Raw genomic sequence first — 144,179 nt, 5'->3', positions numbered from 1 at the left:
CCATTTAGCTTGTGGTCACATAGTATTTTATTCCCCACACTGGGATGCTAGCTGAGAAGTGAAAAATGGCAGGCCCTTTTTGGCAGCTTTGAAGCAGAGTATGAAAAGACTGCTGAAGAACCTGAAATGTAAACTGGATATCCTGAAAACATTATGTGAACCAAGTTGGATTTCTGCATTCGTCCAGAGAAAGAAATGGCAAGGGATTAGGCAGATATTGTCTGAGATGAAGTCACTGGCAGAGTTTTTGGTGAGTAGCAAAAAAAAAAAAAAAAAAAAAAAAGAAAGAAAAAAGAAAACAACAACAAACAAACAAACAAACAACCCAGTTTTACTATAGGCCAATAAATATTGAAGAAAGTAGCTTTCAATGACACAAACAGGCCTTGTCCTAGGAGGACACTTGCCAAGACATCAGTACTGCCAGGACCTACTGTAAAGATGGAGTATTTGCCCACGAGAAGCTGGAGAACACAGAATCCAATAGGAAATTTTTCCTAAAAAGAGTCGCTGAGGGGTTTTCACAATCTACAACTACACTTCTGGGTTTGCATAGGAACTGATGGGACTATGCCAGCAGGTCCTTGTGTTCACTGCAGCTTTGGTCACACCAGTCAAAATGTTGAAACAACCTATGTGCCCATCGCTATATGAAAATAAGATTGTACGTTAATTAAATGAAATGCTGGTCAGTCTTGAAAACAAGATTCTATCATTTGTGACAACATGGATAAATCTAGATACTATTAAAAAAATGAAATAAACTCGGCACAGAAAGACAGTGTCATAAGAGTGCACATATGGTTCTATTGAACTCATAGAAATAAATGTAAAATAGTTATTAGAGTGTGGGAGCCTGGAGTGGGAGAATGAAGAGCTACTGATCAAAATGTTTGGATCTGAAGCACATGAGTAATGGGTATTGACACATCTCACACAGTAAAATGGCTGTAGTCTATAAGGATATGCTATATATTTCAGAACATCTCAGTACATTTCAAATGTCTCCAAAGAAATGATAGGCAGTGAGGTACTATTAATCAGCTTGATTTAATTATCCATACATGTATTAATATGTTACATGCATTACATTTTATTTTATGCATGTACTACACTGAATGTTTATATATGTATATAATTGTGACTTACCAACCAATTTTGTTCTTTTTGTTGTTGTTGTTGTTTGGTTGGTTGGTTTTGGTGTTTTTGAGACAGACTTTCTCTGTGTGACCCTGGCTGTCCTGGAACTTGTGCTGTAGCCTAGGTTAGCCTCAAACTCACAGAGATCTGCTTCCCTCTGTCTCCTCGGTGCTAAGATTAAATTTATGTACCACCACCATCGAGCTCAACAGTTCTTTTGTTGTTTATTTGCTTTTTGAGAATGGTTTTCTTTGTGTAGCCCTGGCTGTCCTGGAACTTGTTCTGTAGACCAGGCTGGCCTCGAACCCACAGATACCCACCTGCCACTGCCTCCTGAGTTCTGGGATTAAAGCCATTCCCCAACACCGCCAGGCTTATTTTTGTTTTTCACCGTGAGATAATGTAAAGTTATCCCCAGGGCACCAGGGATGTTACGCCCATGGTGCTTCTATAAGACTATATATTCCAATATCTAACATCCTGACATCCATGATTCAGGACTCCAGCCCTAGTCACCAGTGCATACAGACTGAGAAGGGGAACTCAGAGGCAACAGCAGGAGAGCCTAGTATTCATAGATTCAATCTTTTCCCAAGTTCCTGTACAGACATTTCTAGATTGAGTTCCTAGCCTCTGACATTAGCAAAAGAGTCAGAGACTTTGAGGTTTGGACTCCTAGTGTGAGATGCTCTGTCTAAATCCAAGTCTCCATCCTCATTGCGTGACACCACATTGAGCAATAATTCCTCGGAGAGAGGGCCACCCCTCTCTCTGTGCCCAGGAGAAATGCTTTTGCTTCCACATGACCCCTAGTGACATTTCTTGAGCCTCCTGAAGTATATTTCAAATAGCTACACAGGGGCATTCAGAATAAAAGTAGTTTAACACTCTGAATATTGGGGGTAGAAGATGCGATCCCTTGGTGAACACTCTTGTTCTTGTTTTATATCACAAGGAGAGGAGATGGGCTTGCTTCTTTGTCTTAAAGCCCCTAAATTTAAACCCGAGGGGATCTAACAAGCTCAACATCTAATAAGCTCAAGCTTATTATGAACCTACATTGGTTTCTAGTACTGAATGTAGATGGCTATGGGAAAGGGGGGGGGGGGGCAACTGTTAACGGTCCATGAACGATAAATGAGTTCAGAAGCAAACGCTGAGTGAACTGAAGGTATTTCGGATGATGTCTGTCCGTGTTCTGTCAGCAGCTTCCCTGAAGTCACGGTTCTGAACACACACAACCGCCCACTTTGCACGGTGCATGCTGTCGCAACACAGCTGCAAGCCAGCAACTGCCCCGGAAACACCCCAGCTCAGGCGAGAGACTAACATATGGCATGAACCGTAACCTATTCTTAAGATTTAGAAGAGTGTATGTGCAGGAAGGAGTTCATGTGAACACGTTCCATGTGCGCAGGGGCTTACAAGGCGAGAAGATGGAGCCGAATCCCCGGAGTTGGAGGTGGTTGTGAGCTGCCTGATGTAGGTACCGAGTGGGCATCCCTGGAAGGGCAGGAAGCACTGTTAACTACTGAGCCCTCTCTCCGGGCCCTGAATTACAGCGCTTCTATTGTACATACAGACCTTTCTGTTCCTATAGAAACATATTGGTCTGATTATGGAAAGCGAAGAATTTTAAAAATTTTTTTTCCTAACGTCATTCATCAGCATGTAAGTCTAAAATTAGTACGCTTGTGGATTGCATCGTGTTTAAATATTTGGTTTTGAGAATTGATGCTTGGGTTGTTGACTTGAGTTTTATAAATAATACTTAAATGAAATTTGGCTTGGGAATATGACAGAATTTCCAACAAGTTCTAAAATGGTACTAAACCTACTTCTGTCATTTTATATTATATGTATTTATTCAAAGTGGTGTTCTTGGCATTAATGATTATGAAACCAAAATATTGATCAATCCTAAAATATGTTGTCTGTGTCATGCAGCATCAAATATTCAGACAGAATTGAATTCTTTCAGTAAAAATAAACAAGCTCTTCCATCTTATTAGTATGTAAATGTGCTCTCAACCTTAACCTTAATAAATGGTAAACTTATATGTATACTAGAAATATTTTTAAATAATTTTTTGTGATTCATTATCAGTAAGCATGTGATTTATATACCTATTTTCTATGTTTCCTACTGTAGTTTGAGTGTGCAATGTCTCTGATAAGCTTATACGTGTAAACTTTCCAGCCTATATGGGAGAGGCGTGGGACATTTGGGAAGTAGAACAGTGCATGGGCAAATATGTGGGCTTTGGAGCCTTTTAGCCTAGACCTGTTTCTGTTCGTTCTCTGCTTCCTGAGTACAAGCATAATGTCAACAGCCAGCCTTTTGCCTTGCCCAGCATGACATCGCTATCCTAAGTCAGAATAAACCCTTTCTACCTCAAGTTTCTTTTCTCAAGTGATTGTATCAGAGCACCAGGAAAAGTAACTAATATATGTATACACCATAAGATATGTAAAAAAAAAAAAAAAATTCTTGGTTCCGACAAGTTCAGATGCGCATTGGACACCTAGAGTTTTATTTTCATTTAACTCTCCGCTTTGTCGGTTTCCAGCAACACAGAGCAGAAGACGTAGGGGCAGGGAGTGGGGAATGAGCCATGGAAGGCTGGCCTGGCTTTTCCCTTCACAGTACATTGGGAGATGCCATGTGGTGCAAGGCACTCATTTGCAGGTATAAAATTCTGTAAAATCGTACTCGAAAATTAAAAAATTTTAATTAGAAGGCAGCATCTGTGAACCTTTTGCTGGAAGCCACTGGTTTTTTTTTTTCCACTGATAAATTAGCCCAGCTTTGTAGCCCCCTATGCCCACCCCACCATGTCAGAGATTGTAAAACAGCCCTGTCTCCCCTTGCTAAGTGCCTGTAACAGCCAGACAGAGATTTCTCTAGTTAATATTTAACAAGCTACTGATGCCTCCTGGAAAATTTTGAAAAATGTTTCATTTAGAGGCCTGTCTTCCTGCACACACTCTCCCTACCACTGTGTTTTCCCGCTAATCCCTTATTTCCAGAAGCAGCGTGAATTTAAGTTGGATGTGACTTCTAAGGAGTGCATTGTTCCTTAAGCCCTACCCTCTGTTGTTTGAAGGCACCTTCTACCCCAGCAGCCAATTTGGGGAGCCACAGGCAACACATTTTTTTTTTTAATTTTAAATGGGAGATATTTTATCAGTTGCAAAATAAAAATTTTAAAATCCGCCTAGTAATGAGAGTCTTATGCAACTGTGGCTGACATTTTCTGAGGCACTCTGGGTAGGAGTTGAGTGAAGTGAGTTTCAGTTAGTGGCATCACTGGACTAAAGTTCCATTGCACATTTTGGGCCAATTGGTCTCATGGCCAGAATGTGAACAAAGGTGGAGGCAGAAAGCTAGACAGTTCAGATGGCCGACATATTCTAGGAGTCGGTGATATATAGAAGCAGGTCAAAGCTGAATATAAAAAAAAAAAAAACAGCCAAGGTGAATACAACCCAGTGAATGCAGCAGGAACAGAAGATGGAGACACCAAGCATCTGGTTTTGAGAAGCAGAATTTAGGGATAGGGAGCCAGGAGAGATGTAAGATAAAGGACAGGGCTGGGAGCTGTGTATAGAGTACAGAGCTGACCATGTGGAAGACAGGCTGGGCTTTCACAGTGGGGTTTTAGGAGTATTACAAAGTGGCAATTAATTGATTTACTTATGTCCCAGTCCTGAAGATCATGAAGGTCTGTACTGTGCCTCTGAAAGCAATCTTACTTGAGAAATAGAGCCTGAAAGATGACCAAGTAAAGATGAAGTCATTTGGTTATCCCTAATCTACTAGGTTTGGTGTTGCCAATATATAAACAGGATTTAGGAAGGACTCCTCACCCTTCCTTGAGGAGCTATTCGCCATTAATGGTTTCTGGGGGAAGAGGCTTTCACTTTCTTCAGTAGTGTAACTATTGGCATGTTGCCCATGATCCAGTAAATAACTTTTCACTTATAGTTATGCAAGAAACTCTAATTAAGCTTCCAAAAATGATAAAAACCATAAAAGTGGGAGAACAGATCCTAACAGGATGTGTCAAAAAGACATGAAACATAGGAACACCTTTATCTTTTGTAACTTTTTTTTTAATCTTTTGTAACTTTCAGAACGGCACACACACAGACATACACACAGGTGTATGTGATTCTAAAGGAATCACAAACTTTGCGATCCATTGTAATGGCAGCCCTAACACAGCAAGGCTTGCACACAGGCAGACATGACTTGATTCACAATTTCTAGTCGCTGTTGCTCATTAGTAGAATTTAAACCATTGACAAGTTACTTAGGCCATTGAAAGCCATCGTCCCAGTCTTTACTTCTCTATACCCATATGTTGTGGGTTCCTTCTCTCTTGGAGGCAAAGGGAGGCTCACGAGTCTCAGGTAGTAAGCAAAACATGACATGTCTGGGAGAGCAAAAACTTGGAAGGTTCTCGAAGGGACCTTCGGAGCTTTATAGATGGCTGTAAGAAACTGCTGGAGGAGGAGGCTGACCAGTCCAGCAGTGAGAGGAGGTTCTTGGTCCTGCTAACCTCCCTGCAACTTGTGCAGGGAGATCCAGGACTGTAACTTTCATCAGTCATTACCTATGTCAAGGTTGACTACTTGGTGATACAGCTGCTTTTGGGTCACTTCTGCTTCTATAAGTAATCTCTCACACATATTGCTGCAAATAAAAACCCTAATAAAAACTCTTTGGCTGGATTTTGGTGCAAGAATTACTTTACTTTGTCACGCATTCCCTCTCCAGTGTGGGTAGATGTCTGTGCTGCATCTCCTCAGGAAATTCTCTCACATAACACCACATGTAACTTTGTTACTGGAGATGACAGTTGAGACATAAACTTTTTAAAACAAAGAAGGCTGAGACTAGTATCTCAGGCCCGTGTAATACCTGCTAGTTGGGAAGCTGAAGAAGGAAGACAGCAAGTTCAAGGCCTGCCTAACTTAAGATCACATCTCAAGTTACACAATTGAAAGGCAATAGAAGTACAGTTGGACGGTACAGCTCTTGCTTGTGATAGCTTAAATAAGGGTGTCCCCTACAGGCTCTATCATTTGAATACGTGTTCTCCAGTTGGTGGCACTGTTTGGGGAAGCTTAGGAGGTGTGGCCTTGCTGAAGTAGGTTACTGAGGACAGGCTTTGGGAGTTTAAGGACTTGAAGTGTTTCCACTTTGCTCTGTTTTCTGTTTGCAGTTCTAGGTGCAAGTTCTGATCTGCTCCAGCTGCTGTGCCTGCCTGGTGCTGTGATACCTCACCATGGTGGTAACCCTTATTCCTCTGGAACCCTAAGCCCAAATAAACACTTCCTTCTCTACATTATCTTGCTCATGGTATTTTATCAGCAATATAAAAGTGAGTGATGCACCTAAGCATATGTGAATCCATTGGTTCAATTCCCAGCACTGTAGAAACCACAATAAAGAGAGACGTAAAAATTCATTATTTAAGTTTAGCACACATTTTTAGTCTTCTAAGATTAAATGAAGCGATAATAAATCTCTAGAAGTCACAGAGATTGCACCGTGAAAAGAGATGAGTCCAGGATCCCTGCCACTCTTTCACTTCACTTGCAAAAATACCCATGAAAACCAATTTAGGATGAGGAAGGGATTATTTTGTCTCAATGTTTCAGATGTCCTTGTCTGTGACTACTTAGCACTGTTGTTACTGGGCTGATGTGAGGAAAAGCACCATGGTTAAGAGCTGCTCAGCTCATGATTGCAAGGACGTAGAGCAGCAGCCAGGGACTAGGTAACCTTCAACGACACCCTCACCAGATACCTGCTTACCCAGCTATTCAAACACCTCCTAAGGTCTTTAGAACTTCTCTATGTAATGCCACCAAGACCAAAACTTCAATCATGAGCCTATGAGGGACATTTTAGACTCAAACTATACCGATTCTACTTTCTATTCCAATGCTGAGCTTTGAAAGAGAACTAAAGCTCTAATAACAGTTTCTGGAACTCATGATTACAAGACACATCACCAATGTCTAATCAATGTATAGCACGTGAACAAATGAGGAGTCTTGGATGTGAGGAAATGATGGGACTTATCTAGCATCAAAGATGAGCTTAAATCAATTAAAGCATAAATCAGTCATTCTCTTTAGTCTTTATTGAAGAGTGATCCACTTGAGGTGCTGGTGAATGATACTATTACTTTTCATCCCTCAGCCTTTCTGAATTTTAGCATAAGGGTTTGAAACATGAAAATGGATACTTGAAATACAACTAGGCTGTTTCTTCAGCACACCGAAGATTGAGAAGTTCCTTTTATTCAAGCCCCTGAATACCCAGGTACTAAATCTGAGAAACAGATTAAAGGGACTAGAAGGAATAGTGGTGATGTTCCCCCAACATTTTATACAACACTGGACTCAGGATACACTGAGGTTCTTTATGTTGACAGAACATATTCATCTCTCATATCTGGGTCAGTTGGAGAGAGTGAAGCAGCAGGTTCTTGTAGTTTCTTGAAAATGTAGGATAAAGCAGAGAAAGTAGTGATTAAAAAAAATTAGTAGGCATTCTTTCACAGCCGAGAACCTGAGCTGTTTGAGACACATTTTCTCCCTATTGCTGCTTCGACACCATGGTTTGTCTTCTTGTTCTCTAAAACCTCTGGTCCTTTCGGTTGTGATTAACCATCACCATCGTCCTAACCATGGGGAAATCCATCTACCTGTCCTCCATTTGCTAGTGCCTATACCACATCACCATTCTAGCCAATATCTTAATCACCTCTCTCACCTTATCATCCTTAGCATAAACATTCAAACTTGTTCAACATTTTACAGTCTTGGGACAGAGGGTGGGGAGTGAAGGTAGAATAGTAAGTATGGCATACAGAGACTTTTTCTGGATCCAGCATCGCTTTATCTACCAAGACTCCATGATGCTCATTTTCTGACATAGTCTTGACTTATAGGCACTACTCCATCCCAGTACCACCTCCCATTTTGTACCCCACTGTGTTCTTATTCTCACATGACTGTCTTGCATCCAATCAGTTATAACTAAATCCACCAATATCCTCTTTACATTCTGGATACTAACAGAATGCTCTGGTTTTCATTTTTGCAATGGCTATAGCTCTTCTTACATAGAATACATATGTATTCTTACATACAGTAAGTATCTCTTATCCAGCTTCTATCCTGAAAAAGAAGGCCATTTTCATGGTCTTATCTTCAGATAGTTTTAATTCCTCTCTTTCTTTCAACCGTGGGCTACTGTGGCTCTCTTTTACATGCCTCAGTCTGCAATACAGGCAGATCAGCAATACTCATTTGGAATATGCCCTGAAATGTTCATTTATCATGGAGGAGGGCAAGACTTAAGAGCTAAATGAGGGAATATTCTTTTGTTTTCTATTGGTCATGCATTACACTTGCTCATTTCATCTTAGGACATGGCCAGGCCTGTGTCGGGAAAGAGGGTAACTTGTAACAGGTAAAGAGAGACGGCTCACTATGAAGGACAAAGCAATAGGCATAGAGTAATTCTTAAAGAGAAAACAGAGATAAAGAGGGAGGATTAGTAGTCACACTAGCTACACTAATGGAATCCTCTGATGCTTTCTATTTTTTTTTTCTGTGATGTGCATTGCTCTCACCACTGGGTCTATCTGGCCTTCAAGGTAACGCATTCAAACACAGCATTGCTAATTCTCACCCACTAGATTATTTGTCATTTCTATATGCAAATTCTCCTCCTCCAAATTGTCTTTCTCTCTTTATTCTATGGCCATGCATTGATAAATAAAGGGAAATAGAAAACAAGTTGAGTCCAGTGTGAGGTTATAAATTTGTAAGGACCTCAACTTCAGAGTGTGTATCTTAGGAAAAGCATTTTAATAGGCTCTCCTTTTTGTGGATCTCCCACTGTGAGTACATTAATTTCAGTGAATAAATAGGGCTTGAGTTATAAGACATGTTTCACACTATCATATTTGAGTTCCATTAATTTTCTTCCTTGCTCTCTCTAAATACTCTCTTGTCACACTCATCCTCCTCGTATTCACCTTCATTCTTTATAGCATGAAGCAAGTTTGTTGAGCATTCACATTCTCTCTCTCTCCCAGTCTGTTATTCTCTCTTTGTGCTCACTGACGATATTACAACCTTATTGTACTCCACTTAATGCTACTTACTGAGGATGCCCTAATGACTGGTGTATGGAAAACACAAAATAAATTATGTAACTTTATTTTCCCAAAGACAACTGGGGTTACATATGTGTCAAATAGCACATAACAGATAGGGATTTATTCTTCCATTAGCTTTTTAGGTTTGCTTATCTTTCAGAGTAATTTAAATTGAAATGGAAGACAAATCCTTATTTGATTGTTAGGCAATTCAGTGCTATTTATTTTGTGTAAGTTGGTGTGGGATCTAAGTGCAGTGCTGTTAAAAGGCTATTTAATGTCACATAGAGGGCCTATTAATTTTTTCGATAAATTGCCAGTGTGTCCAGCTAGTTGCATACATTTAATAGGGCAAGTCCTTTCTGCTCAAAGTCAGCCTCCATACTTTGTGGTAATGGTGCCATAGCTTATTTCTGTTAGACACAGTGAAACACTGCCTTTGTTATCAGAAGTCTGTGGATAAATCTCAAAGTAAAATGGTTCTGCTGAAAGAGGAGCAAAGAATGAAGGAAAAGTTTTGCTGTTGTTTTGTGTGATGTGCAGTCAACACACAGAGCACGGTGGGGATTTTACAGGTATTTTTCAAGATAACTCTCTTTGAGGTCATAATGAAAATCTGATTATTGCAGGTGAAGGTGAGTGCTAACATGTATTCGATAAAAATGCAAACAGAAGATCAAAACAGGGCCTTGCCGTGTCCTTGGCACTCTTACTGGGTTTGACATAATGCAAGTCTTAAGTTATTTGCATTTTCTTGTAGAGTTGACAAATAATGCTAACTGGTTAATGGTATCCCTGAGCAACAGGAATTGAGTGTGAAGAGCAGAGAGAGTAGGGAAAGCAGAGGGGTTGTTTGGCATTTTAATGAAGTCTGCTATGATTTGGGACAATGGTCCCTACAGAATCATGAATGGCTTTATGGCCAACCTCTGATACAATTTGTAGGTAGTGGGCTCTTCAGGAAATGGGTCTTAGTAAAAGAATGTCAGGCTGCTAGGTGTGTGTCTTTAAATGGGAAACTCAGTCACTGGCCCCTGCTGGTCTCTCTGCTTCTCCACCACCTTGAAAAGAACAGGTTTCAACAGGTTTCACGGTGTCCAAAGGCAATGTGCAAGGTAGCCACGAAGTAAACAAATATTTCTTTTCGGTATTTTGTTCTGATGTTGGAAAATCCTTTATAGATCATATATCATAAGTGAACAGTTTTATTTTTAGTATAAATTACTGACGAATAACATGAGGCAGGATATATGATTCATGAATTCAGGATTCTTAATCTGGTTTTGTAGATAATCATTTCTTTAATAACTGACTCAACGTCTACCGCAAAATCCATGGCCAGATATTTGTCAAGAGAACTAACATACAAAGACATGAAGAAAAATGTCAACAGTAATTTAAAATGGCAGAGTAAACTATGTTATCTCTTTTCTATTTCCTTTCTTATGTGTGTGACTATGGACGTTTGTATGTATGTTACTGTGCATGTATGCATATGCACGAAGAGAGACAAAGTTGATACTGGATGTTTTCCTTCATCGATATTTCCTTTTATTCTATTGAGGCAGGGTCTCTCAGTGAACCTGGAGCTTGCTGACCTGTCTGGTTTAGTTAGTCATCCTGCCCCAGGGATCTCTGCCTTCCAAGCGCTGGGAAGACAGTCAACTGCCTTGCCTGGCTTTTGACATTTCAAGGAATTTGAGCTCCAGTCCTCCTGCTTGTATGCCAAGTGTTCAGCCCTCTCCTAACCCAATTGCTTTTTCTTTTCTTTTTTTTTTAATTTAATTTTTATTTTTATTAATTACACTTTATTCACTTTGTGTCTCCCCATAAGCCCCTCCCTCCTCCCCTGCCTATCCTACCCTTCCACCCCCTTCTTCACGCATGCCCCTCCCCAAGTCCACTGATAGGGGAGGTCCTCCTCCCCTGAGGGGGAGCAGCCTTACCAGGCCACAGAAGATGACAATGCAGCCACTCCTGATGAGAGCTTTTTATTTTCTAATGGTGAAAATGGAAAGAAAATGTCACAGAACAGATGAATATCTTGACAAAATACATTGCTATAAAGCAATGTGGGAACCTATATCAATTTTCAAAATGTATATGGAAAGATGTTTTGTTAAAAATACAAGAACAGAAAAAGATTGAAATAAGCAAAATTAAAGAGAATCTGAAAATCTTAACATCATCAGAAAGATATAAATGAAGGAGATGTAAATGGCACATGACTAAGGTCCAGCCTTATATTATTGGTATTTCTGAAAGAGAAAGTGTAAATAGTTGAACAAATATATCTTGTTTTGGATGTACTTTACTAAAACTTTAGAAATGAAATAACTTGAATCTATAAATTTAATATGTACTTAGACTCTGGGAAAATTTAAAATGGATCTCTTAAAAACTTCAAAAACACAGAAATATCCTTTGGAAATACAATAAAAATAGCTAATCCTGAATAAGGAGAAAGTGAATGGAGCTGATCTATTTGTGTTTTGCCTTCCTGTGCTGGTTGGTTATCGTTGTTGTTTTCAACATGACACAACCGATATATACCCAGGAAGAAGAGATCTCAACTGAAAAAAATAATGTCTATACCAGATTGGCTCATGGAAACATCTGCAGAACATTCTTCTTGATTGATGGTTGATGATGGACAGTGCCACTCTTAGGCAGGTGTTTGTGGGCTATAGAAGGGAGCAAACTGAGCAAGCATGGAGGGCAAGCCAGTTAGCAACACTTCTCTATAGTCGCCGTTTCAGTTTCTGCCTCCAGGATCCTGACTAAATTCTGATCCTTTCCTTCCTCTTTGATGGATTATGGAACTCTATTATTCCCAAATTGGTTTTGTTCAGTGTTTAATCTGAAAAAAAAAAAAAAAAAAACTGAAGTAAGACAGCTCCCCCCAATCATAGGGTGTGTGTGTGTTTTTGTACTTCATAGTTTCTTTGAAATCAGGTGATATTTATTTGTATTATTTCCATGTGTATTTTCACTCTGACAGAGAATGAGGTATTAGATAATGGTTATAATGTTACCAAGGAATAGCAGTGTTGAATAAATGGCCAAGCAAACACACCCTGCATTGCAGCTGTGCATGTCTTTATGGAAGTGAGCTTAAACTCCAGAAATTGTTTCTGCAATATATGAAATTAGTAAGGGAAGTTCCAAAAAGTTTCCAGGAAACTTTTATTTGATCAGTTATAAACTAAGAGCAACCTTTTTATACACACAAACCTGTGCACTATAAATGTTACAAAAGTATAAAAGACACACACACACTCACACACACACACACACACGCACACATTCACACACACACACTCACACACACACATACACACACATAAACACACATACACACACATACACACATATACACACATGCACACACATACACACACATATACACACACATATACACACATTCACACACACACACTCACACACACACACATACACACACATAAACACACATACACACACATACACACACATATACACACACATATACACACATGCACACACATACACACACATAAACACACATACACACACATGTACACACACATACACTCACACATACACACACATACACAACACATACACATACACTCACAGACACACATACACACACATACACACACATAAACACATACACACACATACACTCACACATACACACACACATACACATACACACACATACACTCACAGACACACATACACACACATACACTCACAGACACACATACACACACATACACACACACATACACACACATACACTCACAGACACACATACACACACATACACTCACACACATACACACACACTCACACACACACACAGATACACTCACACACATACACATACACTCACACACACACAGATACACTCACACACATACACACACATTCACACACACACACATAGATACACTCACACACATACACATACACTCACACACATACACTCACACACACACACACACCTACACTCATACACTCAGACACACACAGACACACTCACACACACATACACTCACACACACACATACACTCACACACACACATACACTCACACACACACATACACTCACACACACACATACACTCACACACACACATACACTCACACACACACATACACTCACACACACATACACTCACACACACTCACACACACACACACACATACACTCACACACACACATACACTCACACACACACATACACTCACACACACACATACACTCACACACACACATACACTCACACACACACATACACTCACACACACACATACACTCACACACACACATACACTCACACACACACATACACTCACACACACACATACACTCACACACACACATACACTCACACACACACATACACTCACACACACATACACTCACACACACTCACACACACACACACACACTCACACACACACACACGCACACAGAGTGAGATTTTAATTGTTCAAGAGTTTTGGATAGGGGTGGTAGCTAAATATGATCAGGGAAAATATGAATATAATATTTTATACCTAGTTAAACAGTTACTAAATTACAAACAGACAAAAGACATCCAGACATTCAATAATGAACGAATATAAGTCACTATGAATCCTTATCCAAACAACATTAAGATTTCATACAGAAAAAGTGAAGAGAATTTCCATGAAAATTGTAATAAATAATCCAGGGACAATAAGATGTTCCTGTAATCATATGATGAGGTAGGCAGATTTGGAGTTTCAGGCTTTCCTGGGCTACATAGTCATTTTAAGACTAGACTGAGCCATGTGGAGATACAATTTAAAACAAAAACAAAACAAGAATAATGAAATAGACTTTATACTTATTGGAAATTAAAAATAGTTACTGAGTAAATGGTAAAAGTATAAAAATCTGACACTAGTACAAATGCATATAGGAAATACATATTGTAAGATCCAACTGTGAGAAGAAATACAAATTTGAGAATTGAGAGTAGGACCTTCAATTTTAATTTCACAAATATTTTTTTCTGAAATTACTCTTGGGGCAATATTTAAAATGAGAGACATTTTTTTATCTCTGTAAAATACATAGGGAATATAACATTTCAATATATTCAAAAAAGGCAAATACTTTAATCAAATAAAAGAGCATTATAAAATTAGATATTTACTGCACTTTAACTTTGATGTATCATGAATCATACTGTAATTGAATCTAAAATTAAAGATTAATGATATTTTTTAAAAGAAAAAAGAAAAAGTCAAACCTATTTTCTTCTTCATATCAAAATAATCCTAAATTCATAAGCATTTCAAACAGGAATATCAAAAACATCAAACATAAACTGTATGCAGGGATTTATTTTCAGTAATGAATAGGAAAAACCTCCTCATGAAGTCAGGAGAATGGAAAAATTCAAGCAGATAACATTCAGCAATTACTATACTACCAAAAGTGAAACATCGGAAAGCGAAAATACAAACGAAAATATTGGAAAATATTTACATCATATACCAAATACCTTTGCTTGCCATATTATATGTTCTGGTCAGTGTCTCTGTCAGCTTAAGGTCAAGATTAAAGGGCAGGCTATTGATAGAGGGTGGTATGCCATGGAATTGAGGTACGAAGGATCTACTTAAGTTTTATCATAAGAGAGATGTAAGTTAAAACTAGGGTATAGTGCTTGTTACATGAAAGGTTGGTAAATGTTTAGAGTTTGAAGAAAATAATATCCTCTCTTACTTCAACAAAAGGAATACAAACTGGCATATGTCTATAAAAAATGGGTAAATTACTATTAAATTTTGAAACTGGACATTCTCTTGACTTGGCAATTTTACTTCTATGGAATTCATACTGCTGACAAAGACACATAGGAAATTATGTGCACACAAAGATATTCTTGAAACAATAATTTGATAGTAAAGGTTTATTAAATTCCAAAATGTCCATGAACAGAGGAAGATAAATGATAATACTGTCTTACAGTTGAATACTATGCAAGAAAAAGGAAAAAGAAAAGAATCATTCTTTATAAACTATATGAAAGACATCTAAGAAATATCATGAAATGTAAGAATAGGGGTAGAAAATGTATAGAGAACGCTATTATTTCTGTCTTAAAGAACATATAGATACAGAGATATATTTGGAGACTAATATGACATTTAAACACTAACCAGCAGAAGTTAGCTTTGGTGAGAAGTAGGGAATGGTGAACAGGATGAGAGATCTTCTATTCAAGTGTTTTATTCCAGAAATAATTGATATACCTGTTACCTAAGAACATTTGCCCAACAACAGATCATGTGTAGAGTGGTTATCACAACATCAAAACACAAATGAAAATTTCCCTTTGTTTAGTCACATGCTAGCCACTGAAAAGTCACAGCATGACCGCGTGAGCAAGCATACATATGTGAAAATGCTACTGTAGACACATCTGTGCAAGCTGGCATGTTAAAGTGCCATATACAGTGCACAAAGTCACATACAGTGGACAAAACTTAGTCCATGACTCTGTTGCTAGCATGCATGTGAACAGACAATACACTTGACTGCTTTTTAAACAATATTCCCAATTATTTAAAAAAATATTATTAAAAAAAATGATACATTGGCTAAGGCCGCTACTATTTGCTTTCTGTGTTTCTTGACTGTCTAGGACTGTGTGGAGTGAGTGAGCTGTGAAGATCAAACCAAAATGACATTGACTGATTAACACAGTTCTCAGACTGTCTCTTGTAAAATTATCTGACACCTGGATTGTTTAAGAAATTTGTTGATGAGCAAGAAATCTCCTTCTTAATCATCTAATAAAGGTCACAAGTGTTTCAAAAGAAAACTCTTTTATCTTCATCTTTTTTCCCTTTTCAGTAGTGGCTCTCCGGGTAGAATTGTGGAATGCATCCATGGCTGAAGGGACTCTACCTAAATATGGCTCTGGTATATATTTCCCTTCTCCCCCATTTTCTCTGCCTTGTTAAAACAAAACAAAACAAACAAGACAAAACATTGGAATGGGCAACAAGTGGCCCAGCTTGGCTCTCACTCCATGGAAGAGAGCCAGCATCTCACACTATTAATGATACTCTGTTATGCTCTCAGACAGGGGTCTAGCATATCTGTCTTCTGCTTCTGAGAGTCTTCATCGAGCAGCATATGGAAACAGATGCTGAGACCCACAGCCAAATAGCGAGAACTCTGGAAATCTCGTGGAAGGGTGGGAGGAAGGATTGGGGGAGCTGGAGGGGTCAAGGACAGCATAAGAAGACCTACGGAGTAAACTAACCTGGGCTGATGGGGCTCACAGACTAGAGCACCACCCGAAGAGCATTCATAGGCTCTATCTAGTTCCCCTACACATATGTAGCAGATGTGCAGTTTGTTCTTCATGTGTACCCCTTAACTAGTGTATCGGGGGTGGGGGTGGTCTCTGACTTTGTTGCCTGCCCTTGGATCCCTTTTCCATAGTTGAGCTGCTCCTGTAGCCTCAGTGGGAGAGGATATGCGGCGTAGTCCTTCTAAGACTTGATGTGCCAGGGTGGGTTGGTATCCATGGGAGTGTCTTCCCTTTTCTTAAGAGAAGGAGAAGAGAAAATGGGGGAAAGGAGTATGAGGGTGGGACTGGGAAGAGAGGAGGGAGAGGACTTTGAGCAACCTGTAAAGCAAATAAATAAATTAATGAATGAAAACAAATAATTCAAACAAACAAACAAACAAACAAACAAACATTAGATTATATTCCTAAAGCTATCCACCACAGTTTATTTCCATATTTGGCTACTTCATTCTCCTGAAGCTAACTACCAAGGCTTAGTTATCAAAGTATTAATGTCTGGCAATAGAAAGCCCCTTTTGGCTCACCTAATTAACATGTGCAATCAAAATTAAATACCTAGTCCTAATGTGGAGTTTTTCCCTTTTACAGGTAGAAAGTGCCATTTGCCTATGAGTCAGGTCTGTCTCCTCTCTATCCAGAGGCAGTCCTTTGTCCCCACACTCCAACACCAACCCTCAGGCAAATACCCTTTTCCCTCTCCCTTATTCTCTTCCCCTTCTCTTTCCTCCTCTATCTCCTCTTGTTTCTTATTTATTGCCCTTTGTCCCTCTGGGGCAAATAAATCTCCGTTGTGCCAAGAACTTGGTCTTGAGGTGTCCTGAGCTGATACAGATCCTTCCAGGGGTGACCAAGGTCACTAGGCTTTCCAGCAGTTTTTGAACTGTGGATGGCTATCTTCCAACCTCCCTTCCTTGTGGATGCTCTCACTGATGGTACTTTTCTCCATACCATAGAAAAGAACTGTCTTCGGTGGGGGTTCCCTGAAGTAGGGTTCTGTGTTTCCGCTCTTGAACTTTCTTCACAGCCTGGTATGCTGAGGGGATCAACTTATTTTTCTTTGACATCCAGCTTTCTGCAAAAATTCTTCCCTCATCCTTAGGACTAAGAACTTAACTAATTTAGACAACTCCTATATTTGTTTTTTACATGTGAGGAGAATCTGGTGACCTTCTCTCTGTTCTACATCTGCAAACTCACTCCAAAAAACTCTGTGTCACAATGGAAAAAAAAATAATGTTAATCAGGCTGAATTTCTTATGCTTAATTGTTAGGCTTAGATTAATTACTGCAATCTTCTTTGGGACACAGTAGCTTATATGTTTGAAATTAAGAAGGAAAGTGCCAGAGAAAATTCCTGGACCATTGTTAGTTTACTGGAAACAAATTAACACAGTCTTCTTACAGACAAAAGTTAAACTTACTCTGGCATTTGAATTTTTACTTCAAGGTCAAAGGAGGAAAATGGAAAGAGGAAGACTATCAAAGAAAGGAGGAGAAGACTATATTTTTTTGTCTAGTTGTGCATGATGTGAGTGAGTGCAGGCACACGCATGCCAAGGGGCATGGAGATGGAGACTAGAAGACAACCTCAGCTATCACTTTTTACCCTTTACCTTGTTCGAGACAGGATCTAATTGTTAGAAGCCACTGGATATGACAGAATAGTTGGGTTGTGAGCTTCTGTAAATTGTCCTAACTCCACCTTCCACCTCAACATACCACTGGGATTACAATAATATGCCACCATGCTGGCCTTTATGCAGGCTCTGTGAGATCCAAACTCGGGTCCTCAGGCTTGGAAAACAAGCATGTTACCTGCTGAACCATCTTCTCAGGCTAGGGAGAGTCCATTTCTTTATCTCAGGTTTCAGAAGTATGACTTCCCTTCAGCCTACCACTTTGGTAGATGTCTACCTTAAGACACTTCTCAAGAGAATTTTCAGAGTCAACTCTGTTCTGAAGAACTAGTTGGAGGAGACTGGATGTGAACTGTCTGGCTTGATTTCTCCAGTTAGTCAAGTGATATGAGTTTGTGGATAAAGTTTTGTTGGCATTCAGCCTCTACCTGGGGAGCTTCCATGCCGATAACAGCAGAAGCAAGTGGTTACCTTAGAGACCATGTATCTTTGTATTTACTTACTGTCTTTTTATATAAATAACTTCTTGGCTCTTGTTTTATTTTGCAAGAGACCTATGATATTTGTTTACATTTAGTGTAGCTAGAGATGTTCATTCTCCTGAGCAGCACCCATATCCCCAGACCCTTCTGAGAGCAAAGCTCTCACTACTTTGTACTCTATCCCTCTTGTCTGCAAAAGCTATCTTAGGACTGAGAGGATCCCCTTCATGATGGAAGGAGATGTTGGATTTATGGGTGTCTCAGGAAGCCAGCTAGGGTTGATGCTACCTTAACAGCCTCTCACCTCCCAGATGAATGAAGTTGCACAGATTATTTAAACTTTCTGATAGAAAAGCTACAAAGTTCAAATGAAGCATCACACTTGAAGTCCTCTGGCACACAACCATGAAACCTTAATTCTACTTAGCATTTTTCCTCAGACAACAGACAAAGAAGCAAATGGGCAGATGGAAAGGTTACAGAAGACTTGAGTAAATACAGAGTATGGGGTGGGGAGTCTTGCAAGAAGGGACATGGCCAGCTAACCAGAAAAGGAACAAAGGCTGGTGACCTCATGTCTTTGTCTATTGAGATGGGCCAGAAAATTCTTTGCCGAGGATGACTAGAAAGAACCTTGTGTCTGAAATTTGTGCTCCACCTTTCTCAGGCCTACTGAAGAATAATTAGCATCATTCTATTGCTAGCAGTTTTAACTTTGTAGTCAGGTCAGGCAGTTCTGTGTTGCCCAGAAGTTAGGACAGGCATTGAGACAAGAGACAGCTAGCCTCATTTATTTCTGTGCTTACTTTATACCTTTAACTACATGTTAGCTGTGGGCCATGAGGGAACAGAAATTATATTTATTGCCATCAGCTTACTGTCTAGCTTTTCAGTCAGCTTAAAGCCCTGTGATGGGTACATCGTTGACTTTTCTTTTGGTTTATTTTTAAGTAATGACAAGCAGTTATTGGGCATCCTCAAGAAAGGTTAGTGTTTTGATGTTTCTAGTGGCATCCTTGAGAAACTATCTCCTCTCTTATTTCCCTAACTCATTACCTACCCCAATGATTTAGCAAAGAAAAGGCTGAATCAATGTTTAATATGGAGGATAGTGAATTATAATTTAATATCCCATCAAGCTACAGATAACCAAAGACCTTGAACATGGCATGAACCACAGTAGACTTTAGTTGAGAGGTGGTATAATGAATGTTTTAGGTTGTTCCTTCTTTGACAATGAGAATTCTTATGCAACATAAAGGCATCTGTTTAGGGCATAACACTCAGGAGTCACTATTCTACAAGGTCCAAGAAAGGAGGTAAGGGCTTATGATATAGATCAGTTGATAAAGTGCTTGCTGTGAAAGCATCTAGGCCCCAAGTTCAATCCCTAAAAGCCACTTAATAAGAGGCAAGGTAGTGTGACTCACAATTTCAATCTGAGCAGAGACAGGAGAATCTTCATCACTTGCTGGCTAGCCAAGTTGCCTAGGCAATGAAAGTCAAAACAAAACAAAGCAAAAAACAAGGTGAGCAAAGGCATAGCACCAGAGGCTGAACTCTTTGACATCCACAGGCAGGAGCACAGGCATGCGTGTACACCTGCCCACACTAAATGTGCCTACACCCACATTAACAAGCATTGACATGTACATGCAAACACACAGAAAATTAAAAAGAGACAAAATGGACAGAAGTTGGAATGTGGCATGAAGGAAGGGGCAGGGAGAAGTGAAGGAGGAATCAGGAGTAGATGGCGAAGAGATAGAAAGAAGGAAGAGGTGGAGCTAAATGTGGCTCATAGTCAGACATTCTTTTCCTATAAGATGTTCTGTAAGTAGAACTTTTTAAACTCCCGGGTGGCACACACCTAGCTAACCAAGAATAAAAGCTTGTTTCCAAGTTCAATCTGCTAAGTAATAAAGCAACAGCAAATCTGTAATGCACTGTTAGAGAACTTGGACTCTAGCTCCCTATCGAACTAAGCATTCTATACATGTTATAATTACATCTGCTGTGCTTAGAAATTAGAAGTGAATTGTGGGTACAAACTGGTCTGTTATTCTTGTACAGAGTTGAGCCAACAACCTTATCATTTTAATACATTGCAAACAAAAGTAACGACCACATCAAGGACATTTTCCAATCACTAGTGCTTCCTTGTTGTCCCCAATAAATATCCAACCCCAAGGACATTTTCTATTCCTTATCCCATGCAGAACTTTCATGTTCATTTGTGGAGAAAGCCTATCTCCTCCACAGCTTGCCTAGGCCATGCTCTTGGGTCTGACTAAACTGTAGGGAAAATGCCCATGTGAATGAGGAAAGAAGTCAGAGAGAGAAATATATGGACAACAGGATAGATCTGCAGGTGGGACACACTTGGCAGAGGCTCATTCTCCACCAAGAAGCCCATTGGGGTGCCCGCTGACTCTCAGGCTGAGTCTGCTGGTATTTAGCCCCAGCCAGGACCCTGGATCCTAGTGTTCCACACAGCACGTTTCTCACAGAGACTACAGGATTCCTGCTTGAGAAATAGGCTCACATAAAGTCCATATGAAGAACCAGGATTTAGACATCTGGATCCAAAATAGTTTCAAGTCTCTGAAAGCTACTTGGTAAGTAAATGAAACACAAGAATTGGTGTTTTAAAAATTTTTTTTTTGGGGGGGGCTAAATTTTAAAACCCCATGGGCTAAAGAAGGTAGTGAACACCACATTTGATGCTGCTACCAGCTTCAAAAAGGCCAGGGGTAGATACCCTCTGAGTTACCTATAACCTACATGCAGTTTGCTGCCCTCTGTGTTTTTCTCCTTAAGGGTCAGGTGACTTATCCATAGCAAGGAAAACAGTGCCACTTCCCTCCTGAAATGTCAAGTCAAAAATGGCTGAATTGCTTTATACTTGGGAAAGATCCATTATTTGAAGCCGCGGGAACTGGGCTCCAGTTTTAAGCGGCACCACTTTTAAAGTGTGACTCTTTATGTCAGTACCAGAGAGATTTCTAACAACAGTGATGTTTAATAAGTACAGGAATGGTCACAAGTGATAGACAACCAACCTTTGGTGCTCAAAATAAACCCTTCCCATCCTACATGAGTTAAAGATCCACCAGGCTTGTGTCATTCGAGTGTTCCCTGGGGGCGGCACCACCGGTACTTAGATGCTATCTTTAACTTGAGTAAACCCCACAGCAGTGAAGGACACCTTCGACTCTAGTCCTTGTTGCAGCTATTGAACAAGATCTCCACTCCAACATGACTCATTCTGAATAAGGTCAACCTTCTGTTCCTTCTCTATGTAGGAGTTGTCTGTGTGCGTCATCCTCTGTCTGAGATGTTACATGGAAGAAATTGATAAACACTGCCACATTCCTGTTTCTTAAAACAAACTTCTTTTGATTCTGTGTTTCCACATACCTAGATGTGAAACATCTCCTTAAAGGGTGGCTGTGGTGTTTTCACCTTTAAAAAATAGTATAAGGCAAGCATGAGGGTCCACATGAATCATTACCACTGAAAATGGAAAGGGTCTTTTGGCTAGGGGATCCTTAATCATCACCTCTTAGGTACACATTACCTCAGACCACTTGCTTCATCCTCCAGCTCAACATTATAATTTAAATTCACCTCATGGAAGTTCCAACAGTCTTCCATCAAAAGAGGACTGTATTTGAGTGCTATTGGTTGTAGGAGAGGAGGCCAGAAACTGGAAGAACTGATTAAACATTTCTGAAGATGTTAATCAAGAGTAATGGGGTTGGGCAGAAATCATGCCACACTGAGAAAAAAAATAGTATCCATTCTGAAAAAAAAAAAATTGGTCTTTATCAGACCTGTGATGTTGGAAAGAGTGAGCTGGGAACTTGGAGAGCATCTGGCCTGCCATGTCTGGATCCCATGGTGAGCAGTAATAACCAGGATGAGGCATCATGCACAGCAGGTGCACACAGGTGGGAGAGGAGTGGGAAGCAGGCCCAGTGTGGTCCGGGAGTTACGGAACACAGACTGGTTAGGGCAAACCCCTGAAATTACTTCAAGGGACTTGGAGGGCTATTAATTTTTAGCAGTAAGGCCTGTGGGTGCCCAAATGCCATAATTAGGCCATTAAAAGTAAATGTGATAGAACTTTATATTGAACCAAATGCTTCCTCAATAGAGGTCATAGAATAAAAAACATTTTCTGATATTAAAATGACATGGAATTTGATTTTATGCACAGATAGGGCCTGAGTAATCTATGTATCTTCACAATTACAAAAGACTATGTACCACAGGCTGAGAAAATGGAAATATAGTCTCTTTCTACTGATTCTTAGAGATAATGGTGAACAAATTATTCTCTATTGCAAAGCAGGTTCTAGACAACCAAGGCAACAGTTCTACAGGAAGCAACCCCATATTTGTTACCTACCTCCAGATTCTGAGAGGTTGGATTGTTCTTGCCAGAGGGAGCTTGAGGTTGACATAGTTAGTCTTGTGAGTGTCAGATGGGGTAAATATGAAGAGAGGTTTATTGGGAGAATTTCTACTCTTGCCTTTGCTCTTGTCTGACTCAGTTTCAGGAAGGCTCTGGAGGATGAATTTGACCTTAGTAATGGGAGCTGTAAAGTGAAGATCTGAGATTGGGAGATTGTAGCCCTTACAGTAACAGCAGCCAGTGAAGATCAACTGGCAGGATACATGGAAATGGAGTGAAGGGCTTGTTTGTAAGGGGTCTATTAGGTATATGTGTATTTGCTGGAATGTACCAATGATATGTGGAGGCCAGCATCAATATAAGATTCTGTCCATACTTGTTGAAGAACCATTGATTTTTCATTCATTTATTCATTTTTGTTTTCTTTCTTTCTTTTTTCCTAGCGTGCTACCTCACTGGTCTGGAGCTAGTTAAATAGTCTAAACTGGCTAGCCATGTGTAATTCTTTCTCCACTGCCACAATGGGATTACATTGGGATTAAAAATGCATGCCCTAGGATTCTGCTTCTTAACATGGGTATGAAAATGGATTCCAGTCCCTTATACTTGTACATCAAATGCTTTCCTGACTGAAGAACCTTCCTTGCCCTTATTTTCTAATGTCCAACTCTTGGGGAATCCAGTAGGAGCTAAAAAGAATTGGGAGGTAGAAAGCAAAACAAATGTCATCCTTAATTTCTGTCACAGTTAGGTAGAAATGAAAGTTCTGTTTTATTACCACCACTGCCACTAACCTTTTCCCTACTTCAAAACAAAAGAAAAAGCATCTGCTACAGTCAGAAACCTCATTAAGCAAAGGAAATGAGGGACAGGAGATGTCTAGAGAGGTAGTTAACCATAGTGTGGAGGAAGGAGGAGTTTTAATTCTGGTAACTTAAAATACATTGTAATTATATTGGAAGTGGAACTCTTTAAAGTGAGACTATTAAAATGACTGGGTAGATTATTTTATTCTGTGGGAGAGAATAGAAAACTCATGGACCTACCCTTGATGTCATCAGACACAGGAAGAAACCTCATCCAACAAATGTTTGAAAAGCAAATTGGTGGAGCAGAGTGTACATACCTGTTGTGACCGCAATGGAAAATAATTCATTTAATATAACTCGTTAGTCACACCTGCTCGGGGCACATCACTAAAACTCATAGCTTGGTTCCTGCTTCACGTATTTTCATCATCTCTAGTGTGGGGCAGGAGAACTGTGCAGTGGGGGAGCTAGAATGAGGAGTGAGGTAGAGTTGTATCCAAACCCCAAAGACTCATCTTGAGACTGGCAGGGAGTAGGTCTGTTGCCCCCTGTTCTGGGCCTTCATGTTCCGGTGTATGCAGCCTCCCTACTCTCACCTCTGCTGCCGTTGAGACAGTCACATAACCTTGTGGCTAGATTTCAGGTTAAACTTCCTCTCTCCTTATAAGGACATGTCCAGCAAACACCTGGAATTTCTCTTCATGCAAATGAAGAACGCCCAGCACCTAGGCCCCAGCCAATGATGTACATTCACCACAAGGATCTCTACCCACTTCCCAAGGTTTATAAAGCTGCTGTTCCCCGCCAATAAAGAGAGATGTTTCGTTGAAAACTGGCTCCGGAGAAGGCTGTTTCTCCCAAACTCATGCTGGCTGAAGGAGATCCTGCTTGCACCCCACTGGCCCCGGCTCGGCTTCACTCTCTCTGGTCCGGCCTGGAGAAAGTGAACATGCCCAGATATCCCGAGGGGAGAAGCGGACCCAGGTGGCACTCTAGTGTACCAGTTTTGAAAAACCACCTGATAGTCTCTTGATAGTCATCCTCTAGGCTTCAGTTTCTCTCTAAAGTATGTTCACTGCCCTCCTGGAACTGGGATTGCCCTAAAGCCCTGCTTGCCTGTCTCAAGCTCTGAGATACACTGAGCACTCACTCCTCAGAAGCCCCTCTGATGATTAGACAAAACTTGATATGAACTAGTTTAGTTCTAGGCTGAGGTCTAACCAAGTGTGGATGGGCCTACTTGACTCTCCCTTCCCTTTCTCCATTCTGAGTTTTGCACCATGGGTAGAATTTCAGATGGCAACCTGACCTTCCCCAGTATAACAGTTGAAGACACACATGGCCATTGGGGATTTTTATAGAGTTTATGATATAGAACTACCTCTGTGTTTTAAATATTAGAAAAGAACTTTGCTCTCCCTGTGTTCAATATCTGTTTAAAATTCCTCTCATGTTTCTGATGCCATGACTCAACAATTTGATATCACCAAGGGGGCAATTACCATCCACTGCATTTCACTGAGAGGTAAATGAAATTGATCCAAGGACTTTAGTTGGCAGAATATATGCTGCATTAAGTTGGATATAAGTGATCAGTGAAAAACAGACAACAAGCCTCACACTCTAAATGAAAACTTTAAAATATACTTCACTGAAATAATAAGGACGACTATATAATTTATTATGAACTTCAGAGGAATTGCAAAGGTGTGGGCGGTCAGAATCTTCCAATGTTCTTGTCTCTCTGGTCACCTTGACAGCTAAATTATTAGGAGGCAGGATGAGAACATATTTTATAGCCAAGAAGGTGGGCTTCTCAAAAAATAATGTTAAGGTTAAGCTAATTTATTGAAAATCTGGATAGACATGTTCTTAATTTCTTTATGACTAGCTCTGACCTCTGAGGAGGAAAGACTTAAAATTTGTTATTTCTGTCTTCTCTGAGTAATTTGTTTGGTAGTGAAGAGGTTTTATTATTCTTTATACTTGTTTTTCTTATTTGAAGAAACACTGAGCTTACTTTTTAGTTGTTATATTGGTTTATCTCCCACTAAATATGCAAACTGTACACTGGGCTTTGTACCAGGTTAATATATGAGGTTACCATATAGGAATATTTACTTAGAATGTAAGGTTATTTATTTTTGAATTTGTACTTCAGTCTTAAGTATGAGGAAAGCCATCTGAATCTATGGTCAATGACGAGTTTTCTCTTTTTACAGAATCTTCCTGTAACTTGCTGGTGTAGTAATAATTTGAACTATTATCACCAAACATTATAGTCATCAGTGAATATGAATGGAGATTAGACATCAAAGGTGGTATGTTATAAACACATCCGAAATGACCAGTGTCAGGAATGAATATGATACACCAAATAAGCCCAATCAAATCACAATCAGTGGTCAAGAGCATAGGAACCAGGTTACATACATGTGGTTTACTCATTGATCAGCAATACCTTCCCATTATGTCTGTGTAATTGGCTGAGGAGAACATTCTGACTCCTCGTTTAAGGAACTCTCATGAGTAAAGGACATATCTTCACAATGGACAGAGCTTGCTGTGATTATAATACCATTGTCATCATGAAGAACTATAAAATTGGGAACTTTATATCATTATGCTTGTTGGGAACCATCACTTTTGGAACTCCCAGATTATTTTTGTTTTGATTCCAATGCACCAGTGTTAGTGGAATAAACAAACATGAGAACACACAGGGATTCTGGGCAAATGAAGAACCCTAACAAAGGCTGCCTTCCCTGAACTCTCAACCACCAGAACTTCTGGTAGTGGATGGTTACATGGAGGCCCAGACACAGTAAAGACACTGTCTTAAACATAGCCTTCTGTGGGGAGCAAGGGGCTGAATGTTGTCAGAAAATCAGGCATATTATACCACTTTAGAAGTCAAAATTTCCTCGCAGACATGAAGATGACCCAACAGAGAAAATAAAATACAAAAGTATATTAATCAGGCTTAATCAAAGGGGCAAAACATTAGCAATGGATGACTGCATTCATCTGTGTGTATTATATATTTACTAATATGGATAAGCACAGTGTCTTGGCCTCATTCAGTGGCAGAGCAGATTAAATGGACTTATAGAAGCTATATATTGTCAGAGCACGAGGTCTGCAAGATAGGCAGGAAGAGACTATAGATAGATAAATATAATCTCGTGGAGAATTTGTATTTATATTTGTCTCTCTAGCTTTCAGCCATTCTCCTGAAGCTTGATCCTTCATCATGGTGCTAGACACAGAGCTCCATTGATCCTCCAAAAGCTCCTGGAGGATCAACAGGGGAGGAGAAGCTATAGCAGGACCAACTGCTGCTGCCCATTGACAAGGCAGAAGAACAGGCAGACACCATTGTGTGAGATTGCTCTTCACATCTAGTGATTAAACAATTATCTCTATCTCAGTATTGTTACTGCCTCCTACATCTCTGACGAGACATGCTATGTCCTACCCTACAAGGAAATACACAAGTCTTGAAATTCTGGGAGTATGATCCAGTCATATGGCCAGCACAGGAAGACTAAAACTAAAAGATGTAAGGATGCCTGGTGACCATGCATTTACCAAATTCTATCTGCTGCTGTCCATTGCCTGCCTATAAAGCCAGAGTTAGAAAGAGAGACAAAGAATAGGAGGCCCTCACCCCTACAAACACAATGTTTTACATAGCTCTGAAATACAAGCTAAGGAGGAAGTCAGTCCACCCAAGGCTATTGGAATAGGCTGAACAGCAGATACTGTTGCTAAGAGACAAATGTGCAAAGACAGCTCTTTCAAGTGAAAACAATTCAACAAAATTTTCACTGCTAGTTATCGGCACATAAAACTTGTGATTTCTCTTTCTAATTTGAGCCTGAGGTCCACCTATAGAGTGTGGCCCTCAGCCCACATAACCACGCTTTGAAGGGTACCTTTAGTGGAGTGAGGAGTTAGGTAAGACACAAAGAGGCGTTGAGCCCAAAATATATTAAGCAGAAGAAAACAACCACTTACAGATTCCAGGGAGGTCAGGGCTTCATGCTGGAGGACAGAAATTCCTGGCAAGTACCACCTACCAAAAGCATCACCAACAGGTAGTGAGCAAGGGATGCAGGGCCTCAGGAACCATTCCCTTACTGCTGCTGACCTTAAAAATTAGTGATACACACTGCATCATGTGTTCCTCTGAGTAAGGAGAAAGAACAAGCATGTCCCGGCCTACTCCTCTACTGGAGGAAGAAGTTCAACTAGACGTCATGAGTTGGGATATGACTCAAGTTCATGCAACTTATGTCAACACTGACAATAGGTACAATGCAACAACTATAGGAACCCTATTTATGAGAAAATTCCAGCAAAAGAGGCAGAGCAGCTGCCCATTAAAGCAGTATGTTTGGAGAGAAAACTCAAGCCTAGCAGCCAGGGACTGTGATTGTACCTTTTTATGTAACCCTTATCCTTCCCCAGACTCAGGTGTAAACAATTGTCTGTTGGCTGATGGAGAGCCCCGGGGAGCTCTCTCCACAGGCGTACAGACCATACTCCATTGCTAGCTTGAATTTGGATTCTGATACTTATAAAACACTTGGTCATTGCTGAATGCCATATGTTTATTCTATTTATTTGTTCTGGTTTTGCTTACATTATGTATTTAACCCCAAATGTGAGGGTGGCCTGCTCCCCTCATGCACAAAGTTTCAGTGGAATCGCCCAGATCATGCTGCTCTGAAGTGACCTGGGCTGGGAGTTCAGGCCTTTGAGACTGCAGCTCTAAGAGAGATTGCTACAGTCATTCTTTGGAACTCAAAAGTAGGACTTTGCTTTGCCTTGGCACCAATCAGTCAGACTTATGGGTGAAAGTGAGGCTTTGTGTGGGCATTATGGGGAAAACTAGAGAATCTGATGCTGTTTTTAAAAAATAAATTATAAGAATCATGCTTAGGAATAGTCATTGGTTAGTGACACATTGCTTTGGCCCATGAAGTTCACTTAGGTGAACAGAAGGTATGCTGGAATTCATACTCACTCAGTCTCAAGGTTTGGGTAGTTGGGGAAGTGAAGCAAGCGCTGTGACTATTCAGCCCATGAAGGACAATGGGACAATATAAAAACATCACTGACGTCATAACATGGCACCAGAGAAAGGGGAGGAGAGGGAAAGCAATTTAGGGGTTCATTCCCATTGACTGGACAGAGAGCCTTACCTTTGGGACTTGCCCAGCTCCACTTATAAGAAGAGGCTTGGTTGTTGGAATCAAGATTAAAGGAAAGAGGGGATATGTTCTTTTTTAATCAAATTATACAATATTAATGCATATGAATTTGGTTTAAAAATATCTGTGGGAAAGAAACACATTTCAAAATGTGCTTTCTCAAATAACCCCAAAATTAATATTAGGAAGAATGGAAATGTGCAAATTGTCTGAATTTTAGCATTAATGAAATTAAATGGGAATTTGATTATGCTGTGTTGCAGCAACACATAATGTTCTCAAGCAGAACCTCTGCAAATCTGTTAATTCTGCCTGTGATTAGATATGTGCATTTCAACACATTTTGCTGCCCTTTGAATCTAGTACAATCAAGATGTTAGAATGTAAGTTATTTTCTGGTTATTAGGATGCATTTCAATCTTCATCTTTAATCAACTGAAGAGTCACAAGATGGCTTTGATAAGCATACTGATGTGTGTGTGTGTGTGTGTGTGTGTGTGCGCGCCACAAACTGATGAGCTGTCACCCTCATCTCCTGTGTTTCAGAATGTGCCCTCTGGTATTAGTTATTAAGAAGGACTCTGCTGAGTTTCATTCATTGAAAAGTAAAGCAAGTGTTGGAAGGCTGTTTGATTCTCTAAGTCCTAAAGGGGCGCCTTGTGGCTTGGCCCCTCCTGTCAGAGTCTGTAAGAGAAGGTGGGAGTCAGTGAGGCAGAGGGGAGGCAGCGGGCTGGCAGATAACGTCTGGCTGCCCTCTGACCCGCAGGTTAAACTGCTGTCTGCACAGCTCAGTCTGGGAAGCTGTGTTCCAGGGAGGGAGAGCTGCCAGCAATCTGTCAGCGCACCAAGCCATGGACTTGATGCTGGAAGACAGACACATGGAGGAGAGGTTCGTGATGAACTGCACTTCCTGGCCCCCTCCAGTGGCTGCTCCAAGCACTCCAAAGTGCACAATGTGGGGAGTTCTCAGTCACCAGGAACCCATAACACCTCTGGACCTTTCAGGGAGACCACAGGAGGCCATTTAGTTATGGGGTGCTGCCTTTCAGATCTTTACATAGCTTAAGATCCAAAAGGAGCGGAGTACAGCTTCTCTCAGAATTCTGCTCTGTCCGGGAATAAATATGTATTCCAGGGCTTAAGCTGTACAGTTTCTATCAGGGACCTGATCTACAGGTGAGTTTGATAAATGGGAAGAAGAGATATGGTCATTTTTCCTGCTAAGTGCAACTAAGATTAAATAGGACCCTCACAGACTGAAGCACAAGGAGAACAGGAAAAGAAATAGGAACTACAGAAAGACAGAGACAGAGAAATACAGGGAGGGATACAATGGCACACACACACGGACATACGGAGAGAGAGAGAGAGAGACAGACAGACAGAGCTAGATGGAGATCACCCATTTAGACACAAAGTCACAGAGACACATACATAGAAGGGAAGAGTACAAAGACAAGGCAACACAGAAAGAGAGAAGAGAGAGAGAAAGAAAGAGAGAGAGAGAGAGAGAGAGAAGGAAAAGATGGAGGAGGAAGAGAAGGAGGAGGAGGAGGAGGAGGAGGAGAAGAAGAAGAGCAGATTTGAAAAGAAAAAGTACAAGATAACAAACCAATGGAAACAGGAAGACCAAATAACACAGAACACACACACACACACACACACACACACACACACACACACACACACACACACACAAGTTTACTGGGGAGAGACTGCTTAGGCTACAAGGAAGCCTGCAGGCAGAGGCTCACACAAGCTTAACCACTGAGGCTGATGGAAGGAAACAGCAGCCTGAGCAGACCCCGACCACTTTCCTAGAGTCTGGGTTTCTCAAAGAGCTTTGGGGATGTTACAAGGGGTCACTGGGAATACAGGGGAAACAGCAATGGCAGTGTTGATGACTTCTTGGTTGAGCTGAAGCCTTCGGAACTTCTTTGTTTTCACCCTTCTCTGAGCCTCAACTCTTCTCAGTTCACCTTCCCTCGCTTGTTCTGTATAACACTGTTAGGGTAAGGTCCTCCTTCTCCGACTCTATAATTCTCCACACCTGTCGGCTTACAGTGGGGCTATTTCCCAGTAAACCCTTTGGAAGCTGAAAGTGACGTAATCTAAAGATATCTCTGATGCAGGTAACCTTCCAAACGACAGAGCTTGCCATCACGAGTGATGTGGGGCATCATTATCCTTCATGACTGCCTGGTTGTTTGAGAAATGGGCCTGCCCCACACCAGGAGAGAAGGATGCCAACCAAGAAAGAGATTGAAATTGCCACTAAATGGACATCGCTTTGCATAAATAAAGCAAACAATAGTAAGCAGAAACAATGCAAAACTTATTGTGTTTTCTAAGATAGCTGCTATGTGCCAAGGCAGAGCAAGTCAGTGGTTTTCCTTAAACTGTGTCCTCTAGGGTCCTGACCCTCACGCAACATTATCCTTAGAGGTATAAGTGATGGATGGTAAGGGAAAGTTTGTGAAAGGGAAGATGTCAGGGTGGTCAAGAAGGGGATTCATACAGTATTAGCAGTCCTGGGCATTGGGTGAAGGAGTGATCCACCTTCTAATTGCAAGCCAGTTGGCTCAGGCGCTACATCATTCACATCTCAAATGTTTACAAGGGTTCCGCTGTACACCAGGACCAGTCACATTTTTAGCTATCAGTAGTACCAAGTACCGCGCAGGTAAGTACTGTACTCTTCTACCCTTCCCTTCAAGTGACATTCAGATACTGGAGAAGGAAATAAGTAAACGGAGCCAAAGCCAAAATTGTTTGCTTGTTGATAGTTAAGCAGACGAACCAAGGCTCCAATGACCACCTCACTCCTCTGAGACCATCGCGATACTAGCTGGGTTGATTAAACGCTCACATCCTTCAGAGAACTCCGTGCTCTCTACCAGCGTTCATAGGAATGCCACCTCGCTCTGAAACTCAGCTCAATTGTGTAGAGAATGAGCCCTAGGAAATTCCAGAGCGGTTCCTAACAGAAGCTACTGCTAGAGCCACCGGGCTGCCTGCCTGCAACATGGGGCGCGGCAACAATGGGTCATGTGAGATGAAGAAAGGCGCTGTAAGCAAAGGGAACCCTTCCCTTCCTGGAGACATTGTCTTGCTCAGGTTCCTGTCCCTTTCACTTAAGGTCTGTTTAAACTTGGACATGAGTGCCTTGGCTTGACCTTGACACACAGCCTGCATTTGGCTTCTTTCTGGGATGTGGGAAATTACAGTTCAGTAGGTGGTGCTGTCTACCTTCCAGTCAACCTCAGACTCTACCCTGGCATTGAACTAGGGCAGCCTCAGGGTTAGAGAGACCACTTGTTATATTAAAGGAGACTTTAAATGTCACCACAACATCAAAACAAAACATTTTACTTAAACCGTTTTTAGGTACAAACACAGCCAGATAGACTTTTCCCATGTTTGTTAGAATGAGTTATTTATATTACATAGGCATCATTTATGTGTTTGCTTATTCAGACCACAGCATATTTTAAGTTGTTCCTCTATGCAAAAAAGCATATGTAATTCTTCCTGATATTCAGATACAAGGCACCAAGACAATTTATATATACATATATATATATGTGTATGTGTGTGTATATATAATCTGAGTATATATGCATACACACACATATATGTATAATCTGATGCTTGCCACCTACCTTCAAACTTCATTAATAAAGCATATTAGTTAAGTACATAAGCACCTACCACCTTGGATGCTAGGCATTTGGAATGTATTATTCCCTTAATCTTTTCAGAATTTCCTCCTTTTTTTTTTTTTTTTTTTTTTTTTGCTTGGAAATGAAGATTTTTGAAATATTAAACGATTTGCTGAAGGTTGCACAACTCTTAAGTGGCTAAATGGAATTTGAAACCAATGTGCTGACATTAAGCTCTGTTTCCTTTCTATTGCAATGAACCTGGGCCAGTGTTAGGCAAGTGAAACTGCTGATGTAAAAAATTAAAAAGGACTCATTCACTCTCATCTGGATAATGTATAACGAGACAGGGCACTGCATATTTGTTACAAGCAGAGATCCCAGAGCCTGTATTTCTACCTCTGAACCCCAACGTTATGCTTAAATAACTAACTATTCAACAGTTACCTAATCTTCCTGTATCTCAGTTTATCACTCTGTAAGAAGAAAACAAGAAGAGCACAAGGTTCACAGAGCTGTTACAGGAAATAAAGTCAATGAAGTGCTTAGAGTTCGCTTCAGTAGCTCTTGGGCAGGTATTAGGAAATTTAATAACTGTACTAAAATAATCACACAGAAAAGCTGTATGTGGAAAATCCTTTCTATAGGTACAGGTTAGCCAAGTAATGGTCCAGGTCTTCCTGGGATTGAAGGATTTTGACAGCTGCAGGTCCTAATTTTGGCATCCATGTCTTTTTATCTTACTGTGCTTCACCTGTCTTGCTGATTCCTTTATATTTTGCCTTTCCTCATCCTTGCAAGAAGTCTATAGCTTGATTTTCTTACCACTTTTACTTCACTGGGTATTCTTTCTGCCTAAGACTGACTTTCTCTTTCTTTCTTTCTTTCTTTCTTTCTTTCTTTCTTTCTTTCTTTCTTTCTTTCTTTCTTTCTTTCTTTCTTTCCTTCTTTATATTTTATTGCTAATACATGGTAGAACAGGAATTCCTCTAGACTAGAGTTGCCTATCCCCAAATCTGTATTCATAAGGCCTGAGCTGGAACTTCAGCCAGATCACAGAGTAAAGTGAAGGGGACACCTTTGTCCTCTCTAGACTCCTGTTTAGAGCATAACAAGGAGTCCATTAAGTACACGATGATGAACACCTGAGGCAGGAAGCAGCAAAGACCAGACACTTTATGCTGTGGACAGAACTGTATGTCGGTGTGTCTTTACGCACAAGGTAGAAAGTTTGCATTGTGAGCTGATTCTGAATGGGGAACAGTTGCACTTGTGGAATTTTGAATCTTAAGTATTTTTTCTTTTTTTCCTTTGCCAGCTATGCTTCCACAGTAATTGAAAAAGAGCTGGACTGACCCATAGTTTAGTCAGACTATATTTCAGAAATGAACAATTTAGGATTAAATCCTCCTATCATGCCTCATTGTTGAAATTATAGGGTTATTTGGCTCTATCTTAAAATGAAGAAGAAAGATGCCAGAGAAATAAAAAATTTTAACATGCCAATTGGTTGCCTTCAGCTCTCAATCTCTTCCTCTTTCATTAATTCATATGCATGTACCACCTAGGGAAGCATTTGGAAAATGTTGCCAGCCATTCTCTCATGATAGCATGAGTTACAACTTTTCTACAGAGCCCAAAGAAAATTGTGAGGTGAATGTAGAATTTAAGTTCAAATCAAGATCTTCTCATTATCCAGAAAGATCCACCTACAATACTTTTTTCTTAACTGTCTAAATACTCACACCCCTTCCTTCCCTGTCATTCTGCACAATACAGCAGAATGCATGAGGTTTCTGCTCTTTTTTTTTTTTTAAACCATTCTCAGTATTACCAAAGTCCATGCGTGTGGCTGGTAAATGTCAGCAGGCAGGGATCCATTCTTCTTGCCTTTCAAAAAAGTATGCAGGAGAGCAGGGCTCCTAGTAACTGCCTTTGTGGTTTGTTTATTGTTTTAATGAGCCTTGGCTGCATAATCACAGCACCATTATGACCTGGCCAGACCACAAGGAGAGGAAGCTCCCGGAATCCTCCTCCTCCTGGCTCATCTTTTCATGTTGCTGGAAGCCCGTGCCTCTGGCCAGCTTGCTCCACAAGCTTCCGGAGTTCGGAGATGGAAGGGTCTTTGTTCTTATCAGTGATGCCCTCCTGTCCCCTAACCGTCCCTCCTCTCCTCTTCCTTCTTACTGGAGACTTTGAGGCTTCAAGTATCAAGCTGAGCTGGGGGGAAAAAAAAAGAGGAACAGAGTGAATAATATTTCTTAAGCTGGAACTATTCAGGAAAGAAATTCTGGCCAGGAAAGGGCGGGTGGCAGGCCACTGGAATAACACGCTCCCACCTTTTTTTCTCCCCTGCCTTTAGCAGTTGTAGATAGAAACTGATACATTTCACATGGTTTCCTCTGGAGACCACAGTTATTAAGAAAGTGCCAATAGTATATTTAACTGGAGTAGCACAGAGCAGGGAAGTGTGTGTGTGCATATGTGCATCTGTGAGTGTGCGTGTGTGTGTGTGAACTGGTATGAAACTGTACAGTGGGGTTTTGTGCACTTTGGGAAAAATTTATCCTTTGAATTCAGAGAATGAGCTAGACAGACTGTTTCCAAATAGAAATGAAAGTTCAAGACAGACAGGCTTCCCATCGTGTCTGCTGCATCACCGGGGCATCACACATGAACACAGCACTGTGTAGCATTGCCCAGAGGTTCTGCTTTAATTGGGCAGCTCAATGGGGTTGCAAATCACATGGACTTGGGCTTTCTATGGACTTGAACATGAGTTGTAATCTCAATATTTGCTACTGGTGTTACGTATAGGGCTCATTTTCTTCTGGCATATAGTAAGGAGGATAATAATAATTTTGTGCTATTAAGAAAGGTAATGTACATCTAACACCTGTCACTGTGGCAGTCAAGAGCCCCAGCTCCAAGCTGGTAGATGGAAGGCAAAGTCCAACTTTGTTGTTCTCTAACCTCCACATCCTCTTTTTGGATTACATGTACCCTCTCACCACAAGCTTGCACACACACACACATAAACAAATGCATCACACACACACACACACACACACGAATGAGCAGTAAATAAAAAATGTGTAGAATGTAAGTTGAATAACGCGCACGTAGTTTAGTAGGAGCTGTATCAGTATCATCTACTGCTCTGATTCTCTTTCATCATCTCCAGTTCTCCTCTTCTTTCCCCTTCTTGCCTTAATCTTCAATGAATTTCAGTAAGTCTAGGAACTATGGGGAATAAGTTTGTTTCTGAGTCTCATCATGAAGAAGGCCCAGCTCAGTTTGACTCAGCACAGAGGTTACAGTACGCGGTGTTCATAAGTGAACACAAAGTTCTGTGTGTATCATCAAGAGGAAGAGGAAGAAGTTGCACAGCAGTGCTTAATTCTTTGATCATTTCCCGATCCCTAGAGTTTCGTCCAAGCTCAGTTCCCTTTCATGGAACAGTGGGTAGGGACTCAGGGGTCAGTCAGCCAGTTACTGCTTTGTAATACTGAGATTAAAATGCACACACACACACACACACACGCAAAACAAAAAACAGGTGCCTCTAATCACAATAGTATTTTTTCCTCTGTATTCCCTCTGTACGACTTTTCAGAAGAAAATACAGGAAGGATTGCTTTAAATCAACCAGATTAAAAGAAAATTAAACATAGAGGGCCTTTTGTTCATTTTCTTTTAAAAAAATATTTCTTATGTGCCCCTCATGCCTCAGGTATGGGTATAGATGTAGACAGCAAATCCTCCATAGCCCCTGTTTCCATGCTTAATGACAGCCAGGAACTTCTTTTGGGCCTCCTTCTGAGATTCCCCTACAGTCCTGGTCGGCACTGTGACAATTTGATTAAAATTATGTGTCCCTGTATCCGTTTTCTCGGCCTTCAGTAACAAAAACCCATAGACCAGGTGGCTTAGTGAGTAGAGACTGTCCGCTGGATAGGAGGCTCCGTGTCTAAGATATGTACTACTGCTACTTCCTCGTGAGGATTCCTGTGGTATCATCTTTTCAATGCCTGCCCAGTGGCTTCATGGCAAATTTTGGTATCACCCTAATCTCTGCCTTTGGCAGCATGTGGTGTTTTCCTGCGTGGCCTTGCATTAGCCTCATGCTCTGCACCTCTTTGTTGCCTTCTGCTGCCTGTCTGTATAGCAACACCAGTCATATTAGACCTGGGTCCACCCTGTAATTGAATTCTTAACTTGGCTTTCTTTACAAAGACCCTATTTCCAAATCCAGTGACATTCGCTGTATTGGTAGTTAAGGTTCCTGTGCATTTTAGAGAACAAGATTCATTTCACAAACCATTGGTGTTTAGGGCCAAATCCAAACAGATCACGCTTCTACTTCTCATTCCATGGGACAAGGTCACCTAAAAACCATTCGTCATCATATTGTGAGGAAACAATGGCTTCTTGGAGAGGCCTTTGGCAAGAAACTGAGGTGACCCTCCCTTAACCAATAGACTTCATTTCCCAGAAGCCACATACCCATGGTATGAGCCGTTCGTCTTGCAAATAGACCCTGTGTGCCTTCCAGTGGAGCTAACCAAATTCCCTCCTGTAGAGAAGATATGTTAACATAGATATGTATTGCTGAGCCTGACCCAAACTGCATCGTTAACAGCAAGAGTGCCTGCTGTTTTAAGCTACGTAGTTACATGGGGATAGGTAACCTCGACAATATCCCTGAAAGCAGACACAATGCAAGTAGTTTTCTTTGAAGGGAGAGTCCCAAGGTCCCAGAAGACAATGGACAGGACATCCAGAATGGTGCAGTCCAGGACTGTTTCCTTACTAAGAAGATTCTCCTCTGGATTGAACAATCCTGGATGCTTTACCCGTTTGACATTCCAAGTAAATGCATTTATGTTTACCTAGCTGACGCTGAAAGGCCTTTCCCTTGAAAACACCTTCCACTCTCTTTGCATGCCTGCTTTCCTTTTAAGAAACAGGAAGGGTGGGGACCATGTAAGTGGGTGATGGCAGGCCTATCTAAAGTGAACTCCATTTACTTTCATCTCCTTCATAATGGCACAGAAAATGGAGCATAAAAATATCCCCTGGAAGGTTAAGTGCTCTGTACTAAATTTGGAGGAGGCAATGAAGCGAGTGTTTGTATGAACAGCAATGGGGGAGACATGAGCCAATAGTGTTCCTTTTCCTTCTCCTCGGTCAGTACTGCTCAAACAGAGCTATGTGATACAACAATTAATGTTAAGGGGAAAATTGCACAGCAATAAGCAAGATGGCTTCCTTTGACAGGAGTCCCTTTCAAATCAGGCAATCCAGACAGGGGCAAAGGCACACCAGTCTAGAACAAGACTGTCTCATCTGCAAGTAAATCAATTGTTTATAGTCTGATGAAGAGATGACGAATTTGTAGAAATAGACAGAGCTAGGTTTACACGCCTTTATTGTTGAGAACCAGTGGGGTAGTGCTATGTGGTGAGACCAGGTATGTTTAGTTCAAGGTCACTGGTTGATCAAGGTTGAGGTAGTATACAAGCATTGAATCTTGTGTTCTTTGTCTGTCACAAGAGGTATTACCTTACATATGCCAACCTCTGTTGTAGGCCCTGAGGAGGCTGCAAAACCAGTCCTGCAAAGATTCTGCTAATGAAGCACATTGAGTCAGGAAAAGAGTCACCATACACAAATCACACACATACACACACACATAATTTCAAGTTAGAGTAAGGTGACACACCACTGGGTTAAAGCTGTCAACCCTTTCATTCAAAGACCTTTTGTTCAAAACCTGATATTTCTTTCTGACTTACAGAATGAGGGCCAAATGTCTTTTCATGGCATTTAAGATCCTGCACACTCTAGTTCCTATTACATTTCCAAAATTACATTTCTTTCTGCTTTCCTCATTTCACATTCTCATATGCTTTGGTCTTACATAAGGAGAGAGAAGAGCTCTGGTGTCTGAGTGCTCAGGTTCATATCTGTGTCATATCAGGTTCATATCCACTCCTTAGCTACTCATTCTTTCAGGGTCTCAGTGCTGGCTTCTTCAGTATCTGGCTAGAATCTCACTGCCATCAACTCAAGTGTCTGAAAATGGGGTGGGGTTATGGATGTGGGAAAGCCGAACTCAAGAAAGCAAGCTTTATAGCTGACTTGCTCGTGTGATTACACCTTATAAGTGTACAGATGTCTTACACATGCACACAAACACACAATTTGGTACTAGCCTTATTCTAATTTTCAGTACCTTTGTTTCTATGCCACACAAGAACATTTTGACTATGTCTACATTACCAGAACAATTGGTAGACGCTGAATAAAATGTATGCAACTTGCTGTCATGCCTTGCAGAGGTTGGATAAGATGTTGGGCAGGAAGGAATGCTGTTTCAGGGGGCCCCAAATAGGTAATTGGGATGCTGCCAGTTGAAAGTGGTGAAGTAATGCCCTCTTTAGCTTAAAGAACTGCATTTGGGAGCCCTGTCAGGGGACACCATGTGTGCCAGTTGGCAGTATCACAATTCAGAGGCAGAGCTATCTGTAGATTGCCTTGCTTGTAGCCTGGGCAGGAGTCCTTCCTGGCCCTCTGGATACCATGGTGAGCCTTTTATCATTTAAATTTCATTCCAGTCGGGGCAGGAAAAAGGACAAAATACTGAAAATAAAAGTTAATTAAAAAATAAAATCAAGAGAAATGTGTCTCTGAGGCCACCTCTGTTACAGAGGCCACCTGTCATTAAGCATTCTCTAGTCTATAAACTTGAGATTGGAAGCCAATTGACACTTCTGTTGTGTAATTTTTAATGCCTCCTGTCTGGTCTCTGCTTCAGCTATTGTAGCTGAAGACTTTCCTATGGCTAAGTTGCTGGACCAGAGAATTATGAGTATTCTCATGAGTGAGCCTAGCACCCAAGAAAGAGCCTACAGCAAGTTACAACTGCCAGCACTCTGAGGAGTTGCCTCTTGAGTAATGCCAGTGAACCCCCTCAAGTTGGTGAGTTTGTGCCATAGAGAGGAAAGATGGACCCTGAGTAGAAGGAAACTAAGGGGAAGATCTTCATCAATAGAGCTCTTCTTATCCATTATCTGTCTGCATTTCTCTACCTCCTTGCCTTTCTCATTCAAAACCAATGTCTGAGGCATCCGCCATTTGCCACACATCGCTTTGACTATGTTAAGAATTGGGGGATGGGTCATGTTAAATGATTGTGGTATATCTATCTATCTATCTATCCATCCATCTATCGGTAGCATGGTGCCCTGGGAAATGCAAAGATTTTCTGATGGTTAAGCAGTAAGTTGAACAGTGGGAAAAGTCAGGACTATCCAAATCACAGAGAATGGTGTTCCTAAAAGGGGAATCAGCAGGTTTTAAGGGCCTGCACTGGACACAAGCATGGCTTCTTAGAGAAACAAAGAGATCAGTTAGCTACCACATAGGGATCCATGCATGTTATAGATGGTCAGGACACCAGATTTTAGAGCTTGGGAAAAGGATGAGGCTTCAGCGCATGGATGAGTATCAACCCCTGGATCAGTGCAGCCACATGATACCGATCTCATTCTTGCAAAAACTAAGCAAATATGGGAAGGTATGAGGCTATCTGCAGTGAGGGGACTGGCCATAGAGCTCTTCCCAGGATGAGCCAATGCTCTGATGCTTCAGCCTTGATCCTCACTAAAAATAAATAAATAAATAAATAAATAAATAAATAAATAAATAAAAATGCAGTGGCTCCTGACTCTCTCAAAAGCCTAAGCTTGAAACTTCACCACTCTCCCCAATTCCTTCCTTCTGCTCCTGCCCATCTTAAATACCATAATATCCTTACTATTTGCTGTGTCTATCTCTAGCTAAGTTTAGTATGAAATTCTAACTTCCCTGCTCAAATTATTCCACTTAACATTCAAGATATCTAGGGCATGTCTTCTGTTAAATGGACTCCATGTAGATGAGCACCAATTTTACACAAAAAATGCTGTTGGTATGGAACCACCCACATGCCTGCTGGCCTGCAGACCAAGATTTTACCTCTTTTCTCTGTATGGGCAGCCCTGCCTTCCTAGCTCACAGCCCTGGAACAGGTCTTCAGAGCCTTGGATAACATTCCATGCTTTGATAGCTTTCTTCATCTTCCTAGCTAGGTGTAGGAAAAAACAAAAAAAAACATTTTTTTTTTCCTGTAGGAGGATACCCAGGCATAGCATAGGATCAACCTACAAAAGATGCAGGTAGGCAAAGAGCATGCCAGTGTAGGAGATCCCCATGCAAAGGTCTGAGCAGGAATGGAAGTTTTCTGGACAGGTGTTTTCTGGTCTGTTTTCTCCTCTCTCAGCCTCGAACTCCTGTAGAATATTATAGTTTTCTTACATTTGCATCTCCCAGACCCTCCCACCCACAATAAGACCCCATTCTCTCTCTTATCTAGCATTCTGAACAAAGTTAAAACTGTGTGGATGGGTAAGGAGCTGTACAAAACTGAGAGTACATTTATGAAGCAAGGCTGGCATAAAGCACTACTGTAACTTCTGTCCTGAGGGCCATAAATAGCAGTTAGTGTATAGAATCTCATTTGGTGGGGGCTTTAATTTTGTTGTCCCAGAATGTTTATAATGTAGAAATGAACCCAAGGCTGCATCAGTAGGGGATGCAGTTTCAGAGGAGACCAGAGGGAGATTAATGGGGCTACTTGTGCCTACCCTAATTAAGACATTTGTTAGTGTGTTTTAATAACTTTAAGGTACCTTGCATTCCCAGAACTTGGTATACAGGCAGTTTTTATCTCCAGAGAAGGAAAACTTTGTGTTCCGAATTACACACTCTAACTTTTCCAGGACAGGTGTGATCTGGTGTCTTCCTTGTTTTTTGTTCTTGTACGGTCTTCTCAGTGCATATTGGAATCCCAGGAATTTCTGGGACCCAGTCAGATGAAATGACCGCTGAAGGGGAGGATTCTCAAGAAGATCTCATGGCTAGCCTCATAGTGGGGTCTTTGACAGTCGTTCTACACATATCTTCTCATTTAGGTATGATCTTACATAGGTATGATCATCATCTTGGAGGTCTTTCTCAGTTTTTCCTTTAAAATCTTTCACTTCCTTGAAATTGCAGTATCTTCTTCAGTTCAGCCATTTCAAATATTTTGGCAACTATTTCATTGGTCCTGGTAAAACTTCCGTTTAAATCCATGTATTCTCCTTGCTGAACAAATGCTTCTACTGACTTTACTTCACTCTCCCTTAAGCTTCTTTGTCCTTGTCTCTTCCATCACCTAAATGTCACTCACCACATTTTCTTCACCAACTACTTATTAAATGTTCTGGTCAATAATGCAATCTCTATAGTATAGACATTTAGGGTGTCTTTCTGTGACCTCTGTGATATGTGACTTGCAAAATGTGTCTCTCTCTCCTGGGGCATCCATCTTGGCACAGTCTTTTTCTCGAGGGTGGCTGAACAGGTACCTTGCTTACCATAAATGATTGTGGAGAAAGTGATATAAAGTCCATGGAGAGGTTTATAAAATGCGATGACTTTGTTTTGCTCAGTTTCTGTTCCAGTATCTTTTTGGGTGGCCCAATATCTTTAGTCTTTTCCCATGCTGCTTACTGCTATAACAAACGATTTATGTGTTGAGGAATTGTGGAAACCCACTACCTTACGAGCAATGGTTGACCTAATTGCAGCCAATGGAAACTCGTGTGCTAGAAGACCTACCCCTAAGACCCACACGGATCCTTGAGCTACAAAAATAAATGATATTTTATAGGCCTACTATGTTTGGGAGTAATTTGAAGTAATTAATAATTTTTATAGGCTCCTGTGTTTGAGACTGTCAAGTCAATAAGATGGAAGGGGTAGGTGCCTGCTCTAAAATGATAAAGAGTATTTCAGCACAGGAGGGATTACAGCTGTCTAACTACATCTGGGTGTCCTGCCATTCTTATGTATGGTATAGAGTATGTCTGTCTGTCCACCTTGACTCCAGATGAAGAATTGTCTTGAGTTTAAGGACAATTAAACTTGCCTAGAATTGAGGAGAGTCTAGAAGTTGGGCTTTCTAAAGAACTCTGCTTTTCCCCCCTTATTTTTATTGAAAATATATTCTATCACACAATACATCTCAAGCACATTTTTCCCTTCCTTGCACTCTTCCCAGCTCTCTACATCTCCCCTCTTCCCACGATTCACTACCCCTCCATTTCCTCTTTAGAAAAGAGCAGGTCTCCAAGAGATGAGAGCCAAACATGACAAAACAAGATGCTACAAGACAAGGCAAAAGCTCTTCTATGGAAGCTGGACCAGACAACCTAACAGGAGGAAGAGAGTCTCAAGAACAGGCAAAAGAGTCATAGACGCATGCACTCTTCATATTAGGAGTACCACAAAAACATCAAGCTAACAGCCATATCAGATACTCAAGAGGATCTGGTACAGGCTCTCTGACTGCCACAAGAACACCATTTGAAGAAACTGCTTTATGCTCCGTCTTTGCTTAACGCCTTATTGAAAGCAGAGGACTCAGAAGAGGACTAAAACTTGCATAGGTGGTACTTGGGCTATGGTACTCCAGGCCACTGTGATGGAAAACATTTCATAAGAAATAGTCATCCTGGAGCTTTTATGTCAGACTTTGTATGAACAAAATCTTAGCTATTTTTTTTTTCATTTGATCCATGAGTTATTGGTGATGTTTGTTATACAGGAAACCTAAAAATGCTAACCCCCAAATATTTTTCTTTATTCTATTTGTACTACATTTCTGATGTTTTTATAACAGTTTATATTTATTACTTTAAATAATTTCTTTAATGCTGTTATGCTTTATGTACATTTATTTATTTACTTATTGCTATCATTTATTTGTTGCCAAGAACTGGGCTCATCTAGAGGCTAGTTTTTCTGAGGAAAGTGAATTCTAATGCAATGGAGTAATAGAGATTTACAGTAGACTTTATACTGAGGTCACTGGGTGGTCCTTTTCAGTACTGAGAACTCACTGTGTCACATTCATTGAGCATCTGTTGCATTGCAGAGGCAGAAAAGTATCCCTCTTTTCGAGTACAAAAATTTGATTCACAGAACTATGCTGTGCATAAACTATAAGAAGTGCTCCCATAGAAATAAAATATCCATGGAGATTTTGGTGTTTGGAGATGGAAAACACAGCATCATAGTCTAGGTTGCGAGTCCTTGTTAGTCAGAAAGTGAATGTTTTCTTGAGCATGGAGGGCAGCATGCAAGGATAGCTACACAGTGGACTATGCAAGCGCCCAGGGAGGGCAACAAGCAAGGGCAACAGTGGGTAGAATTAATTGTGAGAGGAATTATGTTCATCCCTCAGACTCTAGCACAGTTAGACTCTGTCTAACTGCTTGGGGCCTAGTATCTCATTCTTTTCAGCTGTATTCCAGCAGCAATCAACATTGCTAAGTGTTCAATGTTCATTGCTTCAGTTGTGTCTGGATTTGTGTGTTTTAGCATTCTTTTTTTTTTTTAATTTTTCATCAATTACACTTTATTCATTCTGCATCCCCCCCATAAGCCCCTCCCTTCTCCCCTCCCAATCCCATCCTCCCTCCTCCCTCTGCTTGCATGCCACTCCCCAAGTCCACTAATAGGGGAGGTTCTCCTCTCCTTTCTGATCTTAGTCTGTCAGTTCACATCAAAAGTGGCTGCATTGTCCTCTACTATGGCCTGGTAAGGCTGCTCCCCCCAGAGGGAGGTGATCAAAGAGCAGGCCAATCAGATTATGTCAGAGGCAGTCCCTCTTCACATTACTATGTAACCCAATTGGACTCTGAACTGCCCTGGGCTACATCTGTGAAGGGGTTCTGGGTTATCTCCATGAATAGTCCTTGGTTGGAGTATGAGTCTCTGGGAAGTTCCCTGTGTTCAAAATTTCTTGTTCTATTGCTCTCCTTGTGGAGACCCTGTCCTCTCCAGCTCTTACTATTTCCCAGTTCTTACCTAAAATTCCATTCACTCTGCCCAACAGTTGCCCATCAGGCTCAGCATCTGCTTTGATAGTCTGAAGGGCAGAGGCTTTCAAAGGCCCTCTGTGGTAGGTTCCTAGGTTGTTTCCTGTTTTCTTCTTCTTCTGATGTCCATCCTCTTTGCCTTTCCGGATGGGGATTGGACATTTTAGTTAGGGTCCTCTCTCTTGCTTAGTTTCTTTAGATGCACAGGTTTTAGTGGGTTTGTCCTATGTCGTATGTCTATATGAGTGAGTATATACCATGTGTGTCTTTTTGCTTCTGGGACAACCCACTCAGGATGATCCTTTCCAGATCCCACCATTTACCTGCGAATTTCATGATTTCCTTATTTTTCATTGCTGAGTAATATTCCATTGTGTAGATGTACCACAATTTCTGCATCCATTCTTCAGTTGAGGGGCATCTGGGTTGTTTCCAGCTTCTGGCTATTACAAATAAAGCTGCTACAAACATGGTTGAGCAAATGTCCTTATTGTGTACTTGAGCCTCTTTTGGATATATGCCCAGTAGTGGTATGGCTGGATCTTGAGGAAGCGCTATTCCTAGTTTTCTGAGAAAGCGCCAGATTGATTTCCAGAGTGGTTGTACCAGTTTACATTCCCACCAGCAGTGGAGAAGGGTTCCCCTTTCTCCACAACCTCTCCAGCATGTGTTGTCACTTGAGTTTTTGATCTTGGCCGTTCTCATGGGTGTAAGGTGAAATCTCAGGGTTGTTTTGATTTGCATTTCCCTAATGGCTAGTGAGTTTGAGCATTTCTTTAAGTGCTTCTCTGCCATTCGGTATTCCTCTACAGAGAATTCTCTGTTTAGCTCTGTTCCCCATTTTTAAGTGGATTACTTGGTTTGCTGCTTTTAGCTTCTTTAGTTCTTTATATATACTGGATATGAGTCCTCTGTCAGATAGAGGGTTGGTGAAGATTCTTTCCCAATCTGTAGGTGGTCGCTTTGTTTTGATAACGGTGTCCTTTGCTTTGCAGAAGCTTTTCAGTTTCATGAGGTCCCATTTATTGACTGTTGCTCTTAGAGCCTGTGCTGTTGCTGTTCTGTTCAGGAAGTTTTTCCCTGTACCAATGAGTTCTAGGGTATTTCCCACTTTTTTTTCAAGCCGATTTAATGTGTCTGGTTTTATGTTGAGGTCTTTGATCCACTTGGACTTCAGTTTTGTGCAGGGTGACAAGTATGGATCTATTTTCATTTTTCTACATGTAGACATCCAGTTAGACCAGCACCATTTGTTGAAGATGCTATCTTTTTTCCATTGTATGGTTTTGGTGTCTTTGTCAAAGATCAGGTGTCCATAAGTATGTGGGTTTATTTCTGGGTCCTCTGTTCGGTTCCATTGATCCACCATTCTGTTTCTATGCCAGTACCATGCAGTTTTTAAAACTGTTGCTCTATAGTACAACTTAAGATCAGGGATGGAGATACCTCCGGAAGATCTTTTATTGTAGAGGATTGTTTTAGCAATTCTGGGTTTCTTGTTATTCCAGATGAAGTTGAGAATTTTTCTTTCCAGGTCTGTAAAGAATTGTGTTGGTAATTTGATGGGCATTGCATTGAATCTGTAGATTGCTTTTGGTAAGATGGCCATTTTTACTATTTTAATCTTGCCAAGCCATGAGCATGGGAGATCTTTCCATCTTCTCATATCTTCTTCTAATTCTTTCTTCAGAGATTTGAAATTTTTTTCATACAAGTCTTTGATTTCCTTGGTTAGGGTTACTCCGAGGTACCTTATGTCATTTGTGGCTATTGTGAAGGGTGTTGTTTCCCTAATTTCTTTCTCAGCCCTTTTGTCTTTTGTATACAGGAGGGCTACTGATTTTTTTGAGTTAATTTTGTATCCGGCCACTTTGCTGAAGGTGTTTATCAGCTGTAGGAGTTCCCTGGTAGAGTTTTTGGGGTCACTCACGTATACTATCATATCATCTGCAAATAGTGTTAATTTGACTTCTTCCTTTCCAATTTGTATCCCCTTGATCTCCTTCAACTGTCTTATTGCTCTAGCAAGGACTTCCAGCACTATGTTGAAGAGATATGGAGAGAGTGGGCAGCCTTGTCTTGTCCCTGATTTCAGTGGGATTGCTTTAAGTTTCTCTCCGTTCAGTTTGATGTTGGCTATAGGCTTGCTGTATATCGCCTTTACTATGTTTTATCATGCAAGTCACCGTGTCAAATTTAGGTTAAGTATAACTTTTTTTTTTTCCTGAGTGAGGTATTCCAGGAGCAAAAAGACACACAGGGTATATACTCACTCATAAGTGGATATTAGACATATAATATAGGATACCCCTACTAAAATCTGTACAACTAAAGAAACTGATCAAGAAGGAGGACTCTGGCTAAATGCTCAAACCCCATTTAGAAAGGCAAAGAGGAAGGACATCAAAAGAAGGAGAAAACAGGGACCAGTACAAGAGCCTGCCACAGATGGTCTCTGAAAGGCTCTACCTTACGGGGTATCAAAGCAGATGCTGAGACAGCCAACCTTTGGGCAGAGTGCAGGGAATGTCATGTAAGTATTACTTTTAATTGAAGCAGCGGGTCTGAACCTTCCTAACAGTACTACCCTTTAATACAGTACCTGATGTTGTGGTGACTCCCAACCATGATATTATTTTCTTTGCTACTTCATAAGAATAATTTTCTGTTGTTGTGAATCATAATATAAATATTTTTTGGAGATAAAGGTTTTCCAAAGGGGTTGCAACCCACAGGTTGAGAACTGCTAAATTAAAGCTGTAATGACTTGTGTCTAATTTTACCACAGGGGAAAAAAAATCCAACAGGAACAAATATTTCTACACAATTTAGAACCAAACGTTTTTCCTATTCCTTTGTGGGAAGATTTTTGGGACAAGACCCAACTAGGTAACAAAGGCTAGATATTCATTTAGAAGTAGATTCCCCCCACCCCCACCCCAGTACACATGGTCTCTGCTTGCTATGATCCCACCCCTAACTTCCGTGGAGGAGAGGACATGGATCACTTTCTCTTGCCTGGTTGGTAGAAACCTCAGGACTGTTTGCAAAGCTTGGCAGACGCCACTTGAAGAGCCTGTGGGTGGCTGTTTGGCCATCAACAAGAACAGGAGATTCATGGCTAGTGAGAGCTGGCCTCAGGCATCCTCGCTGGTAGGAGACAGGGCTATGTGGGAAAGTACCTCCGCTTAGGCTGATTTCCTTGAGTCTGCTAATGTTTTATAACAACCTGGACAGACTAAGGTGATCTTTAATACTGACTCTTCATTTACTTAAAAATTTAATCATTGGGGAGCTCTACATTAATTTTGCTTTATAAAATATTTGTATTAAAACGCTTCCTGTATTCATTGCTAACTTTCCACATCTTTGATGTGCCTTCATGACTGTGCCTCAGTTCCTAAGGCCTTTCTCTACCCTTGCTTTCCTCGACCCAATACCACAACGACCAACCCATATTCAGTCTTTCTTTATGGGAAGAGGAAGTATGAAAACCCTCAGGACAAGCATCAGTGCCCTATGACTCCTTCTGCCAGCAGACACATACCACAAATTCTTATATTTGTGAAGAGCACATTCAGTGGCCCACACCACAGAGCTAAAATTCAAAGGCTGTGCATTCATTGGAGGGAGGTCATGACCTTCACCTGTCCTACCTATAGAACTGTTTACAAGAATTGGAAGAAAACTCTTCAAGCACTGCTTATATCTGCGGGAAAAGTATATTCTCTACTTTCGCAGCCTGCATGGTGATTCCTAGAGAGCTGAGATAGCTCTCGGGGTCTCCACAGGACTACATAGCAGAAGTATTCAGAGGCAAACAGCAGTAGAACCGTGCATCCTAAGCATGATTTAGCAATGTCTTCTGACCCTGGGAAAGATATTTCTGTCCTCTCCACATATAATGTTGTGACTAAGAATATGACCTTCATAAGTTCCAGCACAAGCTCGTGACCATCTCACTTCCCTCTCTAAACCTTAATTTACTCTCCTGTAACACGGAAGCTCATAGAACCTATGCAAGGATTGAAGACGCTGTCAGTTCAGCAATTCTGAAAACTATCATTAAAAAAGGGCAGTGTGAAAGTCGAATCCATAAAGCTATGTGGTGGCAATTATAAAGTGTCTTAAGTTTTATGAAGGGTTCTGTGGATTAATCTATGCACAGCACTTCACTACATACCTCACTATGTACAGACTTGCATGCACATTAATCAACACCTATGTAAATGATTAGACTCCTGTGTGGTGAACAATTTTGTAACACTGCAACTGGAGGAGATTACACTTTTATAAAAAGGACTCTTCCTTGGATGTGTAACCTCGCCCGTCCCTCAGTCAGTCATTTTAACAGTGCCTTAAGAAAAGAGGTTTGGGGAGAGGTACTCAATGAGACCTGAGTTCAAATCCTTGGCGTTGACACAAAAAGTTTAGCATCATTTCATGCGGAGTTGTGTGGGAAGAGGAAGATTGGATAATTGCTGGGGCTTAGTGGCCCTAACCTAGATCCTAGTTCAGAGATAGACTGTTTCAAGGAAAAAAAAATACAGAATGAAAGAGCTGGATGTCATGATTTACTTGTTTTTAATAGCTGAGAAGCTCCACAAGGAGACTGAAAAAGCTGAAAATTCTGAGCCCAGGGGGTCCTGCAGAGACTGATGTACCAACCAAGGTCCATGCATAGAGAGGACTTAGACCCCCTGCTCAGATGTAGTCCATAGGCAGCTCAGTCTCTATGTGGGTTCCTGAGTAAGGGAAGCAGGGGCTGCCTCTGTCATGAAATCTGCTGTCTCTCTTTGATCACTTCCCCCTAGTGATGTGGCCTTACAAGGCTACAGAGGAAGAAGATCCAGGGAATCTTGATGAGACTTGATAAGCTAGGGATCGATGGAACAGAATGAAAACTCCTTCTTTCAGTGGGCTAGGAAAAGGGGATAGGGGAGAAGATAGAAGGGAGGGTGGGGCACGGAGGAGTTGAGAGAGGGGACTACAATAGGGTTATAAAATGAATAAATTGTAAAAATTAAAATAATAATAAAGAAGAAAGGGCTGAATACTAGAACATTCATGTAGTCCCAGAATGCACGGGAGGGAACATGCATGTACCTTCACAAATTGGTGAACACATACCACACATACATGCAACACAGTTATTCATGTGTGTATATACATGATATATATACATGTATATATAGACACCAAATTAATTAACTAAATTAAATGAATGTGGCTTAAATATCATAGGAATAGGGTTACAGAGAAAACTGCATTATTGAACTGACATGGGTAAGCTGGCCTAACCTCAGGGTGTTTGTGTATGTCAGGATCTGGGGAAAGCTGCTTATGCTAAATTCAGACCTAGCAAGACAGGGGCATCCAGGAAGTGAAGGGTTCTTACGATCAAGTAGCTGGCAGTGAGGGCCAGACTGGTTTCTGGTGTGACATGTCAACTCCAACTGAACTGCAGTGGCTTCTAGGCAGAGTACCTCAAAAAAGCATTCTGACACCACATCTGGCTCCAGGATTGCTTAATGATGTCACCTCCAGGGAGCCACCAATTTCTAGAAGAAGCTTAGAGCTACTGATGTGACATGCTAGGATATCCGTAGCCAGAGGCAGCAGTAGCCTCCAAGTTGGCTGGAGAATAGGGTATGCAGCCTTGCAGCACGAGAATGGGAGGACACAGAGCACAGCCTTCCTGCACACCTCCTGCCCACAACACAGGAAAAGGGGCTTTCAAGGTCTCTGCTGAGTTAATGAGATCAGGTTTCAGCTCAGGTAGGGAATAGGTAATGGGAAAGTGGCCAGTTGCCTTGAGATCATGTTAGTGAAGGCTTGGTTAGGGCAGGGAGGCATTGACTCATCTCAGTTGTAAATCTGTGTTCAGGGAACCGATAAAGCTTTGCATCTATCTGAGGACAAAGCTGCCATGATAAAGAGAGCCTGAGGGTGGTGGCCCAGCTGGCTGGAGCCGGAACTGCCTTGGCCTATCAAAGTCAAACCAACTAGCAATGCAGTAGAGATACTTTTGACTAGAATGACACAGCTAAACCAAATGTCTACCCTGGGGATGAGAGAGATAGAGACAAATTAGGATAAGGTGAATGTCTTGACCAGGCTAGAAAATGGTATACATTTAGACATAAGACATTAACGACATTCCCTCTGTAATTTAAACTATTTTAAGCAAAGGCTGTTCAGCGCCATTAACCAGATTCACTGTTAGGGGAAGAGAGTATATCTATATTATTATCTCCTTTTAAATGCAAGTTCTCACTGATTTTCTTGCTTTGATCTTTATGGAGATAAAGGCTAGCCAAACAGCCTTGTACAAGGATCAGTGGGCTTTGTATTAGTCGGCCAGTCTCTTGGGCTCATTGTTGCCATATCGCATGTGTGCACACTTTTCTCTCTTCCCCCACCTCTGTTTGTGTGTGTGGGTGTGTGTGTGTGTGTGTGTGTGTGTGTGTGTGTGTGTGTGAGTGTGTTATGTGCACATGTTCACAGAAGTACAGGGTAAGACATCAGCTGCCTTGCTCCAACACTTTCTGCTTAATTCTCTTGATACAAAGTCTCTCACTCAACCTGGGGCTCACAGTTTTCCAGCTAGTCAGGCTGGTCAGCAAACCCTAGGAATTTCCCCATCTCTTTCATCCACAGTGCAGGGGACCATTCCCTGCATTCTTGTGTGCCTGAAGTTCGGATTCAGTGGGTTTAGGGATGCACTGCCTCATCTCCTGAGAAGTTCTCACCAGAGTTCATGCACTGCAGGAAAGGAAGCCTTGGCTGTTATTGGTGTATCGATCTACCCCTGTACTAAAAGATGTTTGCAGAACAGTCTTGAAAACTAAAAAGTCAAGGTCAAAGTAAATGGCAGATTCAATCAATTTTGAAAAATAAAAGTCTTTAGTGAGAAATAAAAGCATATTACTCTGAGTGCTATTTGGTTTTACAGAAATACAAAATATAATTTAATGCCTTTCCCCTGTTATTCAACTGCCCCAGATTCCTAGGTACATGACACAAGCAAACCTCTAGATTTGTTCCTTACCAGAAAGTACAAACAGAAAAATTCAACATGTAATGTTCCTATTTCCTTTCCTTCTTTATTCACCCCTTCATTCAACAAGCATCTGGTCTCTTCTTCCATGGCAAGCACTAAAATGGACACATAATTTGCATGGTATCTTTCATCCATATTTCAAACTGAGCTATATCAGTTTAGTGGGTGAAACAATATTGTATAAATCACGAGGCACTAGAGAGAAGTGTGTATGGACTCTGTGGTGAATGGATTCACTTAAGAGTCTTGGGGAAGTCAGGGGGAGGAAGTGTTTAAATGGTAGACATGGGGAAAGAACAGCATTCCAAGCAATAAAGCAGGAGAGTACTCCTGCAGGAAGCCTGTATGGTAGAGTCTGGAAACACATTCCTAGAGTCTTATTGCTCAAAATGTGACCCTCAGTGCCAGACCAAATAAATAAATATATATATAATAAATGAATATATAGATAAACAGATAGATAGATAGATACATGAATAAATAGGCAAATAAATAAACTAATCAGAAATGGTTCTTCTATTCCACAGGTAGAGACAGGTAGCAGAGTTTTGAGGGCTAGTTCCTAAGTTCTTCAGGAAACAGCCTTGTTTGGAAACTGCTGCTCATAAACTCTGTATGGCAGTGGCTCACAGGCTCTATCTCAACATCTTTCCACATATAAACACTCACTTATTGGGCCTAACAATGCTGTGCTAAATAGCATTATTACAACGTCTTTGCCAGTGAATGAACTTCAGTTTCTTTTACTGATTTCTCGGTTATGTAAATGCACCATAGTACATTGTCTTTGTGTCAGATAAACATCAGCAGCAACAAGAGACCTGGATGATATTTTGTCTTTTATAATCTCAGGACTGTGATGGGGAATCCGGGGAAAACAGATATTCTTCTTTCTGTTTCGTGCCCAAACAGATTCTCCATAGTAACCTCTCCTTTCACCTCTAGATCACCGGAACAGTGGAAGGAACTGGATTCATTGTCAAGAAAAGCAAGGCCCAGTTATCACTGGTAATATTTCTAAAGTGCTTGAAGGTCACCTGGGATTCAGAAAAGCACAACCCACACTTAATATACCACGCTGGTGTTTTAATTATGAAAATCACTATGAACCGAAGGAAAGCCCTGGAAAGAAAAGAAGAAAATCCCAGCCACTCCCAACAGGTGACTAGCCTTTGGCTGGAGCCTGGGGCTCAGGCATGGGCTTTCTAGGGCTGGTGATCAAAGAGGAGGCCTGAGCAGTGTGTGGAGACCCGCAGTTCTCATCTCCTTGACAGTGTGATTTCACAAACCAGTTTCCCTCTGCTCCTTCCCACCCCCTCTAGTACTGCATAGCAATACCTTGAAAAGATTGGAGGTTAGCAATAAGTATGCTTGTCTCTTTCTCCCCTATCCTCTCAACAGAACATGCTTATGGATATCAGATCGTAAACCCAGCTCTTGCTTAAAAAGAAGCAGTGATTTTCTTGATGGAGAGCATGTGTTTATTCTCTCCGCTGCTGTTTGAGGTGATTTGTTTTGCTAAGAACAGACAGTACCTGTGTCTGCAACTTCACAGAAACTCTGAGGCTGCGGTTCCCTGGGAGAAGCCTGTGCTGCTAGGCTCTCTCATTCTCTCTCTTTCTCTCTCTCTCTCTCTCTCTCTCTCTCTCTCTCTATATATATATATATATATATATATGTATATGTATATACACACACATATATATACATACATATATATATATACATACATATATTTGATTTTGCAGTATGCCTGATGTCTCAGAAGAGGGATGTGTCTATTCTAACAACCATCATTTTTATATAAAATGGAAGGTATTCACATTATGTCTTTATCTTCTATATCTTGACTAGAAACAATATCAGAACTGCTCCCTCCTGACAACTATATTCATTTCTCATTAAAGATATTTCATGTTTTATTCAGGAATTTAAATGAAGCTATCAGAGCCCGGAATGGCATCCGTTTGGTATAATTGTATCCCTCGGATGCCAGCCCCAAGAGTTCTAATTAATATATATTTAGCTCCCTGACTGTCTTTAGACCAAACCGTTGAGTGTGGAAGACAGAAAGGGGGGGAAAAGCACAGAGATTTGAACAGGGGAGTCTTTCTTTAGAAAGACAGAGTTTTAGTAATTGTGCATTTTGAGTGCCCGTCTCTTATGTCAGAATTACTTTCAGGCCACTGAGTGCTTTATGAAAAAATGGTCTGCGAGATGATAATTATTTTTATTGATCACACATCAAGTTATCAATTTTTTAATCTCCTTTCTTTCATTTTTTTCCAACAAAAATTTTCCTGTCCAGGGAATTACATGCATTCACAAGCCTCTTTTGGTTAGCTCTCCTCTCTCCTCTCTCTGCCCCTTATCTTCCTCCGACCTCACACTATTAAAAAGCAATATTGTTCCTCTTTGCCAACGTGAAAATGACTGGAACTATCATGGGATTACTTGGCCTCCCTAAACCCATAATATGAAAAGAAGCTAATTGGGTACCAACCCCATTCCTTGTGGGCTTTGCCATCCTGCCTCATTCCCTCCAACCACATCCCCATTCTCCTTTGCAGGAAATGAGTTTGGGGACATTTCCCATGCTGGCCTAACATTGGAATTCATAGCACTTGTGTGCACTTAGAAGCCTCAATTTGCTCCTGTTTCTGGGATGCTCTGGGACCATGGTTTATAAATCAATCCTGTGGTGTACCGTATGCAGAGAGCAGGACCTCCGTGAACTCTAGTCAGATTGAATTGCACAGGCAATGGAGCGACCTTAAGAGTTTACAGTAAAGAAAAACAAAGGCTGTGTAAACAGGACAATTCAACAGACACCACATTCACAAGGCACCGTTGCAAAGGCAGAGGGTGCTATTCTCTTTTGTTTCCAATCTTGGTCTTTCTTATTCACTATTTGCTGAGAACGGCTGTTTGACAGGGCATGGATTGGAGTCTAGGTACAGTCAAGACTCCACCCTAAGTTGTTATTTAAATAAGTTAAGGCATACTCGGTGTTTGGTTTTATTTTGTTTGATTGGCCTTTTTGGTCTGTTCTCAAACATACTATGTTTCATACTTTAAATAATGATCTGAGCTTATTCCTAGACCTCTGAAGTGACAATGTCACTGATTTTTTTGCACCTACATGGAATAGGTCAGCAGCTCTCCTGTGTTCTGCACATGTGATGTTAGCACACTGACACCTGGGTCCAAGAAAGCAAGTTTTCTAAGCTGCAAACATGTATAAACTGATTTGCTTCAGTATAGCAGTGTAGAAACAAAAGGAGCAGTTTTGTGCACTGGAAGCATGAGGTACCCAGTCACTGTGCGCTGGGCTAAGCATGTGCCTTGCATAGGCAGTAATAAGCAAGGATAGATTAGGAACTGGTATGAAAGCTCCATGGCTGCGCTAGCACGATCAGTGTTGTTAAAGTCTCTATTAAACAAGCGCTATTTCAATTTCTTCCCCTAACAGTCAGGCAGGCACGTGGAGGGAAGGAGGTCTGCAACTGCCGCAGTGCTGGTAGGATTTGCGTCATGCACAGTGCAGCTCAATTTCTGTTGATTTCCAGATAGATCATCCCGCAGTCCCACTGACCACCGTGTCCATCTGACCAGACTCTGAGGAGTTTATTATCCGAAGCTCCTCTCTGCATGGGCCCAGTGACAGGTGTGTCAAGAGGAGAACAATAACCAGAAACAGATGTGTGGAATATTCACCAGTATGTCAGCAACTATGATGCATTTCAGCAGAGTCTGCTCTCATCCTGAACAAATAAAAATAATAAAAAAAGAGGAGGGGAACATTTCTTTCCAAAAGGCCAATTTTCATGCCAAACAGAGCATCGCTCTGGCTCTTGTGTTTGGTATAAACAGGACTCACACACTCAAAAATAATGTCAAAAGTTCAAAGGGTGGAGAGTTAAGAATTCTCACATGGGCAAATAAATGAGGTTTGCTGATTGGCTGGCCTTCACTCGGTTCTCCATGAAGTGTCTCCTTGGGACTGGGGTGATGTGTGGCTTTGATTCCCTGCCCTTGTTCTTCCATAACCTGGTTTGGAATGTAGCCCAGTCCTAAGAGATTGGGGGTCACTCCAGCTTGATAGTGTAAGGTCAGAAAATGGAATGAAGCTCGGATATCTCAATTGAGATTTGAGTGTATATAAGTATAAATCAAAAAAGGAAAATCCTTGAAGGGACACCTTGCAGCTGTCGCTACAAATGAAAGGTTTCAAAATAAGTATATACAAGAGTGCTGTGACAACTGCAGCTGATAATTCCCTGCCGGTCCTTCTAGAAGAATACCAGTGTGCAGATGAGCACTCAGAAGTTAAATGATGCACACTGGTTCAAACAGTAATGCCACCTAGCTTCTTTAATAATTCTTAAGTTATGTCTAGAATAATATTTTAGATATTTAAAAAAAAATCACCTTCCCTGCAAACCTTTTATGGTAGGATGGAAATTAGAAAATTTGTTAAGCAAGTCTAATAATATCAGAATTTACAGGAGCATTTTTTTTCTTGGAAAATTTAAGTAAGTTTACAGGTGAAGCATTCATCCAGAAAGAAAAGAAGAAAGCGAATATGTTTTGCCTCCTTTTCCTCTTAAATGCCACTGTCTCATTTAGCTCTAGGATATTCATGATTTTATGTTTATTTAAACAGACATTTCTATAGTTTTTGGGCATATTCCAAAGTAGAACTGCATGTTGCTTCAAGTGAAGTTCTTATGGGCAAACACCTGATCCCCCTTAATAAAGGATCAAAGGGAAACAGTTCCCTTACCATGCCCAGACCCCCTTCATGTCCTGCTGGTTGGCAGACCCAGCCTTGTCGTTTGACCTTTCTTCTCTGGCACAACATGGAATGTACTGAACTCTGTGCAGTGGTTGCAAATGATGCCTCTAGTGCCACTTGAAAGCCACTACTGCAGAGCTTGTTTGCATTCAAGAATGCTTAGGATTATGTTATAACACGTGCTCGGGAGTTTTAGAAGAGCACATGATAGTGGCAGTGCATGGGATCGTTACTCAGTGAGCCCAAGTCCCCTTCCTCTCAAATATTTTTCAAGGCAACACTTTCTAAGAACCGCAGGATCGCCTGCCACACTTAACAAAGGTAACTCCACTCATACAACATTCTCGCTTGATATGTCTCTTCAACGTATTTCTTGTCATGTGGTTTGGAGGAAGTCACCATATCACAATTGCAAAATCGAGTGTGTGGGCTTACCACTGCAATGAGCATTTTTCAAAGGATTTTACATCCAACACTGACCCTGAAGACTGAGAGCAGATTGTAGACTTAAGAAGTGCTCAGGGCCAGATAAGGTGGAGAAATGCTGGATTCATCTTAGAAAGTTACACGAAATGCAGAATCTCCTGGAACATTCGGTGCATGAAAATAGGGTGCGATCACAATTTTTCTAGGTTTTGCTTGTTGTTGTTGTTGTCGTTATTTCTTGGGTTTTTGAGGTAATATTTCACACTGTGGTCCAGCCTGTACTCAGACTCACGACGTTCAGCTTGCCTCAACCTCCCACATGCTGGGACTTCAGAAATGTGTCAACACCTGAAGATTTTTCCTATATTTAAAAAATTCCCTCTGCTTTCTGGGGCTAGCTCCCCTTGCCCAGTGTTCCAGGGGGTGTAGGAAATGTTGTGCTAAGCACAGTGGAGCTTGCTTTCCCTCCCAGAAGAAGAAAACTGCCACTTCTCAAGATGGCTTATGTCAAGAGCAGGTGACATTGGAGTTTCAATTAGATTAACTGGCCTATAATTTTATTTAAGCCAAACTGCGTGTTTAAAAAAAAAATCACAAATTGACAAACCGTTATGTACTTGAAATGGAAAAGAAATAGGAATAAAAGCTTTAAAACATGAGGACTAACCTCTTCAGCAGACACCCACATAGAGCTTCAGAAATCATTTAAAATGTGACAAGGAAAAGAAAACCTGATCAAGTGACTGTCCAAATAATTATAGTTTATTCTTCAACTTTTCCTCATTGAAATCACATTGTCACTTGAGTAGTCATCTTGACACGACTAATTATTGCTATCCAAGGAGAGAGGGGAAAAAAAAAACCTTAAAATATAGTTTAACCAATTCTCAACTTCAGAAGTAATCGCTGAAACAAGGAGTCTGTGAAGAATGAAAATCTCCCCTCTCTTTCCTCTTATTCTGGCTATGCTGGCCTATACAGAACTTTGCCATCTCCTCACAAATCTCTCTTGTATCCCTTTATCTGTCACTTTGACCCCAGTGTTAGCCTTTTGCCTCATCAAAGACAATGCATACACTAATAGAGAAAAAGCACACTGAGATGGGACCACTGTCTAGAGATGACATGGGTCAAGCCTGGCCCTGCCATCCAGAGGTGAGATCTTTGTACACTCAGTCTCTGATGTCTCTGCTTATCTTGTGGCATGCATCTGTGAGGTCAGGGTGACACCAAGCATCCCCTGAAGCTGGAGTGGTGCATGCTGCTCTGTCTTTCTAAGTTTCCGGCCCAAGTCTTTCCACAGGAAGCAAAGCAGCGACATCTAAAATGGTGGAGATAACTCCAGGGTTTCTCAATGATTTTACCAATGGTTACATTTGTGCTTCGTAGAAACGCACCGAATTAAAGAGAGGATTTTAAAGAGATTCAACTCTGTCTATGAGGAGCTATCTGAATATATGTTCTCTTGACTACTGAGCATTGACTAGCAACAAATGAAATTTTCTGTTCTAAGCTCTGTCATGGTGGACAGTTCCCAAACTAGACACAGCTATGAATCCTTTTCAAAATAAGTAAGCAACAGACTTGAGCATGTCCTTGTGTCCTGTGTACCGGTGGCATTGATTGAACTGGGATTATGGCCATTTTGCTCATAGGGAAAGGAGATTGTACATGCTATATGGTCCCATCCAAGACTCAGGCATTAAATCACTCCTGAAATGGGAACAACGGACACTGATCTTGGTTTTTATTTGTTTGTGTTTTGTTTTCCTCACATACAGCTCCCTGGATAAAGGAAGCAATTCCTTGAAAATTAAGTTGCCTAAATATTTCAGCAAGCATAGTTTCAGGTTGCCTGTGTTAGGGTTGCTTTGCTATGTGGGAGTCATGAGCCCCTTCCAGGAAACTTGTTCTAGGCGATGAGAATGAGGCCAGTGGTTGCTGATGTTAAAAGGACATGGCATCTGCACTAGGCTGGAGAAAGGCTGGTTGCACAAATTAGAGTCAAACACATCACAGCCAGATTAGCAGAGCAGAGTAAGCTGTCTCCTGCCTTTCTTCCTTCGTTTTCACTTTTTAATTTTTATTTCCCTTTCTAAATAAGTGAGACAAAAAAGAGACAACCTTATTTTTTGTGTCATTATCCCTTCTCACTTTCATCAGTTTCTCTCTCTCTCTCTCTCTCTCTCTCTCTCTATATATATATATATATATATATATACATACACACACACATATATATACAGTATATATTAAGTAGTTACCTACATTTATTTTTTTCTACATATTTTATTGTAAATGGTACCTATATACATGCATATGATATATATATATATCCATGCAATATATATATATATATATTGCAATAAAATATGAAGGAAAACTTAACTATAGGTAGCTACTTAATCTGCCTTAACTGACTTGCTCCGATCACTGAAAATATTTACCTAAATAGAGCTTGGAACTGCAAACCCCCTGAAAAGTAATAAAGCATGCACATCATGTTAGGAAAAATTATTCTCTTGTTGCCAAAAATCAGACAAAAATAATATGCTGGAAGGTTTTCTTTTCTTTTTTTTTTCCACCTTAAACAGATTTAGAACTCACTGGAACCACCTTTTCATATACCATTGCTCTCAATGGGTGAGTTCACCCATGAAGAGCTTTAATTGCTTGATATTTTAAATGAATTTTCTATTTTATTAGTAGTGGGAGAAGGGCATGAGCGAGGAGGGAGAGTCATTTGTGTGGGAGAAGTTGAAAGCTGTATGTGGGAAGTATGAAGTTTAAAATACAACATCCTTAATGAACAAAAATTTCATTCTCACGACAAGAAGCTGATTTTGAAATCTGTCATGGCCTGCCACCAGGATAAGGAGACAGACGTTTCATGAGACCGCAGGGTTATGAGGTAAGCTCAAATGAAACAGTAAGTATTAATCTAATTGAAGCCAAAGGACAAAGCCAACACTTCAATTTAGTTGTTGTTTTAATTTTTCCCACATTAATTTCCTCAAGGAACACGGAATGGGAGGCTCACAGGCTTGGACAAGGAAGAATTGCAGCCCAAGCCCGAGAGCCCGTGGTGGCTTCCTGCCCTCCTTCCGTTACCCCTATCCTCATCCCCCCACCAACTTCCTTTGTTCCTTAATCATGAGGCAGCTGTTTCCCCTGGAAGCATACACCCCAGTGGACAGGTCTCTGCCTCCTGGAGCCTGCTGTACAGAAAGCACATCAGTTCAGAATGTTGACATCAAATCTGCTTCTCCCCAATCTTCCTCCCTCCCCACAGCAACCCCTCTCCCCCAGGCCCTGGGTTCATGCTGACCTTCACAAGAGGAGAGAAATCAGTAAAAAGAAAATGGCCCAAGCATTTGAGATTTTCATCCTCGACTGGCAAAGCAAGTGTTGGAAATGTTCAGGATCTCAGGTCTCAGACTGGAAAATGTTTCCATTTCTGTGGACCAAATGCTGCTTAGCATCAGTTTCCTAGTTCTCTTGTGAAATTAGTGCTTGGTAACACACATCGGTGGATGAACTACTGTTTGGCAGAAACTGGGACACAATTCAAAGTGGGAAGTACAGTGAGTTATAAGTGGTAGTTTGTCCTTCGGGAACTTAATTTTATTATTTATTTACCCTGAGACTTTGAGCTAAAATACAAGTCACATACGAAGCCTCTTGTACTAAATATCTTGAAAGGGGGAGCATTCAGAAAATAAATCCGTAGTTAGATCACTGTGAAAGAGTGGAACATTTATCATGTGCCCTAATATGTTAGTAGAATGCAGAGTGAGGAAGAGGGGAGAAAAAATGTGTTGTGTCGGTGAATGCAAGGTGAGGAAACAAACTAAGGAAGGTTCATGTTAGTCGGGGTCCTTCAGAGAAACTGAAAATGATTTTAATAGGTGACTGTAGTTCCGCTGCAGGAGTAGGCGTTAACAGTAAAGCATAGGTGAAGGTAAGGTAGTGCCCTAAACTGCACTATCCATCAGATGTTTGGGACTACTTTTGTACGTGTCTGTGGAGGCTTGGGGGAGACACGTATATGAATAACGAAATCAGTCCTCTGTCTCACTGTGAAGATTCAATTGTTGAAGGTGAGTTGTGAGAGTTTGAGAGTAGAGAGGCAGGACCATGATGTGTTGAATGGTGGCTCAACCCTAGAGGGTAAAACACAGGGACACCCAAGCCAGAGAGCTCTGCAACTATGAGGAAGCATGCTCTTCTAGGTTTCTATAGCACCCCTAAACCGGTGAAGGGCAGACCTACCTCTCTGCCGCTCAGTGTATTTGTGCTTTTGTCTGCGTTCTTGTTACCCTTGGAGACAGGTGCTGGGGCAATTCACGCATAATGCATAATGGCCCTGCTTTGGGAAACACTGAAACAGAAATATATCCACATATATTCAATCAACTCAAAACATTTTAGGACCACACAGATAACGGAACCCCATGCTTAACCAGGTAATCCAGGAAGGCTTTCCAGAGGATGTGACATTGAAGTGGAGAAGCCTTGAAGGACGTCTAGAATTTTGACACACAGCATATGTGGGGTTGATACGCTAATTTTTAAGTATAATCCAGGGCTAAAAATGTTTCTTTAGGTGCTCTGTCTTCTGTTAGCTGAATTTTCACTAAGGGGAAGACATATCCAGGTAGCTAGGAACCTTGTCATATGGTGTATCTATTTTCTTATACATCCTGTCTCAGAAAAGCAATGTGGTATGTTGTGGCAATGACAAGGAGAGCTCCTCTGGTTGTTTGGTAGAGATGAGGATGGAGAAAATATATTCCATCCAGGATACAAGAAGAATTATCAAGTGTTAGACTAAACGAAAGCAGGAAAAATAGCCCTGTGCATTGTGCCCACAGCTGGGTCATTCCTAGCACAAAGATCTCCATTGTAGTAAAAGTAGAACTTTCAAGGTGGGTTACTCTTTAATGGTACCATTTCCTATATGCTGGAAGAGGTAGATTGCACTAGAAAAGGAAAGGGTCATGAAAAGGAAAGGGTCATGAAAAGGAAAGGGTCATGCCTATACTCAAAGATATACTCAATTTAGTTCTGAAAAGGTTGATAGGATTAATCGGAGACCCCCAAAGTCACCATAAGCCGGTAAAGCATTTGCCAGTCATCATGGGATTTATATTCAAAATTAGTTGCTTTCCCTAAAATGTATGTCTAGAATGTATACAGACAGTGGAAACAATACCTCGAAACAAGTTGTCAGTAATAAAAATCCCCCTCCATTCTTAGAAGGTTCTCCATGGAACTTTATTAAGTTGATGCCTAAAATGGCAAGACAAAGCTGATACACATGTTACATTTTTATTAATATTTTAAAACTAAAATACAATTATATTTTCTACTTTTCTTTTCTCATTTTAACCCCTCCTCCATATTCCATCAAACTTGTTCCATTTATATATGTGTGTATGTATGCATGTTTATTTTCATATATATGTATATATATATATATGAATGCAACCTGCTACATCTATTTAGTATTACTTGTGTGTTTGTGTGTGTATGTGTACCATTCCAGGGATGAGGATTTTGTATTACATAACCAATTAAGAGCTCATCTCTGGGAAGACTCTTTCGCTTTTATTGGGCCCTTCCCATAGACATTTTATTTTAATACAGTATAGTGTATTTAATAAAATGGCATGCGGTGTTATATTTTTTTCAAGATGGCTATAATAGAGAACCTAATTTTCTAACATTTGTGAAAATATATGAATGAAACTTTGTGCATACTGGCTATTTTATTTTTCTTGTCATTCAACTACATCAGCCAGATGCCACTAAAAACCCCGTTTAAGCATTACTGAGGCAGCATTTTTTTTTTTCCTGGAAGCAAAAGTGGGCTAGCATTACTATAGTCAGTCTAATTATTCACTAATTTTATTCATCCTTTCTCATTTCCATTGTCTCTCTCCCAGTTTTCTTTTCTCACAACTGTTAAGATGGTAAAATTCATCACTTAAAAGAAAATAGAGCTCATTGCATGCAATTCAATAACTTCCCCTATGGGGAAACCAGGCCACTTTGAAGTTCTTTCTCTTCTCAAACTTCATTAAGTTTATGCCAGTGTTGTCTCAATTTAGGCTTATAGAGAGGGGCCTTTTGCAAATTTGTCATTTATAGGTTGCATTAAATTGACCTGATTTAGTGATGTTGTTTAGGGAAAAAGATATAATGTGTATTTATTCTCAGCTATTAGGTAGTAAATATATAGCAATTACTAGAAATGTACAGATGTTCAACCCCCTAAGTGATGTACACATCTTATCTAGAAGACCAAATACTTTTGAATTTACTTGTTTAAGAGAATTTACTGAGCAGATATTATATGCCAACGTCATGAAGCACATTAATACTATCAAATCCAGTGGGCTAAGAGGGGAAGCAGGGAACGCAGACAAGACACTACAGACAACACAGACCAATATGTATGCTGATGAAGGCTCTGAAAAGATGAGAGCAAGAGAAGTCAGGGGGAGTTGGTAGGGAAAACCTGAGACTTGAAAATAAAGTATTGGTGCCTTGCAAGACCCAGCCTTTTCAGGAAATGTCAAGTTACCCTCGAGAGGGGAGGAGAATCAGTGGCAAGCAGATCACAAATGTCATCCTCATAGTCAGTTCTATCTGAGACATCCCTGAGAAGAGAATTTTTGCATTTGTTTGAAATTGTTTGAATTTGTGTTCTTGAAAGTTCTCTATCTAAGCAATCCAGGAGAAGAACTAGAGGCAGTAGGGTGCAGTTGAAGAAAGGATGCAAAACAGTCTGTAGGTCTGTAGGGGAGTCCAAGGAAAAGGGTAGGACAGCCATGAAAGAGATAGGATTTGAGAGATAATTCAAAGACATCATTCACCTCTGTTACCTGTTTTTTGAAACCTGTCCACACCACAGGTCTCAAAACAAGCAGAAGTGAGGAAATCTGTGTCTCTCCAGCTGATTGACACATGCCATCAGCTCCCTTCTTATCACAAGTCAGTGGGAAAACGATGCCATATTCTGTACTCTTCACGTATCAGGATAACTATGCTTGCACATAAACAACTTCCTGCTCAGTTTTTCCTGGAAATTAAACTTTGTTCTTCCTAGTCATTTGGCCTTGCCAGGTACTGCCTTGATTGTAGGGTGACTGGCTACTCCCTCTCAATTTGGTGGAAGCAAACACCCACAGTGAAGGCCCAGCTGAGAAGCCACACTACTGACCATTCTTTCCATACTGGAGGACTAGAGGATGCCATGGTTTCTGGGTCTGAGGGATCCAAATGCCTTTTAGCTTCCTACAGTTTCCACAGACGACTGTCAGTTGGATTCACAGTAATGTAGCTTCTTGCATTCCTTTGGTCATGTTCTTCTAAAAGGAATTTTCAACTTAACACATAAAAAGATGGCTTAGGAAAACAGATATGAAGCTCATTGGTGCGGTCTGGAACTAGAACCAAACAACAGCCATAAATAATGAATTAAGGAGCTGGGAGGTGGCTCATTCTATCAAGGGGCTTCTACACAAGCGTGAGAACCTGATTTCAGATTTCTGTAACTGTTGTAAAAAGCTGGGCAAAATGACACTTCTCTAATCCCAACATTGGGAGGTAAAAACAGAACGCGTGTGGCTCGCTAAAGAGTCAGTCTACCCTAAACAATATGCTCCAGGCCAATGGGACACCCTACCTCAAAACGTAAGATAAAGAAATGACTGAGGAAGACCTTTGATATGATTGACCTCTGTTTTCTACACACATGCGCGCGCACACGCACACAAACATGTACGTATACATGCAAATAAATAAATAATGAATTAATTAAACAAGTTGATTTTTTTTTAACAATGAAGCAAAAATAGTAAGAGGCAGTGAGAATTTGCCTCAACGCTGTCTCTTTTGGGTGTGCAGACTCCACCCCCACAAGCAGCGTGTCTTAGGACTCTGCACTCTGATCTTTCAACTTGAGCACCTTGCTAAGATTCTGCTTTAGAGAGCTGGCCCCTCACTCCCATGCCCACCCTCCTTCCACCTGAACCACTGGGCACTGGGCTCCTGCTTTGCTGTTTCTTTCATATTTGTGAATACTTTCTTACGTCTGGGACATCAGATTGTCTCATTTAAATTTAATTTGAATTTCTGTTTGAAGAATCAACCTGAAACATCAAAGGGAATCCGAAAATGTGCTACACAATAAATGATCAAATGATTTCTGAAAACATCAAACCTTTATATCTAGAAATATTGGATCAAAACTCCCATTTATTTTATTGCTAAACCTAAAGAGAGACTTAAAAGCACTTGCTGGTGTGAGTTTGACACTACATTTAACCAACAGACAAATTGTTATAACCTGGTGAGGTTAGCACAATTAATACATGCATTCTTTATCTAATTCATAACATGTCAGATTTTTCTTCGTTGCTAAGCTTTCACTATGCTTCAAGCTAATTTTCCTTAAGAAGTTATAGAAATATTATTTAGAGTACAGGTCACAGACGCCTAATTTGCAACCTGAGAATAATTTTATTTCCAATTTATCTGCTCAAAATACTCCAAATTCAATGTTGAAATGTGGCCTTTGAGAAAACAAGTTCTCTAAAAATATCTCACCAGAATTATATGTGAATTTAAATTTGAAGATTAAAAACCCTTTTCTATGGGTTTACATGTTTAAGATGGGACCTTAGAACATACACAGCCGTGGCAAATTAGCCTCAGCGAGTCTGGACAGGTGCTTGGGGAAGCACATGGGTTAAAAGGACATGTGGGGGCCTTAATGGATACAAAGATATGTTCTTTTCCTAAGATAAAAACATGGGAAGAGCCTCTCTCAAACGAGGGAGTGACCGAGTCTTGCCCAAACAGGAATTTAACAAGTGATAGAAATTAATGACTGGTCCCTTGTCATACCAAGAATATCATCACAAATTGTAGGTTCCACATAGAAGAAAGTCCAAAGGAGGTAGGATTCTTTTCCTCTCAGTCATTCCCAGTGATATGCTTTTCATCTACTGGTCAGGTTGAATTATTTAATTATAAAGACTAAAGGCGAAGACATTATATTTTAGAACACTTACGTGGCCCAATTTCTTGGTTCTGGGATAAAGTCAGCCTGCAGTAACTATTTGCATGCTCGTGTTTACCACGGCACTGTGCACAATAGCCAGGTTACAGAATTAGCCTAGGAGACCACTGTCAGATGTGCTGATCTGGGAAATACGACACAGCATACAGTGCACATGAACACACACAGAGCAATATTGTCTACCCATAGGGAAGAGCCAAATCATGTCATTTTCAAGGCTATGGGTAGAGATGAATAACATTTTGATAAGTGAGATACACTAGACTGAAAAAAAAAAAAAACCACAAGTGTCATATTTTTCTCTCAGGTACATAATTCAGGAAGTAGGGAAAAGGCATGAAATTAAAGGGGATAACATTAGCAAAGAGGAAGGCAGAAAAAGGGGAAAGGGATAAGAAAGAGAAAAGGAAATAACTATGTTAAAGTACATTATATGCACGTATGGACATGTTACAAAGAAACTTGTAAGCTGAGTGGGGTGGCACATGCCTGTCATACCCAGCACACAGGAAGGCAGAGGCAGGTGGATCTCTGCGAGTTCAAGGCCAGCCTGGTCTACAAGATGAGTTCAGGACAGGCAAGGCTATGCAGAGAATTCCTGTCTCAGGAAAAAAACTTCCAGAAAAAAGATCCAGAAATAAACCCATATAGCTATGGTTACTTGATTTATTTTTACAAAGGAGCCAAAACCACACAATGGAAAAAAGGCAGCATCTCCAACACATGGTGCTGATCTAACTGAATGTCTACATGTAGAAAAATGCAAATGGATTCATACTTATTACCCTGCACAAAAGTCCAAAGATCTCAACATAAAAACAGATACACTAAATCTGCTAGAAGGAAAACTGGGGAAGAGCCTTGAACGCACTGGCACAGGAGACAACTTCCTGAAGAGAACACCAAGAGCTCAGGCTCTAAGATCAACAATCAACAAATGGGACTTCATGAAACTGCAAAACTTCTGTAAAGTAAAGGATCTGGTTAAGAGAACAAAACGACAGCCTACAGACTGAGAAAAGATCTTCACCAACCCTACATCTGACAGAGGGATAATATCCAGAATATATAAAGAACTAAAGAAGTTAAACAGCAACAAATCAAGTAATAGAATTAAAAAATAGGGTAAAGAGCTGAACAGAGAATTATCAATAAAGGAATGTCAAATGGTGGAGGAAACCTTAAAGAAATGCTCAACATCATTAGCCATCAAGGAAAAGCAAATCAAAACGACTCTGAGATTCTACCTCACAGTCATCAGAATAGCTATGATCAAAAACTCAAGTGACTACACATGCTGGAAAAGATGTGGAGAAAGGAGACCCTTCTTCTATTGCTGGTGGCAATATAAACTTGTACAACCACTTTGGAAATCTATCTGGTGCTTTCTCAGAAAACTGGGAATAGTGCTTCCTCAAGATCCAGCTATACCACTCCTAGTATACACCCAAAAGATGCTCAACCACACAACAAGGACATTTGCTCAACTATGTTCAGAGCAGTTCTATTCATATTAGCCAGAATCTGGAAACAACATAGATGTCCCTCACTCAAAGAATGGATACAGAAATTGTAGTACATTTTAGAAAATGGAAAACCCCTCAGCTATTAAAACAAGGAAATCATGAAATTTGCAGGTAAATGGATGGCACTAGAAAAGATCATCCTGAGAAAGGTAACCCAGAAGTAGAAAGACACATACGATATATACTCACTTATAAGTGGATATTAGCATTATAATATAGGATGAAATACTAAAATTTACAGACCAAAAGAAGCTAAACACAAATAGGACCCTAGGGAAGATGGTTCATTCTCATTCAGAAGGAAAAACAGGATTGACACTGGAAGCAGTAGAAGAGAGGGAACAGACCTGGAGCCTACCACAGATGTCCTCTAACAGACTGCACCAACCAGAGGATCTAAGCAGATGCAGAGACTCACAGCCTCTGAGCTGTGAGCACAGGACATCTCATGGGGATATAGAATGACTGAGAGGGGACAGTAGCCCCACAAGGAGAACAACAAATCTAAAACAGATGGGTCCAAGAGACATGCCAGAAACTTACACATCAAACAAAGACCATGCACGTAGAGGGCCTAGACCCTTTGCTCAGATGTAGCTGATAGGCAGCTCAGTCGCCATGTGGATTCCCTAGTAAGGGGAGAAGAGACAGTTTCTGACATGGATTTGGTTGTCTGCTCATTGATCACTTCTCCCTGACTGGGGGACCTAGCCTGAGCATAGAGGAGGATCCAGACAGTCCGGATGGGACTTGTTTGGCTGGGGTCAGACAGTAGGGGAGAAGAACTTCTCCTATCAGTGGACTAGGGAAGAGGGATAGAGGAGAAAGAGGGAGGGTGAGACTGGGAAAAGAAGAGGGAGAGTGCTACAACTGGGATAGAAATGAATAAATTGTAAATAATAATAATAAATATTTTTAAAAAGTAAAAAAAAAGAAAATTAAAAATAAAAGAAAAATACAAATAATATGCTCTGATAAAAACTTTGAAGCATTGAAAGTATCTAACATCTAGTTTTATTTGCTAAAGATAAGGGAGGTGATTGTGACATTCTAGGAGATGTAGGTACATACTTACCAGATTCCTTCCTGTGCAGTTTAGGAAAACCCACACATCAGTCCTTTGCCAGCCTCTACCCATTATACCAGGCTGTAGAAGTGGAGGAGAGGTTTCTTACACAAAGTATCTAACTTGTCTGTTTAAAAGTTATGGTGGCATAAAATCTATACCCTAGAAGTACAGTTTGGACTTCAGAAGATACAGAGAGGAGAAAGTGACGATGGATTAAATGAATGTGGGGGAGTCAAGACCTCTCAAAGCAGCAAGACGTGTGGAAGTGAAAGTGTGGCTAGACAGCTCCAGGGTTCCTACACTCATTTCTGTCCCTTGTCCTCTGTGTTGACGACCTTCTACTTACATCCTCGTCTTTGTCAGAGCACACACAGAGCCTGTTTATGGCTGTGCTTTGGGAAATGGGCACTCGGGACTCGTTTTCTCCTTTGGGTTGTGGAAGTGATGTTCGAAGAGAGTCAATAGAGGACATACAGTATATCGGCTATAGAAGATGGGCATATTATATCTAAGAGGAACATTTACTTTGGCTTCCCAAATACAAGAAGTGGTGGTCTAATACAGAGTTGCATATGTTGGTATATTTGTGAAGTACAATGGGATAGATCCCATATTTACATGGTAGTAAGTAGGCAGAGTTACATCCCTCAGGTTGTCTGGTTATGCATTAAGAAGATGGTAGCCATGTTTCAGAAAACCCAAAGTACTAACCAGCAATCTGCATAAATGGCATATTTTGATGTCCTTCCCAGGATGGCCATGACTGTTCATCTAAGGCCCTAGTGACTTCTTCTCCAGTGTGCGGCTGGTGCTTTTAGTATCCTATCAAATCTGCTCGTTCCTCTTTTTAAATAAGTCTGGTAATAGGAGTTCCCACCATTTTTTTATGGCATGTTTCTTTTCTGTTTGGATGTTATGGGTAAGGATATGGGTTTGAAAGGTGTCATTTTAAAGGAGCAGTGAAGCAGCAGAGAATGGTTTACCAGATATGAGTCAGTATAATATGAGGCTCTTCTGAAAACAGATACATTCCCAGCCAGAAGACAGACTGAGGAAGGCAGGTGCACAAGACTGGACTACCAAGCCTTGCCCTCTTCAGCTACATTCAACTCTGGCACTAGTGTTTACTAGGTTTAAAGTCTACAGTGAATCCTTGTTATTTTGACCTTCTAAAAACCAAGGATAATGAATTGTTTCTAATTGAAAGGCAGGATTGCAGTTTATCGAAATCTGTTGGTTTTGAGTTCTCAGTTGACATGGCTTTTAGACTTGGCCACTGCCTGAAGCTCATTTTTTACTAATGAAACTGTTTTTGAAAACATGAGTATGTCTTGTTATTCCTTAACAAAAAAATGTCACAACCAATGTCCCTCACCCTTTGGTTTCTGCTTTCTCCTATGTGTTTCCCCAGGCCACAATCGTGTCCCCATAAACATGCTAACAAGGCAAAAACTGGTACGCTCTAGCAATGGCCTTCCTACTGCTTAAACAGCTTCCCAGCTGCCCTTCTCCCGTTCCTTCCATCACAGTCCTCAACAAAACCTCCTCTCTTCTGTTCCTTTATCAAACACTCGCTAAAGAAAATAAAGTGGTGAATATTCCCAGTGATGTATAAACTACTCTGGACTTTCAAGATAATGGGATTATATTTATGGATTTGAGAGGAATGTGAAGATTGCCTTTTTCTATAAAGACTTAATGTTCTTAAAGGGATAAAAACCAAACAAGTATTTTCACAAATATTATATCATTCCTATAACAGTGATTTGAGGAAAACCAATGACTGAGTGACCAGTCTGTAGGCCACAGAAACAACCAAAAATTTAAGCTTAAAAGAGTAAACAAAACAAAGATATGTAGTTCTCTAAAGTTATATTTTTCATAATATTTTAATACTTTTTGCATGATAATATGAAAAATATTATTATCATGTTAGTAACTATACTTATAATTATATATTTGCATAAAATTAATTTACATACAAAGAATAATTATATTCAGTGAGTCTGATGTATTGAAGGCTATAGTCTTTATATACTAAACATCTTGGTAACACAAAAATACATAACAAAATATTTTGTAAACTATTAAAACATTGAATTTTAGAGAAAAATATATTCAGAGTCATGAGATATTATTTCAACAAAGAAGCATCATAATGAAATTTTCAGGCAACCAAGCATTATAAGCATTATAATAATGAGCTAATATCATGGATAAACAAGTTACCCACGCAGAACATATAAGCCTGCAAAAATATTAGTATGCAGGGAGCAGAGATACAAATATGGAAGATCAAAGGGAGGGAGGAGGGGCAAAATGAAGGCTAGAGATGGGTGTGTCTCTGCAGCAGTTAAAAAATAAAAGAGAGATAAGGCTGAGAAGGAAACAGGAAGACCTCAAAGACATAAACAAAAGAAAAGACAAAGGAAGAGATAGTTAAAAAATTAAATTGCATAAACCCACTTTTTGCCAAGTCAAACTTGGATCCTTATCAAGGTACATCATTTAAAGGTGACCTTTCTAATAACATAAGATAAACCAGTAAAGAACTTAGGTGAATCTAAATCCACATTCTACTCTCTAACTTTTATAGTCTATGTAACAGCATTGAAGCAAGTGTCCTGTATTTTAGCAATAAAAAGCATCAACGACTGCTGAGGTCCAGTGGAAGAGTGACAAAATCCATTACTGATGATTGGAAGAGAAATGACAATGGAAGGAACACAGACACTTTTGGCACAGAACTGATACAGCTCTAATACATGAGACAATGACGGAGGTTATATGTAGTAATGAAGAAGCCGCCATCTAAAAGGCAAGTAATTAACTGCTCACATGAATAGATGGTGGAATCAGTTGAAATGGCCTGGATAGAGATAGAGATATAAGAAGCTTATTGGAATCCATACTGTATGCCAACGCTGTGAAGCACACCAAAAAACTATTCGGAGTATAGATGCCAGCGGCAGTTGAATTGGATATGTGAAAATGGGGCTTAGCAATATGCTTTTGCTATGTATGTCCTTGGAAATGGAAGAGACCATCTAAGGATGAAATACAAGGAAGAAGTTGAAGGGGTTGTACTTCAGAGGGCTGGTAAATCTAAGCTGAAATTTAAATCAAGGAGGAGATGCCAGCATCTAGGAAAAGAGCAATCAATCAAAGAAGTCGTAGGAGAGCTGAGACTTGCTACAGGTGTCACATAACGAGGTTTCCAGTGAAGGGAGAGTGAGCTTTTAAATATCAGCAAGCTTCAGTGAAGAAAACAGAGGAGAGTTTGTCGCATTCTGCAGCTGGTTGATTATTAGTGACACTAATCCCAAAAAACATCGGGGGTTGTGGAGGAGATCAACATGAGTGACACGAAGTGGGTAGAAAACTGAGAATGGGTGTTGTATCACATGGCGGAGAAGATGGTGGTAGCTCAAACAGTTTCCAGAAAACAAGAAACATTTTTTTTTTTTAAAGAATAAGAGATGGTAGCATGTGCTTAGGTGGTGATAGGAATGCTTTACATTGAGATGGGAGAAAGAAGTGATTGTAGAAGCAGGTGTTCTTGATGTGGCCTCATGGTTACAGAGAGTCCATAGTTCAGTGTGGACAATGAGAAGGTGGGTGTTGATCCCAGAAACTGCAGGGTGGAGAAATAAAGACTCTCAGGGAAAGAGGCAGAATGGGGGGGAAACAGTGTATTCAATACTTTTTCTGACTTCTTAAAAAGTGAAACACACAGCTACTAACTGGCCTAGCTACTCAACTTTTAGGACTTGAAAACAAATACTCATAGCAACTTTGTTCCTGATTTTTGTGACGTAAACACTTCAAACAGATGAATGTATTATCTGTTATTATTTATTAATTATCACAGTAAAAAGTATACACATGATCCCAAAAAGATGTTAGCTTGATCTATACTAAGAAAGGGATGGGCTATTTAATAGTGTGAATCTGAAGTGACTCCATGTGTTCTGAAAGCTTATTTCTCACCTAGTGGTGATATTTTTGGTAGTTTGTGCAAGCTTGCGAAGAAGAGCCCAGATTTTGAAAGTAAGTCTGTAAAATCAGACCAGTGAAGATTACAACTGGCCCAGGAATCTGCCTTGCTCTCTGCTTCTTGTTCTTTTCTATTGCGAACAGCATCTGCCACTTGCTGCCACTACCAACAAGTCTCTCTCCTCATGAAACCATGAGTGAAATGTCTCCTTCCGGAAAGTATTCCGGAAGGCAGTAACTGTTAAAGTAACGAGGACAACTGCTTCCAGAGAACTCAGCTGTTGCCTTGACTATCCTCAACCAACAGTTCTGAGTCCTTTGAAAAAGGACTCTATGGGAAGGCCTTTATAAAAATTGCACTTTTAGAGCGGAGAAGCCCTGAAATGCTGGATGATGACATCAATGTACCATTCTAGTGGGACTTCGGAAAACCAGAATGCCAATAGAAATACAGTTTGTAAGACAGTACTCAAGATGTCATTGTAGACAGGAGTGACAATCAAGAAGTAAACTATCAGCCATTCTTTTTTCCTTTGGCAATTAATTTAAAGATTTTTAACCTATCTTCTAGCAGTCTGAATTGAGACTGAAATTCTAAACTGACAATTATCTAATTAATTTGACAGAGGGAATTTCAAGAAAGCGTAGCAATCAGGCTGTAGCATGATTTTAGCTGGCTTCATTTAGTTAGATTTATAGTGATAATTAGAGAATAAAATTGAAGTTTAAAAACATGTGCTTTGGCCAGAGAAGAACTAATACTTAAAGTGATGGATTTTTTTTTTCTGAGGCACAGTCTGGGATGGTCTGTGTTAATGGTCAATTTGTCAGCATTTAGAAATGGCTAAGAGGTAGGCTTCAGGGCAGGATTGTGTGGATTAGGATACTTGTAGTTTAATTGAGGTGAGGAGAGCTGCTCACTGTGGGAAGGACCATTGACTGGGCAGGGGTATCATGGATGTATTAGGTAGAGAAAGTGAGTGGAGCTGAGCCCTCTCAGTTTCCTGATATGAATGTGCTAAGACAAGGCAGTTCAACTTCCTCCTCCTTGTACCACTGTGGGCTGCACCTTGAGCTATAAAAAAACAAAAAACAAAAAACAAAAACTTATTTGCCCTTAAATTGCTGTCTTCAAGGTATTTTATCACAGCAAGAAGAGAAGAAGCGAAGACAAAGCCTCACGAATCTCAGGCTGGCAATGAGTTCCTGATGTACCTTGCCTCTGCCTTTGCAATGCTAGAACAAGTGTAAGGCTAGCATGGACTATAGCACAAGGTCCAGCCTCAATCCTTGCCCAAAAAGGTGGGGAAAAGTAATCAGAATTAGTAATTTCATGTAATATCTTTCATGTAATTTCATGTAATATCTTTCTTTACGGTACATTCTTTTATTTTTTTTTTCTTTTGTGGATGAGGGTAGGTTGTTCTTTAATCTTTTTGTTTGTTTTCTTTCCTCATAGAATAATTGTACATAACATTGGGTTTAATAGAGGTTTTCATTGAAGTTCTTCTGTTCTGTTGTTCTGAGTATTTTTCTTGTGGATCCAACTCCTTATAGGGATGAGGATAACTTTGAAATCATGGTCCTCCTTCCTCTATCCAGGTATTGGAATACTAGGCATGTGCTACCATACTTAGCTTCTCTCTCTTCTCTTCTTTCTTTTTAACTAAATTATGAATCATGCATAACATGAATCAACTATGGTTCCACCATGAAATAGATTATTCAACTAAGTATCAACTAAGTAACCATATTCTGGGGCAATAATATTTATAAAATTTAGATAAATTGATACCAAATGAAAACACTAATTTGGAACAGAGGGTTTTTCAGCCCATATATATTTTCATGATTTTCATTATAATTGTACATACAAATTTAAATATATAACAATTTTGTACTTAAAAAATGATAGGTAGACTTAGGGTGGTGATGCATAGCTATACTACCAGTCTTTTCAGGAAGCAATAGATGCAAGAGGATCAGGGGTTCATGGTCAGCCTGAGCTTCATGAGACACTATCTTAATGACTAAATAAATAACTAACACAAACCCAGACAACGACAGCATAAAGTAATGGACAAGGTGATGTTAATTATATATATATATATATATATATATATATATATATATACATATATATATATATATATATATAGTGTCATTAACAAGTAGTGAAGCAACATGAACAGTGACAATGTAAAGGAAGGATACTGTCAGGGAATTTCAGGAGATCTCACTCATTGCAGGTTCTGGAATCTAAATATTAAATGCTTTCCTTTAAAAAGAGAGATTCACAAAGAAGTCCAATCAAGCGGGCACACTGGCAAAGCGTCTCCCCAGGTTCAACCGCCCAGGGTACTCAGACTTCGCACCAACCATCTTCCACAGGGGCAGAATTGCTTCTGAAACTGTCAGCAGGCAGAGCTTGACATGATCCTTCTGTCGCTGGTTTTGCAGGAAGCAGAGGGCGAGAGCTGTGGGGGTGGGGTGGGAGTCCTAAAGGAATGCATTCAAAGTGTTAAGAAAACGCGGAGATTAGGCAATATGTGATAACAGCGGTGATTTTCTTCGGCTAGCTCCTGACATGTGGATGAATGGAGCTGTAGGAAAAAAGCCCCAGTGGAGACCATAACATGCCAGAAATACTCAAAATATGGGCTTTTTTCCAAGAGAAGCTACAGAGAAAGAGTAGTCAGTCTAAGGACCAAGTTTGGAGGACAAAGCTGCCTAAGGCCCTTGGGACTCAAATAATGCTGCCATGCACCCAGGAAGTAATATCAGACATGGAGCTGTGGGACTTAATATTGTCCATTCTAAATTTTCATCTTGCTTCTTTACTTCTTTCTACGACCACATCCTTTCCTTTTAGAAAGAAAATCTTTATTGTGCATCATTATAAATTACAAGTATGTAAATACAGTTTTATAGATATTAGATTTTCTTAAGAGCTGGGCATATTGCTCAGTGGTACAGCATTTACCAAGGATGTTGAAGGCCCTGGGTTCAATTTTCAGTAATGAAAATTAACTAGTTAATTAAAGGGGTTTCTTTGCCTTGAATCTCAAAAGAGACACCAAAATTTAGGACTTCCAAGCAATGTTTGATGATGACTTTGGGGATTTGAAACTGGATCAGATGCATTTTGCATTTTGTCATAGCCATGAGACATCTGGGGTAAGAGCAGAATGTGTGGTTTAAATCTGAATACCCCACACAAGCTCTTGATTTGAGTATGGTCAGCAGCAGCACTACTTTGGGATGCTGTGAACAAGAATGTTTGCTCAGCCATGTTCATAGCAGCTTTATTAATAATAGCCGGAAACTGGAAACAACCTAGATGTTCCTCTACCGAAGAATGGATAAAGAATGGATAAAGTGGTATACTTATACAATTGAATATTACTCAGCCATTAAAAGTAAAGAAATCATGAAATTTGCAGACAAATGGATAGAAATAGAAAAAAAAATACCATCTTAAGTGAGGTTACACAGACCCAGAAAGACACTGATGATATGTATTCACTTATAAGTGGATTTTAGACATATAGTTCAGGATAGACATACTACAAGGTAAAGACCCCACGAAGATAAGTAATGAAGAGGATCCTAGGGGCAGTGTAAATCTCATTCAGAAGGGGAAATAGAATATACAGAGGTAATGGTGGAAGAGTGGAACCAAGGATCTTCAGAGCCAATCCACCAGGTCTCAGAGGAGGCTATGGAGTCTGAAACACCAACCAAGGACAATTCATGGTCTGGACCTAGGTCCTCTACTTCCAAATATCTGATGGGCATCTTAGGCTTCATGTGGGCCCACTAGTTAGGGGAGTGGGGGATATCTCTGACCTGGACTATGTTGCCTGCTTTTTGATCACTTCCTCCGTCATGGGACTGCCCTACCAGGCCAGCTGTATCCAGGGGAGGAAGATGAATTCAATCATCATATGAATAGATGAGCCGGGGTGTCTGGATATGTGGGCTCCCCTATTCTGAGGAAATAGGGGGAGGGAGGATGCAGGAAGGTGGGTGGAACTAAGAGAAGAGGAAGGAGGGACCTTCGACTGTGATGTAGATTAAATTAATAATAATAATAATAATAATAATAATAATAAAGAACTAGGACTAATCTGGTGAAAGTAGACTGCCAGGTACAGATCTTCTAAGGCTGTACCCAACCCTGCTGCTTCTCAGTACCTCATAACGAAGCAATTAGCTTGCTGCCTGTTCTCATGGCCTAACTGAGATTTCTTTTAGACTTCCCTGCCATAGAAGGTAGGAACCTTCTAAAACCTTGGGTCCAAACAAGCCCATTTTTAAATGGGTTCTTTCTGTCAAATATTGTGATCTTTAGCTGATAGAGGGATCAATCACTAGACACCATAATTTGGCTTAATAGCTGATTCATAGGAGCATTTGAATATTTGAACAAATGAACTTGAAAGTTAGAAATTGTTTGAAGAGAGTGATACCTTTTACAGATGCCATGAGTGATCTCAAGGGGTTTTGAAAGCTGAAAATTGCAGAGAGGATACACCTGGAAGAGATCTAGGGTTGACCTGGAGAGGAGCCTAAGGTTTCAGTCAGACTATAGGGAAGCTTGTCACATCTCTCCCTGGAGTTGGCCACCATGCTTTCTGAGCTCTGATATGGTTCTCTGCTCAGATATTTTGAGGTCATGTCACTGCTCTGAAAGAGTTCTGGGTTTTCTTCTTGGTACAACTCATTTTACAATGGCAAGTACTATGTTACGGAACCTCTGAGACTTATTTTGCCCTATATCAGCCTATACTTAATTCCAAACCTAGTGCTGGTATACCATTATATTAAATAACAATTGGTAAACAGGATCAGATGACTGTCCCATCAGTGGACTTGGAAAGGGGCACGGTGGAGATGAGGGAGGAAGGGTGAGATTGGGAGGGAATGAGGGAGCGGGATACAGCTGGGATACAGAGTTAATAAAAGGTAACTGATAAGAAAAACATACAATTAAAAAAAAAGAAACAAGAAAAAAATAACAATTGGTTGGATGAAAGACAAAATGAGTGACTATACTAATTAAATAAGCATATCTATTTTGAGTAGAAAGGAAAAAAAAAAAACACCCAATTTTTCTTTTAAGTAGTGCCACCAATTTTAATCTGTAGGAATCCTTTCAGAAGATATGTTGTGAATTGCTCCATTCTGGTAAATTAGAAAGTCAAAATAAAAAACAAACAAATAAACAAAATAAACCTTGGAGTTTTTGCTTTCTTGGGATTTCAAACACAAAGTTTTTATTTTACGTTGCTGGATTTTCTCAGACCCTGAGTTTAGATTCCTAGCACCCACATACAGAGCAGGTTTTGTAGCCGGAGGTTCATAATCTCTGTGCTGTGGAAGCATAGACAGGTGGATGCCTGAAGTTCTTTGGCCATCTAGCTTGGCAAGATTAAGTGGGAAGTGTTGTCCAAAAATAAGGTGCAGAGAGATTGAGAGCCCTCTCATCTCTACATGCGTGCACATATGTGCTTATGTACCCCTACATACTTTTATACACACGTGGGTGCACACACACATACACTCATAGAAGTGTTTTATTCTCTGATTAAATTCTCTCGGCTAGGAAGGACAATCATGTGTGTATGTATGTTTGAAGAGAGAAATGACCATGTACTTTGGCATTCACAGATGTACATATTTTGATTTATTTCAGAGGGATTCAAACATGATGTAGCATCTAGAGAGGCTGCAGAGGCTGCAGCGAAGGAATGGAAACGGGAATACTTTGCAAGAAACTTGATGCCCAGAAAAGCGTCGTCTGTGTCTCTTGCTGCACGTACTGCGGGACTGTGTCCTGCAAGGTGGCGATTGGCACTACCAGGAGTGCTAATATGATGTATTAAATGTCAGCTCGGCATCGCTGGGTGTGCATATCTTTCCCGTTGTACTGCCTGTTTATGCTTATTCAGCCCTTTGAATAATTTAACACATTTCATACTCTAAATTACTCTCTGCAATTTGATGGGGCTTCTGGCAGTTTACTTGAAACACTCAGTGTTAGGTCAACACAGGGTCCCAGCTTCTGCTAAATAGAAGTACATGGCTTACTTAGAAAAGCATAATTAGTTTCCTCTGAGGATCTCTTCAAAGGTGGGTTGGGTGGGAGAGCAGGCACGGAAGAAGCCAGTGCATGGGTTCATTTGGTTGTCAATCCACAACAGCCCGAGGATGCAAGAGTTAAAAATTTAATGGGGCAGGAGGCTGGCCTTCAGCAGAGGGAAACGTTGAAGGGCATGGAAAACAGTCTGGGTTGCTGTGCAAATGCATGCGTTTGATAAATGACCCTCATTTAGTCAATACTGCCCATGTTGAGTCCCTCTCCTAATTTAATCCTAATGTAAAATTGGCTGCCCCGATGAAGACTAGCCACCACGGTGAGGGCTGCAGTGCTAGTCTAAGGTGTGCTGGGGGAGGTAGTGACCTGCTATCCCATTTGGAAATTCCTCATTGCCTACCTTTATCCTCACACCTTCCATGCGCACACTACTCCTGACGCAAATCCCTTTTCCTTGATTTTTGATTTCTTGTTGCTGTTTCCTTCTTCTTCTGGAGCTACAGCTCCAGTGATTAAAAAAAAAAAAAAAAAAAAAAAAAAGTTCTGATAGTTTTCTCAAAGCTCAGACATACTGGTTTCTTTAATATTCCAAAGAAGCACATTCTTTCCTGTGCACATCTGCTATAGAAATGGCACTGCCTTTTACGTGAAATGAGCATTTTTAATTAAGACTAGAATCTTACCTTTGATGATGCATCACCTTGGGAGAAATCCTGAGTGTGTAATGATCCCAGCCAGACCTTGTGAGGGCAAAGTGATGATGCAAGAGTCCAAGGGCTCGGCTCTTTGTTATGTGACAGCAGGACTCTGATTGACGGTCCCCTCTGGGTTTGAACTCTTCCACGACTCTCTAGATATGCTGAAAAAGCTCCTTGCGGATTTGAAGATCCTTACACATACTGAGAGTCCATAATGAAGTGTTTGCTTATCATCCTTTTTACCCCCATTTGAAATAGTCTGAGCCTGCATTGTAACCTTAGGTCAAAACTATTTGGGGTGGTGGAAACTCGTGATAAACACATGCCTTTGAAGGTTAAAATGCCATCCATTTAACAGCATCAGATTAAAAATTTTATTTAAAATTCTATACGCAAAAATCCTCCAAACTGTCAGGAAGACCAAATGTGTGTGCATATGTGTATACATGTATATATGGTGCAGGCATACATTAGTCCCCTGTGTTTATGTCTCAAACACAGAAATAGAAACATTTGTACACTAAGCATATATATTTAATAAACATCTATTCAAACATTCTGTTTTCAAAAGCTAGTAATTGTGAAACTAGCAGACCTTTAAATACAACTGTGTGGTAAACACAATGTAATCCAAAGGATAGAGCCTCTCCTCTATTTAAAAGTCCATGTTTTAGTTCTAACAAAGAAGGTATATTAGCCAAGGTTTTTTAGAGGAATGGAACTGACAGAATTAACACACACACACACACACACACACACACACACACATACATATATACATATACATGGGATTTGCTAGAGTGGCTTACAGGTTGTGGTCCAGCTGGTCCAACAATGGGTTCTAGCAACAGAAAGTCCAAGAATCTAGTAGCTGTTCTGTCCATGGAATCAGAATATCTATCAAAGTAGTACATGTCATGATCACAGACACCAGGTTTCTGAAGAGTAGCTCAATTTCCATCAAGCAAGCACTTAAATAGCCAACACTGTATGTGCTCATACAATAGCATAAGTAGTACAAACCTTTTATTTATAGGTCTGATCACCTTATTATTTATCCACATGGCTGTATGTCTTTCTAAAAATATATATTTAACATTTCCTTTTTTTCAGACAAAATTATTGTCTTGAAGTATAACATCTATATGTCTTATTACTTTCATTCAGAAAGGTAGGTACATTTTTCTTGGGAAGTATACCACTGCTACCAATACTATCATGATCATATACATTGGGTTTCTAAAGTGGAAGAAAGTTTTCTTAGTTTGAGTCCATTTCTATGATAAAACACCAAGACCAAAAGCAGTTTGGTGAAGCAGGGCTGTATCTGACTAAACTTACATATCACAAATCCATCATGAATGAATATCAGGGTAGGAGTTTAACACAGGAATCTGGGGGTGATGTGAAGTAGAGACCATAGACGAACTCTGCTTAATGCTTTGCTTCTCCTAGCTTGCTCAGTTTGCTTTCTTATACAAGCCAGGACCATCTGCTCAGAGGTGGCACTGCCCACAATGGGGCTGCGTCCCTTCACATCAATCACTAGTCAATAAAATGCCACACATATTTGTCTTCAAGCCCATCTGGTGGTTTGAATGAGAATGCCCCCATAGGGGCATATGTTTAAACGTTTGGTTTTGGCAGTGCAGCCTTGTTAGAGATGGTGTGTTGTTGAAGCTTGGCTCTGAGGTTTCAAAATTCCATGTCAAGGACCGCATTCTCTGTGTGTTGTCTAACTTGTGGATCGGATTTAATCCCTCAACTACTGCTCTAATACCATGACTGCCTGCCTGTCACCAAGATTGCCACCATCATGCTCATGGATTTCCAGTCTGAAACTGTAAGAAAGCCCCTAGTTAAATAGTTTCTTTCATAAATTGTGTTGGTCATGGTGTCTCTTCACAGCAAGAGAAAAGTAAATAAGACAAATCTTATGTGGGACATTTTCTCAATTGAGGTTTTCTCTCCCAAGATGACTATACAAACAAACAAACAAACAAACAAAAAAACAAAACAAAACCAAAACACACACACACACACACACACACACCCTAAACAAAACAAAACCAACAGCAAAAGCAATAAACCGTCACAATAAGTATATTGGCAACAGAAATGAATCATTCATTTAGAACTCCATCCCACTTCTGTGACGCCAGCATTTAGTGGCTGCAGAACAAATTCGTTTTCCTAGGCATCTGTGGTCCACTCCTTACTTCAGAGCTAGTAATGTTTGGCAATGACCCCATTAAGCACAGAGTAGGTGTCTCACCAATAAGAACGATTAAACAGTCAGCAAGAGTTCAACCAATATGCCACCCTGTGCATATGCATACCAGGCTCCAGTGTCTCCTGTCGATGGATATGCAAGGCATGCGCTTTTATAAGGGAACTGCCTCTGAATCCAAAATCCACAGCCAGGGTGCTCGGGTGCTGACCATACAAGCACTTAACTGATTACACAAGAACATTTTGTTGCTAGAATCCAAGCAGGTGTTTATTGTCCACAAGTATCAGCTCCTTCTTTTGTAGATTATTTTTAACCACAGGTGGAGGGTGTAAGGCTCTTATACATTTTACCTATAAACAATAATTTTTTTTCCATGTGAAAGAAAATGGGCAAATGCAATTTGCTGCCAGTGTAGACCTAGTACAAAGATCTCTGTCTGCTTCTCATAGTTTGTCCTGACTGTTGCTGGAAAGACTCTTCTTCACCATATCACTGGGCATCAAGGGTCTACTGGGGAGGACAAGGGAATGGGTCCACCAATGAGCTATCCCTTGATGTACCAACTACTGTTGCAGGTCTCAGCTATAGGTGTTAGGTGAAGGAAACTGATATGAGCCCACGCTTAGGAGTAGCTGTGCTAGAAACATGTCCCACCAGAACAGAATCAAAGAGTATCGTAATGCTAATAGCAAGGCACCTGATGTTTTAATAATAACACCATCTTGAGTCATTTTCTTGAGGATTTGCAGCCAAAATAGGATAAACGTGTATTAGAAATATCTTTCAAAAGAAAGCTTTGTGCTTTCGGCATCGAAGGGACCTGGTGTTCTAGGAAACGGGGAGTTTCATGAAGGTTGACTTGAAAATGTGAACTTGCATATAGAGAAGCATACACACACTGTTAGGAATAAAAGTTCAAAGAGGAAAAACTGAGCTGGGTAAACCCATAAATTTTTGAGAGTACAAAGGAGACAGAACAGAAGAAACAGCTTTCATTGACTGTGTAGTTAGAAGGATCTTTGGGGTTATGGGTGTGGCTAGCTCAGTGTCTCTTGATGATGCTGAGAGTCTCTGGCCTCACCTTTCCGGCATAGAGATGGAAAGCACACTGTAGCTGCAGCCTTTTCCCTTGTTGGGTCTTCTAACTTTTGCTTTGTTTTGGTTATCTTTACTACGTTGCAATTTGTCCTCTAAATATGACAGTGTTTTCATAATTAAGTTTTTTTTTTCAGATACATAAAAGATTGTCTGTGGGGTTAGAGAGATGATATCACTTAAAGAGCATTTGTTGCTCATGCAGAAGACAGAGGTGCCATTCTCAGAACCTTCGTTAGGCAGTTCACAACTACCTGTAGCTCCAGCTTCAAGAGTATCAGATACCATCTGGTCTCTACGGACACCTTCACATAAGTGCACCCCCCCCACACACAAGCACAAACACACACACACACCCGCTGTCTGTGTATGAGTGTGTGTATGTGTGTTGTTTTGAGACACAATGGTACCTTTGTTCATTGTGTACTCTTTTATGGTTGCTTCTTCCATATTGAAACATATTTCTCCAGGAGAAAGGGTGATGCTCCTGAGACTAAGGAGGAAAACAAAACATCACAGGGCTGGAAAACTAGAAACATGGAAGATTCTTGAAGGGCCCTCTTTAGTTTTAGAGAAGGAATAAACAACCACTGGTGAATGGGCTGAGGAGTCCAACCAGCTGAGCCTCTGAGAGGAGATCCTTGAACCAGTGGGACTGCCTACCTCCAAATTGTGCAGAGAGGTCCATACTTCTAGATGTCATGAGCCATCACCCATGCTGGGGTGGGCTTTGTGGTAACGCAGCTGCCTTTGAGTCATCCCTGATTCTGTAAGTAACTCCAATAAAAACTCATCAGTTGGACTCGGTTTCAATAGCTGCTTTTGCCGGTCATGGCTTTCCTTTAGAGAGTGAGTGGATGCTATGCATGTTATAGCTCCAGATGGTTCATACATCATGTACACGTACTGTTCTCAGACATATACTTCATGGGAAAGCAAAATAGGTAATACTAGGAGCATGGATGCCCATTTTCTGCCTGTCTTAAATCCTTATTTTTCATTCAAAATCAAGCATGGATTGTTAGGAAAGGAGAGTGAGTCTGAGAGGCAAGGGGGGCAGGTGGGTATTTATAGAAGAAAGCAAAGGAGACAAAGGCTGCTCAGGTCCAGTTGCTCTTGCTCTCAACCATGCACTGACCCTGCATCTGGGGAAAGAAAGGTGTTAACGTTTGGACTTTGAACACTCCCTAAAGGCCCATGGTAAAGATATGCTCATCAGTGATGGCACTACTGGGAGGGGATAGGCCTGGTGACATTAAGTTAGGTCATTGTGAGGATGTTCTTGAAAGGGATACTGGTTGTATCTTTTCTTCTTGCCTTTTGTTTCTGGTCTCCAGGATGTGAGCTGTTCTGTTTCACACACTTCCTGCCAGCATATGCTGCCTTGCCACAGGCCATGGAGCCACTCGGCAATCACACCGCTTACTGATACCTAAAGCCACTGGGGAGAAGGATCATCCACAGACCAGTCTCCAACAGACACGTTGTGAAAACGAGTTCAGTACCTGGGATGAGAAGAGAGATAAAATGGAACACACAGGCAGAACATTCCAGCCTAAGACACAGACGGTCCTGACCCATCTTCTCCATGTTGGGACCAGATGTGCACATTCTTCCTGAAGTCAAAGTCTAGACTTTCATGCGAGTTCTGATTTTTTTTTAATGTAGACAGTTGATTAAAGTATTTTTACTTTACACAAATGCATCCACCTGGTAGTTGAACAATGATGTCCCCATCAAATCATAGCTCTCGTTTTATTCTTCAATCCTTCCCAGGATAAAATATTGGCTGTAACTATTCAAGTGACTTTAGTCTTATTTTCTTTGCCATATATTAGGAGGACACAGGAACACCTTTACACTGGCAATTTCTGACTCTATATTTAGAAGACGAAATTAATTCTTCCCTTTCAAGTCATGTATCCAAGGGAGAAAAAAAAAAACTTTTTGTCAAGATGAAAAATTTCAATTTATTTCCTCCTAGGGGCAAATTAAGTGGAAAATATTAAGTAATTTTTCTAATCCCAATTCAGAAATTATTCTGAAGTAATCGATTTTTAAGACTTGATGTAAGAGACAATTTTGAATAATCCTAAAGTTAACAGGAATGTTAACAGAAATAGTAATAGTGACTATTCAGTTTGAAAGAAAAATTGAGTGATCTTGAAGCATTTCTTTTCCAACGTTAGTAAATCAGGTTTTCCTTCTTGTAATTGCTTTTCGTAACCTAAGCCATCCTCCAGCATAGCGAGAACATACATTCTGACAGAGACTCCTTCTGTACAAATAACCTTAGAATGTCGAAGGGGTGATTGTTTCTCAAAACCACTTTTTGAATGACAAAAACCTAGTCACTGATTAATATATTCCGCACAGGAACACTGCAGAACCTGACATACCGGTGCTGTCGATTTCTGATTCACAACTGAATTTCTCTACACTCCTCAGAGACCATCCGTGGTCTGCTTCCAACCTCATTGCCCACTTCTCCAGGCTTCGGGTGAGTCTCTGCTCTCCCTGAAGCAGCGCTTACTCTCACTGCTCTGGTTGAAAGCAAGGAGAGCCAAATTACCTTGAACACTTTTTATTTTATTTTATTTGTAGTATTTTGCAGCCCCGTTCAATCCCCCGGTGCTTGCTCTCCTCATATCTTCTTGTCCTTGCAGGACGGCTGGCCTTGCCTTCTTTCCTGTTTCTGCTACTCATTAAGCTCTGGCTCTTCTGTTACCTGTACTGACAGATGCAGCCATGTGACTGGTGTTCCTTGTCACACACTCAAATCTGAGCTTCACCCACAGCACATTTTCCAGCATTCTGAATCCCCCAGCCCTCTCTCCGATACATATGCTTTCATCCCTTTGGTCCATGGTAAAGCAGTGAAATAGCTCAAGTTGCGTTGCCTCCTGCTATGCTAGTCCCTCATCATACCCTATGTTCTGTGTCATTTTGTTTGGAGTTAGGAGGCTGTCTGACACAGGTTTCTCTTTTTAAATTTTTAATTATTTATTATTCTTATAATCTATTTTCTTTATATCCCAATTGTAGCCCCCTCACTCGTCTTCTCTCAAACACAAGTTTCTTTAACTATCACTCCCAGATTACCTTTTGACACTGAAAGTAAGATCTACCTCCCCAGAGAATCTCAGGCTTCATGAACACTTTCTCAGGGCATGCTGATGTCATCTGATGAGACCAAGAACTGGCATCTCCTAGGACAGGTTGATTTCTTTGGTGGTATTTTTAGAATAATGACACAGTCTTCTCATCATTCCTTAAATATGATTCCTGAAGGCTTCCATAGTCATTGTTCTCAGCCTATAGAAGACCTATGATATCAGTAGACCCTGAAGAGCTTCTGGAAGTGGGATAAGCATCTGTATACATGAAGAAGTTGATTGAATAGACAAACCCACTGCCCTTGGGTCTTGTGACAAGTGGACTGAGGGCATGGGAGTGCAGGAAGGGACCTTATCTCTACTTCTTCATAGACTCTCAGAATATTGTGTGTGTGTTTATAATGTACACACATGTACATATCTTTGCTCAAAGTTACAAGGGTGACTATGTGCATGTATATGCATATAAAGGCTAGAGGTTGACACTATCATTATGTTTCTTGACCACTGCCCAGCATATTTATTGAGAGAAAGTCTCTTCCTTAAATCTAAGGTCCTCCAGTTTAGCTAAGGAATATAAGGTAGCTTGCCCTGCAGTGGCCCTCTTTCCACCTCCTCATTGCTGGGATTACAGACTGGCCACCATGCCTACCCAGCATTTATGTAGGTGCTGGGGATCCAAACTCAGATCACTTATTCCTGCATTTAAGCAATTGCTCTACTCACTGAACCATATCATTACCTCGGGGTTCTTCCAATATTTCCTCTGAAACATTTGCTACAGAGCTAATGTTCTGACCTTTGCCTGGAGATTTTGCTACATCAGAGGCTCTCAGGATAACTTATGTAATGTTATTTTTTTATCTTTTACTAAGTCTGAACATATTTACACTGGTTCACTGATTATCTTGTATGCCATACCTATGTCTATCTTACTCATGTAGTAAACACTCTCTGGTCATTAATCCTATGGCAGAGATGGGGAAGGTTATGAATAAGCCAAATTTATTGACTCAGAAATCTAAAGAATAATGCAAGAATTCATTGAACTCAGAATCTTGGGAACTGTTGGCTCTGAGGTTTTTGTTTTGTTTTGTTTTGTTCTCCCAATTAGCAAACATCGTGTGGGTTATTCCTCACCGTAAAAATTGCATCTTTGGAAGGAATTAGAGAGAAGGGAAAATATGAAATACACAGGTATCACAGAGACCAAACATTCCATCTTCCATTTGAAGGTTTGGGGATATGTTCATTGATACTAGGAGTCAGAGCATGGAGACCAAATCTTGGGATGTTCCAGAAGCTGCTCAACTGGCTTTTGTTAGGTGCACGTGTGATTGTTACAAGAATATTATTGGGATTCCTGGAGTTGTAAATACAAAAACATAAACAAACAAACAAGAAAACACCATAAGCCTTACTAGAATAAGGGCTATGTCAGTGTATTTTAAATTCTAGGCTTATGTGGGAAATTTTTCTTTAAGACAGCATGTTAGCATTTGTGAGAGTACAAATATCTAACAATACAAGAAAGCATCCATTGTACAGATGCCTATTGCTGTGACTGTATGGACTATGTAAACTGAACGTTGCTAACTTAGGCTATACCAAAGAGTGATGTAAAAGGAACAAGTCAGTTTAGGTTCTAGCTCACGTTTGGCACAAATCTGCTATGTGCTTTTTTCCAAACTACCTTTTCTCCTTGACCTCAGTGCCTTTGCTTGAAATGATTTAAGCAATCTAAGCATCTTCATTTCTACAGTCTCTTAATCTAGATTTCTTTGAATAGATTTTTGGAAGTAAGCTGAGTTACAGAAATGACTGTGTCATTAAAAGGAAAAAAAGTCCCATTTTCTGATGTTTGGAGTATAATTTATAGAGTTTTGAGAATCACTACATTCTCTACATAATATTTTTTGTGCCATGGGGGCTTCCTCTGTGGTGTTGACCATTCCCATTCACAGAGCTTTCACCAAGAGTCCCATTTGGGGATGGTTAGATGGCTCATCAGGTAACAAAGTTTGTCATGATGCCTGACCAAGCTGACAATAATCTGATTCAGGAGTTCCACATGGTAGGGAGATAACTGATTATTTCTGAAAGGTATCTTCTGATCTCCATACATGTGCTGTGGCACACACACACACACACACACACACACACACACAAACACCACATACAACAAAAATTCACAAATAAATAAATGAAATATAATAAAAATATCTCATCACACCCCTGAAAATATGGCAACTGCAACAAAGTAGTAGCACTCAAAATGCTTCTTGTGGCTGTCAGTGAATCTTTATATTCTCAAAAACAGAATTTTGCATAGATCAAATATCCTGTTGTCTGTTGCCTGTGCTGGGTCAACAGAGAAACTTAAGGATTCTTTAAGGTGATTGCTATGTAAAAGCCAGGGAATCCCAAGCTAGCATGTTCCTTATTTGTTAAAACTTCCAGATAAATAAAAGAACTCTGTACTTATTAACTGTTTAAATGCTAAATATATCCTAGGTACCATTGCAGATTTAAAAAAAGGCTAGTGTATGTGCAAATATCCTCAGCAATAAGAAGAACTGAATGTGTAAAATCCCAGTCTCATCATGTATGCTTCATTAATTTAAGTCCAAGCCATTAGCTCTATTAGATCCCACTTACTGTGGTAGCAGAACATTAGTGCATATAAATGAGCACTTTCCATATGAACGGGACATATAGCTGTAATTCATTTAACAAATTCGCTGCAACCTAATCGTATGGGTCCTACCCTTTATCATAGCTGTCCTGACAAGTCAAATACTCGCATTTTCTGACCACAGTGTTTATCTTTGAGGTTAACCACAGAATGCAAATGCTAACAAACTTTAAAGCCTTTGCAAAGACCACTCCATCTTGTGCAATACCACATGTAAAACAGGCTTTCCTTCTGGGGCATTCTTCACTTGTAAAATGAAATGTCAACATACTGCTTGCTGTACTCATGACTTGTCAAACCAAATCATGGTGCAGGCCTGTTATCAAACTACGTAGAATGTTTGTAAATTTATTTATTTATACTCTCTCTCCGTGTGTGTGTGTGTGTGTGTGTGTGTGTGTGCATTGTGGTGTGACTGTGCACATGTACATGCCGTGATGTGCAAATGGAGATCAGAGGACAATCGCAAGGGTAGGTTCTCTCTTCCAGTCTGTGGATTCAGGGGTCACACTATCTTTAGGGACAGTACCTTTACTCCCTGAGCCCTCTCTCCTGCTGTTACCGCTAAATTTAATGTAGTTTTGGGTTTGGAAACCTTCTAAGCTATGTTGGAGAGTTACAGATGTACATATTAGACTCAATTAAAGTCATAACTTAGTGCTTAAAGCTGTGGCTTTTGCATCAGATGATTCTACGCTTCTTGTTACCCATGTCACTTTGGGCAAGCTACATTTCTTGATACTCATTTACCGTATGCAAAAAGTGGGGAAAACAACAATCCTTACAAAGATGAATAAAGATAATACATATGGTGTGATTAAATATTTTCTGATATATAGTGAGTGGGCAATAAATTATATTGGATATTATTTCCCTACGTTTAATGTTTTTTGAGGAATGCCTGAAAGCCAATAGACCAAACTACAGTAGAAGTTGAAAAATTGCTCAATACAGAAGTAAATATGGAAAGTCAAAAGAGAACATAGTTAAATACCCCAACTGATAAACTCGAGCTGATCTTGAAACCACTAACAGACAGACACAGCTTGTCAGGATTCTGAATTCTTGTTGGATTTTATCGTGGCTAGGATCAATCATGTACAGTGTTAGGAGAGAGGAGAAGAAGGCAGCTACATCATCGCAAAGACACTGGGGAAATCAGCAAAGAATTTCATGGACAGTCCAAGAAAGTGTGTATTATTAAGGAAAACAAAAAATGGCTAAAAGTGATCACAGAAGAAAATGTCTAACCCTATCCAGAATGTGGTGCTGAGCACAGCTTCCATAGTAAGACAGTTTTAGCATTTGTTCTGTTCCAGGGTCAAAGAATTCTGCACTATATTAAATATCTAGTGAGAAAGATGGAAGGATTGCCTACAAATTCATTTTTACTGCATTAGTCCAACTTGATGGCTAAAAAGTGCATATGTTCCTATCTTACCATTGATACAGTTGCAAATGTTCTAAATTAAATATTAATAAGATTGAGTTGAATTGAGGAATGTTTTAGCATTAAGAAAGCTATTAAAATAATTTATTGCACTATAGGTAAGAGAAAAAAACTCTGTGGTCCTCATAAAGAATTGTGCAATCCATTTAATAAAACCTAACACTATAACTCTTAGAAGTATCCATGCTGAATGCTGAAGAACTGCTTCTTGACGTTATAGAAAGATATGAAACCTACCACAGAGGCTACCAATGTTGATTAGGTTCTGGAAGTATTCCCATTAAAACATTAGTAGAAATGCTTTTGTAAATACTGAGTAACTTCGGAAAGAAATCATTAAGAAGAAAACATATGTAATAAAAAAACATTGTTTTACACCAAGAAATAAACATTGACATTGTACGGCATGTGTGCGAAGAAGAGTAAAAGCTGGACTGGAGAGATGGCTCGTCAGTTAAGAGCACTGGCTGCTCTTCCAGAGGTTCTGAGTTCAGTTTCCAGCGACTACATGGTGGTTCATGTAGTGGATAGCCACCTGTCTTGCTTAAAACTCGACTTTATTTGGGTATTTAGGCCTCTACCTCCCTTCCACCAACTCCTCAACCTTAATTAGGAGAGAGAAAAGGTTAGTAAGGAGAGGGGACCCAGACCCCTTTACTTCTCCTGGCTAGTTAGGGTCAAGGGTTTTTTGTTTTGTTTTCTTTTGTTTGTGTTTTGTGTTTTAGGGCTCTATACCAATCTCTATCAACTGCAGATACAACTAGCAGGCTCCTCCCCTCTGCTCTGCCCTGAAACATTTCTCTCTTTCTGTCTGTTCCAAATCACCACATTGTCTCTAGTCTCTCCAAATTGCTACATGCCACAAGTTCACGACCATCTGTAATAGAATATGATTCCCTTTTCTGGTGTGCATGAAAACAGAGAACTCATACACATGAAATAAATAAATAAATAAATAAATCTTTACAAAAGAAGAGTAAAAGTTTATTGAAATGAGTGGACTACGATTAATAAATGCAGAGCAGTTTCCCTATTCATAATATTCTATAACAGAAAATAAAAACCCAAGGCATTAGATTAATGATGATATCAATAGAAAGGCCATATTTTCAAAAAAAAAAGAATGTAAAAAGCATTATAAAATTTGTTGAAGCAGGACATTCTCCCCAAGCATGGTTGGATATCATAAAAAGCTAAAATGATACGCTCAGGATGCGAGGCTAAGCACTGCACTCAGGGTCAGCCGCTTTGGACCCAGAGAAGAGCATGTCTGATTGCATGCGGGTTGATGCCCCAGGTCCCGCCTCTGAGAAAAAGGTGTTGGACGGGTCTGATGCTCTTTGGGTGGATGACACCTAAATGAACATCTGTACAAAGTCCCAATTTATTTCTAATATCAGAGATCAGACCTCTACTCTTGCCTGATGCGTCTAAAACAAAAAGGGGGAACTGTAGAGAGCTGCGGAATGCTATGCCTTAAAGATGGAGCTGGTTTCCGCCTTCCACCTTCCAGATGGTGAGTGCTCTCTGTCACGAACAACTCCACATTTGGCTAAGGCTGAGGATCTGGCTTGCTTCCATGTATGTGGACCTATCTGCATTGCCCCCGTGGCACGCCTGGGTTGGCTACCCAGAGGCTATTTAAGCTGTGGGCTGGCTTTCCCCGGGGTCCGAGGATTGTTCAATGTTCCTGAATAAACTGCATTGAAAAAAAAAAAATAAACTTGCAACATTTAAAAAATAAAAAAAAATTAACACATTAAGTTCACTGATTAAACTATCAAAACTATTTTTAAATAAATTAAAAAATTAACAAACATGAATAAATAGATAAACAAACAAACAAAAAAAATCAGAAGACCATCACAATTTTGAAAAAAGAATTTATGGGGTTATAAATATACAGAATATACAGAAGGCTGTAATATGAAACTGTCAAAATTAAAACAGGAAAGCTTTGTAACACGAGGAAACAGCTGCAAAGAATAATATCATACATCTACACAAGCATTTAAAATCATTCAGTTGTACTGGGACAACACAAGCCATAACAATAAAGATCAATAAAGTAATTGCTTCTGGGGTTATTTAAATATCATATTGATTACAAACTGCCAAAAAAATGAAAGATATGCACTGTACCCATGACAACCCCAAATCCCACCCATCATTACCATACAACATTCCAGACATGTCTTATAATTCCTTTTCTGGAGGGGAAAGTGTATGAGTATAGGCTGGCTTTGGGCCTGTTGTGGTGGTGCACAACAGTAGGATAGGCTTTGGAAGACAAGCTCGGCTTCTTTTGCACCTTACCTAACCTTATTTACTTTTCTCGACAATAACCCTGGAATACACTTTCATAGCAGAAATATAAAAAAGAAACACAGTGCTACTAAGAGAGTTTTATAAAGAGCTTATTATTAAGTGTATACAGAAGAACAAAGAACAATGGAAACATTTGAAGTTTTTTTTTTTTACATGAAGGATGCAGAGTGATTCCCACATTTCAATGCCAAGATTATTTACAAAGACAATAAATCTATAAAACTGTGAGATACTATTTCAAGCTAGGTCATCAGGTTAGAGGTCCAGTGTAGAGCATGATATGATATCATGATATCTTTTTATAGTGGCAGTGAGTTGCAATGGGTTAGGAAATTTGCTAGAAGGTAGGATTTCAAATTGATGAAAAAGAAATCAGCTTTTCCATGATATTGATGGACATATCATGTCTGTACCCTCAGTGAAGCACAAATTAGTGACGTCAGATGAAGCTCGGTCTATTCATGGCATGTAGAGTAGCTGCACTGGCTCTAGATTTCTGTGACAGAAACATTCTGAGATCACAAACATACACTTAAAACTCTATAGAAGCATAGTTACAAACACCAGCTTCATTGCCTATGAGCACTGATTTCTCGTTACAGTGGCTATTTCCAGCATTTGGGCAATGTAATAATTTATTACTTTGGAACCTATTTTAGGACACTACTAGTGGAGAGAAATATTAAAAGCTGTTTCTAAAAGTTTAACGGTAATGATGTGCAATTAATATAATTACAGTTCGTTAGATTGAGTTTCTTGTGTGTGTGCATGTCGTTGTCTGATTCCATAGACTGTACAATTGCTATTTACATAACTTATGAATAAAAACAAGTTTTTAAGCATGTTTCTTTATATTAAGCCTATCTCATTGCTTCTAATCTAAGATAAACCATTTCTTCTTGGTAAGACCCAAGAAACTCATGAATGAGATGTCTCCAAACTTGGCAGATGGAGACTGGGCTTTGGTAAATTCTACCTCTCACTGCATTTCCCTTGTTAAAGAATAGGGAGGACCCCAGTGACTGAGGACAGATCTGAATGTGATCATGTCAGTGTTGGTTGAATATCTTCCCTTAAAGAAGACATGCATGGGAAACTTACTATCTACAATATTGTCTTGTTTATAAATGAGTCATTGAATAATTCATTAAATTAGTAATTTAGGAATGAGATCATTCTGGAATATTAGCAGGGGTCACAAACAAAAACAAACATCTTTATAGGAAAAACACAAAGGCAAGAACGATTCTCACACAGAGAAGAAAAGGCCGTGTGAATATAATAATATTTTACTTCATTGGGCATAAAACCTAAGCAAAGAAACATCCAACAAAAGAGAAAAAGGCAAGAACACCATTCACACGGAGACATAGAGCCCATAGTTCAAGTGACTGGCAACCAGACAAATACTCAGAAGGTAACTGTTCTGCTGTGAGCCACCCAGGTAGGAGTGATTTCTTACAGTAGCCAGGGAAACTGTATGATTAGGCAGAAACAATCCTGAACATGTACTTGAAGAGTGGTGTTGGACCTCTAAATAGTGGCAACTGAATCAAAAAAGGGAATCCTAAGTTTTCCGTCCCACACCAGATTGCTTCTTTTGGAAGAAATAACCCATTTGGAAAGAAAATGGCCCTTGTCTCAGTTTCCTTTCCCTTCATTATGATAAAAATCCCTGATGTGAAGCGACTTAAGGGACAAAAGGTTTGCTTGGGCTCACAGGTCAAGGGTTCAGTTCCTCGCGGTGGGAAGGTCAAAGCAGGGAGAACCTGAAGCCGCTGTTAACATCACGCTCACAATCAGGAGCAGAGAGATGAATGCTTGCTAGTGCTCATCTCTCTTTCTCCGTTTTGTACTTCTAGGGTCCTTGGTCCTGGGAGTGGCCCTGACCACAATTGAGATGGAGCCTCCCACATTTAGTATAATCAAGAGAATCTTCCGCAGATACATCCAAGGTCCACCATCCAGGTGATCTAGTTCTTCTCGACTTGACAATGAACACAGTAAGCACCCGTCTGCAAACAAGAATGGCTAACCCCACAGACTACCGCAGGCGGTGAGCAGGCCTCTTGCCCACTGGAGGCTCCACCAGACTTTAGGAGATCTACCTGTGTGAATGCAAATTTCTGGAGGGAAACTGACTTAACAGGAAAATGGTTGCTAGTGGTGACTGAATAATTCACAAAGAGGGTGGCCTCTGGATGCCTGTGATTTGCATCACACATGTTTTATTTACTTTGTTTTCCTCTACTGTGTCATTATTTTTATGCACTCTGGTGAAAGTAGATGATGGGTTATAGGAAGGAAATTCTTGATATGTACTTCTAAGGGTATATATCAGTGTATGTGTAAGAGTAATAATTAGAACAAATGAGAATTCCAGCACAGAATATCACATTAGTGCAATGGGTACAATTTCAGTCCTCAAATCAAGATGAACCAGGTAAAATACACCTAATTACTTAGTATAAATCAAATTTATTTAATTATACACATAGCCCCCTGGACTGTGGGAAACCTAGATACAAAGAGTAGAATAAGGCCACATTTCTAGAATTTTCTATAATATGTCAGTGCAGTTTTACTGGTTACTTTTCTTGTTACTATTAGAGAACAACCTAAAGGGTCACATTTTGGAAGATTTCACTCCATAGACATATCAGTTGATCCTTGGGCTCAGAGCGAGGTATGCCATGAAGTGGAAACATGGTCAAGAAAAGCCTAGCACACATAACGGACAGGAAACAGAAAGGAACAGACAGGGACCAAGCATAATAAAGGCATGATTCCCTTCATCTACTTTGCAGTAGACACTACCTTCTAGTGTTTCTAGAACTTCCTAAAATTACACTGCTGAGGACAAACACAGGGGTCTATAGGACATATGTCATGATCAAACCAGAACAGATGCCCTCTCAGGAGATATTGGATGCAACTTGACTCCGCTGTCACTGCTACGGGTCTCTCTGTTTCAGCCTGTGCAACCTTTTCTGCTACCCAAGACTTCACAAGTGTGCAGGTTGGTAAACAGAGAAAATGCACAGCTGCTGTCACAGGTGTGTCCTGCGGGGTACACACTCCCATTCTCAGCACACGCTGGTTTCTGTGAGCTTGTCTCCTTAGCTTGCATCTCTCTTCGGTAAGTAGTGTCACCCTTTCTTTTTAAGCTATGTGTCCACACCTCATCTGACAGACACATTATTTCAAAAAAGTGTTCCGCCACTTTGGACTTTTGGAAAGAAAATGCAGAAATGCTTTCTTCCCCATCACACAGTTCAATCAAAATGACCCTGAGATTCCATCTTAAAAACATCAGAATGGCTGAGAACAAAAACTCAAGCAACAACACATGTTGGAAAAGGGATGGAGAAAGGGGAACCCTTCTCCATTGCCAGTGAGAGTGTAAATGTGCACAACCACTTTGAAAATCAATTTTCTCCGAAAATTGGGAATAGCACTACCTCAAGACTCAGCTATACCACTCCTGGACATATACCTGAAAAATGTTACACCATTCAGTAAGTACATTTGCTCAACTATGTTCATAGCAGCTTCATTCATAATAGCCAGAATCTGGAAAAAATCTAGATATTCCTCAACCAAATGACGGATACAGAAATTGTGGGACATTTACACAATGGAATACTACTCAGCTATTAAAAACAAGGAAATCATGAAATTTGCAGGCAAATGGTGGGAACTAGAAAAGATCATCCTGAGCGAGGTATCCCAGAAGCAGAAAGACACACATGGTTTGTACTCTCTAATAAGCCAGATGTTAGCCATATTATATAGGATAACCATACTAAAATTTACAGACAGAAAGGAACTAAACAACAAGGAGTAGCCTAGGGAAGATACTTAATTCTCAAGAAGAATGGCAAATGGGATGGACACCAGAAGCAGTGGAAGAGAGGGAACAGGACAGAGCCTACCATAGATGTCTTCTGGAAGGCCCTGTCCAATAGAGGATGGAAGCAGATGCAGACTCACAGCCAAACTTTGGGCTAGATCAGGAAGTCTTATGAAAGAAGGCGACCAGATAGAAGTTCCTGGTGGGGACAGGATCCCCACAAGGAAACCAATAAAGTAAAAAATATCTGGACTCAGGGTGTCCTGCAGAGATTTATGTACCAACCAAGAACCATGCATTAAGAGGACCTAGACTCTCTGCTCCAATATAGCCCATAGGCAGCTCAGTCTCTGGGTGGGTCCCTGAGCAAGGGCAGCAAGGACTGTCTCTGATATGAATTGGATTGCCTGTTCTTCCCCCAAGGGGTGTGACCTTGTCTGGCCACAGAGGAAGAGGATCCAAGCCAGGGAGTCCTGATAAGACTTAATAGGGTAGGGTCAGATGGCAGGGGAGAAAGACTTCCCCTTTCAGTGGACTAGGGGAGAGGAATAGGGAAGGGAGGAAGAGGAAGAGAGGGTGAGACCAGGAGAAGATGAGGGAGGGGGGCTGTAATCAGGATATAAAGTGAATAAATTGTAAAAATATAAAAATTAATTAATTTTAAAAAAATGAAAGAAAACCCAGAATCTGTCCTGCAGTAATTAGATACACAAGTGATGAAAAGCAAGGAGGAAAAATGGAAAGTAAACATTCTTAACAGCATTTTTTTTTTAGCTCCTTTGTGCCACCATTTACAGAAATCATTTGCTAAATATTTCTTGCCTCAAGCTCAAAGCACCTTAGAGAAATTCTATTGATATTGATCACCCAATCTCAGGGAGGAGAGTAGAGTAAAGATAAATGTTTCAGGAAGACTAAAGACTTTGTCACTGGCATAGTGACTTTGAAATCAAGATCTGGGTTAACATTCTTCATGTCCTGCCATTGCTGCCACCTCCCTAGGGCATGGGTGCAGATTATGGAGCATGGCTAGTCTCGCAGGTGAAATGAAAATGTGTCTGTCTGCTGCTGCGTGTTGCCTTCCCCCATTAAGAAGCATCAGTGAATGCCGAGAAGCCTCGATCTACCTTGTCTTCCACTGATCTGGTGAGAGCCCACCCAGGTGAGTTTGCTGGGTTAAATTACCTTTGAAGAGTGAAGCATGCTCTGTTGACAGTGACATTTTTAAAGATGGGTACTTAGCAGAAATTGATGGCTTCATGCCATCCTTACCAATTCAATCATATACTGAAGGATAAAAGTCTCAGACATATGTGATGATGAAATTATGAACAGGAAAATGTCCCCTTTTTGGCCTACCCACATGTTTAAAAGTTCAAGTGGACATGAGCTTTTAATAATCTAAAGGCACCATTACATTTTGTTTTAGGGATCATTGAGTCCCTAAAATATCATATATATGTGAATATTATGTGTGTGAATGTGTGTGCATGTATGTATGGATTTATTAGAGTGACTTAAGACTGTGGCTTGTCTCATGATGGAAAGGCTAAGAATCAAGTAGTTCTTCAGTCCATGAGACTAGATGTCTCAACAATCCTAATCTGGTGCTGGAGTCTAGGAGGATTCCTGGAGATACCTTGGTTTTTAAGTCTGTGTTGGAATACTAAAGATTCGATCAATATCAGCCACAGCAATAGGATAAACAAACTTGTCAGTAAGAGTGAGGGCCAGCAGGTAAAAAGCAAAGCTTCTTTCCTTTAGTTCTTTTTATGTTGGATTCGACAAGAACATATGGGCAGATTGAAGGTCGGTTTTCCCACTTCAAATTCTCTGATTAAAAATATCCCTTGCACCCAAAATTTACCCTGCCTACAAGATGTGCGTGGCTAGAGCAGAGATTGAAGGAATGTCCATCCAATGCCTGGTCCATCATGAGACCCACCCCATGGGAGAAAGCCAACACTGACACTATTAAAGATACTCTGATATGCTAGCAGAAAGGACTCTAGCATAACTATCCCTTGAGAGGCTCCACCCAGCAGTGGATTGAAACAGATGCTGAGATTCACAGCTAAACACTGGATAGAGCGCAGGGAACCTGTGCAAGAGTCTGGGGAAGGAGAGAAGGACCCAGAGGGGTCAGGAGCACCACAAGAAGACCAACAAGGCCAACTAACCTGGGCTGAGAGGGACTTGCAGATACTGAAGCAGCAACCAAGGACCATGTATGGACTGGACCGAGGCCCACTACACATATGTGCCCAATGGGCAGCTTGGTCTTCATGTGAGTTTCCTAGTAAGGGGAGCAGGGGCTGTTTCTAACATGGACTCTGTTGCCTGCATTTGATCCCCCTTGGCAAGGCTGTCTTGCCAAGCTATGTGGAAGAGGATGTGCTCAGTCCTGATGGGACTTGATGCGCTGGGAGGGGTCGTGAAGGGCTCCCCTTTTCTGAGGGTAGGGAAAGGGGAAAGGAAGAAGAGGGAGGGAGGATGGGACCAAGAAGAGAGTAGGGAGGAGGGTACAATTGGATGTAAAGTGAATGAATGAATGAATGAATGAATGAATGAATAAATACATATAAAATATAAAAAAGTTTTTACATCAGGATGTAAAATCAATAAAAATAAAAACATAAATAAACAAACAAATAAATACAAATTTGAAAGGTCAAACACAAGCAAACTTATATTAGCAGAAGTTAATGATAAAATCTTGAATTTTTATCTCAAACTTTTCTGAAATGGAAAAAAATATGATTTTTTCCCAATTATCTCAGCAATGAGAAGCTTCTACTGAGGAATACAAATTCCATTTTTTTTTCGGAGAAATTTCTATATACATATGAGTAAAAAGGCAACAAAGTCATCTTTACTCCTCTACCATCACAATTTTCTCTCGATACAAAATGTCTTGGTGAAGAAGAAGAAGAAGAAGAAGAAGAAGAAGAAGAAGAAGAAGAAGAAGAAGAAGAAGAAGAAGAAAGCATGTCCCTTGCAAGAGTACCCAGCAGATTGGGGTTTAGTTGATTCCAGATGTAGTCAAGTTGACAGTAAAGATTAGACATCATAGTTACTATTAGAGAATTTCTGGGATCTCCATCATAGATACAGGCCTGCTTAGCACATTTCTTATTTTTTCAGTTCCAATTTAAGTATCCAGATGAAACCTTTCTCCTCGGGGGCAGCCGTTTACTGAATGTCTCTGCTTGTGCCTTGTCACAAGGCCCCATCATAAATACTTCCTTCATCCCCTGTGCTTCTTATTTTCTTTAGTTTGGTTAACTTGACATCATGTATCCAGAGAATCACAGCAAAACATAGTCTGCAAATGTCTGCCCCAACTCTTTTTAATCACATTTAAGGTTATTGTGTTTATCTCTGCACTCTTTCAAAGAACTTTCTTCATTAGCTTAAAATAAGCTTTTTTACACACCAACACACACAACACACAACACACACACACACACACACAGCCCACATGCAGTAAATAACTAGCAGGCAACGTTAAATGAGGAAGGGTTTATTTTGACCAAGAGTTTAAGATAAAGTCCAGTATAGCAAAGAAGTCATAGCAACCATGTGTGAGGTTGTTTGCTCACACCTTGATGGTCCAGATCTCAGACATGAACGAAGGTCAGGATTTAAGCCATAAACACTCTTCCTCTATTTCCTGTGTCTGCCTACTTAGTGTCATGTCCAAAAGTTTTCATAAAGTACTGAAACAGTGCCACAAACAATGGATGAACTGCAAATACAAAAACCTATGTGGGATATTTCATGTTCAAACTAGAAAACACCTAAATAAACATTCACAAAATAGTCTCTGCTTTTTGCGGTTTATATTAGTAATTTTCTATTTTGTTCTAGTTCCTAATTTAGTTGTCTACATTAGTAATTTTTTTTTTATTCTGTTCTACTCTTAGATGTCTTTGAATGGCTCTTAGGCTACACCAAATTGATTTCATAGCCCACAAGTGGTTTGTAACCTGCAATTTGCAAAACAGCACCAAATGGAACCACAGAAATGAGTCAAACACAGAAATAACATAAAACTTTTACTAAAATGAGTACACTATGGTAGATCCTTACTGATAATTGTACTTTAGTGATGGTTCATTCCTCTGAACTTGAAGTGTCTAATTACTCTTCCTGGATTTCTGGGCACCCATTGCTTGCACATCTACAGAGACTCTCCACTGCATCTCCTGATGCTTTTTTAAAGAGGACATGGTTGAGAAGGAGCTTGTGTCCTTGTGTTATATTTGTGTGATGTCATCCTCACCCCTCATTTCCACAGCACTGTCCACACCCTGAAGGCTCTCTGTGCAGAACTTTGATGGTCTCACCGGTCTCTCAGCTTCGAGGATGTCCCCTATGACAGGAAAGGCTTAGCCAAGGTACTTGAAAGAATGGGTTGAGAGCATTGGGAAACTACTCTTTATGCCTGGATTTTTCAACAAACATATTTCATTTAGGTTTCTTCAGTTCTTCTACCTCCCACCCACTGACCAGAGGTATGGGAGAAAAGAAGGTTATTAGGGGAAAGGTGGTTGTAGAACATTTTAGAAGTAGTTCCTCAGGGTGAGTTTACTCTTTGTAGTTCAGATACCAGCAGTCCAATCCAAATACCAACACAAAACAGCAACATGAATCAGTACAATTCAGCTGATCAGGACAAGGAGTGAAAGCCACGAGACTCAGTTGGATTGCCCCCGAGAAGTTCTCTGGAACATTTTATGTATGAAGTCAAGTGTCCAAGAACAAAGATCAGTGCAGTGATGTCCACCTCCCCCCCCAAAAGAAAACAACAACATCAACAACAACAACAAAGAAAACCAAACATTCTCTCAGGAAAGATCCCTGTTCTTTCTTTCTTTCTTTCTTTCTTTCTTTCTTTCTTTCTTTCTTTCTTTCTTTCTTTCTTTCTTTCTTTCTTTCTTTCTTTCTTTCTTTCTTTCTTTCTTTCTTTAGATCCTGTCCCTTCCCGGTCTTTGTTTCTTTGTTTGTTTCTTTGTTTTTTTCTTTCTTTTTGTGGAAACAAGTTGGTCTTTATTTTTTTAATTTTTATTAATTACACTTTATTTACTTTGTATCCCCCATAGTCCCCTCTCTCCTCCCCTCCCAATCCCATCCTCCCTCTCCCTTCTCCACACATGTCCCTCCCCAAGTCCACTGATAGGGGAGGTCTTCTCCTTACTTCTGATCCTAGTCTATCAGGTCTCATCAGGACTGGCTGCATTGTCTTCCTCTGTAGCCTGGTAAGGCTGCTCTTCCCTCAGGAGGAGGTGATCAAAGAGCAGGCCAATCAGTTCATGTCAGAGACAGTCCCTGTTCCCATTACTATGGAACCCACTTGGACACTGAACTGCATGGGCTACATCTTTGCAGGGGTTCTACGTTATCTCTATGAATGGACCTTGGCTGGAGTATCAGTCTCAGAAAAGACCTCTGTGCCCAGATTTTTTAGTTCTGTTGCTCTCCTTGTGGAGCTTCTGTCCTCTTTAGGTCTTACTATTTCCCACTTCTTTCATAAGTTTCCCTGCAGGTCTGCCCAAAGGTTGCCCATAAGTCTCAGCATCTGCTTTGATACCCTGCAGGGTAGAGCCATTCAGAGGCCCTCTCTGGTAGGCTCCTGTCCTGTTCTCTGTTTTCTCCCTCCTCCAATGTCCATCCTCTTTGCCTTTTTGAATGGGGATTGAGCATTTTAGCCAGAGTCCTCCTTCTTGATTAGTTTCTTTAATTGTACAGATTTTATTATGTTTATCCTGTATTATATATCTAATATCCACTTACAAGTGAGTATATACCGTGTGTGTCTTTCTGCTTCTGGGATACCTCACTCAGAATGATCTTTTCTAGTTCCCACCATTTACCTGCAAATTTCATGATTTCCTTGTTTTTTATCTCTGAGTAATATTCCATTGTGTAGATATACCACAATTTCTGTATCCATTCCTTAACTGAGGGGCAGCTGGGCTGTTTCCAGCTTCTGGCTGTGACAAATAAAGCTGCTAGAAACATGGATGAGCACATGTCCTTGTTGTATACTTAAGTGTCTTTTGGATATATGCCTATGAGTGGTATAGCTGGATCTTGAGGAAGTGCTATTCCTAATTGTCTGAGAAAGCGCCAGATTGCTATCCAGAGTGGTTGTACAAGTTTACATTCCCACCAGCAGTGGAGGAGAGTTCCTCTTTCTCCACAACCTCTCCAGCATGTGTTGTCACTTGAGTTTTTGACCTTACCCATTCAGATGGGTGTGAGTTGAAGTCTCAGGGTCGTTTTGATTTGCATTTATCTGATGACTAAGGATGTGGAGCATTTCTTTAAGGGCTTTTCAGCCATTTGATATTCCTCTATTGAGAATTCTCTGTTTATCTCTGTACCCCATTTTTTAATTGGATTACTTGATTTGTTGCTGTTTAACCTCTTGAGTTGTTTATATATACTGGATAATAGCCCTCTGTCAGATATAGGGTTGGTGAAGATCTTTTCCAAATCTGTAATCAGTCTTTTTGTTTTGATGACAGTGTCCTTTGCTTTACAGAAGCTTTTCAGCTTCATAAGGTCCCATTTATTGATTGTTGCTCTTAGAGGCTGTGCTGTTGGTGTTGTGTTCAGGAAGTTTTCTCCTGTGCCAATGAGTTCAAGGCTTTTCCCCACTTTTTCTTCTAACAGGTTTAGTGTGTCTGGTTTTATATTGCCCCTCCAGATCTTTCTATCTCTCCCTTCTTTCATAAGATTCCCTGCACTCTGCCCAAAGTTTGGCTATGAGTCTCAGCCTCTGCTTTAATACCTTGCAGGGTAGAGTGTTTCAGGGTTCCTCTGTGGTAGGCTCCTGTCCTGTTCCCTGTTTTCTCCCTCTTCCAATGTCTATGCCATTTGTCAAGGACCGTTCATGGAGATAACTTAGAACCTCTGCACAGATATAGCCCGTGGCAGCTTAGTGTCCAAATAGGTTCCTAGTAAGGGGAACAGGGACTGTCTCTGACATGAACTCAGTGTCTGGCTCTCTGATCACCTCCCCCTGAGGTGGGGACCACTCTTATCAGGCCACAGAAGAAGATAATGCATCCAGTCCTGATGCGAACTGATAGACTAGGATCAGATGGAAGGGGAGGAGGACCTCCCCTATCAGTGGACTGGGGGTGGGGCATAGGAAAAGAGAGAGGATTGGAAGGGGACAAGGGAGAGGGCTACAGCTGGGATACAAAGTGAATAAACTGTAATTAATAAATCAATAATTAATTTAAAAAAACATTTTCTTACTGTCTGTGGGTTTCTATATATCTCCTCTTCCCAGAGTCCACACATAGGTGTTTTCAGCTGGCCAAAATCACACCCCTTGAACAAGACAGCTTGCAGGAAAACATCACAAGTCACATATGAGTCTTCAAAAAACCCAGAAATTTCCACTTCACTATTAATATATTGCTTTCAGTGGGGCAAGATAAACTAATATGATTGTTCTGAGCCTGTGTGTGTACATGTGTTATACATGTGTGTGTATATATGTTTACCCCCATGCATGCATGCAAGGAGGCCAGAGGAGGAAGACTTCATGATGCTGCAACACTCGCTGTCTCGTTTCCTTGAGACAGAGTCTCTTATTGCACACGGATCTTCCTGGCCAACAAGACCCAACTATGTATTCTTCTGTCTCGCCCCAACACTCAGTTCTATGGTTCAAGCACCCTTTGTTGCTTTAGCTGACTCTACATGAGTGCTAGACATCTGAACAAACATATCCATGTTTGTGTTGTGGGTGTGTTTGCCCAGGGAGCCATCTTTTCAAAAGTTACTACATATGTACAGCCTTTTCCGAAGTCTATTGGTATTATTCACAAAATGCCTTGACAAATAAAATGATCCTTTAAAACATTGCCTATAAATTTATGCACATCTGAATATCATGCTACATGAAAGGGAAGAGCTTGTGCACACGAGGAAAGGAGACATGGATTAAAATCAGAGAGCAGTGATAAGCATGCATCTAAGCAGCCCTGAAGTCTTTCCTTGTGTCCCTGCTGTCAGTGTGTGTTGATTTTAGGCTGTGCACGTAGACAGCCTTGATCTGAAGGGTGTCTTATTTATATCACTATGAAAATAATTGTAAAGAAATATTTTCTCACATAATACAAATATTGGCATCTTAAACTTTATCATAATTTTGAACGTTTCAAAGGGTATCATTCTGGCAAGTTTTTATATAAATGGTTATATCACACTTTTAAATAAATCCCACAGGATCTAAATGGCACAGTACCTTACAGCTTGCTAGCACAGCCAAATAGACATATATAACTAAATAAATTCAATTATTTCATATTCTTTTAACTTTTTTTCAACTCAGATTTCAACTTCTTCAAGGACTGCTAGTCTAATGAAGTTAATTACATGAAAACTCAATCTCTCTACTTTATATAACTTAACATATACAGTACCTATGCTTACAGAAAATATTAATTTATATTTTCTAAAGTCATAAACATTACAATAAATATTTCAGCTTCAGGCCTCAGTAGCATTATTAGTTCCCAATGTTTAAACAGTATGGATCCTAAGTTCTAGCAATTATGAAAATGAATATAATTTATTTCCTGAAAAGGAAAATGTTATTCAACTTTTCTCTCTGCATTACTTAAAGGCAAAAATATATTTTGTCCAGAACTTTTCACTATCTTTTTCTTCCTTCATTTCTTTCTTTCTTTTTTGTTCTTTTTCCTTCTTTTCTTTTCTTTTTCCAAGACAAGATTTTTTTTTTTCTTTGCATACCTGGCTGTCCTGGAACTCACTCTGTAGACCAGGCTTGCCTCAAACTCAACAAATTCACCTGCCTCTGCTTCCCAAGTGCTGAGATTAAAGACATGAGCCACCATACCAGGCTGGATATTATCAATTAATTTTTAAAACCAACATGTGGAAATTATTAAATTATATATAGAATTAAATAAAATTACCTTTGGCAATCATTCATATGAATAGTTAATAGTAATTGTTGATATTTGGTTTTAATAACTTCTTTAAAAATATAGAATATAAAATATATCACATACATACTCACATACGTATATATCATAATACACATAAACCATACCTACATATCAGATACATATACACCCCCAACACATACCATATACACACCACATAAACACTTACATACCACACAAACATATCAACCACAGTCACCACACACACACACACACACATATCAATATCACACACCTATTCACCACACACAAACACACAGACAAAATAAGGTGCAAAATAAAAAATACAATTTCTCCTTTTCCATTGTTCTTACTAGCATTCTCTTGCCTCTGTTTTCCAGGGCTACTTTGACAATTGCCAATAAATGGGATACTTCAAAAATTTACACAAAAACTTCAGATGTTTGAACCTCATTAAAATGGCTGCTCACCTAGAAGGATCTTGGTTCCAGGGTTTGGAAAGCTCAGTTATCATCTGGAGGAAGTTTCTCTTTTCTTGACACTTAAGTTGTCTTAAGGCAATTGACCACACAATGTTTGCTGAAACTTGAGGTGAATGCTTTTCTGAGTAAAGAAAAAGGAAGGAAATCTCCATGGGAATTTTTAGGTAAATTCCTTCTAGAGGGCCCACAAAAGAGGAAAACATAGACTGTCCTTCAAGTCTTCCCAGGACCACATACCTTTGGGAAATCTCTTATGTCATCCATACTTACTCAGGGCACATGACCTGAAACCAAAGCTCCAAAAAAATGATTTTTCTTGGGAATAGACAAGTGGTTTGGAGAAAATTTTCTGTGTTATGCTAGAGAGTTAGGGCAAATGCTTAAAATGTACATTGATGCATTAAATATCAGTCCTTAGTCTGGAAAGCTTTGTTAGAGCTCTAAGGAGAGCTGAGAGATTGCATCATTGTGAATGCATGTGTTCAATTTAATGGGAATGGGCCCGTGCCATTCATCAGATTCCAAAGAACTACTTGGTCCCAGAAGAGACATTGAACTGATTTGCTGCTCTTTTCCTGATTGCTGTGGAAACTCCAGGGGGCTGAGTTTTTACAAAGTGAAATATAAAAGAAGAGTGGATCAGGAAATCAACATTCAAATAGTGAGCGTGCCCTAAGTAGGCTAAGAAAAACTCTAAACAAATAAAGTTGTGTTAGAGTCTAAACACAAAGCCTTCCCTAACATGATAGGTTTCATGGGGGAATTTCAGGCGTGAACATGCCTTAGAAGATGTAGATATAGCAACACAAATTAATATTTTTCTTCAGGCAGTATCTTGGCTTCTTCCCTGGAAAATCCTTAACCCTGTAGTTGAAGATCTATGAGGTGTAACCCCTGTAGCTATGCATATTGTTTAACTGTGTTCCGGTGCACTTCACATACAAAGCTTTTCACAGGCCTGTCATTTAGAGATGGGACAAACATCATTTCGAGACCTTGAGTGAGCTGTCTAAGGTCTTAAAACCTGCACGTAGCAGCCATGAGTCTGGAGCCCACATATGCTTCATTCTCTGCTCCATCCCACCTTTTTTTGAGATAACTTTACTGAGCGAACAGCAACTACCAGCCAAAGAAAAGGGCAGTGATACTATGCCAACCCTGAACACATGTGAAAACCAGACCTAATGGAGAAGGAGAAGCATTTTCTTCAATCCAGCCTGCCTCACTGCTTTGTCTCTGTGCATGTCACTCCAGCTGCACGATTTTCCCATATTTCGTTTGCTTTTTGTACCTGTCAAGCGTCCTTCAAACCAAAGGAGCTGTCTTGCATTGGTTCACTTATTTCAATGTGACGGCTGTGTCTCTAAAGAAAATCTATTTGACAAGAACGAGCTTTTCCTCCTTAGTTCTCTCTTCCTCTTTGAGTTATGTCTCACATTCATTCCCCCTTCTGCTACAGTATATTATATATATTATATCTCCCCAATTTCTCATTTGTTCTTTAGGGATTTCTACCTGAGTGTCCAGTGTCTTCAGCCTTGCATCTTGCTTTTGTTTTCACTTGTCTGAAAGTTGTTAATGGTGGGGAAAATTTCCCTCTTAAAATTTCAGCTCCAGCAATGCTCAGCACCATGCATGGCCAATGAAAGTGGCATTCGGATGTGTCTAAAATATCTCTTTTTCTCTTCTGAGGTTAAAATAATGACTGAAAGTTAATTACAAGATGATTTTCCTTGCAGTTTGTTGTTTGTAGCATATTAAACCAGTTTGCCTCCAACAATGATTTGGGTGAGTATGATTCCTAAAGAAATATCATTCAGCTTTGTTCAGGTAGGTAATTCCAACACACTGCATTCTGAGTGTCCTGGGACTTTTCAGTTTGTAATGTCTTCCACTTAGAATATGTCCACAAAATTATGGCACTGTCCTGTTTTGTATGATCAAATTGAATTCTAATCATATAATAAGCTTCACATTTGCAACTTTCCTTTTTCTATCTATTTTGTGCCACATGTCACACTCTTGGGGATTCTAAATATAATTGAAAGCTATAATATTTATATAGACCACACAGTTGCAATTTGGCACAAGTGTTGAATGTTTTTTTTTTTTTTTTTTCTTGAGAGTTGAGTCTGATGACTGAATACCCGGCTTCTTGAAGACAAGGGTCCATGCCTAATGCATATTCATAGCCACAGTATTTAGTGAGAGAAGTTATCACAGAGAAGATGCTTGTGAGCTGAATGAATAGATGCAGATTGCCTTCTACAAGTTAAAATATGATTCCCTGCCTACCTACCTCCACAGGGTATGTGCTTTAACTGCAATAATGGCTCACTTATCCTGGCTTATAAGTTCCTCCTCCAATCTTTCATTGCCTGGCTCAGCTTCTGGTTTATCTTGTCACTGGGAAAGTCTCCAGTTGTCTGTCATACACAGATACTGTAGCTGTTGCTGTGTCTCCTCTATATGTGGTGTGGTGTGGTGTGGTGTGGTGTGGTGTGATGTGTGTGTGTGTGTGTGTGTGTGTGTGTGTGTGTGTGTGTGTGTGTGTAGTGCAGACATGTATTTGCCTATGCAGGTGCATGTGCAGGCTGGAGATTGACTGTGGATGTCTTCGGCCATCAATATTTCCCCTTGTTTGTTTGTTTATTGAGAGAAAGACCCTATTAACTAACCTGAAGCTTGACTCTTTGGCTTGACCATCTGGTCAATGATACCCTGTGATCCTCCTCTCTCCACCCTACCCCTCAACAACACTTACTTTACATGCATGTGCTGGAGATCTAAAGTCAGGAATTCCTGCTTAAAGAGCAGGTTCTTTTTCTCACTGAGCCATCTCCTATCCCTTATACATTTTGAAACTCCCTCTTCCCTTCTTGACGACTAAAGCTTTGATGCTTGCATTGGGGCTGGGGAAATTGATGGGACATGGGGTATGGAGGGAGGCTGCAAATAGAGGAACTGGGTTTTGGCATAGATGAATGGAAGCTGAAGTCTCCCTATTCTTGTGAAGAGAAGATCAAGAAGTGAAGGTGATCTGTATCTGCAAGTTTCAGAGGATCAGGGAGTGGACAAGAAAAGACTATGCAATAAAGAAAAGCTAAGAAACTGAGTCAGCTATCAATTAGAGATTATCCTGGGTTAGAAAAAAAACAGCTGTGTGTGACAAGGATCTAGAAGTCTCAGGAAGTCAGAAGTGACAGGGCTGACCTAAGAGGTCACTCAGAGAAAGGAAGGGCTAAAGTGAGGGGACCAAATCTCACAGTCTGGGTTTCATAGGTATGGTGAGTAAAAGATAAAGAAAACAAAAACAACAGAAATTATTGCAACCATCATCACCTATATCACTGTACTTTCAAAGTTATAGGCAAAGGATGTGTCATCAAACCTGGAGAGCTGAGTTTCCTTCTAAGGAGATGTCTACAAAATCCTTCCTCATGATCTGCTTAGTCATACAAATACAAAGCTCACTTTCTTCCTGAGATGATGTGGCCAGAAGGAATTAACAGAATAAAGGGAGACCATCAGTGGAAGAGCCAGTGTTACCCAAGGGCCCAGCTTCTGGTTCTAGAGAAAAGACAGGGGAAGGCAGCAAGGAGTGGGTAGGGGATTATCTCCACATGCTTCTCCCAGCATCTAATTCCTGCCTACCTGGATAGATACAGACAGCTGTTTACCTGAAACATACACTAAGACTCTTCTGATGAAGTTACTTTAAGTCTAGGAATAGAACACGGTACAGGAAGCCTTCGGGGATATGGCTTAGCTAATAAAGTGCTTGCCAACCAAGCATAAGGAATGTGAGTTCCTCCTGTTAAAAACAGGTCATAGAGTGGCCACTTTTAATCCCAGGGGTGGAAAGATGGAGATAGATTGATCCCCTGAGGATCCCTGGTCAGCCAGTATAAATTAGTTTGTGATTTTCAGGTCAGTGAAAAACTCTGCCTCAAAAAACAAGAAGGATAACCAAACGGAAATCACATTCTAGGTTGACCTATGGCCTCCATATGCACATACAGTACCTAAACCTACTAAACATACACACAGAAAACAGAGAGACAGAGAGACAGAGAGACAGAGAGAAGGAAGGAGAGAGGGAGAGAAAGAGACAGAGACAGCAGGACAGGGTAGCAGTAACATTTCTTCCTCAAACTGGTGTTTACCAAGTCAAGGTAGCAGCTGAGAGCATTCAGCTCCTGACACAAATACTTGTTTTGGTTTCCCTTCTGTTGCTGTTGGCAGAAACAACACTGATGTTCTTTAAAGCAACCCCTTGGATATAGACAACTGTGGGAAAGGACCTAAGTGGGAAGAATATGTATGTAGAGAAGACAGTGCCACTGAAGGGCACATTTCTGGGCTTCTGTGATACTGCCCTTTAGAGGATCACAAACCTGAGGATAGGCACTGAAACAGAGACAAAAAAACGTAAGTGAGAATGAAGTCAAGTAGAAGATGACATACAACGAACTTAGCATGATGCTCAGTACATGTTAGCCTTTCTAGTTAAAAGTGAAATTTAAAAGGATATTAATATGCTGAAAGTTAAAAGCAAGGATTCCAGCACATTATTCTGGTAAATGTGCCATTGTATGCACAGCAGTTATCTTTCCTTGTTTGGATAGCAATTAATCAATTTATAATTTTCCCGCATGCTTACATGCAGGTATAAGATTTAATATCTAAATTTTAAAAGTTGGTCTTCAAGAACACATGTGGAGGGCTCTTAGACCATTTGCAGCTCTTGTCCATCTTCATACTCTTCACATGGACAGATGTGATCTCAGTCACTTTGCCCTAATTTTAAAATCAAATAATATCTCTGATTCTGATTGTACGGGTCATTTTTTTGTCTCCCAAGTGACCTTTATAATTGTGGATCAATTTATTATTAATCTTCTTTCCTCTTCTATATGTTTTTGTTTGCTTCTTATTTTTTTTATGATAACTAAACCCTATATACCTGCATTCGTTCAATGAATTTAGAGTTGTAACTACTCCTGGTAAAGCCATTGTTATTCCTGAAATCTTATTTGAGAGGCCAATTCTAGGGAATATTGGGCCAGAAGATGCCATTTCCAGAGCTTTTCAGATACATAACTGTGCCTGCTGCTGGGATTTTAGATCCAGACCAAGAAAGAAATTCATACAACTCCAGAAGAAGGAGAAATTCTGTAACACAAGACAAAGGCCAGGTGAGCGTGAAGTTCGGGTCTTCTTTCTCCATCTGAAAATAGGACTGTCTGCCATGAAACTCATGTTGATAGTCCCAACACTTGAGAGCTGGAGACAGAAGAACCACTGAAAGTGTAAGGTTAGTGTGGGCTCCACAATAAGATCTTATCTCATAAACAAACAGAAATATCATGAGTCTCTTTCAAACTAAGCACATATTCTCAGATAGCATAATTGTGATACCTGCATCATATTTCATGGTATAACTATCCTTTGATTCCTCTATTATTTTATTTCAGTGTTATTATATTTTTTATTTTTTTCCTCTTTTCCTAGTTCTGTAAAATGTTCAAAACTGGACTATGAATTCAATTTATTGTATAAATTCTGCTTATTTTACACTGATGACATTGTTGGTTAGATTTGGTTGAACTAGTTGACAAGTAAAAAAAATTGTTTTTTTTTTTGTTTTTTTGTTTTTTTTCAATGCAGTTTATTCAGGAACCTTGAACAATCCTCGGACCCCGGGGAAAGCCAGCCCACAGCTTAAATAGCCTCTGGGTAGCCAACCCAGGCGTGCCACGGGGGCAATGCAGATAGGTCCACATACATGGAAGCAAGCCAGATCCTCAGCCTTAGCCAAATGTGGAATTGTTCATGACAGAGCACTCACCATCGGGAAGGTGGAAGGCGGAAACCAGCTCCATCTTTAAGGCATAGCATTCTGCAGCTCTCTACAGTTCCCCCTTTTTGTTTTAGACGCATCAGGCAAGAGTAGAGGTCTGATATCTGATATTAGAAATAAATTGGGACTTTGTACCGATGTTCATTTAGGTGTCATCCACCCAAAGAGCATCAGACCCGTCCGATACCTTTTTCTCAGAGGCGGGACCTGGGGCATCAACCCGCATGCAATCAGACATGCTCTTCTCTGGGTCCAAAGCGGCTGACCCTGAGTGCAGTGCTTAGCCTCGCATCCTGAGCGTATCATTTTAGCTTTTTATGGTATCCAACCATGCTTGGGGAGAATGTCCTGCTTCAATGGCTGTAAAGGCCTGAATGATCATGGCTGCATCACACTGTTGTGAGACTCTAATCTTGCATATATACCACAGGCAAACCAAGGAGACCAACACCAGAAGGCCTGGAGAGATGGCTCAGCCATTAAAGGCTAGGCTCACAACCAAAAAAATTGTTTTTGAGGTCATGCCTGAACGTCCAGATGACCATAGAACACCTAGCACAGAGTAGTAATGATTCAAGTAAAGCAACTGTATGTTTTCAGAAACATGTATATTTGAAATAAACCCTAATGCTAGAGACATAAATTAAAAAAAATAAAGCCTAGAAAATGAGAACTACTTCTCAGCAGTCAACCTCTTTGCCTCCAAATGCTAACTATTACTTGAAACAAATACACAAACTTATAATTTTCAAAGTAATTATCTTTTTTCAAGGTAATCTTTACCTCCTGAGTAAATGTCAAACTATTTTAGAATTTAAAGCAATCGTAGATGTATTCTAAAATATCCAGGGCCACACATTATTTTTACAGTTTAAATTAGTTTAATTTAAATTAATTTAAAATATTAGAAGCTCTCTCAGAAGTGAACAAGCTTTAGAAGACATAAATCTATTATCTAATTTGTATACAGATATTTAAAAAAACTAATTAGCAAAGGAAGTAGGGGGCCAGTCTTTGTGGCTGTTTTAATCTAATATTAAAAACTAGAGCCTCGTATTCTCTAAGCATTTAAGAGTGTCTTCTTATAACATGGCTTAAGGTTACATTGTTTTTATCAAAGAAGCCTAAGTCAACCTTCGCCATTGGTCTGATGGACAATTTTAAAGACATGTCTGCTGGTCCTAAAAGGTGGTCTTTATTTTGACTGAGAATTCCTTTCCTTACAAAAACTTTTAAAGCATTTTTTTTTAAATTTTATATTCCATGCACAAGTGATTTTCCTACATGTACATGTGTCCACAATGTGGGGGCTGGTGCCCAGGCAAGTCATAAGAACGTATCTGGTTCTCTAAAGCTGGAATTATGGATGATTGTGAACTGTAGTGGGGATGCTGGGAGCAGAACCTTGATCCTCAGCAAGAACTGGCAGGAGCTCTTAATGGCAGAACTGTCTTTGCAGTCTCTCTTTTCTTTTTATTAACTAAAAATAAAAAGAGGAAGGAATCAGTACCTCCTAAACTCAGCTTGTTAAATTTGTTATACAGAAAGAGTCTGTTTGGTTATGATCTCAGCTGAGCTAACAAACAGGTGGTTGCCATTCTATCCAGCTAGTGTACAGAACCCTTGGCAGAAAAATACATTCAATTATGTAGATATTCCAATCAATGGGTTTAAAACTGCATAGAAACACAGGGCCCCAGGATCTTCAGTAATGTTGGCCACACCTGAACCCTTTGATGGGAACCAGCTTTCTCTACACATGACTGGTTCCGTTCATTATCAACTTTGGGCACAAGTCTATCCCTTTCTAAATCCAACAAGAGCCTCTTAGGAGATCTTATACCCTTTGCAGACACTAAATAGAAACTCAGTCAAGGTTAGAAGACACACTGGAAATCCCTCCAAGAGTCACTGAGCAGTATGTTCTGTGAAGTGATTCTCCTGAAATGTGAGCCAGACAGAACACTGGGAAGAACTTCAGAGGAGGAATATTCAGGCTAAGAAGTGATAGGGAGTGAAGTGTGTTGTGTGTGTGTGTGTGTGTGTGTGTGTATGTGTGTGTGTGTGTGTGTGAGAGAGAGAGAGAGAGAGAGAGAAAGTTGCATGGGGAGCTTGAAATCGTTCAGCATCTGCTTTGATTTCTTTTTTATTTAGTTTTATTTTTTAATTAATTACACTTTATTCAATTTGTATCCCTCCATAATCCCCTCCCTCCTCCCCTCCTGATCCCACCCTCCCACCCCCTTCTTCAGGAATGCCCCTCCCCGAGTCCACTGATAGGGGAGGTCCTCCTCTCCTTCCTTCTGATCTTAGTCTATCAGATCACATCAGGAGTGGATGCATTGTCATCTTCTGTGGCCTGGTAAGACTGCTCCACCCTCAGGGGGAGGTGATCAAAGAGCAGGCCAATCAGATTATGTCAGAGGCAGTCCCTCTTCCCATTACTATGTAACCTATTTGGACTCTAAACTGCCAAGGCCTACATCTGTGCCGGGGTTCTAGGTTATCTCCATGCATGGTACTTGATTGGAGTATGAGTCTCTGTGAAGACCCCTGTGTTCAAATTTCTGGTTCTGTTGCTCTCCTTGTGGAGTTCCTGTCCTCTCCAGATCTTACTGAGACTTATGGCCAATTGTTGGGCAGTGTGAATGGAATCTTATGTAAGAAGTGGTAAATAGTAAGATCTGCTCTGATTTCTTGAGGACATGGTATGTCCTGGTTGGTCTTCTTCACTGGGACAGGGTTGGTGAAAAGCCCATTCTACATAGTCTCTCTCTCTCTCTCTTTTTTTTCCTTTTGCTGCTACAGCTAAGCATTTCTTCTACCTTTCTTTGGCTAGATACAGTTGGGAAGCTACTTGTTCCTGAACTGAAACTGTACCAAATGGTCTGTGGATTGTTCTGTGAAGATCCCACCAAAGCCAGGTGCATTAGTTAGATTGGCTGACATTTTAATGGCAGTGTAGGAATCAGACAGCTCTTCAGTGGGAAGACTGTGTCCAGAGCCTCTGGTTTTCCATCCCTTCATTGTTCTGAGAATTATTTAAGCTTGTGTGTCAGGTTGGTTTTTTGGGTTACAACTGAGGTGGTTAAGTGGACCAGGTTGGTTTTAAATGGATGAACAGAAAATTTTTCCAGGTAGAAGAAGCAGCATCAGCAAGAGCTTGGAGACATACAGCATCTAGCTGGCTTGGTGGAGAGAATAAAAGAATAGACCTGGACTGGAAGATGGCTACATGACATGGAATGAACAAGAATGGCATTACTTGACTGACTGCTGTGTGCACATTTCCATCATCTTAGCTAGTTCTCACCATTTCTTGGGAGCCCAGTAACTTAAAAAAGATCATGGTTTAAAATTTGTCGTTATTCTTTGAGATGTCCTGGCAGGGATGTCAGAGTTATCATGCAACAATGGGGGATAAATGTTAGCTATCTTTTCCTCAAACTTGACCATTGACTCACATTTTCCCCTTTGAGTGATAGGTAGATCCAATAGCTTACAATATGGTTGTGTATATAATGTGACCATGAATGGCCAAACAAACAGTTTACCCAGGTATTGAGCACATGAATTTGACGAAGTTTATTATTGCCCTAAGACAGGTAATTTATTACATTTGGGTTTTTTTTTGTCTGTTTCTTTATTTGGTCTTAAATTGGATTTCTCAAAAAGAACATTATATCCTAAGTCGTCTTTGCATGGTATTGCCATAAATGGTTCTGGGACCACTCTCAGAATAACTTATTTAAAGGATTCTCAGTCCTTGGCAACAGAAGAAAACCTAGTTTTCTGTGTTCACTTTATCGATGGAGAAATAGCCACCAAAGGGAATTACTGGGGAAATAGAGAGATGTATAGCAACCAAGTTGGGGAAGAAAAATTCGGCATCATACCTCCGGATCCACTTCTCTTCCCACTCGACTGCATTAAGTTTGACATAAATTTTATGAGTGCAGTAAAATTTTATATGTAACTGGGGCTCCTTGGGATCACCTTCTTAGACAGCCTAAGTAATCGCAAGCTTTTATATTTCTTCTTGGGAGAACATCGTTCATAGGAGCTGCAAATGTCTGAACATTAATCATATTTTCATTTTACACAGATCAGGTAATATGAGTCATGTACATCATATTATTCCTATGATAATCTCCTATTAAATGTTATCATTTTGAAAGGATAGAGAACCCATTTCTCAAATAGCTTGCTGTTTCAGGGAGACTCTGAGCCCTTCCCTATTATGGCTGCAGCATATGAAAAAGCTCTTAGTTTGTACCAGATTTTTTCTGGAATGCTATATCTTGGTCATTTTTCAACGAAGACCTGGGAAGGGCTACTTCATACTGTCCTAGTCCACTAAAGCCACTTGATAATTGCTTTTGGTTTTTCTTTAAACTGGAAGGTTTACAAGAGGAGGAGGTGAGCCCTAATCATCATGGGTTCTCATGTAGGACTGTTCTCAGTATGCGTCACATAGTAGGACTTAATGGGTGCATCCTATGTGACGGAAATGCACTAAACCAAAGTGCAAAGAAAAAGAAGAACAATCTGCAGTGGGATAGAACCTTTATCCTGTAAGGAAGACTGATATGTATATAAACTTTTTAAACATTCTACATTTAAGGGCGTTGGTTCCCAATCTTAACAGGAAAGCAGAAGCTAAAGAGGAATTGAATCATTTACAAAAGAGCTTATGTCACAAGGCATGGTGGAGTATATTGTAATCCCAGACTGGGGGCTAAGAATGGAAGACTGAGAATTTGAGCACCCCCCAAAAAAGAAATCTGATTAGGTAGGAACTGGCAGAAGAATTTGGGATTACTCCAGAGCCTAGGGTGAATCTGCATTAAATTTGCTCAGTTCAACTCTACCTCTCTGTCCATGTCTCTGAGGGCCGTGATCTTATCATTCTCCCCCAATTTCAGATGCATTCCTCACCTGTGGCTGTGAAGGCTTCAGCCATCATACTTCTGTCTTCCCAACATCAGCACCGTATCCATATGTTGTTCTGTGCCATGCGTTCAAAGTGGCTAGACTTTATCTCCTGCCACTGATTTCTGTCTTGAGAGTGCCTTTCCATGGCCATTGCTAACTTTTTTGTTTGTTTTCAGCTTTCTGCATTCCACTCTAAGCTCTTGAGGGTCCAGTTGGGTCATTAGGCACGTCTTTGTGGTACTTATGCCCACATTGTCTTCTCTCCTCTCTTTCCCACTGTAAGTTCTTTTGCAAATTTTCCATAGGAAGTACATTTTAAGACCAATTTTTACCAATATATCTACTTTCAAATATCTTTCTTTTGAATTTTTTTTAATGGATTTTCTAGTTTCTATCACAAATTTTAAGGTCTAGCCATGGAACTTCCTTCTACCAACCAAGAGCTTACTATACTTTTACAAAGAAGCCTAAGGTCAACTGCTGAATTCCCCAGCTCTCACTTTCAAATGCTCTTCTTCTGTATGTCTATTGGCCTCAATAGATGGACCATATGTATCTGCTTCTCAGCTCTAGGTTACCTGCATGGGTCTAGTTTTATATCTCATTGCTTCCAGGCCACAGCCTGTTATCTGCCAATATGAAGTATGTAAGTGAAGAGTCTGCTGTCCCTTTCAACAGTAATCCTGATGTGATTAGAATGGGATTCAGAAGAAGTCAAACCTGGAATATGTACACTGTCTTTAAGGGCAATCCTTAACGGACCCTATTACAGGGATGTAAGTCTAATAGAAAGTGAGCTGGTTTGTCATGAGCTCACAGTGCTTTCTGGCCAGGTCTCCTCATTTGATCTGTCAGGGCATGATAATGTTAACTTACCCCTAAAAGAAGTCAGGAAGCACTGGATTGGAAATGCCTTTTGACCAAATGGGATGTGATGCTGATATGGATTGTATAACATGAGATGAGAGAACCCCTAGGACAACATATGGAAACAAAGAGAAAATAGCTCAGAGCATTAGTACTAGGCTTTCTTCCTGGGAAACTGGGCAATGATATGTGGCAAGGTCTGGACCCTGCCTCCATGAGAGGGCTTATGAGAGACAGCCTCCCTTATCTGACCTTTCATAGACTGTTCTTGAAAAACAAAAGTAAAATTCTAGTCTGAAAAGAATGATGATATTTTTCAAACATTCTCTGGGGTGTCTGGTCCCCAGAGAATACACGTGTTCTAACACTCTGTGCATTCTTGATTATTATGTTAGCAGGAACAGAGATGCGTCAGTGAAAGGAAAATGGGAAGTATAAATGTACATCTTGCTAATACGCTGTTGCTTTCATGGAATCCGTGTGTGTGTGTGTGTGTGTGTGTGTGTAAGTTTTCTTGTGAACTTTTGAATTCCTCTGTCTTTTGCTTAGACGAAAGTTCTAGGATGAGCACAAATCTTGAGTTTTGCATGCTCTCCATCTTTTATTCAGCTAACATTATCATTCTTCTTAAATTTCACATTAAATTAAAAATGTTCAGCTGACACCATAAAGGAATAGAATAAGTAAGCATAATTATTTTCTTCTTATTGAAGTTTCTCTGGCTCCTCTCTTTGTTAATCCCATGAGCCCCCAATAACTATAATCTCTGATTATAAAGATTCTGTATGTAATTTTTATGACAGTTCATTGTCAGCATTCTTTTTTTTCCAAACCACTGAAGCTATGTTGAAAGATTAATGGATTTCTAGGGCTGGGGCCATGTCTGATAACTACGTCTACTTAAAAACATCTTCCCTGGCGGGTCAGCCCTTGGTCTCTAGCTGATCTCTTCTTGTGAGATTTCTTGCTTCTGCTACCCTCTTTCCCATGTTCTGCTATCTGTTAACACGTGTAGCATGTAAAGATAGCAGCAGGCTTTTGTCTTCACGTTCCCGGCCATTTTACAGTCTCAATGTTATCACTGTTCCACTTGCCCCCATTTTCATAATGGTAATCACATTAATAAAAATAGCATGGTTTAACATTTATGGAGTGATTACCTCATCTCTAATAGTGAGGCAGGATTCCAGTGAATAATGTGTGTGTGTGTGTGTGTGTGTGAGAGAGAGAGAGAGAGAGAGAGAGAGAGAGAGAAAAAGAGAGAGAGAGAGAAAGAGAGACAGAGAGAGAGAGAGAGAGAGAGAGAGGCAGCAGCAGTGATGTCCACTCCCAAGTTTATACCCTCTTGCTTAATTGCTGTCATCCCCTCTCCTTAGCCTAACCTTCATCCCCACTTGTCTTTACCAAGAAATCTCCTGCCTTGAGTACTTCCCTTGCTCCCATAGCTCACACCACGGTGTTGATCTCAAGGCTTTAGGGAAATGAAAAGTAGCTTATCATTTTGAAAGGGACTCTGTCCTGCTGTGTGGTGTAATTGGACACAGAGCACTTATTTCCTGCCCCCTATTATCCAGTTCCCTAATAGACATCTAGGCTGGCTGTTTCCTTTCCATTTTTGAAAACTTGAAAATTTTCTTTGTGTTTATTGATACCCACAGCAGAACTTCTCTTGGATGCCCTTGAATGACTGCCTTTGTTATAGCTTTTCACTTCTGATGTTCCATTTTGTAGTGATCCTTGAGTATGGGGTAGTCATTTATCAGTCTTGGAAACTGAAGCAAACAGGAAGATTTCTCAAATGGGCTTGGTTCTCTTTTTCTTCTAAGTATTCACACAATCTGTATTAAGTGAGCATGAGCCTCTGCTCTGACAAATGTTTAGCATGTTCTTACTCAGATATGTGTTTAGAACCTCTCTGCTTCTGGTCAAGTGGCATCAAAAGCTGCAACATTATGGAATGCATGGAGACATCCCACCATTTCTACTACCCACAGTTAAACAAAGCAAATGCTTCCCGAATAGCCAGATTCTCCAATGAAAAAATGAGGACTGTTACAAGTTCTCCTAGCTTCCCCAGCCCACTTCAACATCCAGCATTCACCAAACATGAGCTGAAATCTGAGGCCACACTTCTATTTTCTTGAGTTTCCTCTAAGGGCATTGGGCTATGTTCTGTTCTTAGAGAATAAAATCAAACTCCCTTGGATTCCTAATATATAATGATTTTACTCCAAACATGCTCTTATGTCAAACAACAAAGCTTGTAATCCTGAGGAAATGTGAGCAGGAAAATGAGATGTACCCGCTCCCTTTAGCTATTCTTAATACTTTTAATTTTTATATGTTTTAAATTGCAATAAAATTATTTCACTTTCCCTTTTCCATTTCCTACCTTTAGCTCCTCCTATGTACCTTCCCTCAAACCCCTCTCAGGTCCCCTGACTCTCACTGATAGCTTTCCCCCGTGATTAATATTGCTGTTCACGTGTGTATGCATGCACGTGTTTGTATATACAAACGTACATACAAATTCAACTTGCTGAATTCATTTTTTGTTGCTTGTGTTTATATTTTGGGGCTGACTTCTCTGTGGTGTACAGCCAATAAGCAGACTCATCTATGGGAGAGACTAATTCTCCTCCCAGCAGTCATTAGTTGCTTGCGGTTCTTTCTCTAGTGGTGGGAGCCTTGAAGACTTTTCAGTCCACATGAGTAAGTCCAGGGATACTGCACTATCTTGTTTACACAACAAGTCTTAGGAGGAAAGACTGTTTCACAACAGACTTCGTGAGGCTTCTGCTCTCTCCACCTCCTCTTCTGTCGTCTTCTGTAATGTTCCCTGAGTCATACATGAAGGAGCTCTGATGTGCATGTGTTCACCCTGGCTAGGCTCCCCATGATGTCTTGATTTCTGTATTGGGCCAGTTTTGAGTTTCTGAGAATCATCCTGTATGACCATGGAGGCTCCGTGGAAGGAGACTCAAAACACCTTTTTTTTTTTTTTACACATAATAATAGTTCCACAGAGTGATACATGCCGGGGTAGAAATGTACTCCTATGACAAGGGGACACAAAACACAGACATACAACTCTGAATGGGGGGGGCGGCGGCTGTGAATTAAGAATGAATGTCTTCAAATAAAGTGAGAGTGAGACGGGGCTTAAAGAATATAATCTGAAAGTGGACTTGGATGGCTTTCAAAAAAATGAATGATTTTTTTTTTTTCAGAAAATGAATGGAGGATAATGAAAAGCAAGCCTAGTGGGAAATGTGGAAGGGTGGGGAGGCCCTGGGTGTATACGTATTCCGTAGCAGGTGCAGCTTGTCATGGCTTGGGCAGGTGGCTCTTGAAGAATCATCAGAGAAAGTCAGGGAGGAACTTGTTGAAAACGTACTGCTGCATTTCTCCAATGCTGGCTTGGAAAGACGTGGATCTTGCAGATAGGGCAAACCAACTGTAACAAGCTGAGGGTTCTGGTGGAGTTCAGGCAAGGTTACAGCCAGCTTGATAACTGCAGGGTGGTGGGCAACCGAGCTTTCAGAAGTGGAGAATGCACATTCATGTATTGGGACTTCCGCATCAATACAGGAAAACTGATGTCTTGTGCAACTGCAAATTCAAGAAGTCCTTTCTCTAGACCCCGCTGGAAGCAGAGAACACAGCTACCTCCCTGGGACTTGAGCATTCCTCAGTTGTCAGGTACACTCTTTCACCTGGGTCACTTCCCTCCAGTGACAAAAGATGTCATCTTCCCACATCTTTAACTAGCCCCACCTCACCTGTCCCTCTCTCGCCACCTCCTCCACCAACACCAGCCCCTCCATCCCAGACTCCAACTTCATGTCAAGCATTTTATTAGGTAGTGAGCATAGAGAATTAAATAATCATGCAAAAACATCTCTTCTCAGAAGTCACAAAGATTTAAGTGTATCAGAACACACACACACATACACATATGTATGTATATGTGTATATATATGTCTGTGTGTATATATGTGTATAGATGTATGTGTGTATTTTGTGAGTTAATGTGTTATTGGTTTTTTTTTTCTTTTATACATGTAAGTGGAATCCAGAGAGTAAGGCCAGGTGTCTTTCTTTGTTAGTACGTATTTTTATACTTTTATCTATGCATTTTTAAAGAGAAAGGCTGTCAGTGAACCTGGAGTTTCACCAGTTCAGCAAGATTGCCTAGCAAACACCCTGCTCTTCTTCCTCATCACTGTCAGTTCTGGAGTTTTACATGGGTGCTGGAGATTCAAACACAGGTCCTCATGTTTATGTGCTAAACACTTAGCCAAAGAAGCCAGCTCCTGAGCTCTTACCAAAATTATTTTAAGTACTGAGATACACAATTGCTTTGGCAGCAAGAAAAAGTCTGGCTCTTTGTTTTTACGTTATCATTTATCTCTACCAGTTCCCCCACTTTATGTACTTGCTAGCTATGGCCACAGTTACCCACAGCTGTCATTGCTGTGAGACTCTCCACTGGCAAAAGACAGTGAACAGCTGAGCCTGGAGCCTCTATTGTCACAATTCTTTGACCAGCAGAACAAGAGGAAACTATACCTGACAGGACTCCTTCCAAAGAACTCAGCATCACTTCTAACCCAGCTTCCTCCACCGACCAGAAGAGCAAATATCCCCTCTGCATCATTAACATTACATGTAAAGATGCCACAGCATCTCTTTCTTTCTTTCTTGAAGTCCTGGACCACAATGCTTTCATCCTCTTGGCCCTGGAGAAAAGAGGATTTTTTTTTTTTTTGTCTTTTTAAAATTTTTTTGTATCAAACTTTGTTTGTATTTTATTTGTTTCTCATATATTGCATCCCAACTGCAGTTTTCCTTCCCTCCACTCCTCCCAGTTCTACTCTCCCACCCCCCTCTCTCACAGATTGAATCCTCCTCCATCTCCCTTCAGAAAAGAGCAGGCCTCCCAGTGATTTTAACCAAACACAGTGTAACAAGTTGCCACAACACTAGGCACAAACCCTTTTATCAGTAGCTTTATAACCATTCAGGCCGTTTAAGATTTATTATGTAAAGGAACAACCAGTGAAATCTATGGTTTATATTTGCTCTACAGCCTCGTACCTGAAAGGTGAAAAGTGTAAAAATTATCCCAGTTCTTCAGATTTTCTTGTTACATAATTAATCGCTGCCGTTCACTTGTGTCAGTGGCTGGGGACTTAATTTACTGGTGTAGTTTAGCGAATTTAATGGAAATTTTGAATGATTCAGTAATGTTTGTTTTAGAGGCAGAAAGGCACCTTCGGTTTCTTAGGAACCTAAGCATTGCTGCTAAGTTCCTCATTTTACAGATAGATAAGCTGAGGTGGGGAGAATGAGTCTGTGGGGATCACCAAGCGGCCGGGTCCCTGGTAGGAATGCATGCTCAACAGGTGGAGCTCTTCACCTCTCCAGGGGACCGGCCCTGTTCACTTCCCTGGCCCCTGTATGCACAGCGAGCTCTCCCTGCAGACAGGCAAATGTGAGCTCCTAGTATCCAGAAAGACCTACCATGGGGAAGGTCTCACTAGAGCACAGGTCCCACATACTACAGTCCCCACAGCCTCTGTGGTGGATAAGTGAACCACCAGAGGCCCCTGCTTTTTTCTCTTGCTCTTAATCTTGGACAAGATTAGCTTTGTCCACTCCGTATGTTGCTGTAGAATATGGACCTGTCCACAGTTCTCCACTTAGAGATGGGCTAACACCCTTCCCATTTAACCTCTCACATTTAATACTCTAACTGCAGACATAGCACTGCCTCTGCCTCTGATGACCTCTACAGAAGAGTGGGGTGAAGTGGGTGGTCGCATCTCCAGTGGGTGAAGTACTTGAGAGGAAAACATTTTATAATTTGCAGCATTTGGGTTTTGCTCTTTCACACAAGAAGGCAGGCTGGTAGGAAAAGTGGCACCTCATTCCCTTGCTAATTCTGGTCTTATCTTATACTCAGTGTTCCATAGAGCTTGACTTGAAAGCTTTCATTTAAAACCCAATTCATATGAATTAGTGTACTACTCAAAATGTCAGGCTGCTAATAGGACATACATAGCAACTGGAAATTGAAATAAGTGCATTTTAATAGAGCTCAGGATTAGGATTTCCTCTATCTGTTTGACGTAGTATCACAATTATAATTGAGGGTGAATTTTTTTCTGTTGGCATTAATGATCCTCACTCCAGAATTATCAATCATCCCGAACTCATTTACACCACTTTCCAGAGGTAAAATGATGAAGAAGAAAAAGTCCAAAGCTCATTGCTTGTGGAACCGATTCGGAAGATGACTTCAATTGATATTGACAGATAAGAGGAATGGGCCATGCAACTGATACCTCTCCCAACGAGTGTGAAGTGGGTCCCCTGTAATGTCACGTACCAGTGACTTTCATATCGTTTTAAATTACATTTACCGAATTGTTCAGTGGGTATGGGTGTGTACCATCATGCATAGGAGGAGGTCAGAGGACAACTGTGAGATTTCATTTTCTCCTTCCACTCTGAGGGTCCCAGGAGTGGAACTTGGGGTGTAAGATGTGGCCACGCTTGCCTTTGACCTTGAACTCTCTCACTGACTTTTGCTGCTTTACTTTAATCTAAGAAAGAATTTAGTTGTTTTTCTCTAAATATGGACTGCTTCTTCTTGCCAGTTGGGTAAAGAGAGATACTTCCTCAAAAAAGAATGTAATAACCTCAACAAATGGCTCGGCTTAGTATCAGAGCAAAAGAAGCACTTGTTTGACACTTTGGTTTGCTTCATTTGGACACCTTGGTCTGGCATGAGGGTTCTAAAAATAAAACAGAAATGCTATTGTAAATGTACATAAACACACACTCACACGCATGTTATACATAGCTTTGTGTTCTGGGCTGTGAGGAAGTTAGATTGTTTACAACCAGTCACATTGGCTTCTAATATGACACATGTCTCTGTTGTGTGGATTTCTTAGGCTTCTGCCTATATTAGTGATGAAATAACCCAGGGATGTCTTCTGCAGGTCCCCAGGTTCTCCCAGCCTTCATCTATTTTCATCAGGCCCAGAAGAGGGCAGTCAGGTTCCACGGTTCAGAAGCAACAGCCTCTGCCTGGGTAAGATTTTCAATAAATCTCAGTGATTGGAATTAAGTTTTCCTTTAATGGTATTAAAGGGCATTTAGAATTACCTGAAGATTTTTTCCCCTTTTATTAAAAACCTTACAACCTTTGTGAAAGGGCCACATCCCACGAAAGGAGTGAGATGATGGAGGAATTTATTCCCCTGTTCCTAGCTGATGAGCCTCATTCCTGTAGGCCTTGTCCAACACAAGGCAGTGTCGCAGTGGAGTGGTGGTGGTGATGAGGGGGCCAGGTTTCCTGTTTTGACTCCTAACACTGTAGAAGAGAAAGAATTAGAGTGTGCAAGGCAAGGGCATGCATGGGGACTTTATCTTCAAGTGAAGGAGAGAGGGAATGAGCTGGAGAAGGAGAGGAAGGGGGTGCATCACAATAGAAAACAGGGTGGATGAATTTAAATCTAACACCCTATAGCTACAGCTTTTGGTAGGAGAAAGAATATCCATATATACTTTTAATCTTGAACTTGGAGTTTGACAAGAGTGCCATCCCTTTCCAAAATCTCCCACAGAAGTTTCAAAGTGAAAAATAAACATGTAAATCAGTGTTCTCTTTTTCATTAGTAAGAAAGCCAAGGACTAGAAATAAAGCCCTTCACTGACTTCATGTAGAAAACAGAAAGGAAGGTGTGTTTGAACAGGAGTTGGAATTTTTAAGAATAATCATATAAACATGTATATTACACACAAACAGGTGTATAAATAAATATACATGGGGGATTTGGAATAAGAGGGCAGGATTCGGAGAGACTGTTTTTATAAAGCACAGCGTTGATTTAAACATGTAGGAAAGACTTAATTTTAAGGAACCTACTCTCATTTAAAAATAATCACAAGAGTTCAGTATAGTCAGGCCGATTTTGCTGTTGCTGAATGTATGTATGCACGTATGTTAAACATGTTCGTTGTATTAGCTTGTGTTTTATGCTATTTTTAGAAGCTTATTCAGGAAGCAGTGCTATCTGTTGCAGACAAAAAGGTACACACACAGATAATATGTCACATTGATGTGTATGAATCTATCACAAAGCTCTGTGAGGTTCTACCTGCCCACAAAATAGCTTTCTTGGTGACTATGGCATTGTTGTTCCTCTCCAGGCTGCTCTGGAGGTTTGTGGATTAAAGAGGAATCCAAGTGATTTTCTATCTGACCCTGTTTCTTACCCCTGCCCACTGTGCCTGCAGATTGGGCGTTCAGAAAGACCTGCCTCTGAAAGTGACCTTGCTCAGCAAGTGCAGATTGGCTCCTGTAGCAATGCCTTTCCCAGAAGAGGCCCTGCACACTGCCAAGTTGCACTGCATTGTGCATTGAAGATGAGTATGAGGGGGTGGGGGAGATGAAAGAAGAAAGATACAGCTTGCTTAGTGGCTGCGGCTGCTTATAAACAAACTTGGGCATTGTTTCTGGAGCCCTTTTACAGGGGAGAAGAAAGCTGGACACACAGTAAGACTGGACTCCATTTATGCTCTGTGGAGACCTTGGGGAGAGCTGCTTTTAACAGACTGGTTTGGTAGGGAAGGTGATTTCCATCAGTTACTTTTAAAAGATACGTGTTATTTCAGCACAAAGCTGAAGCCCCTTAGAGCTGCACTAGGGATTAAGAAACTGCATGTATTTTAATGCCTTATGAATAGGTCTAGCTGATAAAAGAGGCTCTTGTTACCCTTGCTACATTTAAATGTGAAAAGCAGCTGCTTCTACAGGGGCGGGGGCCGGAGAGTGGAGAAGAGACATTATTTTCATAGGGGTTTAATCTTCAGACTACATTGAAACCGTAGAGTGCCATTGGCCATTCTCTTCTGGGAGCCTCTAAATCGCTCAAAGATCTGTAAGATTGTAGAGTGGGACCAGAAAGCAGAGAAAGGGACTGTGTGAAGGGATGTGGCTGGCCATTTCCATCTGCATGTAGATTTTAAATTTCTGATCCAAATGCATGGGTCAGTGTCTTCTCCTTCCCTTACAGGAATTAACCCTAAAAACTTTAAAAGTTGTGGCCGGTTAAGGAGTTTGATAAAATTATCCAGTTTTCAGGGTCCTTAGTAATGGGTTCTTGGAGGTGAACATTGTGTCTTCACTAGAGAATATGAACTTCTCCAATGTGTATGTGTGTGTACACATGTGCAGAAAAGCACGCTGCTGGGAAATAAACGGGGCTTCCTCTTTGTATTTCAGAGACAGCCTGTTTCAGTTTGGATCCAACCGATGTCATGGGTATGATAGAGAAAAGCTTGATCTTCCAATAGTTAATCGTCCCTAGAAACTGATAACACAAATATGATGTAGGCTTAGGCTTGTTATACCAGCAGATCTCTGTCAATTGCGTTGAGTGCTTGGAAAAAGATCACTAAAAGATACACAGCTTCTGAAGGAGTGAAAATGGACTTTCTTGTTTTCTTCCAGGGATCGCTTTACATCCTGGGCTTGCATATTCTGAATTTACTGAAAATGGTCACTGATGAATCTTCCCGCGTGTCTGATTCCTCACCTGGCCACAGGGTGAGTCTATAAAAGTGCAAGGGAAAAACAATGCAGCAACGATAACCGAAAAAGCCTCTCTTGGGGATTTGATCCAAGAGAGTGAAAAAAAAAATCTTTCTGATAAGAATTAGTTGTACTCCCTATAGTTTATTAGCTTCCCAAGTTTTACCTATTTTTCTATCTACTTGAATATAACCTTCTCAAGAAACTGAAACACTCAGGCAGGCAAGGAAAGGCAGATTGCTGAGTTTGAGGCCAGCCTTGTCTACAAAGCAAGTCCAGGACAGCCAAGGCTACACAGAGAAACTGTCTCAAAAAGCAAAATATAAGCAAACAAACTAACAAAAAAGTGAGATTAAAAAGCAGCCTCTAAAGATAGTTTAGTAGTTTTGACCTAGTTTATAATTAAAAGTAATTCACGTGTGTGTGTGTGTGTGTGTGTGTGTGTGTGTGTGTGTGTGTTGGGGGGGGCGCTCTGTCCAGTCCACATGCTTATAAAATTACATCTTAAGGAAACTAATGTCATTTTCAGGGAAGGTGCAACTTAGGCAGACTTTGCACAGGACAGAGGATGGACTGCAGCTAGTTCCTCTGAGGACTCAGAGAGAGAACAGGACAGGAGAGAAGGGGCAGGTCTCCAGCTGACCTGTCACACACCAGAAAGCCAGAATCAGACAGCCAGATGTTTCCACCTCCAAGCTCAGACCATACTGCACTCCAGCCTCCCTGCCCAACCTGTTCTTTTAATCAAACCAGAGGCCTTTCTGGTTTGGAGGTCTTTCATGCTGGGCTGTGAATGGTCAAGATTTTGGAAGCTGGCCAAGCTGTCTGGGTTCCTGCAGAAGGCCACTTTGGCATGTGATCCATGGAAGCAGCCTGAGAGTTCTTGCTTGGGGCACATAGCTCATCGTGGACTCAGGTGGCTGAACTCAAGTCCAGTCAATATTTTGATTTTCTAACCCAACTTCCTTGCACATTAAAAAAAAAAAAAAAAAGCAACAATCCAGAAACACTAAAGACTACAGAGAAGCCCGTCCACAAGAAACAGTTGCAGCCTGACTGAAGCAAGGGGCCAATCAGAGGAAGAAATTCAGCAACCAGCTGTGACCTTGTACAAAGTTGACAGGACAGACTGGCCTGCCCCTGCCCTCTCGCTTGCTTTCCTGTTCCAGTGGTCAGTCAAAGCAACTCCAGCCCAGCCCAGCCCAGCCCTCAGATTGCTTCTAAGATTTCTTGCTTGCCTTACGCCTTCTATCCTTTCCTCCTCCTCCTTATCCTCCTTCTTCTCTCCCTCCTTATCCTCTTTCTCCTCCTCCTTCTTTTATTTCTCCTTTTTATCCTCCTTCTCTCCCCCACCCCTTTCAAGTTTGGCTATGGAACATTAGGTTTGACAAAGAAAGAGCGACTTAACATCTTTTAACTGAGGGAGGTTGATTTTCATTTGAGACCAAATGGCTCATTTTTACCTTTTTAGCTCATATAAGAGTAAAAAGTGAAAGGTCAGCTCCATATCACCATGGCAACCCGACATAGCTTGGTCCTGGAGCAGAGGAAGGGGGGTGATAATGGAGAGGAAGTCCCCCATTTCTTTAGCATTTTTCCTCATTCAGAGTTGTGCCTGGGTATGTGAAATAGAGTACATTATTTTAGAATATCAAGGTTAATACTACTACGGCTGTTAATTTGTCTGCGCCTGCATTTTGACCTATGCTGCTGTCTCTGCATCTGTGCATGAGACCATCACAGCCTTCACCTGGGTCCACGGGATCTCGAATTTTGCCTGTTAGCTCAGACAGGACCCAGCCTTGCCAAATTTGTCTTCTCCTCCAAGACTTTCTCCACTGGCTTTCAAAGGGTCTGGAATGTTAAAGAGAGGCGGTACTCTGATGATGATAGACAGCACAGAGAGAACCCAGACTTCACCCAATTCCATTCAGGGACCTTAAAAAAATAAATTAAAAAAAAGTGTAAACTATGACTATGCCTGCAACGCCAGAGTCAGCTCTGCAGCCTGAACCTCAACCTTGGTCTGAGCATGAAGGACTTGTCTGACCTGGACTCCAGCCTCCTGTCCATCTGTCCTAACGCACCGCAGACACACTGCTAGGTGGTGTGCTGTCTCCTTGCTTCTGACACTCGCAGCAATCTCGAGGTAGTTTCATCTTTGTTTTGCAGAAGAGGAAAAAGATGCTGGAGAGGAGGCAGCAACTTGCCCGAAGGCCACAGATTATAACGCGGGCAGGCTCCACCCTTGCTTCACACAGCCTCTCTGCAGACTCCTTAATGTCATCCAGATGCAGGAGTAGTAAGTTTGTGTCGGGAATCAGGAGCTTGTGCTCTTGCTCATTAGCTTATTCATTTAGCTGCAGTGAAATGATCAACTGCCTGCTCTGTTTGTAGTGCAGTTCCAGGTGCTTGAGAGACTAATCTGGAGATGCTGACAAGGCTAAGAACCAAGGCTGAATGGCTTCAATCTCAGTGGGACCAAGTTTCTACTTTCTCATGTGTAGGCTGGAGAGAGGATAACAGCCATTTCCTACACAGGGTTTTGTGCTCACTCAATAGATTCTCAACAAACATGTGCTCTCAGCCCCTTTCTTCTTCCATTTCATGTGTCCCCCAAATTTCTTTCTCTACCTGAAGTCAAGCTAATGGTCTCTGCTCTCGTGGCAACCGGGCTCTTTTCCAAGCTTTATCTGACTAGCCCACAGGCAGCAAAGTGGCCCCGTTAAGGCACAAGTTTTCCACTCAAGATTGGGGGAAGGCTGCGGAATAGCAGAGCCAGGAGCAAGGAGAAGAGGTGAGTTACCTATGTATAGGCCATAAACAGATCATCTGAAAGAAGCTCACCTCACCTCACCTCCCCTGCCCTTGTCTTGTTTTCATTATTGAGATGAGGCAAGGCCTCCTGTATCCCAATCTAACCTGCAATTCCCAATGCAGGCAAGAATTTTGAACTTCTGGTCTTCCTGCTTACATATCCCAAGTACTGCAATTACATGTGTGCACCACCCCTCTCAGTTTTACGCAGTTCTGGGAATCAAACCCAGGGCTTCTATGTGCTAGGCAAGTACTCTACCAACTGAATTATGGCCTCAGCCCTTGCTCCCATTTCAGGGCATTTGATGCTGGCTCTGAGTCTAGGGTGATCCATCTCTTCGCTGTCTGAGCAGGCTTCAAAGGCTTTGTATAGCTTGGAGTTCTTTCCACGCTCTCCTTACTCAGGGAAAGGTTTGGAGCCAGCTTTGACATAGCTGGGCTTTATAAATCCAAATCAAAGCTGGCCCTGAAGGACTTGACAAGGTTATATCAGTTGAATGACAACTGCTTACCTTTCAGAAAGAAAAGATACCACGATCACACAGTAATCTTTCATTTTTAATATAGTGCAAGTAATAAAAACAAAGAAATAATGGAAAGGCATCAGCTGGATTCAAGTCAAAGGCTATGCAAAGGATGATTAGAATCAACAAAATTATGTACCTCGATGGCCAAAAAAAAAAAAAAAAAATCTCAGTCATTTTCAGAGCACACTGGTTTGCAAATGTCACCTCATCATTGTGAAGCACAGAAACCCTAACCTGAAGCTTTATCTGCCATTTGCTTGCCTCTGTTCTCCTGCCTCCAATGAACACCTTTGGCTGCCACCTTTCCAGGGGGGGCACCACCTTGCCTTTGGAGATGTGCACATCACACTCAGCCCACCATCCCATTGGATGGAGGTACAACTCACACCTGAATGAGATGAAAAGAAGATCTAAGGAAGGAAAGAGCACCTGGTCAAGGGAAAGTAAAAATGAAGTCTAATCAGCATTCAGACCTCATCTCAGTACTTTGTAAACTTGGCTTCCATGCCCAAAGATGTCTTTGATTTGTATCTCTTCATGACGTCTTGTTGTTATGTTTTTTATGCGTGTGATTATTTATCTTTGCCTTTCTATCTCACTAAGGTGTCATTTTCCCATAAGGCAGGCAAGTTGCCCATATAGCTGTCCATAAAATAACCATTGGTGTTTTATGAAGAGATACAGTATTGGTCATGAAAGAAAAATCCCTGCTGTAGGCATAGGGAGGAGACGAGGATAGCCAGCCATAGGAGAAAATGTTCTGCTTTTGTGGCGGGTGCAGCCACACAAGGAGGACTCCCACGGTTGTGGTCATGGAATGCATTCTGGGAAGAAATTATGAAAGAATATATACATGTCAGAGGGTGAGAAAGGGATGGTAGAGATTACACTTGGAAGATGCAGGAAGACCAAAGACCAAAGTACTTGGTCAGAGTATGTCAATGCTTTTGAAAATGGATAATTATACTGAGTGGATGAAGCTTTCAAAACTGAAGACTAGCTAAAGTAATTTGTCTTGCAATAGTAGTCATCCATTTAGCAAATGCTGATTAAATGTCTGTCATATGCCAATCTCCACTCAACACTGGAAGGATTTGCTGTGCAACAGCGTGGGCATGAGACTGAGGTTAAGGAGAGAGGGGAAATAAACAGACAATAAATACCCAAATGAGCAACAAAGCAGTGTATGAAGGAGCTGCAGAACACAGTGATACAGACAGTCGGGACACAGTGACAATCAAGGTAATAAATACTAGGTCTGTCCTCTATGGCACGGAATTTGGATTTTTAGTCATTAAATTTATGAAATGCAAAAGGAAGTAACTGGGCTCTATTTAAAAAGAAAAGAAATGTGAACTGACTTGCATGAAGATCTGTGGCTGTCTGTATGAGGAAGGGTCTGGGGGACTCAGGAAGACAGAGGAAGGGGGCAGATCAGAAAAATATAAGTGTAGTCAGATACAGTGTAGCCTTAAGGAATGGTCATCTATGGGTAAAGCTGTTCTAGAAGTGAAGAATGCAGGAGTTACTTACAGTCAGATTCCTGGAAAGAAAAATAGCTTGGATAACACCTCACTTTGAAGGCAAAACTGTTAAGAATATCACAGTACCTGCTTATCAGACTAGAGGACTTGAAGAGATTATTCTAGCATGGAGTCTCATGACCTCTTGGTGACTATGTTAAGTTATGTTACAGTAGAAAAGATGTTTTGCCATGCTGATCAAATTACCTGGGTCTATTGGTTTAATTGAAGAAGGATGTCTTTTGCCTTGTCATTCTGGGCAACAGTTTACTCATTCTACTGCCATAGCCTCAAAGTGATGTTGAAACACTGGGGCAAAGGGCAGAGTAAAGGAAGGCTCTCTCTGCATGGTGGCCAGGAAGCAGAGATACAGCCTTGAAGGGACCAGGGAAGGAAATACTCCTCAAAGATACACTGCCTCCAACTAGTGCCCTCCTCCTAAGAACTAATCAAGGAATTTGGCTCCTTTATGATTTAATCACCTCTCAATGGTGTCACCAGCTCTGAACCAAGTCATCAACACACGAGCCTTTAGGGGACACATCATATCCAAACACGATAGGAAACAACCTGACAAAGACTCCGGACTACACAGACTACAACTTTGTACTATAATATGCCCTGAAAATGTAGAAACAATATTGTATGCATATTAGATTAAGAAAATATTGTAGGATATTGCTGATACTTTTTCTCTTACTGAATATTATATTAAATACTGACCTCACTGTGCTTTCTGTATTTCTCCTTTTTTATAATAAGCAGCATTACTTTTATGAGCTAAAAAAACAAACAAACAAACAAAAAAAACAGCTTTCTAGTTCTCATTCTTGTTCAGTTTAATTCAACTTCTTACTTGTTTCTAGGACATTTGGAGAAAAATAAGCCCTAAGGGGTTAGGAGAATGAGCAGAGACTTTCAAATAGGTCATGAATGAATTCCATGTTAGAGAGATACTATGAGACGGTAATGTCTCCTATTTGGAGTTATGACAATGGTTTGGAGTTATAGAAAAATTTTAGAGACATTACATTCTTACAGGGGTAAGATCTTTGAGACCGATTCTTCCAATGAAACCAGAGTCCATTGGGTGGTTAGTGAACTAGCTGGCCACACAGTTCCAACAATCTGCCAGGTTCAGCCTTCCCTGCCCAGGGCTGTGTATATAGTGGACAGGACCCTGCCTAACTTTTACATAGATGCTGACCTTCTGAACTAAGATCCTCACTTTCATGTAGCAGGTATTTTGGTAGACTAAGCTCTGTAAAGGTCTTGTGTCAAATAGGACAGGACTCTATGGGGATGGAACTAACTGAGACCTCCCTTGTTGTAGCCATCCCAAATGAGCTCAGAACTCTAAATGTTGAAGCTATAATGCTGCACAGATCTAATGCACTCAAAAAGTAGAGATGCTCTGCTCCTCTTAGTGAGCTTTGATCCGGTTCCATCTCAGCTTTTGCAGGCTCGTTATTGATGTTACAACACCTTTCCTACATTATCTGGAAAGCTAAAATATACTATTTTACCGTCTTGACCTTGTTTTCCATAAGCAATGGAACAATTAAAGAACACTATGGTGTGAAAGATCAACCATCATGATAGGAGAAAGCACTGGAGGTCATTTCTGGCTAATTAAAAGTAGCATTTGCCTTTGTAATGAAAACTTTATTTCCAAGTTTCCAACTGTCGCGATTCAGCTAATTTTTAAAGCAGGCTAGTTCTATTTAAGAGAGAGAGGGTGAGAGAGAGGGGGGAAAACACATTTGAGCAGGAGTTGTGGTTTAGCGTTGGAGAGCTTGCGCAGTGTGTGTGCGTCCTTGTGGATGATTCTCCGACACACAGGCACATCCTCCGGCATCTTTCCTTATCCCAGTCCCTAGCCTAATTTTGGAATTCCAATTCTGCATGTGGTCCCTATAGCGCATGTAATGTCTACTAAATTTCTGTGCTACAGAAGGAAAACGTCCCTCTTAGCCTCAGCTTTGAACTTTAGAAATGGAAGAAGAGGTTGTTGTATGAACCTCTTCCTGAAGAGATACAAACAGATGTCTCTTCCCTATGACAGGGCACCAATGACACACCAAAGTATGAAACCACTGAGGTCAAACTTGGAAAATCAATGAGTCATTGGCTTAGTTACAGGGCATAGGTGACCCCAAAGCAGCTACACTGCTAATAGGCCTGACTCTAGTGTAAATAGAAACTCCGTAGGTGTCTTTCTTTGGTCAACCTTCCACACACTATAATCTTAACCACAAGCCTTACATCGGAGGCCACAAGCAGTTAAGACATAATTACATACAGTTAGCTGGGAAGTTCAGGAGAGAATGGCTACAAACTCAGGTAAGGGCCCCAAATCCCTCCCTTCACCATCCTTCTAAGAGAGAATGTCAACATTCTTGAGATTCTCTCAAGATTCTCTTGTCACAGCTGATTAAGATGATGACTATCAACTCTGAGAATTATGCCATGCAATAGTTGTCTAATTGATATTTTTAATGAATTCATGTTATGTGTAGGATTGTTTTGGCTACATGTATGTCTGTTTACCCTGTGCATGCCTAGTGCCTACAGAGGCCAGAAGGAGGTATTGGTTCCTCTGTGACTAGAATTATAAAATTATAAGATTCCATGTGCGTGTTAGGAATTGAAACTAGGACCTCTGGAAGAGCAGCCAGTACTCTTAACAGATGAGCCATTGATCTTTATTTTTCTAGAACTTGACATGCAATGGACATACTAAGTGTTCAGTAGGGTGGATTACAGTATTCCTCTTATACTACACTTGTGCTTTATTTTCTTAACTATCCCTCAATATTTGAACTCTCTATTGACACTGTCTGTCTATATGACACCAGAGTCATGTTGACTATCCAAAGGGAGGAAAATTTGCTTGAATACAGTGCCCAGATCTATTTAATTTTGGACATCTAACATGTCTGTTTTTTTTTTTTCTCAGTTGCTACTAAGCTTTCACTGCACCACACTTGAGAAGTGTGTATACGTTTGAGAGCATGGTGCATGAGACAGATGCTGAGTTACTATCCTCCAGTATTATAAGATCTGGAAGGGATGGGTCATGAAAGCCTGGCATGAAGTTCCTGTGAGTCTGAGACAGGTAGGATTCTATAGGAGCATCTGTTTTGCACTCATTCATTTCCCATTTCTCTGGAGCATAAGCTTTGCTAATTCTGAGGCCGGGTCCCTGTCATACAAAATATATGGCTGAGGTACTGCCTATCATGTTTAAAATCAGGCAGCAATCATTCTAAGATGTTTGTATAGAAATGGCTATCTTGAGGCATTGCTAAAGTTTTAGTGCTAAACTCATGAATCCACTGTTATGGGATGCCTAAGAAAAAGATGAGGAAATATTTTGAGATTTTGACTCTATTTCTTTATTTTGTGTAGTGGGGGTTTTAAATTTGGGTTTCACGCACATGAGGCAAGTGTTCTACCACTAAGCTACAACCCCAGCCCTGAGTTTGAGACATATTTTGAGCAATGGGGGTGGTGGTGGTGGTAATCATGATTTTGTAGAAGGGGAGCCATCTGCTTCAGTTTGTTTGAGAGAGAGGCCGCTGGTAGCAGTGGAATTCCTGGGCTAAGAGAAAGGAACACAGTGGCCACAATTCCAAAGAGCAGCAGCACATCCCAGAAATGTTTCTAAAGAGACAAGTATAAGAGAACCCTACTATGCAAGGAAGCTGTCAAGGGAGGAGTCACAGATGTTAGGGTTTCATGTGTTAGAAAGAAGAAAGATGTCTTCCCCTTGGCCAGCCCTTTGTTACTGGAGTCCCGTGAAGTAAGTTCGAGGAGGTCAAGGCAGTTTTGAACCCAGAAGTTACTTTGTTGGTGTTTTAAGGCACCGAACTGAGTTCTAACATTCCAAAGTGATTAGATGCATTCATAAATATAACCCAAACATGTTTTTTTCTTGGTTTCCAGCAGGGTATCAGAAAAAAAATTAATGCCCAGAGGAGAAAATTGATCTGTTCTTAGTTCTGCTTTTTATTTTCTGTTTCCAGGCCAAACAGCTTAGGATCTGACTCAGTCAGAACAATATTATGCTCGCATGTTAGTTTTGAGGTGCCTTGGGCCATGACAGAAATGTGCTCATTGAATTAGACTGAATTACTTCTTAAAATTAGTACACCCTTGGCTGAAACATTTGAGCCATTTTCTTCCAAACTGAGATCAAGATGACATTGCAGAGGAGACCTGAGCCGCAAACGTCTTGAATTCTTCACTCTGTGTGCTGCTACAAGGGTGATTCTGACTTTTTCAAAACTTTTTAAAATACCTTAATTCAGATTTGAGCCACTCAGAATGGTAAACACGCAGAAACAGACAAAGATCCCTGCTGGATTGTCAAACAAAGAGTCATGGGTTTGATCCAGACACCTGGAGGTAGATACATTTGCATTGGGAAAAAGAAATTGTTACTCTAGGGAAGTTGGCCAGGTGAGCTGATGGGAGTGATGAAGCAAAAACATCATTAAGGGCAGGCCTGTGACCAACAGGCAATGGCCAACGCAAAAATAACTCAGTGGTGTGTTTGTAGAGATTTTAAATTATTATTTTGTTTTATAATGTTCTAGGCATTCTATCTCACACTCTCTTGCTCTCTCCCTCTCCCTCTCTCTCTCCTTCTAGCTTGTTCTCTTACAGTTTCTCGTTTTGTATATTTATGAGATTTCTGTGTATGCAGATATGTTTTTCCATCTATACGTCTTGTCTTGTGCTTTTTCTTTCACTTTTTTCCTGTTTGTTTGGTTCTATTCTAGTTTGTTTTTATTATATATTATTATTACTATTATTCAGATGCCTGCTTGTTTTCTAATGAGTGAGAGAAAGAAAGGTATGGGTTTGGGTGGATGAGGGGGTGGGGAGGACATGGGTGGAGTTAGGGGAGGGAAGACTATAATCAGAATATATTGAATGAAAAACCTACATTCATGTTTTAAAGAAGAAAAGATTAGAATAAAAGAAAAAAAATCACCATGCTCTGGACAGTAGCTATGCCAAGAGTTTCTCATGGTGGGTAGGGAGAGATTTTCAGAACTATCTATAGAGTGTTGCTGGCATCTCCTCTCTTTCGAAAAAAAGTACTGAAGATTTGGATATACAGTACCTTGCTGTAATGGTTGACAGCTAGGAATTTAGTGGAGAAGCAAGGATGAAAATACAGCTATTTTACATGAAGGAGACAACAAGACCAACTTATAACTCTACTCACTTTATACACAAGTATCCAGGGAACAACTTTGTCTCTTGGGTTGTAACTAGGTTTAACATGTGTTCAAATATGTGGCCGAGAGCATGAAAAGAAAGAACCAAATAACAAGACTGTTGTGGAAATAAGGCTTTGCTCTTCCTCAGGCATTATGTTATCTAAAGCATGAATGTCAAGACTGGAAATGACTCCAGTCAATGTGGTGTGCAGTGATAGCACCTACACAATTTCATTAGGTGCTTCAAATGCAATACCGATGATCAGGTTTAGGGTACAGAATTGCTGAAATGTCCTTTTGTCTACTTCTAAAAAGGTGGAAAAGAATCACTTAGGAAGCTGTAGAATGCATTGAAATTCAGGCAGCAACTTTGACCTTGGGGGCTTCCTTAACAGGAATGGATATTAACATTCCACGGCTCAAAAGTTCCCTGGTTGTGTTTCACCAACAATGTACAACACATGGGATCTAAGCCTTTATTTTAAGCTCAAGAACTGGGGTCAGCAACCTTTTTCTATAAGTGGCCAGATAGTGAATATTTTAGGCTTTGTAAGCCCCAGGGACACTGTCACCACCACAAAAGTCAATCCACTCTGGTCACAGAAAACAGCCACAGATACGAAACACAATCGGCATATTTCTATTTTATTTTCACAAGGTGGTGCTGAACTAGATTTGGCCATTGGGCCACAGTGAGCTGAACGCAACTCTAGAATTACATAGGGCAGTGTAACAAAAGAAGCCTGGCAGTCATTCAACAAATATTCAAAAAATGAACAATGTCTAATACATGCTGCCGAAGGTTTGGTCTACCGCAGTAGACCACGCATAAAACAAAATCAAGTTATCATGAGGATAAAGGCTGGGAACTAGGAAATGGAGATGCTGAAGGAAGCTGATGACAGGAGTTGATAAATCCTGCTTCTGAGGAAGTTTCAGAAGGCTTCATGGAAGGGGTGGCATTTCACACAGGTGTTCTCTTTTCCTGACCCCGGAAAGACATTGCTAGTCAACTTCCACGCCGCTCAGACACAGTGGGCCATGATCCTACCAAGCGAGGAGGCTCGGGGAAGCAGCAGCAGCCAACACTGTTTCCCAAACAAACCCTAATCCTGCTGCTCCTCTCAAAGGGTGAATAGGAGTTGAGTTCACAGCAAAGAAGCGAAACATCATGCAGTGCAGGGACAGTGTGCAAGTGGTGACGTGACTGGAATGCAGTGCTCACAGGTCAGCAAGACTTCATTCAAACAAGAACATGGAATTCAGGGCAGCAGGAATAGAAGTCAATCAGACCATTGGGCTACATCCAAGGTCTCAGGTATCATAGCAAACTTCCAGTTTATTTCATTCCTGTAGAGATGATCTTATTTATGTTTTTAGAATATAATGAAAGAGGCAGATAAAATGGTGTAAGGTAAAGGCAGTGGGGAAGAGGGTGAGGACCAGAGGTGTGGCTCAGAGCACTATAAGGCAGGGAACTGCAGTTTGGTTCCCAGCATCCAGGTTCCCTATCTCACAAGGACCTGGAAGGCCACCTTCAGGTAGATCTGAAACCTCCAGCCTCTGGCCCGCTCATACATGTACACACTCCTCCCATACACACAGCATTAAAAGTAAGAATTAAATCATAAAAAACTAAAACTATAAAAGTGGGGGAGTTCTGGGGGAGGGCAAGGGGAAATTGTCTTAAGGCCATTGTAACAATTGGTGAGTAAAGATTTGTCCTAAGAATATAGCAGGAAGGATCAAAAGGAGAACACAGGTGTTTTTTTTTTTTTTTTTTTTTTTTTTTTTTTTTTTTGTCTTTCTAGTTTTAATTAAAGGCACAGAGATTGTTTTTGTTTTGTTGTTTTTTTGGTTTTTTTTTTGACAGCAGAATCAGATACCAATTAAAGAGGAGATAAGTGGGACTATGTTCTAATCTTAAATAATGGACATTTTCCACTCTCCGATGATGAGACCTACCCAAAAGAAAGACATATAATCAAGCCAACACCGACCGTCCTAGTCTGAACAAAACGGTTGAAAATCTGTGCAAAGCAGAAGTTTGAATAAAAGGCAACATCAGCTTTGGAAGCTGGGGAAACCTCCACTGATTTTAATTTGTAATTCCCCCTGCTTTATACGGCAGCCATGGATTCGAGTAAAACATCACATCACTCCCGTTGGCTCATTAGCACTGAAGGATCTGATCTTTAAAAGTGAAATTGGGAAATTTCACCACAGATGGGGATGCCTTGATTACACAGGAAGGCTGCGGCTGCACAGTCAGCAACAGGTGCTGCTGTATTCGGAGAACCCTGCACTTCAAAAGACTAGCTGAGCCTCCCGAATGGCTGGCGAATAACAATCTAAGCTGATTGCAAACTCCTGATCTTGTTTTCCTCCCATCTCCCTCTAATATTGAGCAACTTGGGGCATTATTTCCTTTCCAACCAGTTTACGAAAGTTCCCTGGGTATTTCTACCCAGCTAGTATCTCCTCCGTCTGCATTTGTATCTCTTCCTAGCTCATGAGTCTCTGACATGTGTTGATCATCATCCAATTAAGAGGAGAACAAATTCTTCCAGACACTTGTTGGCAGTATGTTCGCCTTTCATGATCTGGAAATGCTTAACCTTTCCTTTAAAAGGAATTGAATGAGACAAAGACGAGCTGGAAGAATGATCCACTTACGAGCTGGTGGGGCGGCACAGTAGGTAAAGGAGCTTGCCATCAAGCCTGAGGATTTGAGTTTAATGTCCGGGATACTCGTGGCCCAAGGAGATCACAACACCTGCAGCTTGTTCTTTGACCTAATGGGTACCTTAGCAGATGACTATAGCTCCATACTAAATAAATAGATCTTAAATAAATGAATAAATAAATAAATAAATAAATAAATAAATAAATAAATGGCAATAAAGTTGCAGTTTTATGTATGGAAAACTGACTAATTCAGAGAAAATAGGTGACATCTTCTGTCATGGGTGTTCTAAGAGGTGTTTCAAACCTGAAACACCTCTTAAAAACATGACTAGAGATTGGGGTTATATGCACTGAATACCAAGAATGTCAGGTAGAAAGTGGTTTTGCAGGTTGAGCATTCTGAGTACCTAGTACTCTTCTTTCATGAAACATAACTCTGAGACCCAAGTGTCTCCACTGTCTGCTTTGCATCATAAAGTGTGTGTATGTGTGTGTGTGTGTGTGTGTGAGAGAGAGAGAGAGAGAGAGAGAGAGAGAGAGAGAGAGAGAGAGACAGACAGACAGAGAAAGAGAGAGAGAGAGAGAGAGAGAGAGAGAGAGAGAGAGGTAATCAAATCCAAGATTCTGTACATGTTAAGCCAGTAAGCAAGTGCTCTACCAAATACTTTAAGGTAAGGTCCCACTATGTAGATCAAACTGTCTTCTAACTTGTGATGCTTCTGCCTCAATCTTCAGAGTTCTAAGATCACAGATGTTTTCAACCACACCAAGTTAAGAATTCTTCCATTAAGCAATTTTCAGAGTCTTATCCAGGACAATATAAGATACGTGTTCCTTAGACCTTAAACTTAATTTGGGTATTGCTTATCACTGTATCAATTTGGTGAGTTTGATAGGTATTTTTCCTTGAGCTCTGAAAGTTTATCATGCATACAAAATTGGTCCCCGAGCCCCTACACACAAATTAAATCATCTGTCAACTGAGGCATTTACTCTGCAGCTGTAGAATAATTCTTCAAACACCCCCAAAATATCATATTGTTCATCTTTCACACAGAACTTTTGAACTAGACAATTCTCAGAAAGTTAGTAATCTCTCCTCAACAGGCCTCCCTCGTGTGTAAACTAAAGATGGTTTTAATATATAACTTCAAGATTGTCAGAGGTAGGGAAAATAATGGTCAAAACAAAACAGTGCCTGGTGTAGAGTGGGCGAGTGGTGAATACAGAGCATGACAATGTTCAAGGAAGTTGGGATCCAGGAGAAAATGCTTCTCTGTGGGCTTTCCAAGTGAGCTGACTGCTGTTCCTGATTGAGGAGACAGCTACGTGGTCAATGGTCACTTCTGCAGGAAAACAAAAACCTAATGTTCTTGTTTTTTGCTGGTGACCTTTCCTTCAATGACCTCCTCGCCTCCCCGTTCCCCACTTAGACCCATTAGCAAGATATGCTGCAATATGCTGCTTGTCATCTGTTTCAAAGACACCGTGCTAGGATGCAGGTACACCAGATGGATAGACCTAGTGTGACTAATTATTGTGTATTTGCCTTTAATTATTATCATTTATTACCAGAGGAAAGACAATAGAGGGTCTCTCACTGAGAAGAAAATGTTGGCAGCAGGGAAGTCTTCCCTGAAATATGACTGAGTGCAGTGGAAAGTTTTTCTTTCTGGGGACAATGCATTTGCATCTGCAGACACATATCTCATACATATTTGACAGAAGCACATGTGAGTTGATTCTCTTTAATACTTAATGAAACTGATTTCAATACATATCTATAATGTTTAAAAGTTTTCAAAAAATAATTTTGTGTAATTATCTACAAGGATTTTCCCAGCATTTTATAGAACATCCTTGGAGATAATTAGCGAACAAGTGTGTGATGACAATTGGAGTGTAGGAGAGGAATGTAAGCCTAAGAATAAAAGAAGAATTCCCAAGTTTTAAATAATGTGTATTTCAGTAAGAGTTTCATCAATTTGACTTTGATTTTCTTTTCATTACAAAATTGCATATTTTAAATTACTCATTATTATCAGCTACAATGGATAATTTTAAAATCATGAAAAGTTTTTAAAGATTTATTTTATTATTTTTAATTATATGTGCACGTGTTTTGTTCTTGTATACGTGCATGCCACGTGTTTTAAGGGTGCCGGGGGAGGAGGGAGGCAGGAAGGGGGAGAAGCATTAGATCCCCTGGAGCTAAATTTACAGGCATTTGGAAGCTGTCCAACATGAATGCTGGGAATGGAACTTGGGCCCTCTGCAAGAGCAGTAAATGGGCTTAGCCCCTGAGCCATTTCTCAAGCTGTGAAAGGAAAGGTTTTAACCATAAGGTCAAAGTGATTTTACTGAGGAACTTGAAGGGAGGCAAAGTTTATATTTAAGTAAACTTCTTATGTAAACAAAAAATACACATTATAACAAAACTTAAAACCTACATACTTGGTTTGACATCTGGATATGCCCAAGCCATAAAGTAACTATAGTTTCCCTGTATGTGCAAGAATACACTGGAAGAATTCTAAAGCAGAGAAATTAGGCTCTGGAATAGCATGAAACATTTTGACAAGGGATTGTTTTTGCTTGTGTTCTCCCTTCCCCCTTACCTCATAAAGAGGTTCTTTTTTAGCAGAACACCTGTGTTATTGAGCATTATTTAGAGAAATCCTAACAATGGGCATTCTCTAACAATACATTTTCATTAAAAGTTAATCCTTTCAAAGACCTTGAGTCTGGAGTTTTCCCTTTTCCTAGAACCTGAACAATATAGGCAAAAGAATAGGAGGAAGTGTTTGGTTGTCTGCATGGGGAAGAGGAGACAGAGAAGATGCTCAAGAAGCTAGAGGGGCTGTCTCTCCCGAGATGATGGGCAGCCAGCCATAGTGGAGCCTGATGTATCTGCTGGGCAGGAGGGAGCTGAGCCTAGTTCTGATATGGACAGCGCAGCAGTCGTTTCTCACCTCAACATCATTTCCCACATCTAAGGAACCTCTATTCTTTCTTTCCTTTTCTACAAACAGCCTTCTCAACCAAAGGTAGTTATTCTAATAGAAGGCAACATTTACTCTAGAATTTGGACTTCTGGTAGAGAACTGTGGAACAAAAACTTGGGTTTCATTGCACTGGGGCTCTGGCCACACTGCAGGAGCACAGACTCAGCTGCGTTTTTTGCCCTGATCTCCGAGGCTGACTTGTTCCCCAGCAGCACAGACAGCACGCAGCAGCAGCCACACCTGCCTTCTGCAAACTTCCTCTGCATCGCTGCTGGTGTTTAAATTATCCCTGCCCACCAGTGAGACAGACTCACCCCTTCTTCCCGGCAGGCTAAGCAGGCTTACTGACAGCAGCGCGCAGCGAAGCAGAGATAGATGAAAGCTACCTATTTTACCTGATCTCACAGATCAAGGCTGGACTCTGCTAGAACCCAAGAAGTGTCCATCGCCCAAGAGGGGATCTAGTCGACTTCAGCATTAGATTTGGTGACTGCTATAATAAAATACATGTGGAATCCTGTAGCTGGCCCACAGCTTGGCTCACATTCTGTGTTACTATGTTAATACTATGGCAAGAAGTGGCACTATTCTTCGTTTCAAACCAGTATTAGAATATGAAAATACCTATGTTCAGTGAGGAACTGGCATTTGTGTGAGCCACCAGTTCATCCTTTCCTTCTGGGATCACATTTAATCATTTGCTTATCTTCTGGGTATGTATGCATGCATGTATGTATATATGCATTTATTTACTTATTTCTTTATTTATTTGGGCCGCTGATGTGTTGTATTAAACCATCTATGTGGGCGTAATTAACTCTCCACGTGTTTCATCACCTTTTATATACAATACGAAATCTCCAAAGACAATCATTTATTAGGACGAGAACCTCTAGTATGGCTTTATACAAAAAGACTCACAATGATCTTAGTTTACGTAAGTGAAGAAAAGTCATTCCCTTAAGACACTGGGTCATTTTCCTGTAGCTGGTGTAAAATTTAACGTGCCTTGCCGAATATGGCATGGCATGGTTCGTGGAGCATCAGCCAGAGAGTTGAACTTCTTTCCTATTCTTCTACTTAGCTGAGTGACCATGGGTAAGCCACTCAAGAGCAACTGAATCATTCATCTGCTATGGAAAATTATAGGTGATGGAGCCAGAGAGATGGCCCACTGTGCTACTTAACAGGAAAAAAAATGATGTTCCTTAGACTCCAGAGTTGCAGGATGGACAGCCTCAGATGACTGGTGAG

Source organism: Meriones unguiculatus, chromosome 14 (genome assembly GCF_030254825.1).
Source record: "Meriones unguiculatus strain TT.TT164.6M chromosome 14, Bangor_MerUng_6.1, whole genome shotgun sequence".
In the NCBI taxonomy this organism is placed as follows: Eukaryota; Metazoa; Chordata; class Mammalia; order Rodentia; family Muridae; genus Meriones; species Meriones unguiculatus.
Note: the sequence above shows the minus strand (reverse complement) of the source record.